The sequence below is a fragment of the Oryzias latipes genome, chromosome 3 (genome assembly GCF_002234675.1).
Source record: "Oryzias latipes chromosome 3, ASM223467v1".
Classification (NCBI taxonomy): Eukaryota; Metazoa; Chordata; class Actinopteri; order Beloniformes; family Adrianichthyidae; genus Oryzias; species Oryzias latipes.
The window spans coordinates 12959016-13102063 of record NC_019861.2 but is presented as its reverse complement, the minus strand read 5'-3'; the positions used below and the strand labels follow the sequence as shown (position 1 = coordinate 13102063).

Below are 143048 nucleotides of genomic sequence, written 5' to 3'. Positions count from 1 at the left end.
GAGCTTTCCTGGTAAACCAGTGGATTATCCCAATTGCTTTATGGCTAAATCCTACCCTACTATTACGGTACTTTTTCATTGGGAAACGCATATTCCCAAACATGCACCCTTAGACACACCCCAATTCACACCCTTGCTACATAAGGGTTGACAAGAATATACATGTGCAAGCAACAGCTGTGAAATACCTAACATAGGGAAAGTATCATAAAATGTTCATACAAATGTATAAAAAAGGGCTTTCAATGTGGACTTCGTCTCAGCCTAAGGGTGTATTTAGATGGAACACATTTGGTTCACTTAAAGTGTACCAGGTTTCGTTTTATCCTGATAATCCAGAATATGTCTTCAGTCTGAATGCACCCAAGTGACTGACCCTGGTCCAGGACCAGGAACCGCTCTCTGACCTATCTTTCAAGGTGGTCTTGATTCAATTCCAATCAGAATGAGCTCCAGTTCGATCTGAGTTTTTCAGAGTCTGACTAGGCTCTGTGCTCGGAGCAGAGCAACTGAACCAAAAGCGCAAGGTTCAGGACTCAATCTGGACTAAATTAAGCAGACCCTGTCTGGACCAACAGACCCTTTCGGTCTAAATACACCTTTGATGTAATAAAGAAACCCTGATAATGATAAAAGGCTTTCACTAAAGCACAGCAAAAAAAATTGTTCGCGAAAACCTACTCTTATTGAGTTTTGGGTGTTTTCAGCATTTCTTGTGATATTATTTTAATAAAGGAGGACATTTAAAAAGAAAAATAAGATTTAAATGACATTTTTGAGTTTTTCACCGTTAAAAATCATTGTGAATTAGGAGCAGATGAAAAAAAGCCTTTAGCAGTGATGTAGGTGCAACAGTTAATGGGCCACAAGCTAGCAGTTCCGCTCCATTCTGATGCATTCACTTGTAGACAAATAGATCCATGTACATCTCCGTTTTCCTCATCTGAGCTGGCATTTGGCTCAAAACTGTACGGCTGGATAGCTCCAATATTGCTCACAATTTTTGTCACAATGTTAGGCAATGTTAGGTTGGGTTTTTGAGGGACTGTAAACTAGCAGGAGAGACTGTAAAAGATGGATGTCGGGAAGTAGGGACGGACCAACACCCCAAAGGTCCCATCCAAAGCTCATTAGCGGATTTGTAATGAACTACTGCCGCTCTGCAGAAATCATGTCCCAGAAAACAATACTCTTTTTTTTAATTATGGCTAAAAATGACAATCATAAATAAAAGATCACAGGGAATGCTTTTAAAATAGATCAAAAGATGATTGGAGTGGGACTTTAAATGCAAACATGCAGTTTAAATCAAAGCACTGAATAAACACAACGATACCACAGATGAGATTATGTGGGGCAGCTGCAAATGGATCCCTTTGCCTTTGTTGCCAGGTCTAATTGAACAGCCTGGATCTGACATTGGCTAATACTATGACGTTAGATCCCTCCCACATTAGTGCCAGAGCAAATTAATTCTCCCTTCAGATCAATGAGCATATTGTCTAAACACACCAGGGCGGAGATTTCACAAACATGTGCCTGTTGTCAATATTTTCCCCGACATCAATCTCCTAGGAAATCATGGTTAGCACTGGGAATCAACATGATCAACACATGGAGGCAGATGAAGCCCTTTTTAGCATTGGTTTAGCTGCAAACATTAACTTGCGCTACCAGAGCCTCCGAGCCAGATCAATACGTAATGGGCGTCACGCTGAGCAGATGAGCTCTCTCTTGCTGTTCCCACCCCAACGAAACACTGTCTCTTTGTGCTGTCAAGGCACTTCCACCGCCTCAGAGATTGCAAAGGACTGAAGGAGGGTAGCTGGAAGGAGAGGGAGAGGGAAAAACGGAGTGACGGAGGAAAGAGTGTGGCACGAAAAGGAGGGAAGAGCTGAGCGCCAAGATGTTGCACAACAACCCCTAGTCTTTCCAACAGGCAAAATTATCATTCAGGGCAAAAACACATCGACAAGGATCCAAAACCCTGAGCACACAGGATACAGATTAACACCACCCCCATCCCCAGCAGAAAATACCCACACAAAACCTAAAAGAAGCTTTACCTCAACTATTGTAGATAGGAAAAAGGGACTTCCTTGTGTGGCAGAGACAGAAAAGGAAATTCATCCTTTTGAAGAAAGTGTTTTTTGATTTTGGTTCACAGTTACACAAATCAAACCTTCACAAAAGCAGATTCCTATCCAGTTTTGAAGTGCATACATGTTGGACATTTTGTAGGGAACCAATAATTTTATATTACAATATGTATATATTTTTTAAAATATAAGTTGTGTTTTTTTTGCGTAGTTTGGCCAGGAGTGTGACTCATACTTAGGAGCAACTTTTCTTTATTTATTTATTTTGAAATTGTGGCTTAAATATTTGTTTAAAAAATCGGTGGTCCTTTAGCGGTTGTTTCCCATTAACAACCACTAGAGCGCAATCTAGGTGTGTATCAGTATTTGCTTCTGACAGCAACGCAGAAGAAGAAGTGCCGTCCAAAATAAACATGGAGAAACTTTATGATATTTTTGTCATTTACCAATGTTTTCGTTGAGCTCTTTGAATATAAATAGACCTAATCTCTCAACATCATCCGTGTCTTCCATGCATTGTAAATGAGATATACAGGATTGCTTTGTAAAATAAACATTTGCATCAAAATACAACAAAATAAAAAGGTTTATCATTAATTTTTACATTTAACTTCACAAGTTTATTTGTCATTTCATATGCAATCATATCACCTAGGTTGTATTCCAGAAAGCAGGTTATGCTAGCTCCCACGGTAAGTTTGAGGCTAAGGAAGTTGATAACCTCAGCTTTCGGTTCCAGAAATGGAGGTATGTTTCAGGATATGTCAAGTTGCCATAGTAACTCATGCTCTAAACATAACCTGGTTTGGAGCAGGTTTAGTTGAAGGTTAGTTTGTTTTCAGAGAGGTGAAGCAGCATGGCATGTCCATTTGAAGACGATTTAGTGGATGAAGAAGCTCAGATACTTCTTCCACCGTGAGAGGGTGATAAGACCACATATGGATGTTGGAAAAATAAACTTTTCTTCCTTTGATCTAACTTAAGTATTTGCTTAAGTTAAGATAAATCATTTTTTTGTTAAGTCAGCTTAAAAATAACACGTAGTTTTCAGACAGTTATTTTACTTTCATTCAAATTAATTCAATTAAGTAGGTGTAACTTTGGTGCTGCTGTTAGATCGGCACCGCAAGGGATTGTGGAAAACCATTCCCTTTGCCTGTCTGGACGGATTTGGGTTTAAGTTTGAGTTTTTAACCAAATGTGTTTAGTTGTTTAGCTGTTTTACTGTGTTTTGCAGAATTATTTTGTCCTACTATGCTTACGTCTCTGCACCATGAGTGAGAGTGAAGGAGAGGATGATGAGTTTAGATAGCACCCCTACTGTTAATTACTGTAATAACAATGATAGAAAGTTCTTAGATGAATTTATACACCTCGTGCATTTTTTTTCCCATCCTTTTTTTTTTGTTATAAAAATGAGTATATCTGCCGGCTCAAACTTAGACATATGAGAGTTCAAGAAATATTATTAATTAAGATGGAAAAAATATTAATTGAATTGGAGTAATATGACATTTAGTTAGATAATTACGTAAATTAGAGTTGTGTAAACAATTATTGAGTTTTATAGACGTAAAAAATTAGGTTGAATAAATTTAACTCAATTATTTGTTACCAATAGAAGTAATTCATTTAAGTTGGCAAAATTGGTTAAGTTATATATATATATATATATATATATATATATGCGTCACAAGGAAAATGGAAACAAGATCAGAAACTCGTGCGTTTACTTTGTCTGTTCTTCTACTACAAGCAGAAATTCTTTCTTTTGATGATGCAGCCGTGTTACTTTTTTGATAGACGTATAATCTTCATACGCCGTCATTTAAATCTCAGACTCCGTCTCACTGAAGTGTAGCGCTTTCTTTTTTTTCACCACGCGTTTCCATGGTGACTCCAGAAATCGGCGATCTATTGAGAACGTCTTTATGTACCTGCTGTGCACGTGCATTAACCCAGCTCAGTTTGCAGCATCAACTCATACCCGGTCTTTTGGAACCGACATACCCAGAGTAAGCAAGTTCAGGCGGATTTCAGCCAGAGTTCAGGGTTAAACTCAGGGTAGTTTAAACATACTTCCTGGAATACCCCCCTGGATTTTCCATTTATTTGTACATAAATAAAAACACTCCTGCCCTCAGTTATAAGGCTAAGTGAACTAAATGTTCAAAAAAAGGCTTTTGTTCCTGAATTAGAAGAATTCTTTTTGTGTCAACACCTAACATTATCAGTCAATTATTAAAAATTGAACTATTTTCCCACAATTGAACTATTATAGAAAGTATTCCTGTTCAGGGTATCCCGCCTTTGCCCATTAGTGGCCGGGACAGGCTCCAGCAGCCCTGCAACCCTGAAAGAGATACAGTGGGTTAAGACGATTGATGGATGGATGGATGGATGGATGGATGGATGGATGGATGGATGGATGGATGGATGGATGGATGGATGGATGGAAAGGATTTCCCTCGTAAAGTATTTTTGCTTATAATTTCTATATTCCTGCATGATTTAGCCCTTCTGCTAAAGTTAGACAAGCAGGTTAAACTACAAGACTGTACACTTTTTAATAATACAACTCTAAGAAAAAACTTATTTGCATGTTCTCATTAATAAAAGTTCTTAACCATCCAATTAAACAAACTGCAATTTCTAAAAAAAAACACTTTTTGTAAATGATATGTGAATTTTCCTGATTAATTTACTCTGCTCAGCTTCCTGACAGTACTCAATTACTCATCTGGATTTGCTGCATTTCCAAAATGTTTTTTTACAAAGATCAACAACGTCTTGCCAGTACAGAATAAACATAATATTCATCATATGATGGATGTGTCACAGTACTGGACACCCTACCTCATCATTGTCTGAAGTAAGACTATCGTCCCGCCTGTTATTCAGCTTACTGAGCTCACATTGTATCAAATAGAAAAAATATATAATTGGAGTTTTGTTAAATAATTTAGCCTTCAAATGATAAATTGGTCCAATGATTTGTTTGCTTGTGACATTAATCCCAACATAAAATAAATTACAGATCTTGCCATCCATGCTTAAATGGGAAATGAGTAAGAAAGTAAAAGAAAATAAAGGAACATTCATTTATGTTATATGTTTATTCATACAATTTCCACTCGTGCCTTTCCCAGCTACTTTAGTACAAAGGCGGAGTACACTCTTGATAACTCCCAAGTCTATCACAGGGTCAAAGACACAAATTAACACTGCTAGGCATACTACATTCAAGCAATTTGACAACAATTAACATGTTTTCGGACTGTGGAAAAGCTTAAGTGCCCCCAAAAAAGCGTGCGCACAGGGAGGACATGCAAAATACACACAGAACAGATTCAGCCAGGACATGATTAATGCGTAAAATATCCAGTATGGCTTCATGCCGAATAATTTTTGGTCAAAATGATGGACAAACATCATCCAATCAGCAATGTCCCATGGTACCTTTTTTTTTTCTTTTGTTTCATTTTTTAACATTTCATTTTATTTTTACCGAAACGTTTTTTGTTTTTTTTTAATGGAAACAAGAAATACTTCAAATGACTTATTAGATAAGTCTCAAGTCATAATCCCTAAGTCTTAAGCAAATGTGAAGTGGAGAAAATTTAACAAGTCAAGTAAATGCTCAGGTCATTCAGGTGACCCCAATAAGCAACAAGACAAGTTAAAATGACAAAATGTGACAAATTCTCTCCATTTCCAAACGTGAAGGAGTGGTAGACAGTGGGAAGTTTTACACCATAATTAGAAACAACCTAAACTACTGAAGTGTGCTTACAGTTACAGAAATTAATTAAAATCTTACTTTCTCCCCAGTGGGCTCGTGTCAGTTCTTGTTAGCACTCTAACTCTGTGCTTCTTAATAATCTAAAATTAACATTTTCTGTGGAAACGAAAACAAGCATTTCAGAATAAATGTTCAGTCATAAACATTATATCCAACTTTGAAAATGTATTCACAGATGTTTTCATGCATGCATGAGCCACTCTGAATGGTTTCCTAGTAGCAGTGACACACCTAGTGACACTCTTTTACAAATGTTTCAAGTTTAGATCTACAAGTTTAGCTGTATTTACATCACATCGCGTGTAATGACAGGGCAGTAATTTTTAATTACCAAGGACCTATAAATTCAAAAGTTTGTCAATGCTATTTAACTAATCAACTTATCAATCTTGAAACTTCTGGATGATGGTAAATAATTGGTAAATAAAGCTGACATCAATCAGGTCTTTTCAACCCCCTTTTGCATCTTTTTTTAACTTGGATGCTGATTTTATGCAGTTTTGTTGCTCTCTTCCACTGAGCATCTCTCGTGGATGCTCACTATAACTGCTTGACTCTGGAGGTGTTGGCATTAGGAGCTCCCACCATTACATCTACCCCACCTTTGATTCCTCCTTTCAGAACATACTGACCATCATCAGCCCAGGCTGACCAGCAGCACAATGGCCCAGGTACATAGGTGGGTAATTTCCGACCATCATTCAGGGCACCCCCAAAACTTTTCTTTTTCCTCTATAGTGCATGCTGTCTTCTTATTTAAACACTGCTCTATTGGCCTATTATTGATAGCAGTACTCATTAGAGATCCCAGCAAATCAGCACTAAAGCATAACTCTGTTTCCCTTTTGACAAACTCAAGTATAATCTTTGCTTGTTTCAGTGGGTATAAATGTTGGCATTCTACAGCCATAGCAAAAAACGTATTGTTTTTACTTTAAAAAAATAACTTTTTCTTTTTTAATTAGTCACTTAGTTCCCATTTGGGGAGCGCATAAAAGCCAGTTCAAATAACAGTATTGAATTGAGAAAGCCTCTCGGACAAGAGGCAAAATATCTTTTACTTAAAAAATCTAAGTCCAGGTGGCTTTTTAAAAGCTTTTTCTGCCATGGAACCATACTAGATGTGAATGAGTGTTTTTACAGATATTTTTCTACAGCCACAGTTAGGTAAACAATACAACCTTGGTGGATTTTGTGGTGATCATCACTTTTGAATAATTTTTGTGTAGTTGGCTGCTTGACTCCTGCTCCCCTGCAAACTGCTGTTTTTTCTTTCATGCAGGGTGCTTTGCAATATCAAATCATAACATGCAGCACATGTATTAAAAGAAGGTCAAGCTCCTTCAAGTCACCTGTTTCAAGTCAAGTCGTGTCTTAAATACCAAGTCAATATGATGTATGTCAAAGTTAAGTCTTTTATTGGTGTCAATTATAAAGACTCAAGTCTTTAAAGACCCGTTGATAAAAAATTGTATTTTTGGTGTTTTTTTACATGTTCTTGTGACATTTGTCTGAGGACCGAGAATGTGTATAAATAAAATGAAGCTTATATTCGCATTTCTTTATTAAGCATTTTTTTTATTAAATTGTGTGAATCAAGAGCAGATGAAAAAATGCAGTTTGAAAAAGATTGTAGCTGTGTTCTTGAAGCTAAAACGGAAAGCCACAAGTTCCCTGCTCCCCTCCATTCTGATGCATCTACCTCCAGATCCATGAACGTCTTTGTTTTCCTCATCTGAGCTGGAATCTGGATCAAAACGGTTTAGCCGCATAGAACCAATATTGGAATGTGAGGAGCTGTAAGCAAGCAGAAGGGCATGTAAACAGATGGCTAAAGGGAAGTAGGGAGCGAGCTTACTCCAACGGTCCTGCCCAAAGTTCAGAGGCAAATTTCTAATTAATTCCTGCCACTCTTCAGAAAATATGTCCTAGAAAACAATGATTTTTTGATTTTGGCTAAAAATGGCAAAGTCTTAATTAAAAGACCACTGGGAACGTTTTTCCAAAACATCAGAAGATGATCAGATTGGGACTTTACATTTATTTCTTAGTAATCAGAGATCCAAAAGCTTGAGTCTGCATGTAATTTTTCCTGTTTTGTAACCCGAATGTCCATGCAAGGAAACTGCATCCAGCTTGAGCTACTTGATTTTAAAATCTCCTTCATGCTAAATCGTCCTGCTTTAAGTGCTTTTAAGAGCTACATAATGTGGGGAAAATGACCAGGAAGCCTCAGTCCCCGACAGTCTTCCCTTGAGTGCTGGTCATACAATACAGGCAAGTTGAGTAGTAGATCTAGCCGAGCAGTCTCAGCCCTGCATGTTGGAGAAATAAAAAGGCTGTCGCCCGGCCCTAAAAACACTTCAAAAAGGCCCAAAGCAGTGTGAGCAGCAGCACAAGTGACAGACAGTCACACACGTGTGTGCGCCACTACTACACAGGTGTATGGATGTTTGCACGTGGATGCGAATGCATGTGACTGTGTGTGCGTGGGGGCAGGGGGGGAGGGGGCTGCTATTAAAAAGCTGCCTGAGGAGAGGAGTTTCAGTTGTGAATCTGTGGGGGGGAGCAGAGAGGATGGCAGGGTCATTGTGTGCCACAGATCCATCCTGAGATCTGGAATTAGAGCCTTTCTCCACTGCTCAGCGGGATGACTGTGTACCATCACCGACCCAGTATTCAATTAGAGCAGCTCCAGGGACAGATGACCGAGGAGGCAGAAGACAGGGAGGAGCGATGAAAAGTAGAGTCCAAAGTCCAAAAGTATTCCATTTTACCCCCCCCCCAAAATACACAACCATGCCGTTTTCTCTGACATAGTTCCTGTAGCAGAAAACCTCTGAGTTGTGGCTGGGACCACTGACGTAGAGCAACCTGACCCCTGCTCCCTGTTGCAAAGACCCCAGAGCAGGGATCTTGAAGACCGTCCAGATTATTTTCTACGTCACAAATACGAATTTCTTCCAACTATATTTTTTTCCTCTGCTCCTGATTCACAAAGATTTGAATAAAGAAAATCCTCAGAAAAACAAATTTGATTTAAATTTTCTTCACATATGTCCTCCATTAACAGAAAAATGCTCAAGACCATGTTAAAAACACCAAAAACACAATTTCTATCAGAGTGAGTCTTTCAGGATTACTCAAACAAACACTAGAAAAGTGCTGAATATAGTATTGTGGGCGATATGCTTCCCCTCCGCGTTGCTGACAGCCCTCTATTAACACACTTTTCCGCTAGCTAAGCTTAACCCTTAATGCAACAATACCAGTGCATCAAAAATGGCAGGCAATAATGTATTGTGTGGGAGCTATTCAGCCGTACAGTTTTGAGAAAGATGCGAGCTCAGACGAAGCTATGTTATTAAACTTGGATGCAGTATTTACGCAGTTTGGTCGCTTTCGTGCATACTCACCATGAATGCTGCACCCTGGAGGTGCTGGCATAAAGTTTTCCCACCACTACTGATCCCTCCCATCAGAAAATGACGTTCTGACGCCAGCTCAGATGAGAAAAACAAAGACTTGCGTGGATATGGTCGTCTACAAGTGGATGCATCAAAACGGAGCAGAGCCGCAATCCTGCTGGGCGGGCAACTTTCTACAAAACAAATATGCTCTTTTGCAAACTGCATTTTTTCGTTTAGTCCTGATTCACAAGGATTTGAACAAAGAAATACCCAGAAATGCAATTTTAAGCTTAAATTTCTTCATATATGTCCTCCATCATCAGAAAATGTCACAAGAACATGTTAAAAAACACCAAAAACACTATTTTTTTAATCGCAGAGGCTCTTTCAGGATAAACCCTAGAAAAGTCCTGAATATGCATATAGAGGTTAGAGTCCAATCAGATGAGACAAACAAACATTAGTGGATGGTAATAAATGTGAGCGTTATCTCATTATAGAGTTGCCATTAATATTGATGAGTGCTTTTATTCCATTGCATTAAAACAAAAAAACAAAGCAGCGTTAATAATTGTTAGAGCAAACCAAAACAAGGATGTAGACTTAGGAATGACTGGATGGCTAAATAGATAAACGGGGCAGATAAACACGCCCTGGCTGTTATCTCCATTCCTGATTATCCATCCCTTTAGGCGTGTAAAGTTAATTTATGTTTGACAGCTTGACTGTCATGGTTAACAATAATACTCTGGTGCAGCTCGCTCTGCCAAACTCTAAATGCAAGTAAAGCCAGCTGTTGAAACAAGTCTCTAAAATAACTACTGGTTAGGGGTACCCGAAATAAAAATGCAATTTTGGTTCAGCAAAAATTATCGCATTTTAGCAAAACAGTTAAATAAAATGAAAGGAGATCCCCAGCTCACACAAACAAAAACAGCATACTAGGATGTGTCCTGCTCCGAGCTATGTTTGGGCTTTCCCTCTCCAGTGTATTTTAATCCTACTGTCTGCCGTGTTCCACCTGATTAGTCTGATCAGTCACTTCTGACAGGCCCTATTTCTTAAGACTCTACAGGCTGCAGGCGCACCAACACGAAGACGCACACACCACACATCACATGCAGACAGTCATGCTCTAAGGGGGGCAGCTCAGCATGGGAGAAGGAAAATGTCCCATCATAGCCTGCAGCTATTATTGTCACACATCAGTTCACAATGCCAGCAACAAAGCCTGTGTAAATGCAGGGTGCTCCCTCTCCAAAACACACAGGCAGGCATGATTAAGAGTGATCGATATGCTCTTTAACAGCTTTTTAGACCAAAAATCTTTTTTTTTTAATCTGAGAAGCAACTCTGAGTACAGCTGTGGGTTTAAAGCTACCTTAAACTAATACTCATCTATAAGCAGCTCTCCTCATTACTTCGTCAAAACAAATTGAGATTTTCTTTTTTAATTCTTTTTTTTTGTTGTTAAATATTCTTTGTTTAATTTTCTCTTATAAAATAAATAATTATCACTTCTTAAAAAAAAGAAATGATAAAGAATGCAGGAAAACTCAATCTGAATCAGCTGAAGCTTGAATTTATTTCAATCTATAAAAAAAAATTACGTACATTTTTTCTCTTAAGTGGGTACCAGATTAAGTTAATTTTGGAGGCAGAGTGGTTTAATGCATATTTATATCAATAGGTTTCAAGGGGTTAAAAACAATCAAAGACAAGATAACAGACATATTTTTTTTTACTGTAAATATCTGTTAGGAGCAGGATAAGTCTGCTGTAATTGTTAGTTTGTTACCATCAGGAACCTACACCAGGAGTTGTCAAAGATTTACAGTCACAGATAAGATGCTCTCATTTCTGGCGTGGTAGGTTAATGGATGTTATTAGATAGTAAAAAGTTTACGTACTAATAGTTGGCAGGAAGTGTTTGTTAAGTCTACAATTATAAATGTGGATCATTTATTATTAGCATTTGAGAGTAGTTAAAGAACCGTACATAATTTTTAAAAAAATACACATTTTTGGCAGAAAGCTTTTTCATTTTAACAACTGCAACTTCATTCTAAACAAAGTGAACGACTGTATCAAATTTATTAAGGATGTTTAAGTGTTAAATGATAAAATCTGTTAATTAAATATGTTAATTATTTAAATGTGTTGCAAATGTATGGGATCTGGACCCGGTATCAGCACATACTCTAAATTAAATGATTCGGAATTAGATCGAAGCCAAAAAAACCTGCTTGGGACATCACTAAAGTTTATTTCTGACAGACCAATGTTGAATATTTTTATAAAACGCAGATCCCAGTACAGTCCAGTCAACATGTTATTCAATCAGGGCTGTGGCTGTGTCTTAGAGAAAGTGAGCCCAAACAAACAATGCAAAAGGGACTCCTTCCTTTTGTCTCATCGGCTGTAACAAGTCCATACTAGCTTGAGGCCAAGATCTCCTTTGTTAATGTAACATGCACCAGATGACCTGACCTGAAACTATCTATTTTCAAAATCTTCCTGCTTATCCCTTCCCCTGCTTCAGCTTCAACAAGAAATTCCTGTTGGAACGAAGGGTTTCCCAGAATGCTTTGGAAAATGGAAAATCACTACTAGTACCTCAAACCCTTCTCTAGTAACAACATTTCTCTAACAATGCAAAAACACAGAGAGGAAGCGACAGTGTTAGATGCAAACAGGGATTTAGCTCAGTGGAAAAGATACCCTTCATGAGTCAGAGCGTCAGAAGTCTAACTTTAGTCTCAGACAAATCCAGTTTGCTGCAATATAGATGTGAGCGAAAACTTTAATATAATTTAAGTCTATAAAAAACATGTTGAAGCACAGACTGCAGCTGTGTATATTATTAGAACACTGACTTAACAGAAGCAAATATGCAAGCTCTCTTTTTAATAATGGATGAGGGTCTTTTTTCTCCTTTTAAACCTTTGTGAACCTTGTGTGTGTGAAAATGTTTCCCAAAATTCAAATGGTATGAATGAAAATAACAATACAGGACATAAGATTAAAATGCATATGTCTAATTTACAGAAACACAAAAACATATACCTTCAATTCATAAAAACCTGTTAAACTCACCGGTACATCCTGCTGTCAAACCCTGGAGTTTGTATAACGATCCTGCGTTTTTAATCAAATAGGACGACTCTCCATAGCAAATAATTTTCCCGGAATTTCATTTTGTCTTGCAATCTGCTGGACATACTAATATAAATTACCCAGCTTGGCATGCTGACCAAGCATGAATGTCAATGCAGAGAAACCTGAAATTGCATTTAGAAAGCCATGGCACATGCAGAGTAAACAGACAGGACTGCAGAGTGATGGTTTTGTGGATGCATACTGCACACTAATTGCAGTCCCACCTTACCGCTTCACCTTAAGCACTGCACTGATAGTTAAATCAGTCACAAACAAGCATGTTTTGATCTTATTGAACTCCAAAACTGCACAAACTTGATTGTGACTGGTTCATTATCATTTACTGATGACCTTAAAATTTACATTTGCAACAGGAAAAAGCTTAAATTGTTAAATACTCCGGCAGGTATGTACTTCTAATGGATTGGAAAAATTACCTTTTAGCAAAAAATTTGGAAAATAAAAAAAGATAAATGCAAAAAAACGTAAGATTTGAGATTACATGTGAATGTTTGTTCACCACAAACGTTCTTTGCTTGATGTTCCTAAAGGACACCACTTGATTTGATTTTACATGCCTTAAAGATTTTGCACTTCTTTTCATCCATATAGAAAAACAAACGGCATTCTATTCAGCTTGACTCTCTTGTTTTTATTGTTTTGTGCATTATAGTATTAGCCAAGCGACATCTGACTAAGATCAGTCATCATGATACCTTTTCAGAGCATAAAAACAGACTTGTTTGTTCTTGTTTACTAAGTGCATGTTAAACACGAGTCCTTCCAAGTGCAGAGGAATAACCGACATGACTTGAAGTGGATCAAGCCTGACGTGTGTGCCTTTGAAGACCCACTCCAATGAAAATTATGCTTCTGGTGTTCTTGGAGCCTTTTTCTCATGATGGAGGAAATATTTAAAAGAATTTAGGCTTAAAACTGGATTTCTAAGTATTTCTTTATTCAAATTGGGGTGAATCCGGAGTAGATAAAAAAATGCTGTTTGAAAAAGCTCTCAGTTGTGATGCAGCTACTGAAATGGGCGGGGCACAAGCTCCCTGTTCTGTTACATTCTGACGCATCCATTTGCAGACAAAGAGATCCGTGTACGTCTTTGTTTTCCTTGTCGGAGCTGGCATCTGGCTCGAAACTACAGTTACGACATTATTCCCTTTTTGTTGCTCCATTAATGTTAGTGTGGGGTTGTGAGGGGCTGTAAGCTGAACGATGGGCATGACAGGAAATCAACAGAAGCTTACTTCCATGCCATCAATCCTGCCCATAACTCAGAGACAAGTTTCTGAAAAACTATTGCCGCACTGCAGAAACTATGGCCTAGAAAACGACTGGAGTGGGAATTTAACAAAGAACTCAGTCAGTGCAGTTTGAATAAACCTTTTTCTTAGATTTTTTTAAGCCAATAATTCACTATGTGACGTGTGTAACGGAAAAAAAACTTACATTTAACCTTCAGGTTTGTTTATGTAGAATTATTTGATTTTACATTGATTTGGTCTTGTATGTTTTTTTTTACCATTTTAATAATAATTAATTTAAAGGCATAAAGAAAAATGAGTTTTGTACATCGTTTTGACTGAACTGGAGCTTTTCAAAACAGCAAAATTTAAAGGATCATTTGAGAAGAAGCAGATTGCTAAAAAGCAGTAATGTCATGAATTTTGCAATACTTAAAAACATGTTTTAAAAAATAAACTTCATACATGCATTACAAAAGTAAATGCCGCATTAAAACATGTCTTCTTACAGTCTCGGAATCCTTATGAGGCAAAATAATTTTCACACTCCTAAAGGACACACTTTGTATGATTTATTTATCCCTTTAATTTTATTTATGGACCTTTAAAAGACCTGACAGTCACTTTATCTAAATAGAAGAATATCCCATTCCTATTAACGCTAATTCATAAATAATACTTTTTACAAAATTTGTCTTTATTACTAAACTTTATTTTTCCATTTTTTAATAGCAAAAAAAATCCTTCTGGAAATCCAGAAAAGGTTCTAGACTTCTGTAAGTAAAACCTAAAATCCCAATTCTTTCAGTCTAAAATCATCTTAATTGGATCATAAAACTTAACCAAAAAGAGGGTCACATTTGTTAAAGCAATAACATCAATGACTCTATAGGTCCCAGATGTTTTTTTATATTTTACATTTATTAAAATAATATAGGAAAAAAAACAGACTTAGACAGTGTGGCCTAATTCTTATTTTCTGTAATGGCAACATATTGTTTCAGGAAAAAAAAAGTATTTTACTGATTGCTTTCGGCAAAGAGTTCAGTCAACGTTTCAGCGCAGACCCTTCATGAATAAAAGACAAAGAAAAACCTTAAAGGGACTTTTTTTTTCCATTGTTGAACCAAATAGCAGCCACAGCTTGTGGACAAACTACGGGGAAGCCTGGAAAGGCTTTTGACAGATGGTCAGAGGGAACTGATGACCTTTGACAACGTGGAAGAACACACTCAGCACAATGTCACACAAAAGGACAAACAAGTACCTGAAGCTTTTGCAGTGTCCCAACAGGGAATGCCACACTCTGCATTGAAGAAGACAAGCAGAAACCCAGTTTGAGGGACTGATATATCTTCATGCGCCCAGGAAAAACTCTGCAGGCATTTGCTGATTTACAACCTTTTTCCATTTTTTTTCTGTTTGGCAAATGTGAGTTTGAGTTTTTACTTCAACACAGTTTCCTGCTCTGTCCTTTACATCCAAACCCTAAGACAAACATTACACATCCACTCCCCACACAGCAAACCCCTTACTTTCCTCTGCGTCCTGCTGGTTCTTTGCAATTAAGCAAATGGGTCATTAATTAATCGCTGCAGGCAACAGGACACACGAGAAGTTAATCAGACTGGATGGATGGACTGTGGGGGAAAGACAGTGACACACATTAGCTGGCACAACCATGCAGTCGCACAAACAACTGACATTTTGAAAAAGTAAACTTTCAGAGATGTGCATGATTGAAATAGCAGGAGCTGGTGAAATACAACTCCATCACTGGGGTATTGTTTCAAACTGGGGTAGCGGTTTCCAGTGACTTTTCCTCCTTTTGTATGGAAAATTTCATAGCTGAGAGTTCCTAATAAATAATGCTTAACTGTAATTTTTAAAAAGCAATTAGGGGTAATGATGGGGGGTCTACAGTGGATCAATGGTGCAGAAACTAGAAGGATAATAGGTTTGCAGGCAAACAGATGCACTGTCAGTGCTGACATATCACTTTTAGGTAAGAAGAGTTTTTTTGGCAGAGAAGATTTCTTAAAACTTTGTTTTTTAACTTCTTTAGATACGTTCAAACCTTTTATTTTTTTGCTCTTTTCCCCTTTTTTCTGCCTCAAGTGTGCATTTGCGCAACACGTGTTTGATGAGCACAGAGGTTATAACACAAATGTATGGAATGTTCGGAATCTGCCTCAGAAAAAGTCTGATTTTCTGTACCACACACGGGTAAACATTTACTTTTTGGAAACTAACTAAAGTGTGGCTGCAGTTATCGACGCCCCAGTTCCAAGAATCGTGAAAATATGAAATATAAATAAAACGCAAACATAAGGAATAACTTTTATCACATAAAATATGTATTATTTGTTAAGAAATACCAATACGATAAGTTAAGAAAATAGTTTCTCTCTGAATTTCTATGTTGACAAGTCTAGGCGGGACACTGCATTGCTCTAGTCTACCATCATGTCTGACAAACATCCAAACACACCTCAGAGGCTCATTCCTCAATGTAGACGGCCTTACTTTATCCAAAAATGAAATAGCATAAAAAAAATATATAAACATTCACTCTCAGGCCATTTTTAGGCACACCTGTCCAACTGCTCATTCATGCAAATTCTGAATCAGCCAATCACATGGCAGCAAATCAATGCATTTAGGCATGTAGACATGGTCAAGATGATCTGCTGCAGTTCAAACCAAGCATCAGAATGGAGAAGGAAGGGGATTTAAGTGACTTTGGACGTGGCATGGTTGTTGGTGCCAGATGGGCTGGTCTAAAGATTTCAGAAGCTGCTGATCTACTGGGATTTTCACCCACAACCATCTCGCGGGTTTACAGAGAATAGTCCAAAAAATGAAAATGTACAGTGAGCGGCAGTTCTGTGGGCGGGAATACCTTGTTGATGCCAAAGGTCAGAGGATGGTCACACAAAGTTGGGAGATTGAAAATTGGAAAAACCTTGTGTGGTCTGATGAGTCTCCATTTCTGCTACAACATTTGGATGGTATGGTCAGAATTTGGCATCAAAAACATGGATCCATTCTGCCTTGCATCAATGGTTAAGGCTGGTGGTGGTGATGTAATGGTGTGGGGGATATTTTCTTGGCACATTTTGGACCCCTTAATGTTAGCATTGTTACAACTTCACAGTCTACCTGAGTATTGTTGCTAATCAGGTCCATCCCTTTATAACCACAGTGTACCATCTTCTGATGGCTACATCCAGCAGGATAACACGCCATGTCATGAAGCTGGAATCATCTCAGACTGGTTTCTTGAACATGACAATGAGTTCACTGGACTCAAATGGCCTCCACAGTCACCAGATCTCAACCCAATAGAAAACCTTTGGGATGTAGTGGAATGGAAGATTGGCATTATGGAAGTTCACCCAACAAATCTGCAGCAAGTGTGTGATGCTATCATGTCAATATGGACCAAGCTGTCTAAGAAAGGTTTCCAGAACCTTGTTGACACCAAGGATTAAGGCAGTTCTGAAAGTCAATGGGGATCCAACCCAGTACTAGCAAGATGGACCTAATAAAGTGGCTGGTGGGTGTATACCAGACAGTGTGACTGCAATTGATTAGATATAAGGTCCAGAGGGTTTCACGTTTTATCAAGATGCAGAAAACCAGGAGCGAAAAAAAGTGGCTATGCATTGGCTTCAAGCAAACTAGTGAGTCCTGTGAGACCACCTGCTTTCTACACAATAGAAAACGGTTAATAATGCTGTAAAATGAATGGTGTTTTTCTCAAACACGAAACATTCATAGCATTTTTGCTTATAGCATTTTTGCTTGTTACATCACAGTTTTGATATGACCTGTTCGTGCGTTTGACATTTGTGTTAACTAAATCCCATTAAGACTACTTATTACCAAAAAGAATTCAAGAAGGATCTTCATTTTCTGGTAATTAACCTTTTTTTTTTTATTTGACCTCTTCAATTAATACACTTGAAGAAGACTTAAGAGGCAGGCATCGTCAATAGATTAATGGACAGGAAGGAAAAACTGGGAAAGCAGTTCTTTACTTCATAAAAGCATGGAGAAAGTGGATCATGCATGGCAGAAACATGTGTTGAAGACCCCACCTCAATCTGTCACTGATATTACAGGCATGAAGGGAAACCCACCAGCCTTCACCAAATAGAAGCAGCTGGACTTCTCTCGAAACCAGTCTTGAGGGCCCTTTGCAACAACATCCCAACAGAATCTAAAAGCTGACAGCCAGGAATTTTTTTAGCAATACTTATATTTGTTTAATTCCAACAATAAATCCAGAACAAAGGGTTTCTTTTATAGGGAACTTTGTGTAAATGAGTTGGTATAAATTGCATGGATTCTGAATTATTCTAGATATGAAATATAAATAGTTAGATGAGTTTATGACTGTAAAAAAATCAAGACAGTTCACAGCTTCTCCTATGGTTTCAGTTGATATATCATGCACAATCACTTTTATACTATTTCTCCAGCAGAGGGCAGTCTTTTTAACCCAAACAGCCTCTTCGGCACCAGGGCACATATTTAACAAACTATTCTAAAAGGGGAAAAAAAGATACAGAAGAAATGACAGTTTTTGTCCGGTTTTAACTGATGATACAGTAATCTTGGAATGCTTCCATCCAGCAAGTCAAACAGAAATAAAAACATTTCAGAAAAAGGGATTTTGTCCATGGACATCCTGTTTCCCTCCAGCTTTTCCGATATCCCTGCTGATGTCAGCTGGAAAGTAAAGAAGAAGAGGATGAGCGTGGCAAACACGTCAAAGGACAAACAGGGAGTGGGAAGTCACAATGATGACACAGGATGGTGTTTGTTTAGTCCAGAAAATTGAAAAAGAGTTTAAACTGTTCAGCCCGTCTTTTTTTATTTTTATCTTTTTGGACAAATCCAAAACACGATTGCTGTGGTCGGTTCTAATGAAACAACACATTTGTACCAAACAACTGAGGGCTGTATTTCACTTTTCTATGGAGGGAGGCAGTTCAAGACTAATTTAATTTCTCCACTTAATTAATAAAAAAAACCTTAGAAGTGATGGGACAATAGAGTCTGGGGATTTTATTTAAGGACATTCTCCTCCAATATGTTTACAGCTGCAACATGGACAGGGAGACATGGATTGAGTTTGTGTGACTCAGTAAAAGGCCAGCTGCAATAAAGTTTTATGAGAGATCGAAGTCAAAGAAGATCAGTGAACTTCCCCAACTGTGCCATAAAGGTTTACAGCGAATGACATCTTTGATTTTATCATGGAAGAAAAAGTTCCTCTATAAGTTCCAGTTAGGAAAGAAGTGCCTACATAAAAAAAGAGCTGAAAGTCCAAAAAAAAAAAAAAAGAGGCCCATGCACCACCATCTCCAGCAGATGGTGCTCCAGGGCAATCATACATGTTGAATATGTTAGGTAAGCATGCACTTTTAAGTTCAATGAACGATGTGTTTACTGAACCAAAAGCTGGGCCTCAGCACTTGATTTTACTTTTCACTTACAAGCTTCCAGCAAAGTCTATTCGCTGCCACAGAGAACTTTTCACATTTCCTCTGGCTCCACGCTGCAGGAGTGGGTTGGCTCGCACATGATTACTGTTGTTAACTCCTCTTTGGTTCCTATCCTGCACTGAAGGTCAAGTGTGGCACTAAGAGCACAGCACTGACTGGCAATCCATTAAATGAAAACCGTCTGACTCAATTCTCTCTGAAACAACTGCAATAAATCAGAGAAGCGCCACCGCAGAGAGGAGCGCACTTTTGAACGCAGGGCGGGCCAGCTGTTCCCAGCCAGGCCAATTAGTTCATTATTGATCGTCTGTCTTACTGTTATGCCACTGTAACTACGTAACCTATAAACGCTGGGCTGGGAGCACAGGTCTGAGAGTTAATGTATGTTGTAACACTCACCCTCTGTGATCTTAAAAATAGTGTTTTAGCCAGGAACACCTTGTTGGATTAATCTGTAACCTTTACAGCCGATCACTGGTAAGTCTTTACAAGGAAATATTCCTCTTAAATCAACACAATAATCAATTCCCAGAACATGGAAGATTAAAGCTGGTGGGGCTGGGGGCCTCAGGCCAAACCAGTTCCCTGCAGGCACACAATACAATTTTTAAGGAAATGACAAAAACGAACAAATGACTCATTCATGCCAGTCACGTGACAGCATCCCTGACCCAGGGTTACAGAAATGCCCATACGGGTGGATGGTCACCCTGGTTTCTAATTTGATTCCAAAAGGCCTGTGAGCATTCATAGCCACCGGCCAATCATCAAACATCGAGCCGGGGCCCCATGATTTAGCAGGTGTTTGACATTGGTAACCCATTCGCCAGCCCCTGCACCCACAACCCATCTCAGATGTTAACCAGGCTTCTCCTCTGATCCAGATGCTTTGTGGGCCAGAGAAGCCCTTGATCAGTCCCAGGACAACCCAAAGTGCTTGAACATGTCCTGGCTTGAAGGTTTCTTCATCTTCATCTCTGCCATCATCAATCTATTAAGAGCTAATTGGACTATTAAATGCAGCGACAGAGGCACATGGTATACCAACCTAAGGAAGGGTATTCAAGCTGATACAGAGGCAAACCTTCAAAGATTGAAATAACTGCGCGGCTGTCCACCCACTGATGTCTAATCTCATGGTAAAACCGGATATGACTGATGCCTGCCAATGGCGTGACAGGAGGATTTAGTTCAACAGATGTCTGTGAGATTGCTCAAGATATTTTTTTAACTCTTATTGCAAAATTAAAAAGAAAAGTAAAATGCGTCAAACATGTTTGGATGACTAAACTTTGGACTTCAACCAGAGCAACTGCTTATATGATCACATTTATTTTTAAGGCTTTAAAGACATTTTTGAGACAATGAAGGATGAGCCCAAAGTTCTCAAAAATGATAATTAGAAAAAAAAATGTTTTCAACATTTTATTTTGAAAAGCACATGACAAATCCTGGGTTTTTTTCTTTTTTGCAACAGAGCTGCATAGCTTTGCTTGCCTGGTCAAGCCCCCCAACTTATGATGATTATGTAGCTCAGGTTCAATGGAATTGGCTTCCATCTGGATGGAGGTAACTACAGCTTAACCTCCCCCTCAAGTGCCTGAGGGAATATCTCGGAGAATAAGGAGAGACACACTCACAAGCACATCCCTCTGTCCCTAAAACACACTCTGACCATCACGCATGTCCCAAAGTTTGCCTCATTTTGAGGGATTTATTATATTCTAACAAACATCAATGTGATTTAATACAGAGAGTGACGTATAGTGTTTTTTTTTACAGTCCAATTTAAAGACTCCTGGAATCTGTGAAAAAGATGTGGAAATGATTTCACATTTAAAAATATATTTTAGGTACCATAATCAACATATATTCTTCGTATCCCCAACAGCAAACAAAGAAACAAAAATAATAATAATGTTTTTTTTTATACATTTCTTTCTAAGGGACACCTAAATCTATAGATTTAAATGAATTCAACCACAACACAGTTCAGAGGTAGACCACTAAATGAACTACATTTCAAATAATTCCGAAGCCACAACATGGAAGACAGGCTCATTTAAAACAATTAGAGCTTAATTGAGAATGGAAATGCAGATAAACATTTAAAGTCTTACTTTTTACTATCAAAAATAGCTCTGATCTAAGCATATCAAATTTACAAAGAAGGAAAACATTCAGTTCAAAGTTGTGCTAACATTCATCTTCCTGGTGTTTCACTCCCAGTTCACAGAAAGGGCCACACTTTTAATGTTTTTTTGTTTTAAAAATGTCCTTTAAATACCCTGAGTCCTCCAGGTCATTTTGTTTGCATGGTTTTTACTGCAGTTCCTGTTAAGGGTGTGTTCATTGCAGTGTTTTGTTTTTTTCAAATCCAGTCTGACAACTTCACAATCACCTGGTAAAAGCGGGAAACAAACCTCACCACAGTCTGAAACCAGGAAGCAGAAAGACAGAATCAGCAAAAATGATCATGGGTTTTGTGAAAGGCGTCTGAGATTCAGAGAGAAATTTGGCCACAATTTTAAATTAAAGTCCTGCTCTAGCACTAGCACTCCAAATGAGTATTGGCTGTTTTGCCAATGCAAAATAGAAATGTGACAAAGAGTCACTCCACCCCTCTTTAGTGTTGACATCAAAATCACAACCAGCTGAAGCGCGCTTCACCAGAACATCACTTCCTTATTTTCCAGGAAATACTCCGAACTTTTCAGATCAGATCCATTAAATAAAGTTTTTTGAATCTTGTTTTAAATCAATGTCAGCATAAGACATGTTAATTATTTCATTGAAACATTGTAGATCCGTTTAACTTGTTGGTTTTAATGAATGTAAGAGCAATATCTGAGAAAAACAAGAAATTTAACTGAGTTCCTGGGTTGTTGTCATTCTTTAGCTGTCGTTCACCCCCTTGCGGCTTCCGAGTCTTGCTCAAAGGCAACGTTGTCATAGTAATGCTGATTCTGGCCCGGGTTGGGGCTGCCTGGGTCATTCAGAGGGACTTCATACAGTCTCTCCGCTCCTGCCACTGTGATCACAGCGACATCTGGTGGTGGTACTATAGACACAGTCTCCTTGGCCTCATCCTCAACCCCCAGGGCCTTCAGGATGTCGCTCTTGCACATGGGGCAGGTTCTCCTGTCGAGCAGCCACGGCTCGATGCAGGCTTTGTGGAAGATGTGGTCACACGTGAGGACGGTCACCACATCGCCTTGCTTGTAGGATTCGATGCAAACAGCGCACAGGTGGGAGTCGGAGGTGATCTCCTCGTCCCCTCGCCTCAGCGTGCGGACCTGGAGGCGCCCGATGGCTTTTTTGGCCTCGTTTTTCATTTTCCTCTCGGTGCGCCTCTGCCGGTTCATGTTGTAGAGGCGATTTGCTGAGATGAACACAAAGTAGGCGATCGAGGCCGCGGTGACGATGAAGAAGGCGATGGACAGGAAATACAGCCAGTATGTGTCCATCCAGGGCCCGTGGGGGCTGCCCACTTCGATCAGCAGCTGAACTTCTGTCCCGTTTTGCACCAGCCGGACAATCTCCGACCCTTGAATGTTGCCAACCATGATAGCCACGATCCCATCGGCTTCTGCGTGTGCCATGTGAGTGGTGCTGTTTCCACTGCCTTCCACGTTATACACCACCACAGCAGCTGCTCCTTGCCGCTTGGCAGCGTTGATCTTTTCACTGAAGGTGCAATTTCCCCGCTTCACCAGGGCGATCCATGGGGGTGAGCTGAAGTTGCGGTCGTAGACGGGATCTGAGCCACAGCCTTTAGGGTCTCCTCTTGGAAGCACGACAATCCCGGAGGCTTTGTCCACCACAGAGTTGCGACCGAAAACACCACACTCGCAGTACTTGTCTACAGTCTCGTTGTTGTTAGCGTAGCTCATTTCCACCACTGCTGTCCAAAACACTAAGGAAGTGGAGCGGCAAACAAGCGCCGACAAACACAGCAAAAGCAGCTGACGGTGAAGTGTCTTCTTACCCATGGCAACGCTCTTCTTCAAACAACAAAGCAAGTCTTTTTTACTCCTTTAAAAGTCCTTTTTCTCAGTCCCAATTCCTGTGTTGTTTCCACTCACAGCGAGGTGAACGCAGCTTTGGTTTCACCCAACCTGCTCTCTGCTGTAATATGATCCTTTGGTAACACAACACGAGCTATGCGTCAGCCTCTCACCTCTCGTTATCTTCCTGAACCTTGAACGCTGAGCGCTTGGCGGAGGGCAGGGTGCTGCTATTCAACAAGTTGAAATGCGCAAAACACACACACCTGCTGTTTTAAGAGGCAAGGAGCAACATTCTAGAAAAGAAAGGGATGATAAGCAGACGATAAGGTGGATTTTATAGTTCCAATAACGCAGAGAAACTCCAGAAAGACTACTAAACACCGCCTGACTGGCTTTTGTAATGATGAGGTGAGACGCACAGCCAGTTTTTCTAGCTCTACTTGTTTCTTCCCCTTTTTCTGAGATGACGATCATTGCTATGTAAAGTGACCCAACAAGTCAAACTGCACAACCCTCCAGCTGTTTACTAGCAACAAATAAAACGTGCCTAAAATTTGGAATTCTCTAGAATTAAACCCTCAAAAGGACAAATCATTGTTTATATACACAAAAAGTTATGCAAAGCACACTTTGATAAGGATTTTGAAATTCTATTCCAAAGGCCCAGACACAAATGAGAAGAGGAAATGGAAGAAGGGATTGTCAAGTTTCCACTGTGTCTTTTTTTACACACAAAAACGAAAGCATGTACACAAGCAGGCTTTAGGTGCAAATAGAAGCTCTGCTGTCCGTTTGGTCCTGTCCATTGATTTTCATACACTGACTAAAATATTAAAACACAAGAGACATTTGTGTGTATTTGTCAAGCTTTTGAGCACATCGCGGTTGATCAAGGGAACAAAGGTGCTTCTATGAGCCTGCATTCCTGAAATAACATCCTGCACAAAGTCAAGTGCAAGACAAACATTCAAAATCCAATTTTGTTTAAAAAAAACAGACATTTATTTCCTCTAATTACTTAAAATCAACATTTAATGCGATTTATTTTAAAAACAATTTTGTTCAAATCATAATTTGTGATTGCTGGTACGATTCATTGATCCGATTCACTGCCCTAAAATGGATCTAGGACTTCAACCAGTGTGACTCAGAGATAAATTCCTGGTACTGAACAGTGCAAGTGAAGTTTTCCAGATTCCTTGAATTTCTTGCAAAATAATCAAGTGTAAATTAAAAATGTGTACAAACAAACAAGTAAACAAGAATGAATGACAAATGTATTCACTTTTTAGTTTCCTATGTTCAGCCCACTGTTGTTTTTCCAGATCAAAATAATCCAAAGGGAACATTATTAGAACATTCTACCTCACTGTATGGTCACATGTTTGCTAAATTCAGTGTTTACACACATTAGACTGGAATTATGACTTAATAATTTCAGTCACGTGTGTTTTTTCTACTGTGATACACTTTGTCGTTTCCATTTAATGGTAAAATAAACCTATTGTGGCTCAATCCAAATGATATTTTCCAAAATTGTTATAACTGATTTATTTCATTTTGAATCATTGTTAGAACGGTATAACTTGCCTCAGACAAATTGATCCTGTTGGATCATAAGAATATATAGATTTATCAATTAAGTTAATTAAATGTTACACCCTTAATATAATTACAAGCAAAATACACTTCAGGTTTGAACCACAATAATCAAAACAAAAGTTTTATATGTGCATTATATGTGCAGTTTTTAACATTTGAAATAAACACAAACAAAATAAGAATAAATGTACGTATTTTCATTAATAGTGTACGTTTTTGTTACTTTAAAAAGTCTAGATAAAATGTAATATGTATTAAGTACCGGTATTTTAACTTTTTTGTATTAAAAATGTTGACTCGTGTGCAAATCTGAAAACAGGACTTGCAATAACACACTCAGAACATAAGAGGGCGCCATTACTGCACTTAGGTTTTAGGAGCTCCTGACTAAAAATAAATAAATAAATAAATGCGCTGCCTGCACTCACGAATATTATCCCGTAAAGGGCATAAGACGCATGTACACGCTCACGCTCAAAACTTGTCTCTAAACGAGGAGTTGAGGGTTAACAAAAACCTTCATTAATAGACTATTTAAAGACATTTTGCTTGCTCATTTTTGGTAAACTCAACGTCACTTGGAGCAGTTCTTAAAAAAACAAGCAAAGCCACTCACCACAGAGTAATGCAGGTTTCTGTGCTTTTATTTTCATGCTGAGCGTCCTCCAGATGACTAGACAGAGAGCATCAGCCTTTAAAAGTGGGAGCGCCTGCTGGAAACATGCCCCAACAAGCCCAACACCACAAACGCACTGCTGTGGCGATCCCGCTGCGCCAAAGTAACGTTTGTCTGCTAGGAATTATGTCCGAATTCCCTCACTAGTGCACTAAATAGTACGCTCGCTATTTTTTAGTCCAGTATGTCATAAAAAAATTGAGTGCCCTAGAAATGCCCAATAACTCAGCTAAAAACCAGTGAGCACTAATGCTTAATAAATGCAGACCACAATGCATTGCGTTTGAACATTTTTTGTGGAAAAAATGTATTTTTATGTTGTTGTTTTTTTGTTTTTTTTAATAAATAAATTATTCAGGTTTTCATCATCAGAATACACTATGTCTGAATTCCCTCCCTATTTCCAAAAATACTGAAAAATCTATATAGTACAGACTATTTAGGGACCTGGGTTTTAAAAATAATTTTGATATCTTGTTTGCTATTTTTTTTAAATGGTGCATCTGATGTCACCATTTCCCAAAGTAAAAACTTAGTCAAGACTCTCTATGAATCCACTGTGTTCTGATTATGAAAACATGGATGATTTATTTGAAAAAATCTGGGGGAAAAAACAAAACAAAGTTAAATCAATTTTTAACAAAAATGGTTCAAACGCAATATATTGTGGTCTAATTGATGATGTCATATTTGCCGTTTAAAAAACAAAGTAGTGAGCATGGTGTCCTAATTGCTTTCAAAACCCAGGACACTTTACTCCTGCACTAAATAGTTTTTAGTAGTAAGGAAGTAGGGAGGGAATTTGGATATAAGCTATGTCTTTGGTCCATTGTCTATGCCTACTGAACAAGTTTGTGTTTAATTGATTGATGTGTCACTCTGACTCTCCCCTAATGCTGCTTTTTCCACACAATTCAATCATGTTTTAATGTGCTTGCAGCCATCAGGACAATATGCTATATTTCCACCCCCCTTGTTGACATTAGCCGGCATAACATTATTAGAAAAGCTTTTGCTTCAGGCTTTCAATGAGTACAAATCCTTCCCCAATGAAGAAATAAAACCCATTTCCTCCTGTGGTGGAGCTGTGTTAAAGTGCGATTATGATAAAGAACAGTTCTGATGCGCCTCAGGCTGGAGTTTGTTCAAGTGAAGTGGAATGACTCACAACTCGTGATCCCCCCCTTCTTTCTTAGGAGCTCCAAAGCTTAAAAGATGTTTTCACCCCCCAATAATCTCCCTTTGCAGCTTTTAGTCGTAGTGTAGTGCTGCAGCTGCATGTAGTGCTTATCCAGCCCACATGCATACCGTCTTTGCAAACTAATTACGCTAAATTGATTAATAATTTTTCCTAAAACGTCTCGAATTTTAAACATTTCATACTTTTCAGATTAATATGAGTCAGGCTGCAATCTTGAGGAAAAAGACAAGAAAGGATTTTATACCATATTTCTTGGGGTTTGTCATTTTTTTGTATGGCACCTTTCATCTTATTTCGTTTACAGCAAAAACAGCTGAGTTTGCTCCCACTGTGAGGGTGCGCCGGGCCCTGGGTAAGTGCACATCCATGGAGAAGTGCAGGAAAAGAACCCAGCTTTTATGATTATGTTTGCGGACATAGGATGAAAAACAAACTGCTTTAACCTGTTATTTTGTTGTTTTCTTTTCACTAAGGTCTGACTTTCACATTATGGAGCATCACATTGCTAATAATCTGCCCAACGTGTCCATAAGCAAACACTGTATTAAACTTTTGGCTATAACTTGATTTAATGATTTAAAATAGGACTTTTTCAATTTTGGTAGTTTGGTTGCTGGGAAATAACGTCAATACCAACATGACCACATGTCGGTTTAGTTTTCACCTTTTTTCAAAAAAATACCATCCACTATAAATCTTTGTTTTTTACTTTATATTATAGCGTAAAATACATGTTAAGTAAACTCTGAGAAAACTGCAATTCAACAGAGTGTTAGACGTAAGAATGAGAGAAATGCTAGGACCTCAAACTTAACCAATAAGCTCAGACAGCTTTAACCTTCTCAGCAAATCTGAAAGTACAGATCAGCAAGCAAACCAGCCTGTAATTGATTGTGGCTTACCAATCATGGAAATGTTTGCAGTTCATTTAATTACTGTAAAAATGTCCTGACCACCGATGAACTAGAAGAACACAGTTTACTGTCAGTCATGGGGGGAATGGATTTTGTCTATGATGATTCTGTCTTTTTATGCTGGTTTAGAGAACGAGACAGAATGCATTTCACCCCAAGCCTCCGAGTTTCCTGATGGCTTCTTCACCGTGCAGGAGAGGAAGGATGGGGGGCTGGTCATTTACTTCATGATCATTTTCTACATGCTGTTGGCTGTTGCTATAGTTTGTGATGATTACTTTCTGCCGTCCCTGGAAGTGATCAGTGAACGTAAGTGGCATAGGTTTGAACTGTACCTTGACAAGATAGCCTTGAATTGATTGACAGCCTGTAAAAAACATATGATAAAATAGCTGCATTAATCCATTTTTTTTACATTTGATCCTAATTAGATAAAATTAAAAAATTAAAAATGTAATGCAAAAGCATTAAAGTCTTTTGCTGACCTGGAACCTTCACCCTAGAGTCCGTGACGTGAATCTTTAGCAAATGAAAGGGGCCAGATTATATCTTCTAAGTGACACAAAGCTTATTGAATAGATATTAATAAAATATAAAATAAATATTATGCACATTTTCTGACATAAATATATTTCTTAGTATCATTTTTAAACTTTGGTTTAACATGTTGGTAAATGAGCTAGTGGCTCATGACATCCTCTCTTTTTTTCTTTTTCTTGGGGCTCCCTCAGGTCTGGGCCTTTCTCAGGATGTAGCAGGAGCAACATTTATGGCAGCTGGGAGTTCTGCTCCTGAACTTGTTACTGCTTTTCTAGGTAAACATTCAACAACTCAACAATGTTCGTGACATTTGCTTCATGATTATCTTGCTTTTTTTTTGAAATTATAGATTTTCTGGCTGCTACCATAACCCTACTTGTCTCCTCAGTGTCTTCTCTCCCATCTCTCTTTATACGCTGGTCCAGTTTTCAAAGCTAAAATGTCGATTTTGTGCATTCTGTGTGTCAGGTGTGTTTGTAACAAAAGGGGACATCGGGGTCAGCACAATTGTGGGATCGGCTGTCTACAACCTGCTAGGAATCTGTGCTGCCTGTGGAATTTTGGCCTCAGTGGTATGTTCTTGCATACTCTGAGGGGGAAAATGGCTGCTTTTCTAGGCGAGACTGATGTAAGCTGTAAACTCTTTTTTGTTATGTGCTTCCTTTATCAGGCGAGGCGTCTCACCTGTTGGCCTCTGTTCAGGGACTGCCTGGCATATGGAATCAGTGTTGCCGCTGTTATTGGCATCATTTCCGATAACAAAGTGTACTGGTGAGGGTATATTTTTGTATTTGTAGGCAATAATTCATTGTTTTATGGTTGCATGATCTTCAGACCTTACAACACTTGCTGGTAAAGTAGTTGCTTATGAAATACAAAGTTTAAAGCAGTTCTTTATAGAGTATTGTGAAAGTTAGGAACATGAAAAGAGACCACAAAACAGCCACGCTTTATAGGACATTTATTGCACTGACAATTGAGACAATGTGTACTATCAGGACTTTATTTGTTGTACAAAAACAGATGTAGAGTGAATCCGCATGTTGGTCTGAAATTGCTCTGATAGATAAAGTAACAGCAAAAAATGCTGAAAAAAACGTCTACTATTGATGTCTTTCTACCAGGTACGAGGCTGCCTGTCTGCTTCTAGTCTACGGTGTCTACATAGTTGTCCTGTGCTTTGACCTCCGCATCAGTGAGTTTGTCCTGAGGAAGCTGAGCCCCTGCTGCACCTGTTTGAGTTCTGGTTCTGCTGACAAAATGGAAACGCAGCCTCTGACTGGCTGGAACGACGACACCAGGTTGAGAATCTGCGGCCGTTCCAGAACAGACAGTGGGATCTTCCACGATGATTCAGGGTACTCTCACTTGTCCCTCAGCCTGCACGGCCTCAACGAGATTTCAGATGGTATGAGACACTTCTTAGCCTCTCAAGTTACTGTTTGCTCTTTCATTTAATTTTTGTGTACATTTGAAGTCAGTATGGTGGAACCCTGTGCATCTGCCTTCATCACAGCAGAGCAGAAAAGTGTGTTTTCCGTGCCGGAAAGCGACCTGAAGAGGATCCTCTGGGTCCTGTCCCTGCCTGTGATCGTTCTGCTTTTCCTGACTGTTCCTGACTGTAGAAGACGGTTCTGGAAGCAGTGGTTCATGATAACGTTCTTCATGTCGGCTGTGTGGATCTCTGCTTTCACATACGTACTAGTCTGGATGGTGACTGTTGTTGGTAAGACACTCCTGTGCTTTTTATAGTTTTTACTCAATTATAAACCATTCCAACCTCAAAACAAAAATAAACATACTTACACCCTAGCTCCCAAACTTTATGGCTTCTGTAATCAGGTGTAACATTTAAAACTGTTAACACTAATTATTTTATTTAATATTCTGCCCTCAATTAAATACAGCTTAGCTAGGGTTGGGGTCACAGGGGCAGCAGTCTCAGGATGCCCAGACTTCCCTCTGATAGATCACCTCTTCCTGCTTTCTTCCAAAAGGATACAGAAGCAATCGCAAGGCCACCGTGGAGGGTGGGGGGCGGTCTGCATCTGACTCTTTCTGGGGTAACATCCCAGTAGTGCCTCACTTGAAAGGCGTTACCATCCACTTTGTTTATGTGTGTCTCAACAGCTGACTGATGTTTGTCTTTTGCAATTGGATTAAAATGATTAGGATTGATTTAAGTCATTTCTAGCCACTGTGGCAGTATTTTTTTTAATTTGCATAATTTAAACTATGGGCAAGATCATACATCCTTGCATTTCTTTATTAAGAGTGGGTTTTAACCCTTGTGCTATCCTATGACCCCACCCTTACATTGACGTGTTCTCCCTACCATGACAAAGGTGGATAAAGGTGGAAAGATTTCATGTAATCCATGGACACCAGTAAAGATCACAAATCATTGAAGAAAAAAGGTTCACAGCACTGTTTAGTGGGTCTAGATGACCCAACTCCCAATGTTAAAGTGCCTAGGATAGCACAAGGGTTACAAACGTTAAGAATTTACCAGTATGTTTCAGCATTTAGCGCTCATAAACTGTTTTTGTTTGTCTACCAAATTGCGTCAGAAACCATTAAAAAAAAAGTGTAGTGTGATCTGTTTCACTGTTCATCTTGCAAAGTCTGTCTGATCCTCAAGTTTAAAGGTAGGTGGAAATCACCAAAGCACCCCCAGTCCATCACCGTGGCTCACAAGTTTCTGCAACTTGTGGGAGAGAGAGAAAAAAAAATCCATTTTACAGAGTACAGTCACATGCTGGTCTGCTGGGCTAATTCCCGAGATGCCATTGTCTTGGGGAAGGAGTGGAGGGTGGGGGTGTGCCTAGCCATTCCCTGCAGGATTATAGCAGCTTCACCCCTGAGGTAATGCAGTCATGTGAAGGCCAGGCTTACGTACATAACCTGGGTTCTGAGAACAGCGTCAGCGCCTGTCTATAACAGATAGAAACTGTAAAGCTGACCTAGGATTAAGCTCCACATGCATCATGTGACGCCGCTGCGTCTGATGAACAATGATGCGATTATGCCACAGTCATTAGATAGCTCACGCCGAAGCAGGATGTGTCATATGAACAACAAATGCCAACAATGGTGTTAACTGAGAACCAATAAGCACGTTTGATGCTGTTGTTCCACAGTATGTTTGCAGACGAGTCTGACTTTGTGTCTGTTCAGGGGAGACACTTGGCATCCCCGACACAGTCATGGGACTCACTTTGCTTGCTGCTGGAACCAGTATACCGGACACAGTGGCAAGTGTGATGGTGGCCAGAGAAGGTAACTTGTTTTTAAGACACATGCATGCAAAACACTCAGAAATCTGTGTCTAATAATGCTTTCTGTTCATCAGGTAAAGCTGACATGGCCATGTCCAACATTGTAGGCTCTAATGTGTTTGATATGCTTTGCCTGGGCCTGCCTTGGTTCATCAAGACTGTTTTTGTCGACACCATCAACCCTGTGGAGGTCAACAGCTCCGGACTGGTCTTTGTTTCATGCACACTCCTCCTTTCCATCGTCTTCCTTTTTGTAGCAGTGCACATTAACGGATGGAAACTGGACTGGAAGTTGGGGCTGGTTTCTCTGATCTGCTACATCCTCTTTGCCACATTATCAATTTTGTATGAACTGGGGATTATTGGGAATAATCCTATACGACTGTGCAGTGACTGAAAACACAACCTTCTCTGGACGGAAGCCATCTTTTAAGCCTTCATATAGAGTCAACAATGGATCCCTTTCCTTACAGAAGCAAGTTTCACTGAACTGAAGACTTTCAGTTCCTCGGATCAACCTTTTCAAGTCCAGATGGCCAGAAGAACATAACCTTGTGATAGCATTACATGAATAACACCATCTATACAAACTACACAGGTTGACTGAAAGTACAAGATTTTCTTCAGGTATACCTGTGCCTGTTCTGATCCACTACACACTGTTACAGTGAAGGCCAGTCATTCCTCGTTTTGAGAAATGGAAAAAAACCATACTTGCAGTTATTACTGCTGAGTGAAATAAACATGCCAACTGAACTGAACTGGTCTTAAGATTTGTTTAGTTTAATGTAAGGCAAAAATACAATAGGTAGAGTTTTCCTGCCTATAAAAACTGAACTACAAGAGCCATAAATGACTGTCCTGCAGGCACACTACATGTGTGTAATGCATGTTTAAATGAATGACAATCTTTTGGAGTAAAACTAACACCTCTGCCATTCTGGAAAAGCTGCTTTACACTATCCCTGAAAAGAAATGTTTTTCCATACATTTTCTGTACTAAATATATTCCATTTTTAATAAGCCACTGCCGAGGGGCAAAGGGTTCAAATAGCTCAACAGAGCAACACCCCTACTGTAACCAGTGAATATTATTTGGAAACCTTGATCATAGAAAGATTTTCAGGACACAGGTGTAAAAATTAAAAAGTTTATTCAAATGAACTGACAAAATTTAATGGGTTTACAAAACACAAAACACAGATAAAATTGCTAACAAAAAATGACAACGTGGGGATGTCAAGTCATTGTGTTTTTAAAACAAAACAAAAGAAAAAGGCAGGGAAGCTGGATAGATTAGTGTGATTCTTTGAGCTTTTACAAAATCTTTAGGCATTGCGGTCGATGCGGACGTCCACCTCACGACCATTGATCTTGGTTCCGTTCATCAACCTGCAGGCCTTCTCAGCGCTCTCCGGAGAATCAAATCTGACGGTTCCGCATCCCTTTGACCGGCCATTCTCCATCTTGATTTCTGCAAACATTACCTGACCTGCAGAAGGACAGCAAGACTCATTTCTAGCAGAAGCTCGGAACAAGTTGTTGATTCAGCCCACATGTTTACAGCCAAATCTTGATGAAATACCAAATAAACAATTCTGTCTGAGCAGTGGATTAATGAAACAAACAGACCAAACTTACCACAATGACTGAACTTCTCTTTCAGCTTCTGCCATGTCAGATCATAAGAGAGCTGCAGGGAAAAAAAAACTCCATTAGTGAATAAACTCCTTTAGATTTGATTAAAAAAAACCACTTCTTATTAAATTACTTTCAAATTAAATTAGAACAGACAACATAATGCATAATAAAACTGTTATTATGAACAAATTCAAAAATGTGGAAGTGGTGACTATATGGGGAATTGTCTTTAGCGGCAACAAACCTCTCAACTTTAGTTAAATGTCCATAAAACTGTTTGTAAATTACAGTCAAAGTTAAAATCAAACACTTGGTGACACTAATAAAGTTAAACCAAGTGTCACATTGCATAAAGAAAGCTTTAAAATACAAGTCTTGACTTAGTGCAGTTTTTACCAAGTTTTCCAACAAAAACCATAAAATAAACAGTAATTCTTTAGGGTTTCGTCTACTAAATCAAACTTACATTTCGCACAAAAATTTGACATCCTGCTTTGGGCCCAGAACCTCGGTCAGACATGCCTCCACCCATGTGCCCCGATACTCCACCCCCATAGCCGCCAAAGCCACGGTTCATGTCCATTCCTGACATGCCAAGACGGTCAAAGCCAGAGCCCATCCGGTCCATCCCCATGTTACCCATGCCCCCACCTGGAAAACACACACCAGTGTAAAGTGGTATGTTGTTTACAGGTTCACAGATCAAAAACCGTAAATCCTGCTCCCATTTAGAATCACTAATTAACCTGTGAAGCACGTTTTAGGACTGTAGGAGGAAGCTGAACAAAACGTATGCAAGCACAGGAAGAACATGCAAACGCCACACTAGGGCTGGGGATCACCTATCATTTCCAGAATGGATTCTTTTTGGTTCATCAGAGCCTCGATCAATATGATTCATGATGAATTTTCTATTCTTTCAATTCACTCCATTTGATTTGTTACAATTCAATTTGAAATTTACACGGTTTAAACATTTAGACATTTGTATAGAAATATATTACTAATCTATATATGTTTTGGAGATATTTATATTAATCTGATACAATTCACGTACTGCCAGAAGTATTAGTGAAATAACAAACCATTTAGATTGTTTAGACCATACAGTGTTACCTGTTTTTTATAAGAAGAAGCTCCAACAAAAATGTGCATCAACATTGTAAAGGCTCTAAACTGGCTTATATTAGCAAAAATAAATGTTCTGCCTCTCCTGGAGGGCATTTCAGTTTGGCCAATAGGTGGAGCTCGTGCTGTAGCATTGCACCTTATTCCAGAAGATTTGAGCAAAAAACTGTGCTTTAGACCACAAATGGTTACTTACAAAAAAAAAAAAAGTTACCTTAAAAGAGTTGGGAAAATTCATGAGTAAATAAAGCTGGTCATTTAGTCAGCAATGTATGTTCAAGTCAAATCGGCGTTAGCATCAGCCGTCCTATGGGAAATTCCATTCTAGGTTAGCATCCAGCTAGCAGAAGTTGGCTTTACTGCGGTTATGTGTTAGGTCACCGGAAAAGGAAAGGTATAAAAGATCAATCTCTACTTTTATGGATCAATCATTGATACATTAAGCTTGGATCAAATCAATTAATCGATTTGATCAACCCAGCCCTACTTCACATTGAAAGGTACCAGCTGGGATTTGAACCAGGGCAGTTCTAACCACTACATGACAATACATCTCCATCAAATTGTATTCTTTAAAATACTTCTTGCTGCAAATATTTTTGTATTTTTCCAAGTTCTTTCAGCGTCACAAAAGAATAAAATAATGCAGCAAAGAACAAAAAATGTTAGAATTTCTTTTGTGAATCTACAATTATCCTATTCAAGACTGCTTCCGGAGCACTTAGGACTCCTTTTGATATTTCGATATATCACACATCTAAATAACATTTGTGACATGTGTCCAGTACCTAGTCCAGCTCCCATGTGGCCCATGCCACCACCGCCCATGCCGCCACTGAAACCTCCACCTAAAGCAGAGAAAGCAGGTTACTACAGATACTATGGAATTTTACAACAGTTTTACAGCATCTAAACCAACAATAAAGAGCAGAACAGCACATAAAGCAACAAGTAATTTTTATTTCTGAAAAGCAAATACACAGAGATGTGTAAACCTCTGTATGTGTATTTTAAGTGCAAATAAAACATACTCATCCCTCCAAAGGAATCTGCAAATCCTCGATTCATCGGCATGTCGTTGTGGCCAAAGTCTCGATCCATCCCACCCATTCCCTGTCGGTACATATCTTAAAAAAAAAAAAGTCTAATTATAAATAAATTCTCTGAAAACATAAATAATGTTGATAATTGTTAATATCTGTGATAATGTTTTTGAGCTACAAATATATGGATCTCTTACCTCCCATTCTGCCAGATGGTGCCATGTCTCGGCCTCCAAAGCCACCCATGTTGTTCATGTTATCCATGCCTCCAAAGCCGCCTCCACCTCCTGTCAAACCCAGTGTCAAGGTGAACTATGACTCCTAAACATTTGTGTCTTACAGGAAATGAAAAGATAGCTGAAAACCTCACCTCCGCTGAGTCTGTTCATCCCACCATAACCAGAAGCATCCATACCTGGATTACAGAAAGCACCAATGAGAAAGCAGCACAATATGTTGGTTACTTTTTAATGAATTTTAATTCACAGGACAGCATTTCAGCCAAGTCTCATGTATGAAGCAAAACCAGCTAAAAACATTACACTTAAGTTTATGTTTCAGGACCATATTGAACCCATTTCTGTTAGGTTCAGACCCACTGGCAACTATTCACACCTCCCGGCTTATGCATTTGCCATCATGGCATGTTTTTAAAACTGTGTTGTAATGGATTTGAGGGGTTTTTCATTAATACAGTAAATCAAAAAAAGAATGACCTCCAGGTCCCATAGACCCCATCCCTCCACCTCCACTCAGACGGTTTGCATTTATGGGCTGGCCTCCTGGCCCGAGACCCATGCCAATACCACCCAGACCCCCTGCAGGGCAAAGATAGAAGACAGACACATCCACTTTTAACTATAATAGATAGAGTGAATAACTTTTAGTGATCACAGTGATAGATTTTTTTTAACCCAAAGTCATAATAACTTTCAAACTCAAACTTTTTCTATAAAAGGAATTTTTGATTATGCTTTAATGCAAAAAGCAAAATCTTCCCATCTATTCAACAGATAAGAAAACAAAGATTTAAAAGAAAAGATTTAACATCACCGTCAACACAGAAAATGTCCTACAAACACATTAAAATACTTCAATTATTCCAGCAGGGGGGCAAAACTCTGAAAACATTGCTATAATGTGTTCATGGAAGTTCATACAAGTATATGCAGCTTAATAAGTGTACCCACGTGGTAACTGCGGGGCTTTCTCAATGGGAGGGAAATCATCAGGAGGGAGAGACTTTTCATCCTGGAACAATGAGATCAAATGATATCTGGGCTTGTTTTTACTGCTTTACGCATTTCAAAAAGAAAACAAAAAAACTAACCATTTTAACATGCATCTGCCTGTCGAAGAGCATCTGTCCATTAAACATAGCTGAGAGCAGAGTCAAGGAAACTAACATCAAGGAATGTTTTCTTTTGGAAGAAATATGTTTTTTTAAGGATACAAATAGCCTGCACAGCTTCTAGTGGCTGATCAAAGGTCACGGTTCCCATCCCACGACTCTTGCCATCTTTATCCTCCTTCACATCTGCTCGTTTCACCACACCTGCCATGCCAAACACCTCCTTTAACTTCTTCCAGCCCACCTTGAAATCCAACTGCAGATGAACAAAAATAAGTAAAATTTGTTGGAGAGAAAAAAGGATTGATTGCTTAATTTAAAAAAGAAAAAAGAACAAACTACAACAACAAAGAAAGAGAGAGGCTTGTCCTCACATTAGCAACAAACACTGTGTTGCCAAGTCTTCCAGCCTGCAGACCATGGATAACCTCAGGTGGGATATTAGGGTTGTTTGCAATGGAAGGAGGGAGGTTCATCCCTCCAGGTCCCATATCCTGTCCACGACCTCCCTGTCCACCTCCTATGCGCTGTAACGCACGCCGAGCATGCTCCCCGTCAGGGTCCTGAAACAAAACAAGTAAAAATTGAACACATTCAATATTATCGAGGAACAAACTTAAGATTAAATCTTCCAAATACTCTGTAGTCTATTGCAATTAGAATTGTTGCCAAGAAATCCTTAGGCATGTGACTGACAAGTATAAAATACCTTAAAAGGGAAACTGTCCAACATTCAACAGCACACAGAGTAAACTCTTTTTGAAAGATGGAAACCTGCTAGTAGTTTCATTCTTAACATTAGTTAAAAATTCCTCCTGTGCAGTTGAGCCACAGACTGTGGATACTGATCTATTTTTGAACATCACTTTCAACTAGACAATATTGTAGAGACACTTGAAAGCAGAAGATAGAGTGAAGAATCAATACACATTTATAGCTAGTTACAAGCATTTTTGGTGCACCAGTAAATATTTCAATATCTTCAGATTCCATGAAGTCTAAACTTCTAAATTCATTTTTGTTTTATTATTAATCAAACATAAGACGTCTCTGCCAAATGTTTTAACAACATTGCAATTATTATCATAACATAAACTACAAGAAAAAAAAAAAAAAACATTCAACAACTTAAAAGCAACTGCAAAACCACCACTGTGTCTATTTTCTAAAACTTTTAAAGTTTACACGCTGCTTATTTTTGAATATTTGCATAACTGAGTTAAGCATATGACATCATGCATTACCTGCTAAAACAAAATAAGTAAAATATCAAAAAGAAGAAGCTAAACCTTGTTGTAATTATTTCATATATTAAGCCAAACAGCAGATAGCAAAGATTAGCTTCAAAAAAGGTTTTGTAATATTTAGCTAGAATCTCATTCTCACCTCTTTTATGTTGAGTGGTCTTCCATTCAGGTCATGCTTGTTCATTGTCAAGACTGCTTTCTTCACAAACTCATCATCTTTGAACTCCACAACACTGTTGATTGAGACAACAGGAACAAAATGAGCAAATGAAAGCCACAAAACCAAAGTTTGCTTTCAAATCAGAATAATATTGCTGTGTCTTACCCACAACCCTGATCGCAGGACATGGCAGTTGAGGCGGCACACAAGGAACAAATAAAAATATGTTTAACATTAAGACATGAGAAACCATGACAACATTTGAATTGTAATGTGTTAAACATGCTTCTTCTATTTCTTGGGTGCATTTTGGCCATTATCACTAGCTTAAGCCAGCTAGCTTTTAATTAAATTGTTCAATTTTAATTGTATTAATTTTAATCAAATTAAAAGATAAAAAGCTATTTTCTAAAATAATTTAAGACAAATGTTTACCTAGAATACATTTTTTTAAAACACCAAGTTATGCATTGGAAATTAACTTATTATTTTTCTTTCTTTTTTTAATGGCAAGAAAAACATGCCACCATTTTACTGAGTACATTGTTCAGTTTTAACCAATTTAGTCAAAAGGGAAAGGAAAAACGGTGGTTCACATTTAAATAGATACAAGAAACTTAAGCAGTTTAATGTGAAACATAATGAAAAAACACTAGAAGATCTTTCAAGACTGTTTTGATATTGAAAAAAACTCTGTTTCAAATATTTTTGAAACATGAGGGTCAATCAATCAGATAAATCACACACCCCACATTTCCATTTGGAAAATGGCCAAACAAACAAACGTTTAGGTCAATTGAAATAACAACAGCAAAGCCAAAAATGTTCTCTTAGAGGAGGAGTTCATTAGGCTGCTTTTCCAAGATCAACCAGACATCTCCCTTTCATAAAGGTATCAATCATTGTCCATCTAAAAGGATCTAGACACAACATAAAGTAACTCCAGTTCAGGTGACCCAAAGGATCAGAGCCTAGAAGAGCACTTGATTATTAAGAGCCTGCTGAGGGCATTTAAAACCTCGTGCAGCAAGTTGGCCACATCACTTACCCTTGACTTTCCTTCAGCATCCTTAAAGAGCTCCACGTATGTAACCTCACCAACTACATGAGACATACAAGGGAAAAATACCAAAAGAACAAAGTAATTTAAGTCACCAAGTCTTCGAGTCGCCTTTGGCCTTGGCAATGCATCTACGGATGGAGATGTCCCATTAATGATCAACAGTCAGCCCAGACCAACATCCCACCAGACAACACCACACCTTGCTGAGCAGTGACTGAGACACCCAAAGGCCAAGGCAAGAGAGAAACACAGCTACATCAAACCTGAGAAATTCAAAAGACTTCAACATGATGAGTTTAACAGCAATTCCGTTCATGATTAAAGAGTCTTACACTCTCCTTGGAGCACAAAAGGCTTAATGTGACCTCGCTAATTGAGAAAGTAAGACATGAGCATATTTTCATTCAATGACCTTGAAGCAAAATACAACAAAAACATTCAACAATCAGTGCTTCAAATGACTTGAGGTTGCAATTTGGAGCTGACAATTCCAAAGAACAAGTAACAATTTGACTGTTTCTTTCCTTTTCTTGCATAGATATCAGCCCAAACTGGATTGGTGTCCATCCAAAATTGTTTGAAACACAAATAACCTAAAAATCACAATGCTGATTCCTTAGAATCTGCACAATGAACATCCAAGTAAGACTACAAACTAGCAAACAGGTGCTAGAAGCACAACACTATCTGTAGGACAAAGATGTAGACAAGTCAAGGAGAAGAAGTAAACAAAAAAGAAAGACAAACCACAATAATGAGGATATTACCTTTTTCTCGCATTAGGTCTTTGATTGCCTGCCACTTCATGTCATATGGGATGTTGCTGATGAACACCCGGTTCCTATGAGAACTCTTCTTTTCTCCACCATGCTTGTCTTTGTAGGGATGATAGCGGGCTCCTCCTCTTCTGCTGCCAGGCTTTTCTTTAGCATCATTTTTTTCTGTGTTGAGCTTATTTTCTTCATTGTCTCTGAAAAGTTCACAAAGCTACAGGTTATTGATCAGCCCAAAAGATGCAGTTTTTTAGCCAAAAAAAAAAAAAAAAAAAATCAAGAAACCTGCCATTTTCTAGGCCATAGTTTCTGCAGAGCGGCAGCAGTTCATTAAATATTTGCCTCTGAGTTGTGGGCAGGACTGTTGGGCATTAAGCGTGCTCACCCCACCATTTCCCATCACCCATATGTTTTTACGCTGTGAATAAGGTTAGCACTAGTTTACAAGCCCTCACACCCCAACCTGACATTACTTGTGCAACAACAATGGCGAGCAATATCTGAACTATCCAGCTGTACAGTTTTGAGCCAGATCCCAAGTAGTATAAGGAAAACAAAGACATATCATATACGTGGATCTGCCAATTGTAGTTTCTACATCATAACTACAACCTTTTTTTAAACTGTATTTTTCGTCTGCTTCTGAGTCACGATTTAAATAAAGAAAAAGATCAGGAAAAGCCAATTTTGAGTTACATTTTCTGTTTATATCCTTTATTATGAGAAAATTGCCAGAAGAACATGGTAAAAACCCAGAAAACAAGATTTTTGTACAAAAAACGTAGCTTTCCAATCCAATCATTACATAGAATATTAAATAATTTATTTTTACTTGTAACCTGTTTTTTGCGAACCGAATGCAGAAAATCGTTTTAATTGTTGTGTTTTAATTATGCTTTTCTTTTGCGAGGTGCTAATTCGATCCCGGAACTTTAGCTAGCAGCAGCATAGTTTCCTCCTAGCACAATGAATGGCAGAACAACTAACCCTCACATTACAGTGGATGCTTAAATATGGTAAAGAAAAAGCAAACGTGTGTGTGTTATGGAACACATAATTTATGATTAAGTGTCAAATCTACTCAACGGTTTCGTTTCAATGTGCCTTTTTGTTCAGATTTCCATATTCCTATCCCAGCTAACTTACTCCAGCTAACATTGCTGCACAATCTTTTTTGATAAGACTGCCGCGACATTTTGCAACCTATTGGGCTTGCCTACGAATTAAATATGATCGAAAGTCCAACACCTTTTAACAGATATGTATTTGTACTTTTGTGTTGATTGCATAGCGACATTTGCTATCCATTGGCTAACGATAGTTAGCATCACGGGACTCCATTTTGGCTAAGCGTGCTAGCAGCCCACCAGATGGAGCGAAAAGGCTATATGTTATTGTTACTTACGTTTTCACGCCATTTGGTGTTTCTTGGGATGTTTCGTCAGTTTCAGATTTAATAGATTCAACCGTCTCCTCCAGCTTTATCTCTTCTTCTTGAGTCGTAACATCTGCCATAGTAAGGTTTGTCTATCCGTCTGGTACACAACAGAAGATGCCGCTACGCAGTTGGGAAAAGGCTTTATTCCGCTATCGCGAGATTTCCAAGACGTTGCTAGGCAGCCTTGCAGAACAGAACAGAACAGAACAGAACAGAACAGAACAGAACAGAACAGAACAGAATAGAATAGAACAGAAGTTTAGGAAGAAACCCTGTCCACTACGGATCATCTTAGAAATACTAAAATAAGTTTAGGAAAATATTTTTGTGAATGAGATCGCATAAAGTTTGAAAATTAAAAGACAACAATTTAAATAAAAAGGTCCAGAGTTAGGAAATAACATAAAATAAAATAAAATGAAGCATTTAAAACAAGGTTTTAAATGTGTTCTATTTATAAACAAGCAATAACTTTGTTATTTATTATTGATCTTGTAAATTAAAAAATCCCAAACTCTTTTTCCTTCACCTTTACATGTTTGTTTTCACCATGTTATAAAAGTAAGGAACAAAAAATGTGGACTATGACGTCCTTACCTCATTTTACTAGTGGAAAACAAAACAGATGAACAAAGACATAGACTAGACTAGTTTAGTCAGGTCTAGTCTAGTCAAGTTAAGTCCAGTCTAGTTTGTTCCTGCTTGTCTTAACTACAGACAATATAACCAAGGCAGCAGTAAATATACACTGACCAAAGATATAAACCCAACACTTTTGTTATTGCTCCCATTTTTTATGGTATGAACTCAAAGATGTGAAACATTTTCCACATACACAAAATAACCAGTTCTCTGAAATATTGTTCACAAATCTGTCTAAATCTGTGATAGTGAGCACTTCTCCTTTGCCAAGACAATCCATCCCACCTCACAGGTGTGCCATATCAAGATGCTGATTAGACAGCATGATTATTGCACAGGTGTGCCTTAGACTGGCCTCAAGAAAAGGCCACTCTGAAATCTTCAGTTGTATCACACAGCACAATGGCACAGATGTCGCAAGTTTTGAGGGAGCGTGCAATTGGCATGCTGATAGCAGCAATGTACACCAGAGCTGTTGCTAGGGAATTGAATGTCCATTTCTCCACCATAAACCGTCTCCAAAGGAGTTTCCGAGAATTTGGCAGCACATCCAACCGGCCTCACAACCGCAGACCACGTGTAACCACACCAGCCCAAGACCTCCACATCCAGCATGTCCACCTCCAAGATGGTCTAAGACCAGCCACTCAGACAGCTGCTGAAACAATTGGTTTGCATAACCACAGAATTTCTGCACAAACTGTCAGAAACCGTCTAAGGGAAGCTCATCTACATGCTCGTCGTCCTCAACGAGGTCTCGACCTCACTCCAGTCCGTCATCGTAACCGACTTGAGTGGGCAAATGCTCACATGCGATGGCGTCTGGCACGTTGGAGAGGTGTTCTCTTCATGGATGAATCCCAGTTTATACTGTTCAGGGCAGATGGCAGACAGCGAGTGTGGCATCGTGTGGGTGAGCAGTTTTCTGATGTCAATGTTGTGGATCGAGTAGCCCATGGTGGTGGTGGGGTTATGGTATGGGCAGGCATACTGTATGTTATGGGCGACGAACACAGGTGCATTTTATTGATGGCATTTTGAATGCACAGAGATACCGTGACGAGATCCTGGGGCCCATTGTTGTGCCGTACATCCAACATCTTCACCTCATGTTGCAGTATGATAATGCACGGCCCCATGTTGCAAGGATCTGTACACAATTCTTGGAAGCTGAAAACATTCCAGTTCTTGCATGGCCAGCATACTCACCGGACATGTCACCCATTGAGCATGTTTGGGATGCTGTGGATCGGCGTATACGACAGTGTGTTCCAGTTCCTGCCAATATCCAGCAACTTCGCACAGCCATTGAAGAAGAGTGGACCAACATTCCACAGGCCACAATAGACAACCTGATCAACTCTATGCGAAGGAGATGTGTCGCACTTCATGAGGCAAATGGTGGTCACACCAGATACTGACTGGTTGTCTAAGTCCCCTGACCCCCTCAATAAAACAAAACTGAAGATTTCAGAGTGGCCTTTTCTTGTGGCCAGTCTAAGGCACACCTGTGCAATAATCATGCTGTCTAATCAGCATCTTGATATGGCACACCTGTGAGGTGGGATGGATTGTCTTGGCAAAGGAGAGGTGCTCACTATCACAGATTTAGACAGATTTGTGAACAATATTTCAGAGAACTGGTTATTTTGTGTATGTGGAAAACGTTTCACATCTTTGAGTTCATACCATAAAAAATGGGAGCAATAACAAAAGTGTTGCGTTTATATCTTTGGTCAGTGTAGTTTCCAGCCAGTGTCATGCTGCTTAAATGATTGCAATTCAATACCAAGCTCTTTATTATTCTCAGTTGTATTGACTCATTTGTCTATTCCTCATCCTTTTAAATGTGTTTTTATTTATTTGCATTTTATCTTAAAATTATCAGGAAATCTGATTGGAAAGTATGAAAAGACCTTTTTCCTGAGAAATGTTATTACATTCAATCATTTTGATCAACACAGCAATCATTTTTTTTAAAGCTGTATTGCTAGAAGTTACAGTGAAATATGTTGGTGATGAATAAAATTTGCATTTGCCTTTTACAAGACGTATCAATAGGTTTTCACTCACTGTCTGCCTTTCTAAAAAACTGAATGCTGCAGACATTTTTCTAAACCAGTGCTCCCACTAGCTTCACCAAGGTAGGGAGGTTAATCTTTAACTTGTACTATATGATGCACTTATCTGAAATCCAAAAGTAGGCCAACAAAGTGGTAAAACGTTTTCTGGTTTAAAAAAATGAAACAACAGCATTTCTTGTAGTTAAAATAGTCAGTTAAAACTGTAAAAAAACAAACAAACTTTAGTTTCCAGCAGAAATACTATTTGAATCCCTTAGGTCCATGACCAGGCTTGGTTCAAAATGAGCTTTCGGAAATCTCTGTAACTTCTGTGCCTTCTTTAACTTTGTACTATCACACAAAAACCCTTTTCGTGTTCCTTAACCTTTTTAAAGGGATCTTGTCAGAGCATGTTAAAGAATTATTGTTTCATTGTTTCCAGTATCAGTTATGCTTCTGACCTGCTGTGTGAAGACAGATAAACATTTAACAATTTTTAGTCTGCATGTACTCTGGACACTGCATAATATTCAAGTAGGCTTTATGCAACAGGTATATGTCTCCGTTTCACAGCCAAGAAAATTGTTCTTTGCTGCACCTTGTCACAAGGAAAGGCACATTTGCTCCTTCTGCCCATTGACTGATACAAATACAGAGGCACACGTGCTACAGAGTCATTAAAACCTAATCAGTTTTACAACAATTTTTTCATAGGAATTTCAGTGATGGCAGTTTTGCTGTAATGGATTAATGAGATAGCGGCAAATCACAAATGGCCTTTTTTTACTGCGGAAATATTCCATTTAACCTTGCTGTCATGGCAGCAGTGAGGGCTGATGTCTCGTGCCTTAGTTGCGGTCTCTCATTTGTGTTCTCAGTTTGTCTAACATTCATTCATTCATTCATTCATCTTCTTCCGTTTCTTCCCTTCCGGGGTCACGGGGCTGCTGGAGCCTATCCCGGCCACTTGTGGGCAAAGGCAGGGGACACCCTGGATAGGTTGCCAGTCCAGTTTGTATAACATTTTAATGAAATAAGCAGTGAAGAAGAATATGAAAAAGTAGAAATAAAAACCAACAACACACCACTTCTAGATAAGCTGCTGACCCATAGAAAAACCTACAGAGAAAATGCAAAACTTTCAATAAGAAGACTCTCTCTGGGAACGGTCCAGATGTTAACATTACTGAAAAATAGATGATCCCATGAATTATTTCACATCACACACCAATTATGACCACCTCCTTTAACCAATGCCTTGGAGTCAGCATTCATTTGATCTACGTACACGATGCTGGACGTTTCTTGGCTGTATTCCTCTTTTGATGTCCAGTCGTATGTTCTGTTTGTTTCCCTTTGCAGGAAACTGCACTTTTCTCCTTCAGTGTCTTCTGAGAGCTTTAATTTGTAAAGCCTTAAAGCACATGTGCTAACTGAATTTGTCCAACAGCAACAACCATAATTTATCAGGCTGGGAGGATAGTGCTGCACTGCATAAAAAATACCTGTGCAGCAGCATGCAGTGACCAAGTGCGCAAAGAATCTGAGAAAACCCAGAGATACCTGAAAAACATGAGCTGGGGGAGGAAAGATTAAGAAAATACAAAATAGAAGAGCTGGATTGCTTGTTTATCCTGCAGCATCCATCCTGGTGTTGCTGGAGAGGTGGAGGGGTGTGGGCACAGTTGTGAATGAGCCAGCGGAGCAGCTGAGAAAGACTAACAAGTGGTTGCCATGCAGCAGGAGCCAGCGTGCATGCTTCTGGAGACAGAGAAACAGAATGATAATGAGCTGGAGGGAGCAGCAGGAAAGGAGCAGCATCTCTCAAAGCATATATAGTTGCAGCTTCTCCTTCATGGCTGTGTCTCCTTTAGTCTCCCTTTTTCCTTTGACGAGCCGTTAGCCCAGCCCAAGAAGTGATTCCAGCAATGCCTGGATTGACGGATACACGTCTGAGAGCTCTAAGGAGGAGGAGCTCCTTCCAAGAAACAGCAGCAACAGGTCTATAGGATGGCATGATGATAAAGGTGAGATGACTGCTTTTTCTTCTTCAAGCAGCCTCACTGGAGAATATGTCAATGCAGTCTTTCTCTTTCACCCTGCCTCACACCCTCCCTCTCTCTTGTCTCCCTCTCAGCATACTTGTGCAGTGTCCTTCCCATCATTTTACTTCTTTCCCCATTCTGTCTTGATTTCCCCCATTCATACCCAACATATCAACTGACCCGCTCTTCTGAATCGAGTGTGTTCACATGAAATACTCGGGAGGAAAAGGATGACAGAAGCAGACGTCCACTTTTTTGACCGAGGCAATTTTGGGATTATGTGCTGCCAATTACTATCGCTTTCTTGCTGCCTAATGGAATTACACTGTCTGGCAGGCTCACACGCAACAGGTAGAGATCTCATTCTTTTAAAACAGACATACAGGACACCATGTCTCATTGAGATGTTTCCATTTACACAGTAAAGCTTTGTTTACATTTAACAGCTGGCTGGGCACTGCGGCACCCTTATTTTAAAATGTTTTAAAGGACTAAAGTCCCATCACTGATTTATTTCTTGCACTCTTTGTCAGCTAGATTTCATTTCCCCTTCAGACATACCCCTTGCAGTATTAGGCACAATTCCTAGAGGAATTTTCACCATCTTTACCGCATCAAGACTCTTACACCTTACATTCTATGCTGTAATTACATCAATTGTGATAGCACAGCTCAACAGAGTAGCTGTTTGTTGCACCAGACTCAAAGCAGAACTAATAAGGAGCCATGATCTGACTTGTGTCCAGGTAACATGCAGGCTTCTAAACACCTAACCCAACCAGAGGAGAGATGAAGCATCTAGATGTTGGCGTACCATGAGCAGCGTCCACTTCAATCACTCCTTTGCTGTCATGAGCGGGAACGACATGATGGCGCACTCTCTGACACTGGAGCAGAAGACCGCATTTGCCTTCGTGGGGATGCTTATGGTGTTCTTGGGGCTGCTGATAGTAAGGTGTTTCAGGATCCTGCTGGACCCCTACAGCAGCATGCCCTCCTCCAACTGGGCTGATGGCATTGAGGGGCTGGAGAAAGGGACGTTTGAATATGCCCTTACCTAACACAGGGACACAAACTGGACACATCCTCCTCCCCAACAGAAGTGTGTTCACACACATGCAGAAACCTTGTCCATAGCTGTGCAGAACCACTGCACCTGACACTCTTTTATGACATATGTGTGATGCACTGAGCCAAGGCACTGAAGCTCTAAGTGTTGTTCCACGTGTGCTTTCTTAGGTCAGAGTCTCTCACCTGTTTGTGGTTACACATTGGTTGTGTGTGCAGATGCTGTGTCATATTCTCTGCACTTCTGCCAGGGATTGTGTTTCAGCTCATCGCTTGGCACAGAGCTTGGCAGAAGTTCCCTTTAACCTGTACCTACAAGGTTAATGTCTTCAGATGACAAAAGAAGGTTGTTTAGTGGAACAGGCCAGGACACTAAGGTGCAGTGGGTCTCTTCAGCGATGTTTTGAAGACTCAGGGTAAAGATTCCTTAAATGAACTCAGATTATAGGACAGAGTGATGGCACATCTGCACAGCAGAACCGTTCAGCACATGAATGTATATGAATGGATACAGGGTATCAAGTCTACCTACCCATCCTACCGATCCAGAGGAAAAGCTAGGCTGCCGCTCCTGCAGACCAATCCGTTCTTGTGGTGTCGCACTTTAGAAAGTCATGCAGTGACAGGCAAATGAACATACTGTGATTTATATAAAGCTGGTACTTTTTCTAAATGCAAAATAAACTCTCAGTTTTTACTGCTGCTGCTTTTGAATGACGGTACACTGTATGCTGCTAAAAACTACACAACGGAGGGTTTGAAAAAAAGAGAAGGAGTTTTTCTTTTCTTTTTTTGACAGCATGTTTAAAGAAGTTGCATCCTGATATTTCCTCTAACAAATATAGTGTTACTCCTGGGGCGACGCAAAAGGGTTTTTAATAGAAAGAAAAAAGACTTTTTATTCTCAGCACTCTCTAAATGACATGGGAGAAACTCACAACACTTCCAAAGCAGAAAGGGTCATCAGAATAACAGGTGGGATTTATGTGGATTTCATTTTCCTCAACCACCCTCGACCTCTGTCACCAGCTTCTTTCCTTCCAGACAGAGGAAGTCATAGCATCCTAAACACTGATTCAAGATACAGCAGACTGCTCGACACCTGGACTGTTCCTTTGCTAATTTTTACTATCTATACTTTCTCCTATAGTGCTGTGAATCTGCCTTACTGTGACCTTCAATGGGTTTATGTGCCTTCATCTAAAAACATTAGAGCACCTGTTTATTAGTGTGCGTGTGGGTTGTATCATAATGACAGACTTGTTGCTTGTGGTAGAGATTTCATGTTGATTTCATGTGTGAAATAAAAAAAAATGTTTTTCTTCACTTTAAAGTATTGATGTTGAAGTCTTTGCGTCTCAGCTGTCTTCACTTCAGTCTGCGCTGCAGCAGAGGTCCCGTTTATCTTAATTTTTCCCCCAAAACATTTGTAGTATATGACTTTGCTGGAACACCAGAGGAAGAGGAAGAGGAAGCATGACTGAAATAAAGCCCTTCTTGGGTTTCCTGGAAGAAAACGGAGTAAATTAATAAACATTTATGATATGTATGTACCGTATGTAGGTCTAAAAAGGGAAAGTGACGAATGCATCAAATTAAAATTAGGACACCGTGCACATCCGTCTTGACTCATGTCACTCGTCTGGAATGCAGTTGTTATTGCACCACTATTGCCCCGTTATCTTTGTCACCAGTGTCACATTCTTATCTACAACTATTTTTAGCCTGTTTTTTTCCTCTTTTTGTGGCCATTCTTACAAAGAAAAGTGTCTTTTTCACCATTTGTGTTGGCTTCCTTTTTAATTTATGTATTTGTTCAAAATCAGCATAAAGTTGTAGTTTGTAAAATTTCATAATGAATCGTTTTATTTGCAAGTTTGAGCACTTGTATTTTATGGTTATGTATACTTCCATCCCATTGCAAAAGAACGTCTTAACTGATAGTTTGGGTGACCAGTTACTTTTAAAAGGAAGTGTTTATGAATCATAACAAGCCCTTAACACACAAAACAGTGTTGAAGATTAAACCAGTGATCTTCCGACAGTTTTCTCAAACAACCGCATGTTTTTGAGGTCACTTTTAGAAGTCTATTGCGTCTTGCATGTTCCAGCAAAGTCATGATTCTCGCAGGATGTTAATGAAAATACAGAGAGCTTATGATTCAGCTTCTCATGAAGAATCAAAGATTGGAGAAAAACCTTGCAAAATGTGAAAATAGATTTGTGGATCATTTATTTCTCTCCCACTTTCATCATTGTATCCAGTCATTCCTTCTGTGAAGGTCAGACATTGTTGTATTTACATTTTTCTGCAGTTGATTTATTTAATAAGTCTCCAGAAGCACGATTTTGATACCTTACCTTTGTTTTCTAACTCTGTTAAAAAATGTAGATCTTCACTACAACAAAGGTGGCAACAGCTAACTGAACAATACGCAAGCAAGTGAATTATAAGGTTATTTTGTTGCTCTCGATTAAGCATCAAACTGATATAAGTCAAATGAAAGTTAAATAAAAACTCTTTCATTTTGACAAAGAAATAACTATATTACAAAGACCCTCTGACCTGGGTGTCCACCATGCCGGTTTGTTAATACAGGGTGGATGAAATGGGACGATAAAAACGGACCTTTACTATGTTGATTATCTATCATTAGTTTGATTGCGTTTGATCTTTGTACTTGACAAACTATCTCTCTTATTTGTTGTGATAAGAACAGTGGAGATATTAGACTTTTTATTACACAACTTTAACACAGTTCCATGATAAATCTAAATATAACCATAATAAATTATTTTTCCCAAAAAAGCCTAGTGTGAGACTTCAGTTATGAGTTCACAATTACAGCTCATTTGCTTAAGTTTGATTGTCATAGAACCAGGTCTAGCAGCTAGGTTAGAGAAATCTCATCTTAGAGCGAAATTTTCATATCTAAGGGTTTAGAGGTCACTGAGCAAAGTCATTGTCTGGTTTGTTTAACTAGTATGATTGACTTGTTCTGCATTCAGAAATGATTTAACACACCTTGCTGTGGAGATGGGCCAGACGTGGCTAAATTGGACTCTGACATGACATATATCTGGTGGGGTGACTAAATTTGCATGAAAAGGTACTTAAAGTCCCACTACCATCATTTGATCTATTTAAAAGCATTCCTAGTGGTGTTTTAATTAGGATTTTGCCATTTTTACCCAAAATAAAAACTCACGTGTTATTATCTAGGACATAGTTTCTGCAGAGCAGTAGTGATTCACGTACATGGATCTATTTGTCTACAAGATGCATCAGAATGGAGCGGTTCACAGAGCTTGAGGCCTGCTGTTGTGGTTTTCAACGTGTGACGCTTTGAAAAAAGCCTATTTGGAGCTGCTCCTGATTCACAACAAATTGAATAAAGAAATATTCAGACATGCAATTTTGAGCTTAATTTGTGTCCTCCATCATGAGAAAAATAGAAAAATGCCACAAGAACATGTTAAAAGCACCAAAAAATATTTTCCTTGAAGTGGGTCTTTCAAATGTATGTTAGGAATTATGCCAGATCCCATGTCGAGTACAATAAATCGAAACAGCTCCACATATACAGAGCAAAACGTGCAATCCAAATTTTGTTTGATAAAACAGAACACATTCGAAACTTTCGAAAAGATTTATTCAGCTCCACTCAACAGACTACTCAGATAAAATACAAAAATTATACATTATGGTAATGTAAGCACCAATTACATAAAACAAGGGATGAAAAAACTATTTTAGGTTGCTTTGTATTGGACTCATTTATACTCAGTCATTCAGCACCAAAGTTGTTGCCTCTTCCATTGCCAAGACGTAATCACACCTCAATTTAGCCAAATATGAGCAAGCAGGAAGAAACAAACTTGTCTATTTTTGGAACATCCCAAATAAGAATTTCCTGGAACTGATGTCATCTGTTTATCAAAATATCACATCCCTGTTTATGTGGAATTATAATCATAAGTACATTATTTTAATAGTATTAATGAAATGACAAGTGGATAAATGTGCACTGCTAGTGCAATTGCATTTAACCGCTCGACGCATTTTGATGCGTCAAACCACTTTGGCTCCAAAATTACCTTAATCTACCATCACATGAAAGCAAAAACATAGGTGAATTTCTTTGTTGTTGTTTGAAATATTTATTGAATTTTCCACACAATGACACATAGGACAAACAATAAACACCCCCCTTCCCCCCTTTCTGCTGTCAACAATTACAATTACAGAATTACATTAAGAAAAATATACAAATGCATATACGTATAGACATTTAAAAGCAGAAGAAGAAATAATAATAATTGTACCAACAACAGTCACACACAAACAAGATAAAGAAAAAAAGAAATTGTCAGACTGCTTGGATATAGTGCTTAAAATAATAACAGAAGAATGATGTAGATGGATGTTGTGAAAAAGGGCTTCCATACCAAGTCAAATTTTCATGGAGAACCTTTCAGTCTGTGCTTCATTTTCTCAAGTTTTAAGTGCACTAATAATACTGTGGGTGGAGCCATGCCCTTCCATTTCAAAGGGATCAAGCGTCTTGCTAATAGTGTGGAAAAAACAATGATTGTCTGACCCCCTGAAGGCAAAGGTGACCCTTCATCAATAATCCCAAACAGAAGCGTTATACCAATCCCAAAAATACAAGCAAATGTAAGATCTCTCCAAAAACACTGTATTTTAGGACAGAACCAAAACTTGCGAATAAAGGTGGCTTCTGATGATTTACATATGTCACATGTAGGATCGATTTGTGGATACATTTTAGATTGATGGAGGTGTGCACGGTGAACTATTTTAAACTGTATAAGACGTTGTCTCGCATACGTTGAAGATGTGTTAAGATTGGTCATGATTTTGTCCCAATCTGTGTCTTTTATAATGATTTGGAGATCTTTTTCACAAGATGTTTTAATGGTTTAAAAAAACTTTTTTTTTTGGTTGGAAGTAAATTCTGGTGTGAAGTGGTTAAAAGACCAGACAAATCAGGGTTTAGGTACATGTTAGCTGCTTGTGAATGTAAAACACACATGGAGGAGGTGGACTTGTTATTAGAAACTCAAACATATGCAATGAATTAACTATACATAACAGAACCAAGGAACCAGAATTAACAAAGTAAAAACCACATGTTTGAATCTTCTGCAGGTACACTGAAACAGATGTGGATTAATAACTAACAAAACCCGCTGTGACCTTTGTTGAGTCAAAACACAAACCTAAATTGAGCACACTAATATAAAAAGGCACCAACTCTCTCAATCTCAACAATCATAGGTTTTCTAAGTCCTTCTCCTTACAACTTGTTGGTGGCGAGGAAAGCAATGACAGAGGTACGTCCTGCCACCTACTGTTTTCTTGTTTGCCGAACCATGGCGTGGTTGGAGATGGAACGTTGAGTGCAGGCCAGCATAATGCAAACATTGGTGCTCATGGACTAGTGTGTGTCCGCCCTCAGTTTGACCAGATGCATGGCTGTAACTCCCTACAACCACCTCCAGAATGAAGCTTGCATAAAAAGGCAAATACATGCAGGCTGTAACATAAATTAATGTTTTATAATGACAATTAATAATTACAAGGACATTAGGTTTAATCATTTACTTTCAATAATTCAGAAATGTACTTTTCTTTGTGCTAACAGATTCAGTTCTTGGATATTCATTTCATGGTTAATTGAAGGTTAGTGTTTGTGTAAAAAAACAACAGAAAGAAAAACAAATGAAAATTTACGTTAGCAGCTGAAGCTTAAAAAAAGCACCTAAAGCCCGCCTGCTGAAATGTCTCCTCGGTGTTGACTTAAGCAGATGATGTTGATTCATAAAATCATTTTCTACTGAATTCCATAGTCAAATATCATCCTCTTTTTACTTTAAGTTCCCATTTATCTTGTTGAAATGATGCATGCAGGTTAAGCTCTGATTGAGGAGATCAATACTGACATGGATATGAGGGTGTGCTCTTGATTTACAGGAGTCAATGTCCTAATAACAGTATTAGAGCATTTGGTGACTTATATTATTGCGCCAAACAGATCAAGATTTGATAAGTGCTACAAAGGAATTTCCATCTATTTTGGGCCCTTTTGGACTTTAGAGAGCAGATTTCTTTACATGTTGGACCCTTACGCGCCTGCTTCGATAGGTTCTTGGGGCAAGCTTGGTTGCCCTTTGAGGAAGGCTTCATCCTCTGAAGTGACCACAGCCTGTAGAAGAAAAAAAACCAAACAACATAACCTTGACCCAACGCCTGTTGGTGTGAAGTGAGTGTGGCCTCAGGGGAACAAACAAGTTTGGAAAGTTTTCAGGACAATTCAAGAAATCCTTTCGCTTTGCTTGACAACAAACCAAACTCCAAATCTGACAGTAAACATGAGTCACAGAGGGGAAACACACATGGTTACTAGTAAAAATAAACTGTTGTTATATTGCTTAAAGGATGAGATGTAAGATTTCTTATTTTTTTAATCGGAACATAAAAACACGTGCTTTAGAATTTGTCAGCTGGCAATACAACCAAGGTCAGATTTCAAGTCATTAGCTTGCCTTTCACTGCATGCATAAATCACTGTGGCGTATCAGTAATAAGGAAGTTTACCTGTTAAGAGGTCTTTTAATGGCTCTTTAGAAGTCATGTGGCTCCAGCAAAGTGCCTCTAGCCTATTCCTGTAACCCATAATCTTATATTAACTCTCATTTTCTCTATAAATACGTCCATTTTCTCCGTGCAAGTTACTTTTCTCTCTCATTAAACTGTGACAAAGAGAATTATTAGAGATGCCCATTAAGTCAGTTATATAACTTCAAATCGGTCTGATACATTCGTCAGGGTAAAATTTCTTTTTGTGCTTGGTTATAAACACCATACAAACACCAAAATGTCAGGAACCTTGAAAATTTTCCTTCCTTTCAGAAGGAAATCCAACCCAAATGAATCCTTGTGATTCATGCAAAATGACTGCAGGTGTAAGGAAATATTTTTCTTACTCCCATAAACAGCAATCACAGAACAACATGTGCTGTTACCGTGCGCTTCACACAATAATATTAGTAATCAATTCTCCAGAACTCAGGCAATGAGCACCTTTTATCTCTATCTTTTGTGGTTTATGACTTGGTTAATCGTTAAGCAATGCCTTTGTGTCCCCTAGGATGGAGCAAGGACATTTCTGACACCCCTTGTTGAGATTTCTGAGGGTTGACCCAAGAAGTTAGCCAATAGCTGACAGCCAGTGTATGACCCTGAGTATAAAGGTAGGGCATCAGAGGCAAGCCAAGTTCATGCAACAAGAATCTCAGTGCAGCAATAATCTTTCTTCTGTGGCCAGCCTACTTTATTCACGCATAAATAAGGACAACTGTGGCAGTTGGTGCAGGTTTTTGCTCTTAAAAAAATAAAAACAACTCTTGGATGTCCGAAGATTGAGGAGATACTCTGCTGTTTTGTTTTTTGACTTGAAAAATTCTGAGACTCTCCTCCAGCTTTAAAGATGGAGAGGTTCAAGTCTAACCGAGGGGCACACATTAACTCCGGGTATGATGCCACTCTGGATGAACCTCCAGTCTACGAAGAGACTAACTTTTCAAACGAGGAGCACCGGACTGTCCGGCCTTCAGTGATGAGCGCCTTCGGTCATGACACTTTGGACCGGGTTCCCAACATTGACTTCTACCGTAATGCGGGCAGCTTGAGCGGCCAAAGAGCTGTGAGACCATCCCTGCAGGAGCTCCATGATGTGTTTCAGAAGGTGAGTACATATCGTCCACTTTTACTTTTTCATTTTGCTGTAACATTAAACAGGGATCATTTACAACTGCACAGTTAGTCCAACTTCCTCCCTGTGTCCACAACTGTAATCTTTTTATTACAAATGTGTAAAACTAAAGAAAACACAATTAAAATAATTTACCCCTAGCAATGATTTATTCAACTGACAATCTCAACGAGTTTTAGTGCTCTTTTTAGGGCTGCTTTGCCAAAGACACTTCAAATTACAGCTTTATTTCTGGTTCATAGCTTGCATTACCAAATTTGAAATTATTCTATTGTTAAAGATAGTTTTTTCATATGTTTGACAAAAGTAAAAAAGGTAAAGGGTTCCGTCAATCCCCAAACTGGCAAAATGTGCAAGCCTGCAGCCTTTTTTCATTCTATCAAGCATCTAGTCAAGAGAAAAAACTTTTTTTCAACAAGTGTGACTGAGTCTGCAAAAGATACAGTTGTGTAAGAAACAAAGAAATCCAAGGAAATGTCGAAATTCTAAAATGCTCCTTGTTTGCTCCTAAAATGTAGACTATTTGTAAATGAATGCAAGCAGCACTGGTGATAAAATGAAATACAGAAGAAATCTTTTTATAATTTGTTACTTTTGATTCATTTATTTTTTAAAAAGGGACCAATCTCTGTGCCAGAGACTGTGGAAGATGATTGTGAGAAGAGTGACGGGACCCCCTCTGAAGATTTGGAGTCTGCTGTGCCCCTTGACAGCAGCAAAGGAGCTATAAGATTTGGCTGGATAAGAGGAGTCCTGGTGAGCCTGGGGGCTGAGGCGCTGAATTTGTTTACCTTTTTGTTGTAATAAATGATCATCTTTATTCATGTTGTTTTATTTTATTTTTTTCCTTTAATTCACAGGTGAGATGTATGTTAAACATCTGGGGTGTCATGCTCTTTATCCGCCTGTCTTGGGTTTTTGGTCAGGCAGGCTGGGGTGAGTGAACAATTTTCAATAGGAAAATCTTTCCGCGGGTGGTGTTCCATGCAGTAATGTGTAGTAGAGAGAATTTTGAAATTAATCTGCATTTATCCACTAGCAGGGAATGACTGAATTGGGGCAAACTGAATTTAGTTGGCCTTTCTTAACCCCCACGCAGAGTCTGCAGGTCTATTTCTAGGAGCCACATTTTTGCACTTGTGATGGAAAGAGAGATGGAAGTCTTTTTAAAGGACTTCACAGCAGCTTTTATCCAGGGAACGATGCCTTCAGGGCCCCACAAGGCTTAAATTTTTAGAACATTTGAAAGGAAACTCAACCCTAACAGCACCTTAGTGGAATGTAGGTTGAAAATCTGATATTTTTGCCCTCTCAGGTTTGGGAATTGTGGTCATTCTCCTCAGTTGTGTGGTGACCACCATCACGGGCCTTTCCATGTCTGCCATCTGCACAAACGGTGTGGTCAGAGGAGGTAGGTTAACACATTTACAAACATCCAAAATGCACAAAATGGGTATCTGAGCTCAGAATTACATATTTACACTATTGTTTTGTTCATTGCATAACAGTTAAAACATTAATTAAAATCAATATTCTGAGATAAAAAAGTCTCGTTTTTGACAAAAAAAAAACAATGACTGCGGTCTGTACTGATAAAAAGTTCAACCTCAATGTCACCTCTGGTGGCTTGCTCTCTGTTTTACAGCATGTCCAGAGATAAAATCAATCAATCAGTAATGTGGGGATTAATCATCCACTGCAGATATTGTTCTTAAGATATATAATGATGACGTATTCTTCCATGTGAAGGTGTTGCACAAAACTAAGCCACCCACCTGTTGGATGCATCCTTATTAAATACCGAGAAAACGAAGCAATTCCATTTACTATTAAAGCAAAAAGCCAACTGCTGCAGAATATTTTCACATCTTATATGACCACAGTTCTAGAAATTCACTATTAAATTTATATGGCTTCTGCGTAACGGAGCGTTAAAAGACGTAAGGAAACAAACTGTCACATTGGGAATGTAAATGTATAATCTCATGAATTGGAGTTTATAGTAATTGCAATTATTTTTCATAATTGTTATCACTCCCCTTTACAAGAAACAGAGGAGCAAAAGAATTTTTACAACAAGAAATTGTCCAATTAAATTCTTTATTTTCGAGTAGCACTTTACGTAACACATTTTTAATAGAGCACGAAACCGGGTGCCTAACATGCTTCTGAGTCATCATCCTAGAAACATGTTTTTGTCAACATTTAACCATCAACCCACTCCTAGGGAATATTTTTATATTTTAATAAAACACTTATACTAATTTTCATACCTTGGACAGAAGGCTGCTTTTAATGGGCTATGTTCACTCCTTTTTATACAGGGCTGTACTTCCTCCAAATACCTAACATTTTACATGGTACAGAACAAGCATGTCCAAAGCCCGGCCTGTGTTCCAATTTCCACCAACCCACAGGCTTCTTTCATAAAAACAGTAATACGTCCCTCCCCCAACAGTATTTTCTAGTAACCTGTTGTGTGTCAAGTTCATTTCTAAAATGTTAACCGAAAAAAAAAAAGAAAATTTAACATTGAGGGCCCTTCGCTTCCTGTACAAGAGGAAATTGGCATATTGTTTCAGTGAAATATGGAACCACTGTGTCTGCCTAATATGCCAAGAGATTGTGGCTGTTTTCAGGGAGTTCAGTATCAAGAGCCAGCTAACTACGACAGGCTAACTAAAAACGAATGCTGCGGAAAATTGACAAATTGACAAAAATTTTGGTAAAAACATAACTTGATGTATCTGTTTTCCATGTGAAGAAACAAAAATCATGTCAGTGCAATAAAATGCTCGTTAAATAAAAAGAATTCAGAGAATTCCAAAAATTCAATGAATGTCAGGGCTAATGATTGGCCCTGAAACCATTTCACCTCACCAAATCTGGCCCTCTTTTGGACACCTCTGTTGTAGATGATCAAATATCTTCTGGGGTTAACAAGGATTTGGTGTTTGACTGTTTGCACTACATCAGCTCCATTCAATAAACCAATGATAAGAAAATGTATTTACTTTTATTTCAGGGGGAGCGTACTACTTGATATCCCGCAGTCTGGGTCCAGAGTTTGGAGGGTCGATTGGTCTCATCTTTGCATTTGCCAATGCTGTGGCTGTGGCCATGTATGTGGTGGGGTTTGCTGAGACAGTGGTGGACTTGCTGATTGTGAGTGGCAACTTAATTATCAAGTGGATGCGGGAAAACAATGCAGAAACCTGTCAATCAAAGTTATGACTTTGGCTTTTCTCTGCTGCTGTAACCAGGAACACAATGCCATCATGATAGATCCAATTAATGACATCAGAATCGTGGGATGCATCACGGTGGTGTTGCTTTTGGGCATTTCTGTAGCAGGAATGGAATGGGAGGCAAAAGTAAGAAGTGCAGTTGTATTCTTTTTAACTTTGAACCAATTGAAGTGGAGCCTCTCACCTTAACTTTTAACTTGTTTTATGCATCTGTCCCCATAGGCACAGATTCTTCTTTTAGTTATCTTGCTGGTGGCTATAGTTAATGTCTTCGTTGGAACTGCCATTCCCGCCACAGAAGACAAGAAATCCAAAGGCTTTTTCAGTTACCAATGTAAGGCACTTATAATCCCAACAATGCACATTTATAGTGTAATTGTCTCACTGCCTTGTCAAGTCTCCCGTCCTCTTCTGTTTTCTTTTTCACAGCGAAAATATTTTTGGAGAATTTTACACCGGATTTTAGGAATGGTGAGACTTTTTTTTCAGTGTTTGCCATCTTTTTCCCTGCGGCAACAGGAATTCTGGCTGGAGCCAACATCTCCGGAGACTTGCGGGTAACTTTTACACGCAGAGATTCTTGTAAATAGGAATTTGTAGCTTCAATGATGCAAAAATGATAAAATTAGGTTGTTTTTTTTGTTAACTGTTTTTACATTTTAGATTGTTTTGTTGTCTCCTTTAAGTTTCTGATACTCAGACATATTAATTACAGGATCCACAAGCTGCCATACCCAAAGGTACCTTGTTGGCCATCTTGATCACTGGTGTCACCTACCTCGGCGTTGCTCTTTGTGTTTGTGAGTGGATAAATTCAATAACTATTTCCAAAAATCTTTGTACCAGGACCTTTGGTCAAATTATTCAACACCAGGTCACGTTTGCTTCTCAATGTTCTAAAAGATCCATGCACTTTTCCGGCCTTATCAGAAAATCTGCTTTTAAGTGACTAATTGTGGGAAACTGAAATAATTCTCTGCTCTGAAATATTTCAAAGTCAAATTTGAAACTGTATTGCCCATACTGAAGCAGTGCATCACAGATCAGAGGTCGTTTGTAAGAAAAATGTTTGTGTCTTATTTCTTCATCAACTTTCAGTTACATAAACCCCAATTCAAAATGTGGTAAAGGTGTGCAAAAACTTTGTCCTTATATCCAGGGATCTTTTAGTACAGTAACAACACACCTCAAGGCAAACTGTCTTGGTCTCACATAAAGGGGGTACATTGAAAAAAATAAAACGTTACTTTTCTTGTTATTCTATAGCCGCCACTGTTGTTCGAGATGCCACTGGAAACAGGAACAACAGCGTTCCTCTGGGCACGGTCTGCAATGGTTCTTCAGCGATCGCCTGTGACTTCGGTTATGACTTCTCATCCTGTGAAGTAGAATCGTGCAAATTTGGGCTGATGAACAACTTCCAGGTACCCACTATTTCAAATGAATACAATCCTAAAGAAAATGGTTTCTTTTCACACAAACTAATCTTTTTGGCTCTTCTTTAGGTCATGACCATGGTGTCCGGGTTTGGTCCCCTCATCATTGCTGGAACGTTCTCCGCCACTCTTTCGTCGGCCCTTGCCTCTCTTGTTAGCGCGCCGAAAGTTTTCCAGGTGAATTACTTTGAGATCTGAAATGTAGCAAACATGCAACACAAACCTCGCCGGCAGAAAAAGTATTTTTCAACAACTACTGTAATTTCATCCCTGTCCCTCTTCAGGCTTTGTGCAAGGACAATATCTACAGGGCCCTGCACTTCTTTGCCAAAGGACACGGCAAGAACAATGAGCCCATTCGCGGATATGTCCTTACCTTCATCATTTCTGTGGCCTTCATTCTCATTGGTCAGTTCAGTTTTTGAGTTACTGACAAAAGTATTTGTTTAGATAAATAAATCTGGACAGATTAATGACCTAAATATTCCAATTACACATTAAAATACGGATTACACCCTTCATGAAAACAATATACCCTAAATTTCATGTTAAACTACAAGGCGAAAATGGACTTTGTACAAGGATTCATTGAAATGACAAAGCAAACAAAGATTCTTTAAAGGGAGACAATAAATCTCATGTTTCTATGGCAACAGTGCTTGATATCAGCTAATGTACCTGAACGTAACAGTGTACACAGTTTCTGCTGCTTCACACTCGAGAGGGAGGATTTCCATCACGCAATCTGTTCTGTTCTAAGTTTACGTCGCGAGCAAACACTACAAGAGTTTTCTGCAGAGCATCAATGGAAAGTCAATGCAAAAACTGAAATTAAAATGAGGAATTTGTGTCTCGTGTGGCCTTTTTGAGCACACATTTTTAATTGCATTTCCTTTCTGCTATGACTCATTGTTCTCTTAAAATGTGAGTTTAGAGGTTTCCATTTTTTTCATTTCACAGGCAACCTCAACACCATTGCTCCCATCATCTCAAACTTCTTTCTGGCATCCTACGCTCTCATCAACTTCTCCTGTTTCCATGCCTCTTATGCTCGGTCTCCAGGTGAGATTCCTGTGATAGGACTGCCACAGCACCTTTATAAATTCTAATAAAAAAAAAAAACTTGCATGCATTTTAAGCAGCAGTTCAGCTTTGAATTGAAAGAAACGTTTTGTGTGCATCCTTTTAAGCGTTATTCTTGCCTGTTCCCTTCCTTCATCCTACCTCTGTTAGGCTGGCGACCAGCATATAAATACTACAACATGTGGCTGTCTCTGTTCGGCGCTCTGCTCTGCTGCGTTGTCATGTTTGTTATTAACTGGTGGGCTGCCCTGCTCACATACGGCATAGAAATCCTGCTCTACATCTACGTCACAGTCAAGAAGCCAGGTGACCTTTTGCACGCTTGCAGATGCTTGGTCCACGCTGGCACGTGTAGCTAACCTGTTGCCTTGTCTCCAGATGTGAACTGGGGTTCGTCCACTCAGGCGGTGACGTTTGTGAGCTCAGTCAGCAATGCACTCTCTCTGTCTGGCGTGGAAGATCATGTGAAGAACTTTAGGTAAAAGTCCACATGAAATCATCTTTCAGAGAATTTTAAAATGCGAACTGTAAAGTGACACATTTTTGTTTTGTTTATAAGGCCTCAGATCTTAGTTCTGACAGGATCTGCACAGAACAGGCCTCCTCTTCTGGACCTTGCTCACTCTTTCACAAAGAACTATGGACTCTGTATCACTTGTGAAGTTTTTGTGGTAGGTTTACAAGTAATCCATCTGACCAATTAGACATTGAATTCTTTTTTTTTATAAATCACATAGCATGGTAATGTTTAGTCAATTCTCTGAATATCAGAAAATCACATTTAGGTTCGTGTTTTTTAAAGGGTTATGAATTCAAGTAAGGTTTTGACATTTCAGGGCCCAAAATCTGAAGTTCTTCCTGAAATGAATGCTGGAATGGAGTCGAACCAACTTTGGTTGGTGAAGCGGAAACGCAAAGCCTTTTACGCTGCTGTGGCCTGTGAAAATTTCAGGGAAGGGACTGAGACCCTGCTGCAGGTCAGTGTCCACACACGCTTTGCAAAACATCTCAAAACACTAACCCAGATGATTCCAGTTTATCAACCTATGAAAGTTTTATGACAGGACTGCAGAAACAGCATTATTGGCCTATATCTGTTTCCTGACAGCATCTATTGCTCTGTTATAGCTTTGACTATAACAGGCCATAGGCCTGGACTTGTTTTTAGGATGTCGTCAGTCTATTAGCCAGGTGGAACAGGACAGAACAAGGAGCAGGAGAACAGTCTTTTATCTCTGACTATTGCATCTTCAAGATAAGGTCACATTTATTGCCTGCATTGCTCACTTCAAACGGCTTTCGCAGATTAAAAGCTATAATTGTTTAACACATAATGAGATGAGTCCCTGTAAACAACAACGTATCTTCTGGGTGATCTGGTCATAAATTACAGCCATAAACTGCTTCAGGGCATCTGTATACGAGACAGTTGGAAAGTTTTCACCAGTTAATGAGGACACCAGGTTTTATAACTTCTTCATGTGTAGTTTTTTTCTTTCCCTGCAGGCTTCTGGTCTTGGACGCATGAAACCAAACACATTAATGATTGGCTTCAAGAAAAACTGGCAGACGGCGGGCAAGGATGAAGTGCAGAGTTATGTGGGAATACTTCAGTAAGTCCCAAACAGACTAACTGAATAAGACATGTGGGACATAAACAGAGAAAAGGAAATTCAGAGTTTTCTGATTCTTGTCATGATAGTGACGCCTTTGACTTTGAGTATGGAACAGTGATGCTGAGAATGGATGAAGGTCTGGATGTGTCGCATATCATCAAGGCAGAAGGTTAGTAAGATGGATCTTGTAGGCTGTGTGATTTGAAATGCAAAAAAAATTAAAAGAATCAAAGCATATTTGAAAAAAAGGTAGAATTTCATTTCAAGACTTTGGTTGCAAACCTGTGTACACTAAAAAAGATCTACACATGAAGGAATATTATACTAATAGTTTCATAACTTAAAAAACGTGTTTTTAGTATACTAAAATAGATCCTTTCCCATTCTAAAACCTAAATCAGATTTTTGTGACATATGATGTATGAGCAGGTCTTCTCAACACAAAAAACACAACAGCTGATTATCTTCAGTTAAAAATCACATTCTAAAAGCTTTGTTACGGCTTTTCACAACCCACTTTAAATGTAGGCTAACGTAAAGCTGGGAGGAAAGACAATGAGACATGCTGGGTTGTTTTACTCTATCCTAATTTGTTATAAATAGTATCCCATACATTCTAAGGTTCTCTCTGCATGACACATTTTTTAGCCCTTCCAATAGTTTTTGGTGCAGGAATGACTTATTTTTTTTTTTAATAAAGTTTATAGATTGACCAAATGTCTCTAACCTTGAAATAAATTTGTGTCAATCGAAAATGTTACTTGAGTGACTAAGTGAGAATAGAATCAATAGAAACATATCTCTACCTCTGATGAAATCAAAATTTAAAATGTCAACAGTAACGATAAAGAGCAAATGATTGTAAATCATGCTAGCAGGGTTGATCAATAGAAAACAGTTAGCGGATGATTTAATCAACGCCTACAGGGTGAAAAACAAAAATAAAACTCTGTTTCACAGATCTGCTTCTGGGTTTCCTTTATCTATTTTGTTATCAACTGCAAGATTATGGAATTTGTCAAAAAGAAAATCTGGAAAAAAATGCAAGAGTTGGAGAAATTAGGAGAAATTCTGATTTAACTTTACAACAAAAAAATGCATAGATTTTATTTAAAACTGTATGTTGGGATCTCAAATTTTAACATATCCCTTGTTTGTGTAAAATTGTAACAGCCAGATAAATGTAAAAAAAAAATATTTTTGCTGCTGCAACATAGGGTCCAGAAAAAAGCTATAAGTTTAAATTGTGTGGTGCCAAAAATTGTGATGACGTCTGTTTTATTTAATTTTTTAGATGAGATGCTTAAAGCAGCAAAGGAGCAGCGTGAAAATGAAATGATGGCAAATGGAACGAAAGGAAAAGGACTTTTTAGGAAATCCAGAAAGCCATCACAGCAAGTGCTCACAACCAGAGGTACATTCACTCATATGAAAGCTGAAAATTCCTTTTTCAACATGTTTTTTTCTCATCCTTCGTCTATGCATGTGTACACAAAGTCAAAGGATTAAATACTGTAAATGTACACAATTTCAACAATAACTTACGTGTTTTTACATTCATGTTGACACACAGAAAATCAGCCATTCTCCGTGGATGTAATTTTTTAATTCCAATTTAAAAAGAGGAGCTGTTTAACTTGAACAGCAGAGGGAGATGGTAGCCTCTCAGTGCATCTCATACTCTCACAACAGAGCTGCTCATTTGTATACAGTCAGCCTTCCCATTACACCAGAGAGACGGCTGTGTGTGTTTGTGTTGAGTCAGCTTCTAATGTCAGTTTGCTTCTAAGATCAGACCTAAGGCTCCCCCACGCAGCTCCATTTGCTCCTGCTGGTGTTACCCCCGCCCCCCTCCCCATCACCTCATTTACTGCATCTTTTCTTCTTTCTCTCAGTTTCAGTGAACGGCGTCCCACCACAGATTGCAAAGATGAATGAGAAGCTGATGGAGTCCAGCAGTCTGTTCAAGAAGAAACAGCCCAAAGGCACCATTGATGTGTGGTGGCTGTTTGATGATGGAGGTGAGTTTGAGATCCCTTTCAGAGTCAAATTTGAATTAACCAACACATCCCGCCATCACTATCAATATTTTCAACAATATTGGCTAAACAAATAACCTTTTACCATCCTGGGAACTCTATTGCCCATATATATGCACATTTGCATGCATCTACTGGTGCTGCAGACACACTTATTTGTAATTCCAGCTCCTCCATCCTGTTGTGTTGCCCTTGTCTTGCTTCTCCGCTGTGAGAAATCAAGGAAACATCATGAGTGATGAAAGTGTAGGGACAGATTAGAAATTCTGAAGAAATCCAGAGGTGTTCCAGGGAGTGAGAAACACCCAACAATCAGAAATCCTATATGTATTCTGAAGATAAACATAAAAGGCATTTAGGTCAAACATGTTTGATTCCTTCTTTTGCAGGGATAATATAAACCAGCTTTGTATTTTGGACAAAATAAAATCATGTTCAATTTGTTGTCTTTGTTCAGGTCTTACCCTGCTGCTCCCCTACATCCTCACTACCAGGAAGAAGTGGAAAGACTGCAAATTGAGGATTTTCATTGCAGGGGAGCCCGGGCGGAGTGAGGCAGATAAAGAGGAGTGAGTGGACACATCAGTATTTCATCATTAATGACACTGAGGTTCATAAACTGCTGGCTGAAATGCAGATGTGAGACATCAGGGGTCAACCATCTGTATAATCATTCAATTGCAGGATGAAGTCTCTGCTGCATAAATTCAGAATTAAGTGCAGCGACATCAACGTGATCGATGAGATCCACATCAAACCCAGCGGTGACAGGTAACAGCTGCTTTAAAGACACAGAGCGGGCAACAAACACAGTTACATTTAATAAGCTGGAATGATGGTGAGAGTGAAAATGTCTGTATTGCAACAGCACGAGGACGTTTAAGGAGATGATCGACCCCTTCCGTCTGCACGAGGGATCAAAAGACACGGCTCATGCTGAAGCCATGAAGAAAGAGCACCCCTGGAAAATAACAGACCAAGAGCTGAGCAATTTTGAGGAGAAGGTAAAGCCACAGATGAAAAATAAAAGCTAAAGATAAAGTGGAAGTGGGATAAAATATCTTGTTTTAAGTGGGCAGTCATTTTCTTTGGAAAATTAAACCATTGTTGCTTTTTACAGACCAACCTGCAGATGCGACTCAATGAGGTTCTCCAGGAAAACTCCAAATCAGCCAATTTGATCATTGTGTGAGTACATGTAGTAGAACTACAGATAAAAGGAAAATATCATACAGCAATCTAGTGTTGGAATAAGATGTGACTAATGCTCTGCTTGCCAATTCCTTTGACTTTTGACAGGAGCATGCCCATTGCTCGTAAGGGATCCGTCTCTGATTACCTCTATATGGCTTGGCTAGACGCTCTGACAAGGAACCTTCCACCTACTCTGCTCATCAGAGGCAACCATAAGAGTGTCCTTACTTTCTACTCATGAGTAGCTTGAACCCTAAAAGGAGAGCTGTGGCCAAGACTGTGGAGGATGTTCAGTCTTCCAGTTCGACACCAAAATAAAATTCATCAGACATTGTCTTTCGGAAAAAAATTGCAAAAGATACTATCAAGCACAAAAGAAAGTTAAATATGTCAAAATGGAACCAGTAACTTGGTTTGACTTTATGGTCTGAAGTCGTTTTGTCACAAAGGCTTGAGGCAATTTATGTAATAACATTCATCAAGAATATTATATTGTAAGACATTGCAGCCAGCTCCTCAACAAGCTCTTCTGCACAAGCATATTGTGTGACCTCAGAGAAAAGCAATCCTGCTTTTTCAGGATTTCTTTATTGCATTTGATCCCAGTCAAAAACACCTAACTGGATAGGTAGAGTTAGAGGCAAACACACTGTGCATTAGTCACTGTAAAATACATGTATATATAACCCTAAAATTGATAATTTTTGAACAAAGAAAGCTTTCACAAATGATTATTGGCTAAGGTAATGCAAATTCTATGAGCACTGTGTTAATGATGAGTTAATTTTCTTTTCTTAATTTTGATGTTCACTGGATGTAGCGTGCATTGCCCTCATGCAATTGTTTACCTGAGCCACTTTAGTCACTGTCATGTTTTCAAGTTACAATCATAATCCATATTTTTTAACCAAATCATCTGATGCAAAAGTACCAGAAGACCAACTATGCTGTATATTTCACCAATTTCCTTGTTCTTCTTATTTAATTAACAGATGTGATTACCTGAGATACAGCACAACATAATGTATGAGCAGGTGTTCTTTCAAATCTTGCTTGCTGATGTGTTATTTTATTAATGAAAGTATGTGGGCATTTTGTTTGTTTGAGTAAAAGTTTGTTTGTTAAGTGTAACGTAAAAATCCCTCCCCCCACATTTATAAATATATTAAACTTTTATGTAACAGACAAGTATTTTGTTGTGTGAGACTTTCTTTCAAAATACTACAATAAAAAGAAAGCCCGTGGAAAAGATTCACCAGATTAAGCATACAACTCTCAATAATTATGTGGGGTAATTTGGGGGAACAATTGCACAAAATTCTTTTGCATGAGACAAAACATGAGCATGAACTATCTGACAATGCTGCTTTTCTTAACACAGAGCAGTAATGTGGGCTACACCATTCAGAGAAACATTTTATGATTAAAAAAAATAAAGAAAGAATAGAATAAAAAAAATTAAGAAAAAACTTTGATAGTGGTTTTATGTATCACAACAAACTTTTGCAATTTTTGGAAATTTGTGCAAACTCTTTTATCTGAACTTGTCCAAATTATATTTTTAATTCTAATCTATCCAGATAGTACCACTAAGGATACAAAATAGTAGACAGCTAACACATTAGGGGTCTACACAGTGAGAATTACACTACATTATACTCCAATTATAAGGTAGATTGACGTGACTACTGTAAAGATTCATTGATTGCTTAGATACAATCTATCAATAAAGTATAGTTAAAAAGTCAGAAAGAAATTTAATAGCAAATGAAAAGTTGTAGATTCTGGCGTTGAGCACAATGGATTAGAAAGAAGAAAAGTCTATATTTACACGTTTGCAAGGTAGAGATCACAGATTTCTTGGTATGTCAGGCTCGCCTGCATTATCCTCCGCAGCACACGGTGGCGGTAGTGAGCCGTAAAAACAAAATCCCATTTTGGAAGCACAAGAAGATGCTGCTCGGAGAGGTGAGCTGTTAGCTAATAATGTTACGTATATTACCAGCACTGCGATATTCTCAGCGGCGATCTTTGTTTTTTTCTACTGCTCCACGTTTCCTGGGAAACAACTTTAGCACTCAAATGGTCACTGAAAATAAAGGCAAGATAATTTTATGTCAAGAGGTTACTGACATCATTAGACTAAGCGAGCTTTTTAGTCGCTGTCTGTGTGTCTCCCCGGTTGGTTTATTTTTAGCTAGAGTGTGTGCTAACAGGGTGGACCGACGCGAAATCTATTTTTATTTTTTATAGGACGTAAATGCTAAGAAATTAATCAACACAGAGCTGTGTTTCGCATGCCAAGAAGAACTTCTTTGTCACTCTAATCTGGCAAACATCTTCATTGGAAGATAATTTTATGGATGAAAAGTGCAGTTATTTGCCTATTTTTTTTCTTTTTTGTTTAAATGACTCTGTAAATAAATGTGTATAAAAAACACGATTTGATCTGTTCGTTTTGCTGCTTATGTATGCATCAACCCCGGTAGTTCTGTCTCCGTTTCCTGTTTGGGGGAGGAACTATTTCCTGCCCGCGAGCGCTTAATTCAAACAGTTGCTTTCCCTCCAAAAAACTGGAACGGAAGGTTGCAGAAATCAGCGAAGCTGCACAGCGAGTTGCACATAGCTTTTAGTTTTGTATTACTTTTGGTATTTTTTTAACCGTCTTCTGGTTCTTAACTGTAATACTTTGCTACCATGCCTGTGTTAGACGTCGTCACGGATGCTTCAGCAGTCTCTCCATCAAAGAGAGCTCGGACAGAACCTAGAGCAGAGGAGCAAAGAACGGTTCTTAGGTTTGCTAAGCTCTCTGAGAATGCCACGACCCCCACGCGAGGCTCATCCAAGGCAGCAGGATATGATCTGTACAGGTTAGTCGGTTTTTATTGTACATGCACAGGTGTTTTGGTGTGACAATCATTCCTAAACATTAACACGAATAACGTCAAACATGTTTTAGGTTCGCCTGTGTGGAATCAGAATGTTTTAAATAACTTTATTTTTTGTGAAACAGTGCATATGATTACACCATTGGTCCCATGGACAAGGCCATTGTGAAGACAGACATTCAGATTGCAGTTCCTCATGGCTGCTATGGGAGAGTGGGTGAGTTGAACTGAAGAGCTGCTCTTTTATATCCTTGTACTTTTTTAGCAACACAATTTAAGACTATTATTACCATTTTACCTTCTCAGCCCCAAGGTCTGGACTGGCTGCCAAGCATTTTATTGATGTTGGTGGTATGTTTCTTTTTCTTTTTTTGAGCTCATTGTCACAGCCTAACCTATGTGTTGGTCATTTCAATTCCTGTTTTTGTGTGTGTGTGTGTGTGCATTCTCAGCTGGGGTTGTAGATGAGGACTACAGAGGAAACTTGGGTGTTGTGCTTTTTAACTTTAGCAAAGAAACATTTGAAGGTGAGTTGCCGTCAATAAACACTACATTTATGTCACTTGTGCCAGCAGTTACATGCAGCTGGGAAGTAAAAATGCCCTGGAATATTAGGCTTACCTGTAAACATGACATAATTGACTATAACAAACAGTGGATATGCTTGTTGTTGGAGCATTATACAAGGGAAGTAGAGAGGTGTTTGCTAAGGCAGATGCAGATGTCCATATAAATGTCTGGTGTTCTTCCTTGCAGTGAAAAAAGGGGACAGGGTTGCTCAGTTGGTGTGTGAAAGAATCTGCTACCCAGAGCTGGAAGAGCAAGAGGTAATCCAACACATTACAGCTGTTTTATTTGATTTATGTTACTAAAAGAAATGTTTTACCCAAAAAATAAACCTTTAAATTGTTTTTCTTCATTTAAAGTTGTGATAAAATAACTGTGTGAATTCATTGTGTTTGAAAAAAATACTTGCATCTCTCAGTACTAGTTTTTATGCAATCTTTGTGGCTCTACAATGATCAACATGTAGTCCTGCAGGTTTCACGACAGCCCTACAATGAAAGAAACGTAACACTCAGTTCACCAAAGCCCAGCAATACTTGTTTTCTTCATAAACTGAAAGTTGAGGGTCTTTTACCATCTAAAAATACAGATGTCATTGCTCACTGTAAAAGTTTTAATTTACTTGGATCTGTCATGCTTTTTCAGACACTTGATGATACGGAGCGAGGGTCTGGAGGCTTTGGATCGACTGGACGCAACTGAAGACCTCGAAACAAATTTGAAGTGACAATACACTGATGAAGTTATTTTATGTTACCTAGGTGCTAATAAAGTTTATTTTTTACAGTTTCATAAACTACATTTCCTTGTTTGGATCCACTTTTTTTAAACTTTAGATCAGTCTTAAAGTTGTAATACTCATAATCTCCACGTGGTGGCAGTATAAGACAATTTCCCTGCAGCCCAACTCCTGTTACAATCCACATTCCTGCAGTAGTGTAGTGTAATTATCATAGGGGTGGAGGTGTGAAATTCTCCAGCATCTGGAAGGCGTGTGCTTCGGTTTCTCAGAGCCCTTTAACTGCATTTGAAATGTACTTAGCCAAAACATTCGGGGACACTGCTGCACCCCACCTTGGTCATGCACAACTGCAGCTTTGGTGTAGTTAGCGTCTGTCTCGGGTTTCAACTTTGACGAAGGGGAAAAGCCAAGCAGGGAGTTCACCGTACACCAAAGTTGTTTTTATTGTGAATTTCTCAACTTAACCCTCACTTGATGTGAACAGAGAACACAGACGGGTGTCTCGCTGGTCCGTGGCAATGCGGCACTGATTTAACTTGTGAGAGAATGTGCGGCCATGAAGACCTCAGTGCATAATCATGAAGGCCCAGGTTTGGCATCATCAAATGACACGTGTGCAGGTGTGTATGAATACACAGTGTACAAAGGAAGTAGTTGGTCATTATAAGCACCGTTACAAACCCCTGTATTCCAGGGGCTTCCTCTAGTTTACAAATGTTTCATGGATTAAAAGTGGCATGGATTATTACAGTATAAACACAATTTACATGTAGTATAGAAGGAGCAGACAGGCTTGGACGCTAGCTGTTGGACGTGAAATCGGAAGCATGACTGATGGGATCGCATCTCAGTCTACTGAGTTTTGTATAACAATGCAGTGCATTCAGAAGTCTATGCAGACATGTTGGTAGCACCAGTAAGAAGAAGAAATCAGTAGAAAGTTGGGGAAACTGAAGTGAAGATACGCAGCAGGGGTCATTCAAGCTCAGACATGGCTACATCTCAATAGTCCATATGGGGCTCCTCATAAACACTTGATCTTTCATTCTCTCTGCTGAATTAACATCTGGCAAAAGGGTCGTGCGTGTTAACTCCCATGTGTCCGGGTTCGTTCAGTCACAGAGGGTATGCGATTTGTTTCTCAAACAATTGTGACTATTTTTTGTTCTCCACATTCATTAAGTTCTAAACAAACTTAGCTTCGAGCTTTCTGCAGCCCACCTGCTCTTCAAAGTGTCAATGTGATTCCACATATCATTCCTCAACAGTAAACTCCAAATGGAAAACTCATTCACGTCCTCCGTGTTTTTAAAACACAGCTGGAGTTTGTGTCGCAGCTTTAGGTGTTGGATCGGACTGAAGCTAAATATTCAGTCGTCCTGGAATTCTCACAGAAAACATTTCCATGATATGTAGAATCATCTTTGGTAATCAAATAATGCGCCCCCCCCCCCCCCCCCCCCTTGTCACCCTATAGTCTCTTTGGTGATAAGCCCTGCTCTACGTTGGAGTGAGGAGAGGTTGCCCCCTAACTACTGACCCAGGGTCAAAAACATTCGGCCTTCTGGGTAGAGTGAGCCCAATGCTGGGTTAGCAGCTGCTGGCAACATCTGCCTCCCTCAGTCTTGTGGTGGTTAATGGAGAACGAGCTGCACCCTCATCATCAGTATGTCTCCCAGCTGTCCTGTGAGGTAGTCTTTGTCATGTTGGTCCTCCAGTTTGGCCAGCTCCGTCTTCCCGTAGAGGGGTATGCTGCTGATCTGAAGGTGATACGTCCCCGGAAGCGGCGCCGCCTTTTTGCTGAAATGCAGGTAGCTGACGCCTTCTCTTTGGTTGATTCTGAAGAAGCCCTGCTTGTTTCCGGAGTCAATGCTGTAGCGCACGTGGTCGCTGAGAGTAGACAAGGCCGGGGTGAGCTCAAGGATGTGATCACGGCTGCTGACATCGCTAATGTTCAGGTGGAATCGGAGAGTGTCTTCGATGTCCAGACTGGCTAGGCTGACCACCTCAGTTAGCTGCTGAGAAAAGGAAGCCAGGAAAAGCTTAGTTTGAAAATAAAGTTCAAAATAAATCAGCTTTATCAGATTTCAGTAAACAAAGTGAAGGATGACTTTCTTTGGATAATTTAACAGTTTTAAGACCTACTCTGATCATCTTTTGATCTATTGTAAAAGTGTTACAAGTGGTCTCTAAAAAATCCAAAAACTTGTCATTTTCTAGGACATAGTTTCTGCAGAGCAGCAGGAGTTTATTAGAAATTCACCTCTGAGTTGTGTGCGGGACTGTTGGCACAGGGTAAGCCTGCCCCTACTTCCCGACATCCATCTGTTTACTCGCTCTCCCACTAGCTGACTGCCCCTCACATCCCAAGCTAACATTACGGATGCAAAAAAAAAATGGCGCGCAATATCGGAGTTATCCAGCTGTCCAGTTTTGAGCCAGATTCCAGCTCAGACGAGGAAAACAAAGACATACATGGATCTATTTGTCAAAAAGTGGATGCATCAGAATGGAGCTGGGAGCTTGTGGCCTGTAGGTTCGACATCACAGCTACAAGCTTTTTTTCATCTGCATTTTTTTATCTGCTCTTGATTCACAACGATTTAAATAAAGAAATACTTAGAAAGGCAATTTTAAACTTAATTTTCTTGACATATGTCCCCCATCAGAAAAATTCAGCGAGAACATGTTAAAAACGTCAAAAACACAATTTTTATTGGAGTGGGTCTTGATGGACGTTTTGAGAGCTTTAAGATTCTGCTAAAAATGCAGCACCTGCATCTCCTCGTGAGGTTCCTCTTCTGTTGAGTTGGAACTGCGCCGCTTACGTCCTTTCTTGGGGTAACCGTTGATCTTACATTCATAGCAGGCTTCTGGAGAAAGTGAATTGTCATCCATCTCGCTTCCCAGTTCACCATTAGGGCTCCCACTCGTGAAGCCCACACCAGTGACGCAGTGTCTGAACCAAAAAAAATAAAAAAGTCATCAGTCGAACAGAAAAACAAAAAAAGAGTTGTGGCTTTGTACAGACAGTGGCTCTTACACACCCTTGTCCTGCACGGAGGTATCCAGGAGGACACCCACACAAGTAGCCCCCGTCTGTATTTGAGCAGCCGAACTTGCAGGGGTTCTGCGTGGTGGAGCACTCATTGATGTCTGCGCAGCCTCCACTCGTCTGCTCGTAGTCGAAGCCTGAGGGGCAGAGGCAGCGGAAACTTCCCAGGGTGTTGTGGCACGATGCTCCTCCACAGATCTGGGTGTTCAGACACTCATTCTCATCTGGGTCACAGGAAGTGGACGGGAAATAAACAAATAAGAAGTTCTGTCAGTTAAAAGACACAAAACTAGGAAAGCCATCCCCGCAGGATGGCACATAAGGGTAGAAAGATTAAAAATAAAACTAATTAAATAAACTGAAAGATACATTTTCTTTAAAAACTGTTGATCGAAAATAAAGAGAAATAGCCTGAAAAACAGTCATTAAATGAAAAACAGCTTCCTTCTAGCAACATACTATAACAATCTCCACACTAATTTGAGTTACTTTTTATTATTGTGCACACTGAAAGTTAAAAAACAAACCTCTTTTATTTATTCATAAATTATAATTTTAAACCTACAATTGAAGAGTCAAAAGCCTCCTACAATTTTTTTAAAATAAACCTGTTTTTCTAGCTTTAATGCTGTCTGCCCATGAAAGCATAAGGAACAATAATTTATTTAATATTTATACAGTTCTTAGTGGAATTAGTACATTCTTACATCTCATATCAAACATATTTTTGCAAAAAAAAGGTGTCAAATTATTCAATCATGTAGGGTCTTAGTATGAGACAAATCCCCACAGTCATGAATATTCTCGATCAGGGGTTTGTAACCTGAGGCCATGTAGCCACATGTGGTTCTTTTACCCCTTAATTGTGACTCTCTGGTTAAAGAAAAATAAAAAGTTTTTAATTTTAGGGTAACTGTAAAATAAGTAGTTTTTCTGAACCGTTTCAAGGATTTTAACTTTTCAGTGTGGTTCAAAAAATTCAGTAGGGGTCACAGAATTATTGTAAATTAACTTTAGTTCATTAGATTTATGAGGTTTTTGGGGCAGAAATGCCCCCCATTGTAAACTGTTGTTTATTTTTATGATTATTAATCTTGAATGAACCTACTACCACATTTGCTGCATTGATGATCCTATGTGACACAAGATGACTTTTATTTTGAAAGGAAGTCATGTGAACCTCTGCCAATAATTACAAAATATTTCTCTTTTTGAAAAAAAAGGCTACTATCTCTTTATTTTTTATTTATGCCGAAACAAAAAAAACAACAGTTTATTTATATTTAAATGGAACAGTAAAAAAAATACAAAGCAGTCTTATTTTTCTAAAGGGTGAAGTGTGACTCAGACTGGATTGGGGTTAGTGAAAAATCGCTCCAAATGGCTCTTTAAGTGTTAAAGCTTGTGGACCGCTGCTCTAGACCGATGTCACATGCCCACCTAAAACACAGGCCCAGTCTAAAATTTTAAGCTAACACAAGTACCTAATATTGCAGTTCCTCAAATGATCACTAGAGGGTGGTTTAAAAGGGAGCAGTTTTCAGTTCACTCCCAGATTAATAAGACAAATGTTACACCAAAAATATGTATGCACAGGCTGGTTAACAAAGCATTTTTTTTATTGTTGTGTTTATTTTTATTAATGAAAACCACTTCAGGTTTAATTTTGTTATGGATGACCGCGATTATTGGGCCAGTGTATATTGATAGAGTTCTAAAAATCAGTTCATTAAGGGTTAATTAATATATTTTACCATATATTTTCCTCTCAAAGACAATAGAAGCAGCAAAGGGTTACTCAGTGTTGACCATGGTGGCACGAACAAAGCTTTTTGTCATTTGTCAGAAGTTATATTTGTTTGTTTTACAAAGACTGCAAAGCATCAAGACTCTGTTGTATACATTTCAACAAACAGTTCTTTAGACGTTCCAAAAAATCTGCAGTTTAAAACGATGGGTGCTCACCAACACACTGGTTCCACTGGTAGTGTTGTAGGTAACCTTGGGGACAGCTGCACCTGTATCCTCCCACTAAGTTTTGACAGCCATGCTGACACCTGTGGTTTCCATCACACTCATCCATGTCTAGCACAGGATAAAAGGAAATCAAGATGGCTTAATGCGACTATTCACCCAAATCTGAGGTATTGGAATTAGTTGTTTTCAGACCTTCACATGTTTGTCCATTTGAGTCCAACGAAAATCCCCGCTGGCACTCGCAGTTGAAGCTCCCTGGGGTGTTCTGGCAAACGCCGTTGGAGCCACACAGATTGGGGTCTGATGAGCATTCGTTGTTGTCTACAAACACAGGAAAGAAAGTTCAACCAAGGGTAAAACAGGAAAAGTGATACAAAGGCAGATTGTGATCAAGATTCAGAAAGGCTGGGTTATTTTTGTAGTCGTATGAAAATGGGTCAAAACCCCATGCAATGTTGCCAAAAACAACTCATAGGTCTGGGGTTTTAGGGGTAAAAATCTTCACCTTTTAATCCACTGTCAATCCAGTCATGGCAGCAACAGAGTTTAAAAGTTCATTCTGGGGAATTTGGGTTTGGAAAAAAAAAGTCAAAGTAATTTTCTGGCTTTGTTTCAAAAAGGCTTGTATATCAGCCTTGAGGAAATTATTTTGCCCAACATACTTAATTATTTTGACTGCAAATGATAAAAATCTTATGTTGCTTAACCTGTCAGACAGCTGAAATCAAAGCACACAAGAATGTGATCTCAATCGGAGCTGTTGCATGTGTGATCTTGGGTCTTTTCACAGCTGGTTGAAATTTTACGTTTCCTGAAATGTTCCCAACTTAGATTTCCGCTTTGTGAAACTGTGCTGCAAAGCACAGAGGGAGCTTTGATTGCCACAAAACGTGTGAATTTTTAAACAACTACGGCTTATAAAAAGGAACATTTTTCACCAGTGGTTAATTAAACATTAAAAATATTATTCTTCTTGATTAGAATATAAACTTCTTTCCAAAAAACATTCTGCCTGATGGGACTTGATATTCTACAGGTTTCACTTGTGCTGTAAAACAAGTGTTTTGTAACACAAAAGTGTTTCTAAAACCTTGTAAATCTTACTTTAAAAATCAAACTAAACTTTCTTTATTTAAACCCTCACATTACAGACATCTGTTGTGGTCTGACCACAAAAAGAAAAACCAGTTGGACCCACAAGAGTCTACAGATGTCTATAGGAAAGCATTTTCAACTGCCACCAAGTAATATTAGTAAGATTTTTAGTAATTAAACAACTGGAACAAACTAAAAAAAATATATATTGTGTGAGGAAAAATTATGATTGTATTGCACAGTCATGGTAAAAAAAAAAGTAAAGTTAAAGCTTTTTTTTGAGTTACTACATTCTGATTGAGTCTTCTTACCAATGCAGGCACTATGATGTTGGGTGAATCCAGGAGGACATTTGCAGGTGAAGCCACCGATGGTGTTAATACATAAGAACTGGCAATTATGCTGTTTGGTGGAGCACTCATCCAGATCTGAAAAAGGAAGGTTTATTAGCTTCAACTTTTTATTTTTATTTTTTTTTATATATATTACCCTATGTTGGACTGAATGTTTTTGAGTTCAATTCTAGACCATGTACAGTCATTGACCTACAAATAAACTGTAAATGTACCAGACCCCGGACACAAACACGAGAACTGTGGAGGGGGAAACTAAAGCAATGGTAAATAAAGATGAAAGAGGTCCTCTACATCCCTACAAGCTTGATAAACAAATGCACTGCATACTTCTGCACAAGCATTTCCGCTTATTCATTAAAAGGAAGAGACTAAATAGTATGACTAAGGTGATTACTGTGGATCTTTGTATCCAAAACTAGACCCACTTTGATGAAAATCATGTTTTTGGTGTTTTAACATCTTGTGGTCTTTTTCTCATGATGGAGGACAGATCTAAATAAAATTAAACTTAAAATTGCATTTTTGAGTATTTCTTTATTCAAATTGTTGTTAATCAGGAGCAGACAAAAAAATGCATAGAAGCTTCTACGACAGAAGCTCCTACGGCAAGCCACAAGCTCCCTGCTCCGCTCCATTTTGATTCATCCGCTTGTATTTCTATTTATACATTTATTTATGTAAAGGGACATTACATATTCATAAAAATTAAACATCAAATGTAAATATGCCAAATTTTAGCCACAGGCTAATTACCATCTGCAGTTCCCTTGCAGGTTGATGTTATTGAAGGAATAAAACTGATTTTAAGTAGAAGAAATTACAAAACATAAAATAAAATAGACATAAATCACAGAAATACAGTATTCAAAAGGCCAAAACAATATTTTAAAAACAGTGTCTGTTTTTGGTGGTTAGCACTCTCGCCTCTCAGTGAGAAGGCCCTAGTTCAAACCCCTTTCTGTGTAGAGTTTGCATGCGTGGGTTTTCTCCAGGTACTCTTCCAAAAATATGCTTCTCTAAATTGTGCCTAGGTGTGCATGTAAGAGTGTGTGTGGGACTGATTGTGTGCCCGACTACAGACTGGCAACCTGTCCAGGGTGTACCCCATCTTTGCCCAACAATTCTCCAGGACATAGGGGTATAGCGGGTTAGGAAAATGGATGGATGGCATCTGTTCAGTTATAAAATGTTCTGATTCCTGGTCACATAAGTTTACACATCTGAGATTTCTAAAGGCACAGTTTCAACTGTCTTTAAAAGATGACAAATCTTGTACTTTCTCTCTTTTTGATACAGATACTGTTCCAGAAAGTTGAACACTTGTAATACAGAACGTTTTGTGAGGAAGACGTTTGTCTGAATGGGAGCTCACAGTCACCTCTAACAGTGGCTCCAGTTACTCTTGAAGAGTACCTAGAAAATTTCTGTTTAATGACTTCATTTAATCATGGAGGGGCTAAGCCATGGAAGACCCTAAACACCAGACAAGCTGATTTCAAATGTTTACAATATTCAAAACCCAGGCATTTGTATTAATTAAGAATGTGGCAGTCAACTGTCAATGTATGTCTTTGTTTTCCTTGTCTGAGCTTGTATCGGCTCAAAACTGTACAGCTGCATAGCTGCAATATTGCTAACTGTTTTTGTTGCTCTGGTAATATTAGGTTGGGGGTGTGAGGGGCTGTAAGCTAGTAGGAGAGAGTTTAAAAAATGGATCCCATCCACAATTCAGAGGCATATTTCTAATGAACTACTGCAACTCTGCAGAAACTATGTTCTAGAAATGACACAGTTTTTTTTGGGCTAAAAACGGCATAATCATAATCAAAAGACCACGGGGAACATTTTTGAAATAGAAGATGATCAGAATGGGACTTTAATGTTTCTCTCCTGTCTGGCTGTATGTTCTGAACGTTACCTCTGCAGCTCTTTCCATCTTCTTGTAGGATGTATCCTCGAGGGCAGGAACAAAGGTAGCTTCCTTCTGTGTTCTTGCAGATGAAGTTACAAGGCTTAGGCGCCTGTATGCACTCATCAATATCTAGTGGACGTATGACAAACAGATAAAAAAGAAGGACAGAGAAAATTTAGGTGCTTTTGTTTCCTAAGGAGAGATGATGACGCTGCTTTTCTTTTTTTAAATGAAGCAGCCCGCTAACAGTTTCAGCTCTTTACTTGGCAGAAGAAGGTCGGAGCAAGTCCAGTAACAGACTGTAGATAACAGGAGTGAACTTCAGCCTTACCCACACACTGAGTGGATGTGATGTCAGTTGTGTAGCCAGGTATGCAGATGCATTTGTACGATCCTTTGGTGTTGACACACTGACCATTTTTGCACAGGTTTCCCATCACACGGCATTCGTCAATGTCTGCATGGAGACAAGAAGTGTTGGCCTCAGATACAGTTATCATGGCTAAAACACCAGTGTGTTTCCTGTCTGGGAATGACACTGTGAGCTAGGTTCCTCTTCAAAAACATTGATGCTAATGGCTGGACTAAAAAAAAAAGAAAAAGAGAAAGCTTAAATTGTGCAATCCACATTGATGTGTCCTGTAGAGAAGCTTTACAAGTAAATCAACATGTCTTTGCATGCACTTTTGCTGCCTATAATCATTTGTTACAGTCTCCTTAAAACTTTGAAATATAAATTCTAATAATGCTTTCATTCGGAATCTACATGTCAAGTATTTCATGTAAAAAAGGTTCAGTTGTGTTGGGCCTAAAAAACTACCTCTGCCATCTGTGGTGTAGCCTGGTCCCAGTGGACACATTTTCTTGTACTGGGAGGTCCCTGGCAGGGGGCAAAGTTCACAGTTGATGCCCCAGCCTCGGCCTCCATCACAGCAACACTCGGATTTGGTAACCAAGTTCCTGTTACTGGAAGACATCTGACACAGAGTGGTCAGAACTTCAGTGTAACAGAAGTCCTCACGGTTATCTGGAGGGGAGAAAACCAAAAAAAGACACTTGAAGTGACGTTAACAGAGCCTGAGAGGAGCAGACGATACCACCCAGACGCAAAAAGATAACCCACACCACTTTATCGCTTCTGTCTATGAGGAAAAAAGATAGCCACCAAAAAGAAGGATGACTAAGTCGTTCTGGAGATTTTCTCACCAGAGCTCAGCACATCACGGCTGTTCAGATGTATATACTTAGACAGGGGAGGAAAGCTTTTCCTTGGCTCTGTCTTGATAATGGTCTCTGCTTAAAATCCCACTGGTTCAACAATCATCCCATTTTAACAACAAATGTGTCAATCAAATGACATTAGCAACTCTAAACTCTTAATTAACTTGATTAACTTGAAGGCAGGCCTGCCACTAAAGCTTAACTTCCCAACCTTGTCAGGCTCAGATAAAACTAAACCACACAAGCTAATGAAATAAAAGAAAAAAGTTGTGAGGACACAAAATAACCTTGAAATTCTGTGGAGCACAGTGAAAATCAAACCATGAAACAGAAGTGCATGGTGGAAAAACCTACCAATACATTCGGTCTGTGTGGGGTTAGCGACGAATCCTTGGTCACATTTGCAGCGGTAGCTTCCCACTGTGTTTTCACAGCGGCCATTCCTACAGATTCCTGGCTTGGTTGCACACTCATTTAAGTCTGACACACAAACACACACAGGGGAGATTAACAAAGATAGTTGTTTCATTTCTACTTAAAGTCAAACTTTATTTAGTATCACACAGAGATGTGGAAGATACTTCTGAAGATTTGTAAACATGATATTTGTACATTTCTACAATGTATTGTGGAGAAAGTGCTCAATCTGGCCAAATAATTCAAAATTCTCAAGTTTTGTGAACTTATTGTTATATTTTCCAAAACTGAACAAAAATGCTTCACAACCTTTTTCACAGTAGCCACAGACTGATTTCATGTATGTTCTCAACCCATTTCAAACAAACTGTTCTTGATTTAATTTACGCAAATCAAAAAATCCAACAAATACAAAAAGCTTGTACATATATATATATATATATATATATATATATATATATATATATATATATATATATATATATATATATATATATATATATACATACCTATTAAACTCAAATGGGATTGACTGAAGAAAAAAAACATATTTGAAATTTCTGATACAAACATTCCCAACACTAGTGGCATACAAATATTTGTTTTACAACACATTTGCCCCCCTGATGAACTTACAACATAGCTAAGTTCCCAGGTTTAAGTAAAAATTTAGCAAAAACAGTGTAGTGCAATTTTGAGGAAAAATTTAGTCAAGATTACGTGTTTTTAATAATTAGAGAACTACCACAGCCAAGTAAAATACTCTAACCATAACAAACTATGTTACTAAGTAAAACCTCTTCAACATGGCACATTAATTAATTTACACATAGTAAATATTAACAATTGTAAAATAAATGGGGAAAAAAATAGTAGAATCCCTGCATCCTGTCTCAGTTACTGAATAAGCAATACAAATAAAATTATTACTTTTGTCTGACGTTTAAATTTAAAATAAAAGAAAACACTTTTAAATGTCACTAATTGGCAGGACAGCAATTAGCAGGTCCTCTGATTTTATATATATATTATTATTATTATTATATTTCTTGGAGAAAAGTAGATTTGCAACAAACAACTATTTAATCCTAAGAAAATACACAGTATTATATCGATAAAAAGGATCACCTATGCAGCCATCTCCACTGGGATGACGAGTGTATCCAGGAGAACAGATGCACATGTAAGTGCCGATCAGGTTCTTGCAGGTCATTCCCCTGCTGGCACAGTCGTCTATGCCGTCCTCACACTCATTCTGGTCTGGAAGACAAACATCAAGAGGTTGTTTGAAGGACTCGTTCTGTGTATGTGAATCAGTGAAGTACCGTATTTTTAGGACAATAAGTCGCAAATGTCAAAAAATGCACAAAACAGAAGAAAAATAATTATATATAAGTCACACTTTTGGTAGAAAAAAAAGTATGGGAACAAAAATGGACATTTAATCTTGAAATGCAAATCTTATTAACAGAATAGTTAACAAAAATAGAGGTAATATATGCACACTTCACTACCGAAACCATATTTAGCTTTATAAAATATAGGAGGAATCTAGTATATTAGTGGGAGGTAAAAAACAACTATTGAAATAACCATAGCATAAAGAATATAATAACAAGTCAACTAAACTCTTTATATCACTTGAAATCACTAAATATGTTGAAATTGTCCTTCTGTGTTGCTTTTATAAACTCCGCCAAGATCTATGCTTCTTCTTCGGTGTCACTGTTAGTAGTAACTACTGATACACCCTCTAGCAGTTGTTAGTTTGAAAATAAAAACATGAACCTATATAAAAAAAAACACACACACACATATAAGTCACACCTGAATATAGTGACTTAAACACCCCAAAAATATGGCAATACACTCATGATTAGACTTCAACTGTTTCATGCTAACATGGGTGAAGCTGGAAAGCTGGTGTGTTCTGTGTGGCACTCTGCACCTCACAGTGATGCTCGATGATTCTTTTTTAAATTCCTCTGTTGCTGTGGTGTCTTCTATCATTTATTAGAGAGAAGCTATAAACTCTTAGTGGTTCTAGCTTTGAGATTGTTTTAGGTTTATCGCAGACCCTTCCTAATAGTCTTTCAACTGATGGTCAAGGAACTGAACAGACACGATAAACATGTCTGCCTTCCTTAGATTAATTTTAAGCAGGGACTCCTGGTAAACATACCCTGTCTGGTTCTGTCAAAGCTGAGAATATTTAGCAACTAAAAGTACCTTTGCACATTCTCCTGTCCTCGCGGAGTACATATCCCGTGGGACATTTACACTCGTACGAGCCCACCACGTTCACACAGCGGAAGGCACACAGCAAAGGATTCTGGGAGCACTCATTGATGTCTATGCAAGAAAAAAGAAGTATCAAAAACCAGTAACAGCTGCACTAAAAATACATTTTTTCAAGCACAGTCTCACATACCTTCACAACTCATCATTGGTCCAGGCTCAAAGCCTTCATCACATGTGCACTCAAATCCTCCGATGGCATTGGTGCACGTGCCATTGCCGCAGGGATTGCCGATGTCACATTCATTTATGTCTGAATTACAATAAAGCAATAAGTAGTCGAGTAACTTCAAAAACTTGACTTAACGAGTAAAGTGGTGTGGTAGATACAGACAAGACAAAAAATAATAATAACCTATACACGTGACTCCGCTGGTATCCAGATTGTATCCTATGGGACATTCACAGCGGAAGGAGCCATCTGTGTTGATGCACTGGCCATTTACACATGGATTATTGAGGCATTCGTTAATGTCTAGAATAAAAAGATACAATTAAAAAACATTCTACAACAAGAACCCATGACAGTGTGAATTCAGTGTTGTAAAAGTACCTGTTGGATTGTCATCTTTCCCACGTTCATATCCCTCATTGGGACAAAGTACACGGTATGCTTCTGTAACCAAAAGCCATCATTTTGGGTTAAATAAACATGTAAATTCAATTTTAGGTGTAGTTTAACTTTTGCCTTTTGATGAAATACTTTAGAAGTCTAAACAACAAATCATCTGCCTGCATCTATCTCTATTTTCTGCATCTTCCTTGCTGACACCAACATCCTTCACTATAGTAATTAATCTCTTTGGTCTTCCTTTAGGCCTCTTTACCAGTAGCTTCAATTTATCTATCCATTTACCAACTCAATTACTGTCTTTCATCTAAACATGTTCAAACCTTCTCAATTTGCTTCCCAGGAATTTCTGCTGCCTCCAGCTCTGCTTCCTTCATCTTTGTCAGAGCATCTTTCTATAAACCAACTGACCACAGTTTTCTAGACATTTCCTTTCATTAATCCTGACAGTTTTTTGTCGACCATAACACTTGAAACCTTCCTCCACCTATTCCAACCTGCTTGCACCACCTCTTTCCCACACACTCAATTGTTCTGGACTAGTGAGCATAAGTACCTAAAGTCCTCCACCTTTTTCATGTCTGCTTCCGGTAACCTCACAATTCTACTTAAGTCCCTCTCATTTACTAACAGATACTTCTTTTTGCAGCTGATCTTCAGTCCTATCCTTTTCAGAGTAAAATTTCACCTCTCTAGATGTTCTCAACCCTTTACCTGCTCTCACTGCAGACCACAATGTCATCTGCAAACATTATGATCACAGAGATCCCTGTCTAACCTCATCTGTCAGTCTATCCATCACCACAGCAAACAAGAAGAAGTTCAAACCGGATCCTTGGTGCATTCCCACCTCCACCTCGAAATCCTCTGTCACACCCACAGCACATGTCACCACTGTCTTAAAGCTCTCATCCATGTCCTGCACAACTCCAAATTATTTCTCTCCTACTACAGGAAACTAATAAAGAGGACAACACAGCTTCCCTCTGTGCATTCTGTCATGGATCTACAATGCAGCTCCTTCTGACCTTCTCAGTACTTTTCCACAAGTATTTTCAAAGCAAATCTCTCAATATTTGACTATAATGCAGCAAATCTTTTTCTTGCACACAGGTGGGTTAAATTGACTCAAATATTTAAAATAATAATAATTTCTGCACCAAACCTTTACTCTAACTTTAGTTCAGTTGTAATGAATAAATTATACTTTTGCTTGGTTTATATTAGTCAAGATTGACCACTTTTTCCTGTATGTCGTAAATATTCTACATAGCAGTGTGAATTTTAGTGTTTCCAAAAAAACTAAACAAGAAGTGGCCATTTTTTCCATTAATAATCAAAATGTTATTATAATATTCATAAATACAAAACATTGTTCATACATTTATATTGTATGTGCATCTCATTTTAAAAAGTGTACACAAAAATTTGATGTTGTGTTGAAACTTTTACTTAATACTTGAATTTTTTTCTTTGTTTGAGTTACTTTTTAGATTTTTATTTGAGTAAATATTTAAATGTCAACTTTGAATTAAATATTTAAATATATTAAATTTTATATTATTATTTCAAAGTAACTACTACTATTATTCTTAATTTAGAACAATTTCTTTGTGCTATACCAACCTCCACTCAAGGAACTGTGTTTACAGTATGGAATGGGAGTAATACGCACCCTGGTCTTTAGCAGGACATAATTCACATGGATCTCCCCAACCTTGACCAGGCATCCTAGTGCAGCAGCACGCTTCCTTAGATATGTTCTGAGGCTTTGGCACCAGGCAGCGGCCATTTTCAAACTTGGTAAAACAGTAGTTCACACGAATATCTGAGAAAAAAAGCAAATAGAAACAAAATAAACAAAATTGACCCATAAGAAATGACATAATCAACATCACACTTGGCAATTATATCCATCAATCGGCAGGGTACTTCTTGAACATGTTACCAGTCCCCCAAGAGCCACAGACAGACAGACACACACACTCACTCCTACAATGTATTTTAGAGTCACCAATCAACCTATAAAACATGGTTTTGTTAATCAGAGTAAGCTTAAAGTGAATGGAGAAGTCTAACACATGCGATGGAATATCATCCACACAGACAAGACCCAGCTGGGCTTCAAACTTTTGACACAGTGAGACAACAGTGCTAACCACTTCACCACCATGCAAGCAGGCTAAAATACAGGGAAATGTTAAAGAGCACTGTTTACAACATGAGATCATACTAACAAAAACCGCTAAATATCCTTTGAACAAGTCCGTCAAAACCCATTTCAGCCAGCTGCCCATGTCAGCATTCACTGATGAAGAAATATTTTGGGGCTGGCAGGATTGTGTGATTCAGCAGACACAATCAAAAGAAGTCATAGTAAAAAAAAAAGCTATTTTCAAAAAGCCCAAAACGATCTGTGGATAAAAAATAAGGCCAGCAAATGCATCACTGCAGAAAACAGAAAAAAATGTCAACTGATCCTCTGAATTTTTTTTATTTTTTTTTCGAAGAAAGTGACTATTTGAACGTAATTTTTAAGACACATGTGGCTAATGCTGAACTTTTCTTTTGCCCACACACACCCAATATATACAACCGACAACAACATTTAGCCTTGGATGCACTTAAAATATGCGCGGGCAAAGCAGCAATGTGCATCTTGACCACACATAATTCGTGTGGTCAAAACCAATTTCCATTAGATTTGTGTTTGGTCATACGTAAATACTTGCGAATCACACCTGCCTTTTTCGCATGTGCTTTCCAGTGCTGACAATGTCCCTGAAACTGTTCGAGAAAACCTAACAAATGATGGAAGATCTAATGCTGGAGCTGAAGTTAGGGCTGTGGTCTCCTTTCCTCATATGTTAAGAAAACATAATTTGCTCATAAAGGCTTTAGACATTCGGCTGAATGTTGGGTTCCAGGGTTTTCCTCACTTCCTCAGCCAGATTGTTGTCTTATTATATCTTGAACAAAAAGTTATCAAACCAGAGCTCTTTGAATCTTGGCCATCCTTTGATTACAGGTATCAAATGCCTGATGTTAGAGCTTTTCGTGTTATGAAGGAGATCAGCCATTTCTATTGCCAGTGTGCGAAAAAACTTCCCCCGTTTTCCCTGAGCACCTGTAATCTGAATGAGACCTGATCCAGTCATCTAGTCATTACAGTCTTAGCCCAGTCAAAGGTTTTTTCCCTGCTTCCTGCAAGTTAGTTTCAGGAACTTTCTGCTGGGTATGGCTCAGTTTTTTGACAGACTACTAATCTAACAAATAAAATTGCGAAGCATGCTTGCGTTGAGGCTTTTGGAGCTGAAGACTTTATTGTAAATGTATGTCAATGCTAACATAGAGTCCCAATAATAAAAGACTAGGATTTTCTTTTTGTTCTATGCTCAGAGATTGGTATTTTCTTGCTTCAGGACTGAGCAGGCACTTCTTTGTAATGAGAAGCATATGGTTGTGCTCTCGTCTAGCACTGGCCTTTAGTGAACTCTATATAAATAAGCCGTCTTACCACCATAGATCACACATGTAGGCACAGACACACACACACACCTGGCTCAGAAGCAAAGATCACATACAAGAACACCTGGCGCTGTAAAGAGAGCGTCAGAGTGTTACTTTCCACCATTTAACCCATTTGTCAGCCTTTTGATTGAGGAGATGGATGTTTTGTCTGTGCACAGCTGGTGTGAAGTAGATGTCAGCACAGGCAGATCCACCATAATACCACACCACAAAAATATCTGGTGAAAATTAACGTTTCAGAATGTAAAACATAATTTTACAACCAAACAATTTGACAAATTATGATTTGGACAACAGTATAAATGTTGATGGAAGTGTGGAACATAGCCTTGACTCAAATAGAAAACTGCAACAGCTTTAACTGATAATTTACCAATAATTGGAGAGTCATGGCAGTCAAGTAGGAGTACACAAATAATTTTGAACTAAAATGATGCAAGAAGTTTTCTATTGCGAATATGGAGATGCTAATGCATGCTTTTATCATGAGTAAAGTTGATTATTGTAACGCCCTGCTTGCCGGTCTTCCAAAAACAAACATTAGGAACCTTCGGCTTCTCCAGAACTCTGCTGCACGAGTTCTTACAAAGACCAGGAGGCGAGCCCACATCACCCCAATTTTAAAATCCCTGCATTGGCTCCCCATATGCTTTAGGATTGATTTTAAGATACTTTTAACCGTTTTGAAATGTCTTAACGGTCTTGCGCCTTCTTATTTATCAGATCTTTTAGTAAGATATGAACCCTCGCGGACCCTGAGATCCTCTGGCACTGGTCTGTTGACCATTCCAACTGTAAAAACTAAAAACTATGGAGATGCTGCATTTCAGCACTATGGCCCCCGTTTGTGGAACAGTCTGCCGGAGGACCTGAGAGCCGCAGAGAGCATTGATGCTTTTAAGAAAAGGCTTAAGACCTATCTTTTTAACCTGGCTTTTAGCAAATTTTTTACTTCTTTTATTTATTTATTTATTCAGTTATTTATTTATATGTACTTTTTAATTTTATTTTATTTATTTATCTATCCATTTTATCTTGTTTTATGAACTTGAACCTGATTTTTAACGTGTTATTTTAATTAACCTTATCTTAATGTTTTATTGTTTTTATCAATATGTTTACTTTTTTATTCTCATTTTTATTCATTTTTATTTCCGGTGCTTCCTCAGCTGGAACCTCTCCCTCTGGGTCGGCTGCCGTTCAGCCACTGCAGCTCTCAATGGGGACCTGCATCACCGCTTAGCTGTGGTGGAGCGGTCCCCGCCTGTGATGCTGCATTTGGCTGTCTATGCGGCTGTTCACGGAGGGGGAGGTTCCAATTATTAGCGTTTCCTGCATCCTGTTTTTGTGCTCAGCCTATTTCTCATTGTCCTTGCCATCACTTAAGGGGTGGGAGGTGTGAAAGGAGTGGGGGGCTAGGTACGGGGAGGGGGGCCCTATTTATTTATTTATTTTTATTTTATTTATTTTTAATTCGTCAATGCTTGTTTTTATATTTTGTTGTGTTTTAATGTAAAGCACTTTGTGTTATATTTTTATATGAAAAGTGCTTTATAAATAAAGTTTGATTTGATTTGATTTGATATAAATATCTACCCAAACATTCATTTTCTAAAATTGGTGATCTGTGGAAGTCTTCTCTGGCTTTCTTTCTCATAGGCAGCACACATCTTAAATAGGGACATTTTAGTCATTTTGAACTGTGGTAGTGGGGTGGTGTGGCCTGAGTAGGTTCACATCTACCTTTACAGAGAGTGAGGCAGCAGCTGGGATTTGAACCAAGACCTCCTAGATATGTATTAATCACTGTTGCCAACACACAGCCTCCAATGTAATACATTAAAAGAAAATCATTTCTGGGGTGCCAAAGTCATACGGACTGTAATCCTTCTTTGCCAACAAACACTACTCATTAAAATGAAGCCAATTGTTGGTTAAAATTAAGAACATTTATGATAGAAAAGGTGCTGACTAGGCTCACCACCTCACCTCATGGGGTTGCCAGAAGAATTCAGCTCTCTAGAACACCAAAGTCAGTGTAGAGAAGCTTAAGATGAGCCGCAGCCCAGACTGGCTCCCATATATGACAATAGGTAGTTGCATTCTTTGTGGTTGTATCTGAATTCAGTCACCAACCACTACTTAGAGCACTGTAAAGTGTGTTCGCCATTTTTTTAGAGCTGTACAAATTACCGTAACAATTCCAAACTCAGTGTTTTAGAAACTTCCCAGAAGTCTCTGCAAAAAATCAACAACCCAAAAAACTGTTTGGATCAATACTCACCAGATTGGTGAATTTAGAACACAGAGCATTGCTTTCAAAGAATGTTTCATAAGAATTTTTTTTCTTATAAATAGTAATTTTTTATAAACCATCCAAGTTTTCATTTTCAAGACACGATGCATCTGTAAATAGTCTTATTAAAATTTCCTATTTATTAGATTTTTACTTTATCTTACTCTTAAACTAGACAGTCCCGCACTATATAGTTTTTTTAGTAGTTAGGAAGTAGGGAGGGGATTTGGACATATGCTGTGTCTTTCTTTTCCTTACAAAGACTGATCTTTAAAAGGCATGATGGATAAAAGAGGATTTACAATCAAAAAATGTTCTTTAAGTTCAGGGGATTCACTTTGGTTGAGAAACTTTGAACCCTTTAACTGACAATGTAACTCCCTTTCCACCCAGCTCCTCCAGTTTCTCCTTCAACCTTCAGCCAAGCATTTCTAAGACTTCAGAGAAAAGTGAAATGCAAACTGTAAACTGCCTCACTGAACTGATGAAGTCATCACTTCAGTGTTTGGAGAGGGAACTCCCTAGCAGGAGGCTCAGCGTGCCCCCACCCAACATTAAAACGCACATATTGCAAGCACATAAACACACATAAAAGTGAGGAAATGGAAAAGCGATCTGCTCAGAGCCACCCTTGGCCTTGTTGAGGCAGCAACACTGAAACCAGCTGGAACAAAGTGTGCTATCATGAAAGAGGTGGAAAAGTCCAATGCCACTGCCTGCTGGCTGGTGTCCACTTGGCACTTTAAAATTAATGCATAAGATACTTTTATAGTTTCTTTTTCTCCTTCTACTTAACCCACACAAGCGCTCACAATTACCTAAACATCTGCGTCCGGAGGCAGAGAGCTGGAAGCCTTCAGGACACTGGCATGTGAAGCTGCCCTCAGTGTTGGAGCAGGTTCCAAATGTGCAGATTTCAGGCGACTGAGAGCACTCGTCAATATCTGAAGAGAAAAAGCATCGTCCACATTTACAAATTAATAGCATGCATTTTTCTCGTAACTTTCCCAAGTGCTGGGATTGTGTTTAACTACATTCTATCAGATTATAATACAAGATGACATAAAAAGCTAATGGAAAGCAGGAAGGCTTATTGTCTGGGACAGACTCAGTATAAAGTGTTTCTTAGCCTATCTAGTCTAAATCTAAATGAACAGCTGCTGCTTCTGCTCCCAAGCAGTTCATTGCTATTCCTCCATGTTTCCAGGAACAGAGCACAAAGCAGGAATGAACCTAAGTCTGCTGAATATCTCTTCATCTGCCTCGCTGTTTAAACAATCCAAGTGTTCCTGGCTCAGACTCACTCACGTGTGTAGAGAAGAAAAGGGGTGTGTGTGTGTGAAGTTAGGGGCGGGATACTTTCTTCTCCCTAAAGTTTGTTTATCCTGAGGTTTGCACAAGAATACATACAAGTTTTGCATGCAAGCAGATGTTTTCTTTGTCACTTTTTAAAATGTTTTACTCTTTTAAATAATGCCCATTTTCACAGATATACCTTCACATGTTTCTTCATGCAGGTAATAGCCTGGTGGACAGATACACCTGTAAGATCCATCCATGTTCACACAAGTTCCTGCACCACATGTGCCTGGATTCACTGCACATTCGTTGATATCTAAGAGAGAACAAATATGCACATGATCAAAGAAAATGAGCTGTCCAGCTGGCAAAAAACAGAAACTATAGAAAGAGCTTACCTGTACAAACTCTGCCATCTAATGTCAGCTCATAGCCATCATTGCACACACACAGGAAACTTCCCACAATGTTCCTGCAGTTGCCATTTCGACACAAGCCCCTCTGAGTCGAACACTCATCAACATCTGTGGAAATACATCCAACAGTAAGTCAAACCTGCTGCAGCTTTCTCACACCTCCCTTTTTTCTCTTCTTACAGTTTCACGCACCTATGCAGTCACCGTTGTGCGAGTTCTGAAAGCCAGGGTAACACAGACAGTTGTAGGATCCCAGGGTGTTCTTACATGTTCCATTTCCACACGGCTGCCTCTCGCACTCGTCCACATCTGAAACACCAGAAAAGCCTCACAGTTCCACATCGACTGATGCATTTTGGTCAGCTAAGGGGGCACATGGAGGCAAACAGAAACCAACATGGCTTACCAACACACATGGACTGGTCCCTGGTTGTTTTGTAGCCATTGGGGCAGACGCAGCGATAGCTTCCTAGTATGTCAATGCACTGCCCGGGGTTGCAGATGCCAGGGTTCTCATTGCACTCATTACGATCTAGAAACAAAATAACAATACTAATAATGATAAAGAAAAGTTTTAAAATTCCGATCCAATAGATCATGTTGCTCTCTTAAGTTGCAATTTCAACTTCTCCGTAATTTTCATCCGCTTGTCTGTAAAGCTCAGTACAAAAAGATACATGAATCTACATGATCATATATGTTGACCCACTTCTTCCTTACCCACCAACAAACAGACAAAGAATCGGCATTCAGGTCAAACAAAAATTACTTATCAGCATGGCAAACACATTTCTGGACTGTGAAAGTAATGGAAGTATTAAAAAATATATTGGAGTTACATAAAATGTACAAAAGAGACCAAAAAAAACCTTTAAAGAAAAAACTTGAATATAACACTAGAAGGTAAAGTATTTACCATTGACAATAATGTGGAACTTTTACTGTCTAGGAACAAACTTTTGCATTCTGAACATAGTGAAGTACTTGCAAGATGCCCATTAAATTGTTTTCTATGTTTACCCCAAAATACTTGAGTTGCCTGTGGTGTCCCTGTAGCAGGTCACTGTGACTGCCAGTAAAAGTCGTGTTTTTATCTCTGAAGTCTCGACCTGTTTTGTTCACACTGGTCACAAGAAAAGCAGGAAGCAAAACAGGATGTTGATCTAACTTTTGCTTATCGTTAGGACTCTCCGGACTGACAGCAACATGTTGCAGATATGCTGGTGCACATGTTTAACAGCTCTACAAATGCTTTGCATTCCCCCATTCTTCATAACAAACCCAACCAAATTGCCCCGGAAACATCTCAGAAGCTTCATTTACAGCATAAATGTGGGGGCTAGGTGTATTATCCTCTAGTTTTTGTCAAATGTTTTTACCTGCTCTTATTAATTTCAGCAGGTTCCTTGCATATTGTGACTAATTAGCTGCAGACTGAATAGACACTGGCAACTAAGCATCACTATAACAGTTTCATCCAAGCAAAGCTACAACTCTTAATACATTACAGTAGAGACGATAGCTGAGTGGCTTACCTAGACACTGCCCAGTGGGGGTGAAACGAAATCCATGTTCACACTCGCAACGGAAGCTTCCGGGCATATTCAAACAGTTTGCATTTTGTTGGCACACCGGACCATTCTGACACTCATCAATATCTGATTATGAAACAGAGGCGTTACAACACATTTATTCAGAGACGCTAACCAGCCTTAAATTATGTTTTTTTTAAACACAAGTTTGTTTGTTTTTTCAGAAAATAACTTTTTATAGGACCTAAATACCTTTACCTTCACAAATTAGCAGTTTATCATTGTAGATGAAGCCAATGGGACACTCGCATCTGAAGCTGCCAATCATGTTGATGCACACTCCATTCTCACACACTCCTGGGATCTCCCTGCACTCATCGATGTCTGAAGAAAAAGATAAAAAGACATGTTAAAAAATGTCCAACCTTATATCACGCGAGGTTTGAAAGATGAAATCTCACCAATGACCCGTCCAGTTGTGATGTCGATATAATACCCGGGTCTTTCACTGCCACACAAGATCGCAAATTCATCTGAGGGAGTAAAAAGTATGAAAACAGGAGAGCTAATGCTGCAGTCTTTATACTCCACAGACTGTCCTTTAGCATGTGGGAGACCTCACCAGTGCTGGGAACGGGACACTGTTCACATGGTTTGTTCCAAGCACGTCCGATGTTGTAGGAGCAACAGCACATTTTTTTGGTCATGTTAAAAGTGAGCTCCCCATCGCATGTCCCATTGTCCAAGTAAAAGTTTCTGTAGCAGTAGCTCTTCCTCATGTCTGTGCATAAGCAAAAAAAATAACAGTCAGACATCTGTTTCTGCATGACGGTGATATACTGTTGGTCTGTACAGTCAGTCAAAGAAACCTTCAGGCCTACCCATGCAGTTGTTCCCTCCATTGACGGGCATGTAGTCAGCAGGGCAGATGCAGGTGTAATTTCCGATGGTGTTGTAGCACTGGCCTGGACCACAAATTCCTGGATGTTCACATTCATTAATATCTGCAATCAGAGAGACAAAGGAAAATGGATGCATGGGCTTTACATTCCATTTAACCATATGGTACGTGAGATATACAAGCATTTGATGTGTTTGCAACTTTCAAAATACAGTGGCTTCCAAAAGTGTTCATATTTGAACTTCTCCCCATTTCCTCACATTATGACCACAAACATAAATATATTTTATTGGAAGTTTATGTGAAAGACCAACACAAAGTGGCACACAATTGTGAAGTAGATAGAAAACTCTGAAAGAGTTCAATTTTTTTAAAACAAAATAATCTGAAAAGTGCAGTAAAGTATTCAGCCCTCTTTTCTCTAAGTGCATCCAATTGACTTCAGAAGTTGCTTGATAATTGGTGACTGATCAAATGCTGACTCAATGACTAAATAGAGTCCACCTGTGTGTAATTTAATCTCAGTACAAATATAGCTGTTTTTTGACAGTCTCTGTGGTTTGTCAAGAGAATATTGGGGAGAAAATAGCATCATGGAGTCCAAGGAACTCCATAAAAAGTTATGGAGAAATTTAAAGCAGGGTTAGACTAAAAAAAGATTTCCCAAGCTTTTAACATCCCACGAACCAATGTCTATCATCTGCAACTGGAAAGAGTATGGCACAACTGCAAACCTACCTAGATGTGGTCGTCCACCTAAACTAACAGGCCGAACAAGGAGAGCACTGATCAGAGATGCAGCCAAGAGGCAAGTGGTGACTCTGGATGAACTGCAGAGATCTACAGCTCAGGTGGGGGAATCTGTCCATTGGACAACGATCAGTCGTGCACTGCATAAATCTGGACTTTATGGAAGAGTGGCAAGAGGAAAGCCATTGTTAAAAGAAATCCACAAGAAGTCCCATTTGGAGTTTAACATAACACATGTGACTGACCCAGCAAACATGTGGAAGAAGGTGCTCTGGTCAGATGAGACCAAAATTGAACTTTTTGACCTAAATGCAAAGCGCAATGTGTTGCGGAAATCTAACACTGCACATCAGTCTGAACACACCATACCCACTGTCAAACCTGGTGGTGGCAGCATAATGCTCTGGGGCTGCTTCTCTTCAGCAAGTCCAGACCTAAATCCAATCGAGAATATGTGGCTGATCTGAAATCTAGAAGATGGAAGATCTGAAAATAGCTGTTCCCAAACGCATGCCATCTAATCTACGGTAACAGCTTGAATTGTTTTGCAAGGAAAAATGGGCGAATGATTTCAGTATCTAGATGTGCAAAGCTGGTAGAGACATACCCCAAAAGACTTACAGTTGTAATTGCAGCAAAAGGTTCAACAAGGGATTGACTCAGAGGGGCTAAATACTTTAGCACACTTTTGCAAGATTTGACCCATTTGGAAATAGCTGGACTGAATTGGATTATAACAATTATAACAGTCATAATTAATAAAGCTCAGTCTGATATTTTCTGTTTTTATGTAGCGGTTACCCTGCGACAGACTGGCGACCTGTCCAGGGCAAACCCCTGCCTTCGCCCACAAGTGGCCGGGATAGGCTACGGCAGCCCCGTGACCCCGAAAGGGATTAAACGGAATAGAAAATGAATGAATGAATATAGCGGTTAAATACAAAGTTGGTTATGCATTGAAACTTTGTAAATAAATTAAATTGAAATATTATATAAATTTGATATTTATGTATTAAGTAGGATCCAGACATGGTAGCATTTAAAGCCCATTACATGGGATTAACCAACAACAATTTAGGATTCTTGAGTATAAAAAAGTCAAATTAAATAGTCTTTTATACTAGATTTTTTGAATGTCTTATGTTAATTAATGTACTATGGGGTGGCCATTGTGCAGTGGTAGGGCAGTCAACCTCTGATCGGAATATTACAGGTTGGATTCCCGCTTTGCCCGCCCATGTGTCAAAGTGTCCTTGGGCAAGACACTGAATCCTACCTTATCTCTGGTGGAAGGTTCGCGCCAGTGTTAGGCAGCAGAGCCGCCATCAGTGTGTGGATGTGTGTGTGAATGGGACTGTGACTGCAAAGCGGTCTGGGCCTTTCAGAATGGCCATTTACAAGAAATCAGCTAAGCTACAGACCTGCCATTTTCCCCCTCTATCACAGAATCAGCTTTATGTCAGATAAATGACAAGGATAGTTTGTTTGGTTTGTAAAATATCTAACTGAATGGTTAAAAAATGGTTGAATCATAAAATTCCCAGAACTATCAATGTTATGAAATTTTTTGTCAATAAAGGTTTTGCTCTGAATTCTGGAATGTGAATTGAACTGGAATTCCCATTATTGCTGGTAATGGGTTCTTTGTGTGTTTTTAGAATTTTCGTTTTACCAGCATCACTGCACCACAGCAAACACAGCACTTAGTTCTTTCTACCCAGCTAACAAAAAATGACTAGACTGGTCCTCATGCCAACAATCACACACCAATTAAAATGCCTCTAGCCAGATGTCTCTCACCAGGCCTTATCCTCCTCCTTCTCTACTCTCTGGTTCTGTTTCTTCTAGTCCAACACTCTTGTTTTTCAGAGTATTTCCTTAAGGAGGGGCCAACCACATCAGAGCCTGACCCTTCTGCACACATCATCCTTTCTGACACACGGGAACTGGAGTAGACATATCTTAGAACAGAGTGAGGTTGAGGAGATCTTGTCTTTTTTACTCTCTGTGCTTTTCCCCTTTTCTCCATGTGTCTGAAAATGAAGAGCTCAACAGATGGACTCGATTTCCTTTCCACAGAAACATCCCAGGGCAAGAAATCGAGGGGGATAGGTCACCCGTGTCTTTATGTGGTTGTGAGGCAACACATAGATGCAAGCTAGTGATTAATACCTTCACACACTCTGGTGTCCAGGTTGAGGGAAAAGCCTCGGGGGCATTCACACTGGAAGCTACCGAAGGTGTTGATGCACTGCCCGCCCTGGCACAGTCCCGGCAGTTCCTGACACTCATTGATGTCTGCAACCGAAAAAAACCCCAGTAATGTTAAGTTGTGTGCCTGTGTGTGTCTATAATTGCGCACACAGGATCCCATGTCCCTGTCTGACCTTCCAGTATGACAGTAATGGGGTTGGGTCTGAAGCCTTCTCCTCCAGGACACAGCGTCTTGTACCCAGCTGCAACACAGAAGAGCAAAATCACAGTAAACAACTAAGAAAGTTCACACAAAACCAAAATCAAGTTTTGGTTTTTATGGTTGCATGGTGTTGACACTTTTAATGCAAACAAATGGATAATCCCTGACAATGGATGAAATTATCCTTTTTTTTTTGCCTGATCCTCTTCACCGGAAAAGACTACTCACTATAATAATGTCAAAAGAAATAGTTTCTGCTTTTGTCACCCAAACTAAAATTTCTTGAAAAGGATTAGTCACTGCTTGTGATGATATGAACCATCTGTAGGCAATCAAGCTGGAAAAGGTTGTCTCATGTTTACCAGCTAACTCTGATCGCATGACAAGAAAAGGCAACATGTGAGTCTATTTGTTGGAAGGAGGGTTGACTCATGTCTCAGGAGGCTTTATAATGTCACTGGTCACTGTCACAGAAAGAGAAAACCTGAAAGCACTTTAAAAGGAATTAGAAGCAGGACAGTTTATTCTACGTTGTACAAAAAAACAGCTATCAGAGTTGTCACCCTGGAATTAGTGTGAGTCAGAGTTACGCTCAAGTGTTCGGCCTAACTTTTAGAAATGGAAACTATCTGATCCTCCAGCTTTAAAAGCTTCCATTAGTCTCTGCTAGAATCCGTTCACCTTTAGTTATGCAAGATGAAGTAAAAAGCAAGAAACTCAGTTTTTGCTGCAACTAAAAAATGAAAGAACAATATTCAGGTATGCATCTGAGTTACATGGCATGAAAACGATACAAATAGTTAAATAAAAGCTTTGATTATTGCTGTTGGTAAAAAGCAAACGGAGTCAGAGACAAAACAGGGTCAGGAAATCAGAAGATAAGGTTGGGATGTAACGCTCAGTAATGCAGGCAGAGTGGCACAAACAATACTTTGCACTGAGTGAGGCTCAGTACAGTGCTACAGTGTACTATGAGTGATTGCACATGAGAGTCAGGTGTGTGGTATCCAGACACTGGGGGTTGCTGGGAGATGTTTTTAGAACTCTGGAAATGGTTCCCGCTGGTGACCAGAGCGGGAGACAGAGTTCTGACGTCTGACACTTGGTCAAAATCTGATTTTGTTGATAGTGGTTAAAAGATGAACGTGAAAAAACAACTCCAATGAAAATCGTGCTTTTGGTGTTTTTAATATGTTCTTGTGGCATTTGTCTCATGATGGAGGACTTATATGAAGAAAATTAAGATTTAAGTGTCTGAGAATTTCTTTGATCAAATCGTGGTTAAACATGAGCAGATTAAAAAAAAAGCATTTTGAAAAAAAGCTTATAGTTGTTACATAAAATCTACAATTAGCGGGCCACAAGCTCCCTGCTCTGCTCTGTTCTGATGTATCTAGTTGCAGACATGTACATCTTTGTTTTCCTCCTCCGAGCTGGCATCTGGGTGAAAACTGTATGGCTGGATAGCTCCAATATAGCTTACCATTTTTGTTGCACAGGTAATGTTAGGTTGGGGCAGTGGCGGTTCTACACTAACTTACTCCCTGGGCGAGTAACCCCACCAGCGCCCCCCCCGCACACATACAAAATTTGACAACATCCTGTTGTGTTCCCTATCTTCTATTTAGCCATTTTACTCAAAAAATGCATGAATTTTCTAGACTCGTATTACAGGGGGGTCAAACTCAGTCACACAGGGGCCTAAGTTAAAAACACGCTTAAGGTTTTGGGCCGAAGAAGATAAACTTACTGAACACACTAAAGCTAAACTTTTAAACCTTTTAAACTAAACTTTTTGAACATAAATATGAATAAAAACAGGAACATTAATCCAGAATAACTCAAGTTAAACCTTAAATAACTTGTAATATTTTGCTCTCCATAGAAATATATTCTGTCAAAATTATCCAAATATGAACATGCTGCAGGACAAAACAAAGAAAGCCTGGAAATATTAATAAGAAATTACAAATCAAATAATTCCTTTTTTTTTGCTCTTTTATCATTTTTTAGAGCATTTTTTTTAGAGCTGGACTCCTGCTTCATTTTTAGCAATAATTTCTTAATGTGAGACGTCCTGTGTGTGTCTTTGTGAAATATATCAGAGGGATTAGATCTAAAAAATAAAACTTATTGTGATTAATATGTTTAGGTCTTATAAAACATTAAAGACTAAATCTTAGAACTCATCAGTGGGATTACTCCAAAAATATTTGGCATTTCCCTAAATTTGTGCAACACCAACAGTAGAAATCCTCCAAAAAAACTCAATCCATAAAAAATGGTCTGCGCTCATCCCCCCTCCCCCTCCCCTTCCCTCTGACACACGCGGCTCCGTCTCTATGACGGGAGGCGCAGCTGCGGCTCAGAGTTGATTGTCAGATAGAAAAAGACTCCCAATCATCTGTTAGTGTGATTCAGCCAGCCACCAGCGAATTGCGCTCCCCTCTCGAGTTTTTTGACTTATGTTCCAAACACCACCGCAAAGAGGTGTGGCCGCAAGCGTCTTGCAGCAGAGGGCGGTGGTCACGTGCGCATCGGGTCTGCTGTGTCGGAGCAAAGAATTGTGGGAAATAATCCCCATTGCCTGCTTTTGTCGAAATTGGGTTGAGCACGGGTGTTTGTTCTGCCTAATTCCTTTTCATGTGCCTGTTTTACATTGATTCACTCTGAGGTATCCTTTTTTTTTTTTTTTTTTTTTTGCACCTTAAGTGTGAAGAGGACATAGGACGAAGACATTCTTAAGAGTCTGATGTGTCAAAACAAAAGCATTAAGTGTCGGCTGCTGAAGCAACTTCAAATTAAAAGCTCCAAGCTGCCTCTTTGATTATAGCAAGTTAGCACATTATGTGTAACGCATCAGGCACGGCAAATGCCGCCCCCTGAAAAGTGCCGCCCTGGGCGACCGCCCACATCGCCCATATCAAAAACCGCCACTGGGTTGGGGTTGCGTGAGGCTGTAAGCCTCAGCATTTGTAAACAAAGGGATGTCGGGAAGTCAGGGCAGGCTTTTTCTGCGCCAACAGTCGGCCCACAACTCAAAGGCAAATTTCTAATAAACTACTGTTGCTCTGACAAAACAATTATATGTCCAAGCAGAAGACACAGAATTTTTAGATTTTGCCGAAAGCGCCATGATCATAATTAAAAGACCACTGGGAACGCTTTCACAATAGATCAAAAGATGATCGGAATGGGACTTAAAGTGACCACACAAGCAGTTAGACATCAAATCTCCATAAATTCTGAATGCTGCCTTTATTTAATGATCCATGGTCATGCACAATGAGCCAAGGGTTGTTCAGAAATGAGTTCCTCTTGATATGACTATTAATCAGAACATTGTTTTGGGAAATGGGGACATTTTTAAGTAATTTTTGCAAACTTGCGGAAAAAACAAGTTTCAAAAAGTTTCAAAACTGTGGCTTTAGAGAAATAAAACAAGGGAGATTTAAAGGTGGAGGAGCACTACCTCCGCTCACTCAAACCAAGCTGGTGACCTTTCAGCATAAAATGTGCATGCATTCTCTGCATTTTTGGCTTGTTTGGGGGTATTTTTCCTGCTTCCACATGTACTGTTGCATGTGGATTTCAGATGAAGATCTAAATCTCCTTTTCCACAAAGATATTTGATCTGCTTGAGCAACCCACATTGAGATGAAGCTGATTCTTAAAATGTTTGAATAGAAAATAAAATAAACAAATAAAATCTAGAAATGATTCTTCTTAGAAGCAGCTTTCTATGAAATAGTTTTCCAACAATTGACTTAAAACATTTAACAACAGTTTAGCTGTGGTGGCCAGCAAGTGCGTTTTACACCCCCAACTGAGCCTTCGCGTTTGCTCTGTACTTTTGACAAGAAACAACAAACATAGCAATTTTACAGAGCCAAAAATTAAAGGGAAATAAATCATTTCAATGTGCTCACTTGAGTTAACATGAGGACATGCTTCGCATGGAGATCCCCAGCCAGCGCCCTCAGAGCAGCAGCAGGATGCCTTGGAAACTCCAACTCCAATCTCTTGGGAGCAGACATAATTCTCTGATGCATCTCCCCGAGCGAGAACGTTCAGGTAGCAGCTCCCAGAGCGAATGTCTACACGCATACAAACATACATTTATTTCTGAGCAGCCATTGTCTTAGACCATTAGACGTAGAGAGCAAACATTTGTCCCTGTGCATTTGAGGACAGTTGAGTCTCACCTACACAGCCCACTCCTGTGGGGTTGAGTTCAAAATCGGGTGGGCAGTTACAAAGGTAAGTTCCCGGGATGTTGACACAGATTCCATTAATGCAGGTGGTTGGGTCTGCACATTCATTTATATCTAGAAAAACAACAAATGAATGAACAAAATATTTTCATATATTTCACATCCTTTCAATAGTCGATTAATAAATTCCATTTCATTAAGTGTCATTTTTTCTTTTTTCATTTTGTCAGTCGTCCATTACCTGTGCAGTTGCCTCCACTCGTGTCTCGTTCATAACCAATGTTGCATTCACATCTGAAAAGTCCTGGGAGGTTCTGGCAGCGTCCATTGACACAGATGTCTGCGAAGATGCATTCATCTATGTCTGCAGCAGAAACAGAGGGAGAAGAGCGGCTGTGAGGGGCTTGTAGCAGTCAGCAGTTTTTATTTTAGCATACAAACATGAAAGTTCAAGGAGTTTCTTTTCCTTTTGTATTGCTTCACCGAAATGATGAGTTTTTCATAACCTACTCTATGTTGCATCGTGTTGCTAACTACCAATCAGACAAGGTTTGTGATGCCCATGCCATTGTGATGAATTGGGGCTTTTTCCCTTTTTTTTCGTGACAGTACGAAACTTTAAAGATGTGCGTGTTTACAGACGAACTGTACCATCAAAAGCACCTGCGAAGCAGCATCTGTGTTTCTTCACTTAGTGACTTGACGTTTCTTTCAACTTGTCAGGCGTCTATGTATCATCAGGGTTTATTTGCTGCTCTGATTATTGTGGTTTAGAACTCTGTCTATCACTTGGGGGTTTGACAAACATCTGTACATCCAGGAATGTTCCTGGAATGTGTGTGAAAACCATTCATCTCAAAGAAATACGTAAAGAAATAGAATATAATCAAGATTGGATAGTAAAAAAAATATATTTTAGATGAATGCTGCATGGTTTTTCTTTTACTAATCTGCTTTGTTTGTATAGGTGTTTGAAATAAGACATTTATTCGCCCTGAAAAATGTCTTACAGGCACTAGCACCTTCTGCATCAACTCAGAGAAATTAGCTATGCAGAAACAACAGCATCGAAAAAATAAGTCAAATTATAAAAAATCGATCCAGATGCTGTTTTGAAGTCATAATTTTTATTTCCACTTTGATATAACTATAAGCACTTATTGATCAACTGTTTGTCCTTCATTCAATGCATTTAACATATTAAACAAATAGAACAGTAGTTACATAGTATAACCTCCAAATTTTAAGACTTCTATTTTAAATCAAAAGTAAATTGAAAATGAGGCTTCAAGATGGAGAGCACATGCTGAACTTCCTGTGTTCAGCATGCTTCTTTTCAGATGGATCCTTTTTCATACAGGAAACACTAAACACCAGACTTTTTTTAGATGCTGGGATATATTTAGGAGTTTAAGGAACAGCAACAGTGAGCAATGCCTTACCCTCGCAGGCTTTGCCATCAGCCGTGGTGATGAAGCCCATGTCACATTCACATCTGAAACCTCCGGGTAGATTCAGACAGTGGCCATTTTCACACAGGTCGCTGTTTTCTGCACACTCATCGCTGTCTGAAGTGGACGTCACACGTGCACAGTTCTTAAACACAATACGTGCTCCAAGGTAAAAGTAGAACTAAATGTTTTGTTTGTGTGACCTGAGCAGAAGAATCCATCTCCAAAGTACCCCTCCTTGCACACACAGCGATAGGAGCCCATGGTGTTCTGACATTCTGCATTGTTGTTGCATGAGTGTGTGCCATTCGAGCACTCATCCAGGTCTAGAATAAAATGTTAATGAAAGTATGATTAAAATTATCAAACATTTCAAGAAGGAACAAAGTTGTATAGTTCATGTTCTTACACTTCTGATACTATGTTCACACCTGGCTCGGAAATGCGTGTTCATTCATCCACTTCCAATTGAAAGTCTAAGTAAACACACATAAATGCGCGTTTCGGGCTTATGCGTTCTCTCGCATTTGCATGTTTTTAAGTCTGTTTTCAGGCTGTGCGTACAAACGCGTGGCCATTGAACTTGCGTCAAAAGTTAAACCAGGTTGAACTTTGACCAATCAGGGACTTGAATTTGGTAGTGACATATGGGTAGTGTCGTTTTCAAAACATGCAAGTATCAACCATTTGAAAATTGATCGTGGAGGAGAAATTATTAATTGGAGTTTGTACCCGGTTGGAATTCTGACACAAAGTCTTTTATGTATTGGAATAGGGCTGTGATAGAAAAGCCTGGAACAACATTTGTATCACTTCCACATTTCGGACCAAGTCTTTTCAACTGTAGGTACCTGTACAAGTATAGGGTAGCAGCAGTCCAATGTGCAAACCATGTGCTAGAACGCATTCAAGAATGACTGTTTGGTATGTTCTTAAATCGCATGCCTGGTGAGAACATAGCTTAAAAACATCCAGCAGGTCATTTTCATAACAATGTCAACATTGGTTGACGCTTTTACCTGTGCACTTGAGGCCATTACCAATCCAACCTGGAGCACAGTTGCACTTAAAGCTGCCCGCTGTGTTGGTGCAAGTTGCTTGTCTGTCACAGTTATGGGCTCCAATCTCACATTCGTTGATGTCTATCAGAAATGGAAATAAAGAAGGGACAGAATTAAAGATTGTGTCTGTTTGCTCATCAAACATGTAAGAAAGAATTCATTCTACTCTATGAAAGTAAAGCCATGTTTTTGAGCGTAATAAAAAAAACAGCTACTAAAATCATTGTGTTTTTACAGGTTGTCATTGGGAGACTTGTAATGTTTTTGTGGATTAAACAATCTTTAATCCCTTTTTTTGGGTTCTCATTGCACTTGGTGTCTGGGAATCTCAGATAAACACTACTTCAAAGCAAAACCAGATCAGAAATGTCTAAAATGTAGATACATACAGCATGTTGCCCTTGATTTTAATAACTAAATGCCAAATAATAGTGAGAGCTCTTCTCTCTTCTTTTGCAGTTGTTTGCAGCTAGATCTCACAGATGCTGTGCAGATAAAATCCCCTGATCGTGCAGAATTGTTTCTCTTCCTGAAAATCACAAAGGAAAAACTCTATGGAAAGTCACGACATAACAACAATGGCTGCAAGTTTTAGTGAAAACAACTACGACAAACAATGACCAAAACCAAACCTGGCCTTGAGCCGGATAAAAACATATTGCAGCTTCTGTAATATGGCTGTGCAATCAAGAGAAGCCATGATCCCCAGAAAGATGTAAGTAATGTTCAGGCACTGAGCTCCTAGCTTTGTGTCAGTCTCTGCAAAAGCAGTATTTCAAGAGCTCTGTCAATTAGAGATTACAGTCCTCCTAGTTTACAGTCTTCCTGAGGAGAGGCTATATTTACACCACATTTGATGATGAGGTTAATATGAGGGCAAGAGGAGAACAAATCTTCCTGGATTACAGATGGAATTAATGACCCCACCAGCCTTTGATGAAAGAGAGAGCATTGCAGAGAAAAAAGCAAAGCGCAAACAAGGGAACGTTGCAGGCGAGAAGCGTGTCAAGAAACTGCAGCTGGTGTCAAAGACGAGCTTTGATTTTTACAGGGTAATATCTGACAGATGCATGAAAAGTTCACAATCTTACTTTTTGCTGTCTTTATGTTTGCCCAGTTTTTCTTTCATTCATCTTTCTGCCTCTGTCTGTATTGTCCTAAAACCTAAAATTTTTAGATTTTGCAGTACAACACTTGCCCTTTTCACTTTTTAGTGATTTAAATAAATATAAAAGTTTGTATTATGACTTCAAAAAGGCACCTCCCAAACCATCTTAACTTTAAATAAATAATACAATAATTGTATTCTAAATAAATAAATCCAAACAAGCGCAAATCACTACATATGAATTAATGATTGGTCAAGAAAGAAAATTAATATTGTTTCATCAAGACCTCAGTGGGACTGAATTCCTCCATTGGGAGAATTTAGGTCACATGGAGTCATGTTAGGGAACAGATCCAACTCATGAGGAGATAATTCAATTGAATTCAGTTATATTAAAAGCACTTTATGGGACTATTGAAATAGGCAAAAAGAACCATAAATAAGACAAACACAAATATAAAAACGAAAGACCCACTCTGATGAAAAAATAGTTTTTCTTGATTTTAGCATCTACTTGTGGCATTTATCTCATCGAGGACGTATTTAAAGAAAATTTGTATTTCTTTATTCAAATCACTGTGAATCAGGAGCAGTCGAAAAAATCCCATTTGAAAAAGAACGTATTTGTTACATAGAAAATTCAATGAGCAGGTAACAAGCTCTCTGCTCAGTTATGGGTGATGGGAAAGGGGGGCAGAGTTGCTCCATGCCAACAGTCCCAATCACAACTCAGATGTGAATTTTTAATTAACTTCTGCTCTGCAGAAACTATGTCCTTGAACAGAATACATTGGTATTTTTTTGTTGCTAAAAACAACATAATCATAAACGAGAGACCACTGGGGAAGCTTTTAAAATAAAAAATCTGTCTAGATGTTATTTTTGATAGTAGTTTGTTAAAACACAAAGTTTAGTCAAGTGAGGGACTGTGCACATTTCCTCCATGACATGACTGAAAATGGGGAAAAAGGAGGAATTTTGGAAAGGTAGGATCTGGTGTGGAAAAAAATGAGGCTGTTCTCCTGCAGAACCTATGTCTTGCTTAAAACAAATTGCAAAACTATAAAGAGAGAAGGTAGACCCAAGTTTGGTTTATTTTAAATCTTAAATTTGTTAAACATACACAAGTGTCCGGAACTGTAAACTTTTAGCATGAGTTGTTAACTTTAGTTTGCTACAAAGTTTTTATTTTATTTTTTGGTGAAAAGTTCACTTGTTAAAAAAAGTACCATGGCACTAGTTGTTTACTTGTCTATTAGACAACATCCTGTCTAGCTTAGAGGAATTAGACTGTTAATTCCTTGGTCTGGGACTGAAATTCCAAACAAATGATTCAACACTGGTTGCTGTGCTGCAGGACTAGCTTTCTCAACACAAGCGAAATTGACATTTTAATGGAACCAGAATGAGGAGGACTTTGTGTCTGTGTAACTCCTGTTTCTTAGCGAGCGCTTAGGAGGGAAAGAAACTTAAGACAAATTCGGACAAATCTTTATTTGCTTCTGAAGTCTGCTGATGTCTGACTCATTTTCAAAGCAAGGCCAGATAGCATTGCTGACTAAACTTCCAGCTAGCCCTTAATTGCAAAATAAGAGGTGTTATAAATCAGACCTAATTCCCACAAGATGACAAGCGAGTGCAAATGAGCAAAAGACTCCAGCAGCCGGATGGATTTTTGTATTTATGTGTTCTGGAGCTCATTCAGGTGATTACGTGCCGCAGAGAGTTTCCAACCATCACGTAATGTTTAGCTGATCATAATGAAAGAGCAGTGCAGGAATAAACAAAGGTGCTTTGCAATGTGAACATGTGATGACAGGTGGTGCTCCCGTTGTGGACGATATCTGTGAGCAGTGCCATGATGGTGTCACACAGGTGCTCGTGAGTGATGTCAGAGTCGCTCTTTTTTAAGTAATGCGACTGGACAGCACACTGTGCTTACTGAATAAGAAGCAGGAAATTCCAGCTACTGCATGACACAATGACGGCCGTCTGACTCACCTGTGCAGCCTGTGGTTCCCTTACGCACAGAGTAGCCCAGGTCACAGTGGCAGATGAAGGAACCCTTGGTGTTCTCGCAGTTCCCACTCAGACAGATGTTTGAGTTCAACTCACACTCATCCACATCTAGACAAAGAAGAGGAAACAGGCAGATGATTTAAGCTCTTGTTGACTTGGCTGGCCAATTTCAAAAAGCTTGACGTCAGAAAACACCCCTCTAAAAAAATATATCATGAACTATAGCCCAGCTATAAAATGCCTTTATTGTGAATAAATACGGCAAGAATTGAGTGTTTGTGCAGCTCCATTCAGGCAATCTTACATCAACCATGTCAGGTTTTTCTTAACTCCGTAGAACTAGACGTCTAAATGTCACACATTCCTCCCTGCTCAGCCCGACGAACACAACGTTCACTATCTTATAAATCAACAACATGACTCCCCACTCTTGGGCTCAGGCTCACAGATCTGAGTCATTAAACCGCATTCTCGTGACTCATATCTTGGATAACCTTAAAGACATTCATTATGCGTTGTGTGTGTTGCGTGTTCGGAGGGGGTAAATCAAACCTCCTGGTTTTAATAAGGGCAGCCCTGCAGAGTTTAATTCTGAACATTAAAAAATGTGCATCCGTTACCCAGGCACGACTTCATATCCTCAGATGACATGAAGCCGTCAAAGCACAGGCATTGGTAAGTCCCTGGGATGTTGGTGCACTGGCCCCCATCGCAGGTGCTTGGGTTCTCCTCACATTCATCAATATCTATATTTAATAGACAGATATAGAAAAAGGTGAAGGCAAAGAAGATCACAACAATATATTCCTGTCTACATTGGGCATTAAATTACTAGACCTTCCTCTAAAGTAATTTTACAAAATAGATTTCCCTCCAATTGTCTGTAATATTTTGACTTGTTTCCGAGTCCTCTGATTAAACTTAGAGTCAGAACAGAACATGAAAATTGAAAAGCTTTACCGGAACTTTAAAATAAATATCAATAATAGTCTGTCATCATTTTAAAGTAAAAAGAAAAGAAAGGGAACTAGAAAACAGAATTTTAAGTTTCCTGCACACATTTTCAGAATGCTTTTTTTTCTACTATTGATGCTAAAATGATGCAGGACAAGACTAAATGTTGATAATACTGGCAAACTTAGGCAGCAGCGTGCCAACCACAGAAAATGATCCTGAGATAGGAAAGTAAATTCACAAATAAATGGAAGAACCAAAGTTTCTCACCAATGCAGCTTCTTTGATCAGGCATCAAAGCATATCCGTTGTGGCAGCTGCACTCATAGCTGCCCTCTGAGTTGGTGCAAAAAGTCTCACATCCACCATTCTCAATCGTACACTCATCGATGTCTGAGAAGGCACAAAAAAGTAGTGAGATATGTTAGAATAGCAGAAAACCCATTCTGTTTTCCAAAAAACTGTTGCAAGTTATGGACGTACCAACACAATTCACCAAATCCTCGGTAGATTTGTATCCTGTGTTACAGTTGCAGTAATAGCTCCCAACCATGTTGACACACTGACCATTCCTGCACAGCCTGTCGCTCAAGTCACATTCATTGATGTCTGTGACAGAAAAAAACAAGATTATCAAATGTGGTCCACATATACATAAAGTATCTTTGTAGGAAGAACAGGGAGATCAATTGTAGAAAAACTGCACTTAAGGAAAAAAAAGCAATGGAAAAGGCAAAAACTAACAGTGCAAAAACCCAATGCAATTCACTCAATAGCATAGAATATGGAACATTGAAAGTGAATTGAAAGAAATATGCTGATGTTAAAAGTCGCAGCTGGGGTGAACAATCTTAGTAAAGTCTGAATTTAGGAACAAGATTCTGTGTTTAACTGGAACATTGGGATGCTACTGAAGCTTGCATAGGTCCGGAGTCTCACTGCAGCATTGGAGCGGCGGACATAAGAGGTCAATACCCGGCTGCAAAAATCCACCCTTTGAGAAAAGAGCGTGATAATAACATTCCTCATCCAATTGATAAAAAGGGAGGATGCCAGTTTCCTCTGCTGAAAATAGCAAGTGTCCACCACAGAGATGGGGAGTAAAGTGTCAGCAATTTTATGTAGCATGCACGTAAAAAATTTGAATTATTTTAAAGGATATTGTGATCACAAGGAAAATTGTTCAAGTAGACTAAGGTAAAGAAACATTCATCAAGTCAACTATGCTTGACTAAAGTGTTTTGGTTTCTAAAGTACTTCATTTTTCAAGGTTTTAGATACTCTAAAAGAACCTATGTAAGTGAAAAAGCAAAAATTATAACAAACATTGCTTTTTTTCCCAAATATATTTTGCACCTTTTGAATCTTAGACAGTTCCCACATAAATAGTTAAGGAAGAAGAGAAAACCCAAGATTAAAGTAAAATGCATGGATTCTAACCTTGACAGGCTGACCCATCAGGGGTGATCTCATGTCCTGGGGGGCAAATGCACTGAAAGCTGCCTTCCGTGTTTACACATTCACCTCCACGACACAACTGAGGGTTCCTCTCACATTCATCGATGTCTGACAAGGGAAGAAAACACACGAGACATGGCAACAGATAATGTCAGGCGTGGATTACACAAAAACAGGCTCATGAAACATTCAGTAAAAGGACTGCACGAGGAAATGCGGGAATAGCGTCTGTTTTCTCATCTAAAGAAGTAGAGGAAAAATCATTCTTCTGACATCATCACATAATCAGGCAAGTAAATGTTATAATTGCTTATTGGAGTCGCTTAAATATCACGACTGAGTTGTGTTGACACCGAGAATTATTTTTAAGAATGCATTCAAATAAGACCAGACGACAAACAGAGCTTTTCCACAGAAGGTTAAACATTTAGTGTAATAGTTGCATATAAAAGTGCTTTTGAATGCCAGCTGACTGGCTGCATATGCAGACGGAATAAAGGACAATTATCTTTAACATTATCATAAAAGCAGACCAGTTTTATGAGCTTTTGTGCCTGGTGGACTGGTCATTTTGAGCGCTTTCAAACAGCACACACACATACACTCACACACACGACTATTTAAAAAAACAAACTGCCACAGCATACAAATATTAGATCACATCCTCCACTTTTAGAGCTGGTCCCATGTCTAAGCACCTCACTCAGAGTTTATACCTCAACAGGGAGAGTGGAGGGGGAGGCTATGATTCGAGACAGGGGTTGTGTGACAGACTCTCCTTCTATGAGAAGACCTAAACTGGCAAAAATATGCTTCTGCCCCTCCCGGTCATACCCTCAGAAACTTTTCAAAGACATCAAACTGTCTGTACCTAAAGCGTGTGGGATGGCTTCTTGTATATTCAGCCTCTCCAGATGTATGAGTGTGAGTCATTACTCACCCATGCAGTTTTTCATCATCATGAAACCACTCTCGAAACCTTCGAAGCAATTGCACTCGAAATCTCCTGGTGTGTTGACACACGTGCCCTGTCCGCACAGGTCCGGAGAGATGCGGCACTCGTCAATGTCTAGGAAGGAAGTGCAAACAATCCAAGGTGACAACTTTAAACCTCTAGAACATCATCAACTACAGAAAAACAAAAGAAAGATTTATTGACACAATAGTTAAGATAAGAAGCAAACAATCCGAGAGGCTTATATTTAAAGTTTAATTGGCATAGCAAGCAGAGCGTGAACGCACAAAGTATTTGGGTAGAGACTACAACATGAAAGAAGGACTATAAAAATGAGACTGAGTGGAGATTAAGTGGCTCCTCAAGCAGATTCCACCAGTCTAAAACTTAAGACCTGGCCTCCATTCAGTTGTAAGCCACATTCTGAAACATTTAACACAAAGACGTCAGGCTGGAATCTCAGTGGTATGAGGTTAAAAGGTCCCAGGTGTAATTTTCTTACCCAGAGCCTATAAAACATTTCTCAATAAATAAACTGTAATGCAATTTAAACCTTCAGATATGTGTGCACATTTCTGCCAGGCCATAATGCAGCTAACCAGACAACGTGGGAGCAGCTCCAGCAAATCCAAAACAGTCAGACTCCCATTAGACTGAATGAACTGAATGTATGCAAGGGCTTTACACCACTTTACTATAATTAGAGTTGGTGGAGAGAGCTGTACATTTGTAACTGATGACGGGTGGCTGCACTTGGGAAAAGACGATGTAGCAGTGTTACAAGCAAAAAATCCTATCTGTTTCATGTATACATGTATATTTTTGTGAACTAAACATTTAATTGTCAAAATTCAGCCGGCAATAGAAAATGATTTATCAGTCATTACTACACATATTGAACTGATAGTTTAACTTGTGTAATCAACTGATTTTATTATATTTTCCAAGAGTCATGAGGAACACCTTGTAAAAAGATAAAAAATATATATATAGACATAGCATCATACAATATGAAGACGCAAACACTTCTGTCTCACCAGTACAGTTCCTCTCATCTGCATCCAGAGCGAAACCATTGTCGCAGCGACATCGGAAGCTGCCAATGGTGTTCCGGCACCTCCCATTGGAGCACAGGGTGTTGATCATCCTGCATTCATTTATGTCTAAGGTTTAGAGCAGAGATAAACCCGTGTGAGAGCAGATGCTGCAACAATACACTCTATGCTGTGCACTGTAAAGCACTACCTTTGAGGAAAGGTCTGCCGTTGATGAAGTCCCCCCTGTGTGAGAAGCCTGGGCCACGTGGGCAAAGCTGGGCAAATTCCGGAGTGCCATTTTCTGGACATTCATCACACTCGGGACCCCAGGCAACTCCAACTGAGCAGCAGCAGGCGTCCACACGGTGCCTCCCTGGTATGGGTGTTCCACAGCGCTCATCGTCATGGGTCAGATAACAATGCTCTGTGCGCAGGTCTGCATGTAAAAACAGGATACGCGCCGTTTATGTGAATGGTACCACTGATTTAGCAGTGTTCTAAAAGACTGGAATATCTACCAATGCAAGTTCTTCCGCTGACATCAACGGTCATCCCAGGGGGGCACTGGCAGAAAAAGGAACCTTGTGTGTTTACACACTTGCCATTGATGCAAACTCCGGGAAACACCTGACACTCGTCCACATCTGAGGCGGAGAGAAGCAGAATATTTTTGTTCTAAAAAACGTTTACAGGAAAAGAAGAAATCTTTGCATCAAGATAATCTCAAAACAGCTCTTACCCTCACAGACATTTCCTTTGACTCTAGCAAAACCTTTACCACAGATTGGATCTAGATACAAAAAGTTTAAAAAAAGAAAATCTCAGCTGGATTTTTTTTTAGAAAAACAGACAGAAAAAGCAATGTTTTAAAAATAGTTGTAAAACATCACTTTGGTTTTTTTGTCTTTATGAGGACAAATTGGCAGTCACCTTTTTCACATTTGGCGCACGGACTGTTCCAGGCTTCTCCCAGTGTGGCGCAGCAGTGAGACTTGAGCGTGGCTCCATTGATGTTGACCTCACAGCGATTATTCACCATCTTTAGCCAGCAGGTGCTCTTTACTGTCTCTGTTTAACAGGAGTTATTGGACATACAACACACTGATGATGTAATGTGGCTGGTTTTGCTCTGACAGCATGTCTGCATGACGTTAAATACCGGAACCGTTTATAAGACCAGATTATTATTTTATTTTATTTTTTTAGAATAACAGTCTGGGATCAATAGTTGTCAACATGTAGATGAAAAGAAACTCAAGTTAAGAAGTTTTTTTCTTCTTTCATCTATTTAGCACATTTCATTCCAAAAAATTTCCAGTTTATACGTAGCTGATGTTAACATTTCCTTACCTATGCACTCTAATCCAGTGCTGTCTAAAGAACTGGCTGCTGAACAAGTACACACAAAGGAGCCTTGGCTGTTCACGCAGTCCCCGTTGATGCAAGGGTTTGACTCACATTCATTTATATCTATGGAGCAGAAAAATACAGACTTCAGTCTCCCGAATTTGTTAGTGTTATGTGGATAAAGCATCACCATAAGACAAAATAAAGAAAGGGCGATGTCCTGACCCTCGCAGACGTCCGTTTCCGGATCAAATCGGAATCCTTTGAAGCACTGGCAGGTGAAGCTTCCCGGCGTGTTCCTGCACAGACCGTTGTCACAGAGCAGGCTGTTCATCATACACTCATTAATGTCTGAAAAGACAAAAACAAAAAGATGAAATGATTATGGACGGTCATACAAAAGTTCTAAAGAAACATGTCACCTACCAACACAGTTTCTTCCTGAGAGGTCCACCTCAAAGCCTGTGTTGCAGGTGCATTTGTATGTGCGCTGCATGTTCTCACACACTCCATTCTGGCAAATGTCAGGGTCCAGGGCACATTCATTAATGTCTGAGAAAGCAGAAGGAACTTTATGAGCACATGAGCTTAAACAGCACGGCTTGGTCACTCCATTACTATACATTAAAAACCACTGGAGCACACATGGCCAAACTTGTCATTACCTCTTCCATCGCCGGCTGTGCCAGAGCCACTGGGGCACAGAGCCTGGAACTCAGCTGCAATAAAAACACACAAAAACAAATCAGCTTTGCTGATAAAAATGGAAACAGCAGTATTATCTATGAGAAAAGTTCAGAAAAGTAAAAAAAAAAGAAAAAGGCTAAAACCAGCTTTTTTTATACCATGTCATTACCCAGTGAAAGGTTTTCTCGTTGAGCCTAGATGTATAAAACCATCTCCTAATGTGGTGCAGTTCTTTTGATACAGAGAATTTAACTGGCAGGAGTAATGAAAAGTAAATGAATGGCTTTAAAGTCTTCATTTGGGTGGATGTGTTCAAGTCTAAAACATGGGAGTCTGAGGCCAAACAGCTTGACTTCATGACTGATGTTCTGTCAATTAAGAAATCCACTCAGGTATTCTGAAATAATGGGGCTGTTAAACTGAAGGACTTTGGCTTTAACAGGTGTGTTTTGAATAAAACAAGCTATTGTTGACTGGAATTGTGTGTCACGTTTGGTGCGTGAATGCTGGAGCGGCTTGAACATCCGTACCCGAGCTTTCTCGGGGGCAGGGCTGGCAGGGCTCTCCGTAGGCATACTCTGTGCTTGCACAGCAGCACTCTGACTTGGTCACAACTCCAAACAAAGGCCTAACACACTGCCCTCGATTGTAGCCGCCATAACAAGTACTCCGCATATGTGTGTCTGTTCAAGGAAGAAAAGAAAAAAAGAGTGTAAAAATGGGATAAAAACTGAAAAGTTTAAATTCAAATTAACAGTTACAAAGCCATGATTTTCAGTAAGCAACAACATTTGCAAAAACAAATCTTTCCACCTTAACAAGCCATGATTTATTAAAGAAATGTAGGCTCAACCATAGTGATCTTATCTAAGCAGGAAGTCATTTAAAGAACTGCAGTATTTCCGATATCAAACAAAAAAACATCAGATTTTGCTTCCATGAGCTACATGGAGGTGTTGAACAAAATGAAATCTAAAACAAGGATTAGCTGAATGATTGCTTTTAAGTTTGAAGGATGCTTTACAAAAAAAACTTTTTTTCCCTTAAATTTACCAACACAGACTCGTCCATCCAGGCCCACCGCCATCCCGGCCATACACTCGCAGCGGAACGAGCCCTCTGTGTTGACGCAGTGTCCGTTCATACACATGCCTGGGGTCTCGCACTCATCGATGTCTGCAACCAAACGCAAATTTAAAATTTAAAGGAGAAGGCTGGAGTCAGCCAAACTGCAGCCCACATTCACCTCTGTGATCTCAACAAAATAAACATTTTCCTATCTAAACTTCATCGCCTCACAGTTTTGCAAGAATCTTGATAATGACATCAATCAAACAGTAATTGAGTCATGCGTGCACTACCCTGTATGTGTGTTTGTGTGTGCAAGAGCTTTATTTGGGTGTGATGGGGAGCAGCCACACTTTGGAGAGACAATGAGGCCCCAGGGCCTCTTTAGACTACACATTTCATTAAAGTCTGCATACATAAGCACACTTCGCCCACACCCTAGTCTACAATTTATTTATTTTCACATGACTAAACCAGGTCAGTGTCTCTGAGATTAAACGTCTGCACAAACAGGCATTTAACTTTCACTGATTTAATCTGCATTTGATTCCAACGCTTTGAACAATGAGTTTGAGTGCAACAAACGTACAGATCAATTGTTGGCTTTATAGCGTGATTTGCTAATCTCAGGATGGGGCAACATGGCTTGTTTTGCACAAGACAGCTTTGGCAAAGGCCGTCTGTTTGAATTAAAAAAAAAAAAGGCAGACCCTGACTATCAACCAATCCTGATTACCTTCCAGGATGCTGGGGGATTTTTCCAAGGCTTTTGGGGGATTTTTACCCTGCGTGTTTTGGTCTACTAAACAGAAATGCTGGTACAAGAGAAAAGTGACCATACAGTAGTCAACGTTCAACCAACGCACCTACACACATGCGTCCACTGGTGTCAAGCAGGAATCCAGATTTACAGATGCATTTAAAGCTGCCATCTTCATTTATGCACAGTCCATTGAGGCACATGTTTCTGATCAGACACTCGTCCTGGTCTGAAATGAAGAGAATCAAATTAATGGGTGTGAATCAAAAACAGCTCTATAAGTGTACTTTATGTTAGACTATCAAAGATTATTACTGGGTTGATTAAAAATAATAAAAAGTTGATATATCAGCTTCAGAAATGCATGACAATATAAGAAGCTTGTATTAATGTGTTGTCAACTACATATTTGGAGATGCAACACAAAAGAAAGTTTGATCATTTAAAGGCTTGCATGTGTTTAACGTTCTGCGCAGAGGTTTTTATTTGACAAACCTTGACAATTTTTTCCATCTGCTGTAATTTCAAACCCAGCATTGCAGACACAGTGGAAGCTCCCCTCAGTGTTCACACAGCGGCCGTTGTTGCAGATCCGACCATTGGCCACACACTCATCCAGATCTGATGGGAACCAAACCACAAAGGACACTAAGCACACATTCTGTGCCTTCCTTAAATCATGTTTGGGCGTGTGGGGGTGTTACCCCGGCACTCCGTCCTGGTCGCAGTTGACTGGAAGCCGGCAGGACATTGACAGATGTAAGACCCAGGGGTGTTCACACATTCTCCATGTGCACATGGGTTTCTCTCACACTCATCATCATCTGGAGAGCAAAACGAGATGTTTTATGACATAAACCACCAGAATGTAGCCTCTAAAATCTGTCAAACTTACCAATGCATTCGCCCCTTCTATCCAACTTGAAGCCCATGTTGCACTCACAGCGATATGTGCCTCCCGGCAATGGGACACACCTGCCATTCAGGCAGAGGTTTCGGTAGAACTGGCATGGGTTGCTTATATTTTGTGTTTGGATTATAGTAGGAACTAATAAAAAAACGAACAAACATTAGTTAAGAAAAATATATTTAGGCAAAAGACACATTTTTTGAGAATTTTGGCTTTTTTGCAATAGAAAGATTCTACAATTAGGACTCTTTTATTTATTTATTTATTTTTTTTGCAATTGGAACTGCATTCTATTTTTATTCTAGTTTGGGATGTACTTGTTTTATTGACCACAATTAATACTCCAATGACAAAAAGGTGGCTTTACATTTGGTTTTGCAATACTGACCAGTGGGGTTCATGGTTGTCTCTGTGGCTGAAAGCCAGTCAGCAAAGCAAGCCTTAATAACGTTTTTAAAGACCAACTCCAATGAAAATTGTGTTTTGGTGTTTTTAACATGTTCTTGTAGTATATTTCTAATAATGGACATATACAATGAAAATGAACCCTAAAATTGCATTTCTAAACATAATTTAATGCTCCATTCCGTTGCTTGTTAATGACTAGATACATGTACATGTTTGTACCATGATCCCATGTACAGCTGGTATCTGGCTCAAAACTGTACAGCGGAACAGCTCCAATATTGCTCGCCATTTTTGCTGTGCTGGTAATGTTAAGTTATGGTTGTGAGGGGCTGTAAGACAGCAGGAGACAGTGTAAATAGATGGATGATGGGAAGTGGGGAAGAGTTATTCTGCATGAACAGTTTTGCCCACAAACTCAGAGACAAATTTCTAATGAAGTACTGGCGCTCTGCAGAAACTATTTCCCACAAAACTACACATTTATTTTGATTTAAGCTAAAAACGGCATAATCATAATCAAAACATCACTAAGGAATGTTTTATAATAGATTGATTGGAGTGGGACTTTAAAACTGCGTTTGACAATTTTGACGAGAAAGCTGCTCTGATAAAGTTGTTGAGTCATTAGGATGTTTAGTTTTTCTCAAAACCTTAATCTTTGCTTTGGTCTCCTTCTTTTGGGATGCACTGTACCAGAAGTCTTAGGATTTTTTAGATACAACTTTGCCAAATAAAAAACTAACCTGCCATGTGACAAACTTAAAGTACTTCAAGAATTTCTCCATTCACAAAGGTGAACTCCAACTTTCTTTTAAATGGCTTTACAGCATGTCCTCAATAATTAAGTACAAAGGACTTTTCTTTTTTAACTGTGTCAACATACACCACAAAAAGATTCCAAATCTGTGAACTACTAACAATTTTCTTTATTAATAAAGATAGTATAATAAACTAATCAAGTAACAATGTTAAATTCTTATTAAAGTATAGTAGGTGTAGTTTTGCTGCTTCTCTGATATTTTCCATTTCTTAAATCTTGTGAAGACTAAAGTTTTATGTCATGTCATTTTTATGAAAACACTCAAAAGTGAAAGAGAATAACTTCAGACAGTAAGAACAAATTTGTTTGACTATAAAACTTAGATAGTAAACTATGAGTTCAAATTATAGTTGACGTTTTATTGGCAGGAATGTTTCAACCAAACAGAAGTAGTAGGAAGTGGGATACCGTGTGGGGGTGGCTGTATAGGAGTTTGCTCAGGAATATAATCAGGGATCCGTTCCCTCTCCGGGATTGGAGGGGGTCCATAAATCTCTGGCCGATCTGGACGAGGAACCGGATAGATATTGGGCACTTCCGGCCTTGGACCACGACCAGGGAACACAACTGCTTCATCGTTATCAGGTATCTGAATGCACAGCCTCTGGTATGCCTCTGACACAAGCACATCAATAAACAATGGAACGTGAGCTCGGCGTTGAGACATGGAGACTCATGAGAACAGAAAATCTAAAACTATGTGACGGTGAGCCACTCCACCTGTTCCACGAATGGGGCACATCTCAGGGGTAGAGCCGTCAGACCAGCAACGTCCACTGTCGCAACAACACTGCATTTTAGTCAGCAGCTGAGAATTCTGGTTGGCACAGCGCCCATTCAGTAGGCTGGCGTAGCAGTATCCGCCACGGCCGTCTGTGGGAAAGAACGCAGAATAGAATCCGTTTTGAAAAAGCTTTTACAAAGAATGGCTCATGCAGTTCCAATGTTCACCAAACTGTCAAGAGTTAAATCAGAAAGAATGTGTTGCCCCTGCAGAGAGTCCATCCTTGGGAAAATGAAAGCCATTTGAAGATGAAATATTTCATATAAAGGTGAGAACTTGTCTTTTTTTTCTTCCTACCTGCACAGCTTCCATCTACATCTACAGCTCTGGCAATGATGAAAATATTAGAAGATATTTCAACAGCAAATAATGAAAAGAAATATTTAATAGGGGAATTTATTGATTTTAAAGAGAAATTGGATACTGTTGATCCTTCTATTTCAATTTCAAAGTTATGTCTGTTTGGATTAAGAGTAGTGGCCCTCAACTGGTTACTTACATAAAAGACAACAATGTGGACAATTTGCAGGTCACGTCTCAAAATGCATGAATGTTGAATGTGGACTTCCAAACGCGTCAATCTTGGGTTCTATTCTTTTTCTCTTATATATATAAAAACAACATTTGTGACATGCTTAAATGTATTGAACACATGACACAAAAAAAATTGTGCAGGAAAAAATGTAAAAATTTAATAAAAGATATCAATATTTGCAATGATTAAATGTAAATATAATGGCCTGTAATAAGCTTTAATTTAATTAGGAAAATACTAAATTTCTGGGTTTTGCTATTGCTATTTTGAATAATGTTAGGTATTAGTTACCCTGTAATGTGCTGAGAATGTTATAATGTTTAATGTTGTTACCTTGTTTTACGTTCTGAAGTATTGAAGTGTGGGGCAATAAATATAAAACCTATTCCATATTGTTACAATTACTGCAGAAAAAGGTTATTAAAATAATACATGGATATAGGGAACATTCAAATGTATTGTTTAATAATTCAGGATTTTTAAAATTAGAATATGTTGTGAAAGAGCAAACGTTACTAGGTATGTTTAAAAATAAGAATAGAGAGGTGCCAGCAAGTTAACAAAAGTTATTTGTTTTTACTTCGGAAGATAAAAATCACAGGAGGAAATATGATTTTAGGTTTCAAGCTGCTTATACTACTCTAAAGCAAAGATTTTTCTATTGTCAGGGTGAAAAGTTTGGAATTCTTAACAGAAGGTTCTGAAAAGTTGTTCCAATAAACTTTTATTTGAGAAAATGGTTGTAAAGAAGAAACTTGAGGAATATGGTATGCATGGTTAGTGTTGTGTGTGGTACATATAGGCCATATAGGATTGCCTTTTTAATTTTTTTTCTTTAGGATTTGATATAGGGGAAAGGAATAAAATAAGACTGTCATTCTTCTCACTGCTCCTTCCCTGTCATAAAGATGGCTGGACTTATGTTGTAAATTGAATATGTCAATGCAATGTGGAACTCTTCATGAAAAGAACAAATAGAACCAAAATAGAAGGGAACTGTACTCAAGTGCCTTTCTACTAAATAATAAATTATGTTGTAATTTACACACAGACAATATATGTAATTGTATTCAGATCTCTGACATCCTTTCGGGCAAACTGACTGATGGAAAAAGGTAAATCAAAATTAAGTTTGCCCCTTACGAAGTCTAGACTGTCCGTTTTTGGGTGATAAAAATGGACTTGATTGTTTGCTGCAATACTTTCTGGCACAAAACATGTCACATTCCTCCAACACATAAGTCTGGATATGTTGGTGCATCCATTCATGCAAGAATGTGAAACTGAATGTTTATTAATAACATCCATTCCTTCCCTGATCCTGGTAACATTTAACTAGACAAAGAAGCTCTGTGGCTGCTTTTGGGTAATCACGATGACGATCCCTGTTCATGCAGGCTGAAGCGCAGATCCACACAAACTTCCTTTCTTCTAAAATTAAATGTTTACTGGAGACCAAACGGGTTTGTTTAGTTTCTTTCATCACATGTTCCCCTCAGTTCAAAGAAAAGTCATTTCAATTTTCTGGAACTGCAAACATGCAAGTGACTACTGACCTAATTTCTACCAGCTGGAACACTGAGAGGAATTTGACTTTATCTGCTTTGATTGCCAAACATAGAAAGAACCAAAAAAAATGTGGGAAGAAGGACAAGCTGCCTCTTAGCTTTGATTACTTTTCCATTTATCCAAGTGGAACAAAAAAGTAACAATCAGCACAACTTACCTATACATCTAGATCCATCAACAGAAGTGTAATACCCCTGAGGACACTTGCAGAAATAGCTGCCAACAGTATTGGAGCATTCACCCACTCCACAGAGACCTGGGATGTTTGAGCACTCATCCAGATCTGGGGGGAAAGGAGGCCTGCATTGTTAACAAAATCACTTTTGATGAAAAACATAACAAAATGTAGAAAAGGTCAATTTATTTGTAAAGCACCCTACGTACACAAACTCAAACTGTGCATGAAATTTGAATTATTTTAACTTACCTAAACATGCTGGTTAATGTCTTAAATGATCAAAAAACTATTTTGAAAAATGTTTTATTATGGTCAAATATTTTCAGCTTAAAAGTATTCAATTTTTGTAAAAAAATAAACTGAAGTTAATGTAAAATTGGTAACAAGACACTTAACGATTTTTGTGGTAATGTTTAAGAAATATGTGAGAACAGTTAATTTCTATTAAAAATTAGTAAAAGCTGAAAGAAAATCCCATTGTACAATGTATACTTTTTTTGTTTTATTTGCAACTTGACTGAAGAGTTTATAACTTAACGAAGGAAAATAAAAGTTTAACAAACCTCAAACCTCACATTTAAGAGAGAAAACAGAGGGCTGCTTTGGTTTAATTAAACTTTTTTTAAAGGGAAGCGCATGAAGTGGCTTATGTGTGGTCCTCCCGCCACAAAGTAATAATCAGAAAACCATGACAGAGGTGAAGCGCACCACAAAGAGACGGATGTGGCTTCAAACCCTCTGAACTTGCTAGAGCTTTTAAGATATTCTTCGGTGTACTCTGTCATTCATACTGACACGGAAAGTCAGGCGGTGATAGTTGCTGGCTCGCTTAATTCTTACCTTCACATTTCTGTGAGATCTCATTGAACTTGTGCCCAGCAGGGCATTTACATTCAAAGGATCCCACTGTGTTGATGCAGTTCCCTCCTTGACAGATGCCAGGAATGGCGTGGCACTCATCCACATCTGAAAATGTACAACATTTATGTCAGTACAGGCTGACACAAACACAAATCTGCACTTTTCTTCAAGTTTGAAAACTTCTTAAAAACTAGGATTCCTTTGAAAATGATGTTACATGAGTGCAGAGAGACTGACTCCTGCAAGAAGAAAAATAAAATGGAGCCAGACTAGGGGAAATAACAAGTCAAAACATGATGCAAAGACTTCAATTCATTTAACCAGACAGGTCCAGCATGACTAACATCATTTAAGAAGATAAAGAGGGAATCAATGACATCAAAAAATTGCGTTTCCAATTAGAAGTACTTTTGTTTTTCAGGTGTACTGAATATAATTCATCTAATGATTTAGCCTGACTCCCGCAGGATGATGCTGTCTCAGGGTACTCTGTGTTCCTCTGGGTGCTGGCTCGGGTTCGCCTCCCCTGCCGAGGTTCTGATGTTGTCGGGTCTGGAGCAGCCAGACAGGGTCGTCTTACCAGAAATGAGCTCTCCCACGTGGCACTGCCACTGACCCGTGTTACTGACTCTGACAGGCCCGCCACAGCGGGTGTCTGAGGGCATTCCATACACATGTGGGAGGCACTGCCACCCACCCAAATTTAACCCAATTAGAATTAATCCTCTGGGGAGAGGATCGCGGACAGAGGTGAGGATAGTGAGGCCAGATAAGAGGGAGAAAGAGTTAATAGAGAGAAAAGGGGTGGAAGAAAATACTACATTCAGAAGTTCAGGCAGGGGTTAACAAGAGAAAAGGAGAGAAGAAACAGACTCAGAGGGGCTGACTTTACCTTGGCAAGCCCCGGTGCGGTGGTTGGGTATGAACCCTCTTCTGCAGGGGTGAGGCTGGGCTGGACACATCTCGCAAGGGTGACCCCACGCTCGTCCCACAGTGGCACAACATAATGTCTTTGTGCACACAATGCCTGAGAGCTGGCCTTGGCACATCTGGTTATTCACAGAGGCAAAGCACGGACCAGTGCGGTAATCTGCAAAGTGAGATTAATGTTTGTGATTTTCCAAACTCAAGAATACATTTTTATTGTTCCTTTAAAGGGCCGACACAAGTTCTTGAAATATTGGGAAATATCTGTGAAATGTTATGAAAGAAAAGCAGAAACAAAAAAGAAAAATAAATGTTTCCACCTTCTCTTTACAATTGTGTTCATGGCAGGCGGTTTAAAGATCCACTCTAACGAAAATCGTCCTTTGGGTGTTTTTAACATGTTTTTCTGGTATGTTTCTGATGATAGAGGACATATGTTAAGAAAAATAGGCTAAAATGTGCATTTTTGAGTATTTCTTCATTAAACTTGTTGTGAATTTAGAGCAGAGCACAAAAAAGCAGTTTGGAAAAGAGCGTAGTTGTGATGTAAAACACTGTAATGGAAGACGGACCTGGTAGCAGACAAGTTGGCACTTGACATCGCTGGCCGGAAGCAGAAATTAGATAACTTACCCTAACCCTATCCCCGACTCTAAAGCAAAAGTGATCAGAATTGCAAAAAAAAAAAAAAACCTTCTATTAAAGCATAAAACAGGAAAGATCATGACTGTTAGTGTCGCCAGTTAAAATAAAGTCAAGTGATGTGGAGTGGTTTTCAGTTTCAGTCGAGGACTTCTGGTTCTGGCCATTGATGTCTGCAGCCAGGTCCTCTTTAGGAATAGGGGGTGGGGGGTTGCGGTCCCACCCGCAACTCAGAGGCAAATTTTTAATAAACTACTGCCGCTCTGCAAAAATGTCCTAGAAAACAACAGATTTTTTTATTTTAGCTAAAAACAACATAATCATAATTAAAAGGCCACTGGAAACACTTTGAAAATAGATCGAAAGATGATTATAGGACTTTAAAGGGTGTTCTTTAATTTAATACGTGCACCAATTGTTCTGAAGATGTGTGTTTAAGGTCAAATTATTTATGAAGAAACTGTACAGGTCAGAATGAACTACATAAAAGTAACATTAGGGTCATTTTCCATAGTACAAATTGGGAAAACTAACAAAAGTCAAAATTTTCTATCCTAAAATAACTAGGGTATAACTAACATAGGACTCCAAAGGCTAATGTATAATATCTGTAGCAAAAACTCAAAAAAGTTCCTTTAAAGTTGCTCCTAATGACAAAACAGGCAGTGTGAATGTATGTCTTGGTAAATGGTAACACACTACGACGATGCCTAGAAACTATCAGAAGAGAAAAGCAGCTGGATGAAAGATGATGTGATGATGTTCCCCGTGAGTTAGTGGAGGGGAAGAAAGCTGTTTACTGTTGTGCATGACAATCTATAAACTGAACACTTCAGGAACCAGGTCAGCCCATGAACTAGAGCTACTTCAGTCGTTGTAGATGCACTGATTTTTGCCTTTACTAATTAACTAATATTAAAATGTTTTTGTTTGCCTTCTTCCTGTCTTCTCTGAGCTAGAACTGCTTTGGCAGGTTGATTCTGGCTCCTCTGGATCTTTTCTAATCCTGTGGATTGCATTAAAAATCCAAATCTAGTTATATGAAAATTTTTCAGTGAAAGTCTCATATTATTTTTTTTCCTGAACTGGCTTAAATTTTACTTAACTACACCAAACAGTTGAGATAATAGGATATTTTTTCTGTTTATTTATTTTGAAATGATCAATATTGACTTCTTTAACACTGAGTAGCAAGATGACACAGGTGAATTTAAATTTTATCGACAGAATTAAAATAGAATTTGATCTAATTTAGTTTTGAATAAGATCTTTATAAATGTTTGGTCTGATGTCTAAATGAGAATTAACTAAATGTGCACATATACTTTAATGCTTTGCATTTGTCTAATGATGCAAAATCCAGTCAAAAGGTCTTGATCCATATGGTCCACAGAAGCTGGCAGGGCGTATCTATGGAACACACAGGGTGATTTCCTCACCAGCTACAGCAGCCCAAAATTAAAGCTAAATAGCTCCTAACTAATGTGATAATGTGAAGAAAGTCCCTCCATTAAGACTTTTCTTTCCCCCCCTCCTCCCCTTGAAGCTGGTTTAAACCTCATTTCCCTGAGCAGACTGCTTGCACAGATCTTTCCCCTCATTTCATTCCTGTTCCAAAGACCACACCTTAGTTTCAAACTCCCAACCCGATTCAACAAAATCACAGAATCTTTATCGAGAAGGATTGAAAAATGGTGAAACACAGGATTGAGAGAGAGGGAACGAAAAACATATTACTCCCAAAAGAATTTGGAAGCAATCCAAAGACAAAAATCATTTCCACATTTCACTGCAGACAACAGACAGCAAGAGGAAAGAGGGAGAGCAGTTCCAACAGAGCAGTCGTTTAAAACAAACGAGACATTGTGCGTTTCCCGTGTGGACCGGGACCCAGCCCAGACCGTCACGTGCACAGCAGTTTCTACAGTCTCCCAGCCTCTGGCAGCAGTGCAGTGTGAGACAGAAATGGGTCATCTTTCTCTCTTCTCTGCACTCCCTTCATTCAAGCTCTACTGGGACAGAAAGGCTTTGGTTTCTTTCTTGACTTCTTCACCTATTGGAGGTGAAACTAAATGAACAAACTCACTTCAGATCTGACTGACTTTAAACTATTGTTTCTAACTTTGTATTACTTATCTATGGCAGCATTAAAAAAGGCATAAAAATGACTTAATGTCAATGAAAACATTTTATTCAAAAATTCTCTTGTAAGGTCAATCACAACCCTTAAAGATGTGAATTAATTTCATATTTTGCACTGCAAAAACACAATCTTAACAAAGTTTTAAAAAAACTTGTTTCAAGAAAAAAAAAATCTTATTTTTCTGACTTGGAAGAAGAAAAATCTTAGTTTGAAAAAGCATGACTAAAATAATTTTCTGAAGTTACAAATTATTCTTAACCTATTGATAGATTTTCTCCTCATTTAAAGAAATGTTTTTGAAATTTCAAGACTTTTTGGCTCATTCCTGGTTTACCTGGAGAAGATTCTTCTGAACACAATATTTCTTTTTAATATTTTTTTGAGTGCTTGTCGGGGTCATTTGTTTCAACAATACTTTTATGTCCCACAAAAAAAGTTAGTAGAACCACTGAAACATCTGCCGTCTTGCTCAATTCAATGCATAAATGTCTCGAACCATAAACGCCATGTTTTAACCATAAAACAAAAAGAATCATGTTCTACTTTTCAACACTGACCAATCACACAAGATGCAAAAAAATGGACCACTCTGCTGTTTAAAAAAAAAAAAAAAAATTCAATTAGAAACAGGACTTTTTCCCCAAGTCACATCATCAGACCCACCAGACTGCAGGACAAGATTAAGTGTCAACTAAACAGTGGATTCATTTTTTAGCAGTAATTACTACGATGAAGCAAAACCAAAAATTCTCCAATAAATTTTAGACTGTAAGAAAGAAATATCACTGGACGTTTTAATATTACACCTATACAAATAAATGGAATCCAAAAGAGCAGCTCTGCCATGAATTTACTTTTTACAAGACTGCCTTGTTTAAGTTTAAACTAGTAAATATTAATTACTCAGGTGATGAGTCATACAAAGTATTGTATTATATTTTTATTTTATAAAAATTTTAAATGTGGGTTGGACGGTGGTGTAGTGGTTAGCACTCTCGCCTCACACCAAGAGACCATCATGAGAATCCCGGCTGGGACCTTTGTATGTGGAGTTTGCATGACATCGTTGTGCATGAATGGATTTTCTCCTTCATCCTGCAGTCCAAAAACATGCTTCCTGGGTTAATTGGTGACTCTAAATTGTGTGTGGCTCTATGACAAACAGGCGACCTGCCATTGTGTTCCCTGCCTTTACTAAGCAGCTGGGATAGGCTCCAGCAACCCTGTGCCCCCTAGGGGAATTCAGAAAAATGTACAGATGGATTTTCATATGTATAGTTTCAGCAAAATTCTTATGTTTAGGTGTAACAATTGTAGTACTGATGGAGAACAGATAAGGCCACATGATCACTTGGTATATATTTAGCAATAAACTCTCAGTAAAGAGTCCTTTCTCCCATTTTTCCGAGATACATATTTGTCTTGTCACTTTTGTAATCATACTTGTGTTTCTTCATGCAAATTAGATTGATTTAATTGTTTTTCCCTTTTTTGTTGTTGTCAACACTACATCTGATATTTAGGTCTTTTAAAATCACCAACGACGATACTATATGGGCCATGTACATCCTGGCGACCGTATATGACCTAAATAAGAAACCAACCTGTCACCCTATTGTTAGTATAAACTTAAAAAGTAAAGTACTATCTACTAAAACTAAAATGTAAGACTCTGTATTGACTTTCTTACATAGTAAAAGGGCGGATAAAAATACTCTATGTGTCGGTGTGTGTGTGTGTGTGTGTGAGTGTTAGTGGGAGAGTTTTATAATACTTGCAAAAACACCAATATTGTTATTGGCCTAATTTAGCAGAGCTCTGTTTAAAATCAGCTCTTGATTGGTAAACAGTGGAGAGTTAAAAAGACTGCAGTAGGAGGAAAAATTTGGCCACTTTTGTTACTCCACTGTTGCTTTATCTTGAACAAGCAGCAGGAGAGCCAGAGCTGACTCACTGATTCCAACTTAGAGAGAATTACTGTAATTGAATGAAGAAAAACTACAGTTCCCAAATCTTTAACAGGCTGCTAAAGGTTTTATTTTGCAGGTGAGTTTAAAGATGCCACACTTATCTGATCTGATGCCTGCCTACATCAGCTTGAAGTGTAATTGAGCACATTTTCAAACGCAAACATCTCAGATGGAATACAGCAAATACCAGCACAGCACTTAAACAGTTTCCAGGAGTAAACAGGGAGAGGCAAACAGCTGTTGAGCGAAAATGATGTCATATCATCCGTCATCTTTTGTCTCTTTGTGTACTGCAATCAGCTGGGGGATCCACCCATGTCCTGTACATCTGGGAGCAATCACACATGTTTTCATTCAACCATACAGCATCTTTGATCATTTCTGGTCATCTATGATCTCAAACCTCTTCAGTTTGCAGAAATGGTCTTCACTAGTTTTTGTTTGATTTTCTCTTGTTTGGCCAAATCCTATAGGAGATGCTGTTTAGAGGAGAGTTCTAAACTTGCAGAGAAGAGTTTGTCTTGATCTTTTTCTGCTAGAGATTCCTTGTTTGTGTCTGTATGCTGAGCTAGAGGGAATGGCACTTGTAAGTAACTTAAAAGATTATCTTCAATCATCTCCAAAATCCAAAAGTTTTGACTTTAGCCACCTTATGCATAAAATAATTTAAAAACATCTCTAATTTTATGGTGGCTTACTTAAAAGCTGTCTGTCATTGTTTGTGACTCCATGACCTATGGAGAGGATAACGGCTGGAACTTGTAACAGCCTGTCTTTGAGTCTAACAACATAAAGCTTGTATGTAGCTATTATGCTAAGGTCACACTGTCCTCGGCAATACACGTTCAAGAGTTCACTTCCAATGAATGGACTGCTCCCGCATTCAAAACTCTTGTGTTCACGTGTACACAAGCTACACAAGTTTTTAAGACCTTTTGGAGCTCTATGTACAAAACGCACTGCCATTGAATGCACATTGCAAGTTAAACCAGGTCAAACTTTGACCATTCAGGGACTTGTATTGGGTAGCGACGTATAATGGTGTCCCTTTTATTTCACTTAGTGTCAACTAACAACTAACTGAGGAGAAATCAATACCAATCAATCCAGTTTGTGCCCAGCTGGAATTCTATGACACCCATTCTTTCATATATTGGAATAGAGCTGTGAAAGAAAAAGCGCTGAGCATAATTCACGAGATTTGCACCACTTCGACAAATCACACAAGCCTCCTCCAACTGTAGGTGGCGGACATATGCTAGTAAACATAAAGCCCCTTCCTGCTTGTCCATGCGCATTTAGCACTCATTCCCGGTGTGTCTGTGGCATTGGTTGTGACGAGCTCATTTTGGAAAACACATTTTGGACCCATTTTCAAGATATTTTTTTAAAACATTTTTAGATATGTATTCTTATATTTTGTTTGTGTTTCTCTGCATGAGTTTATGATTGCTCATCTAGGTGGGGACTTTTCTACTGGCAGGTCATCAGATTTCCTCTGACAAGCTGAGCAAGCTCTGACAGACACTTGGAAACGTAGAAGCTTGATTACATCTGTGAGATTTGCACTGGGATGAAACGCGTCCTTGTAAGGGGAAACGCAAGACAACCCTCTACTGACCGGATGACTTCCCTGTGGAAATTCAGTTTCTGATTTGCTACATTTGAGGCCAGCCATTCCCCCATAGACCTAAGTGAACTAAATGGCGTCATAGCAAAAGCTTGAATTTATTGCCATGTAGCTCCATGACTCTTCAGCAGGAGGAAATAGCTCTGAATGCAGCAGTATTGTGACTGTGGCTGTGTCTCACAAATTACACATTCCAACCAAAATCACATTTAAGAATAAACAAAGACAACATAGATGTACCAGTTAGCTTAGCTTATTGGCGGTGAGTGGTCAGCAGACCACTTTGGCCACATTCAGCTCTGTGGAAGTGATGTGTTCATGCTCAGTGAGCAGCAAATCATTTCTACATCCAAGAAAACTTCTGAGTTTCAAGTGCAACCACTTCTCTCCTGCTTAGATCACATGTTTGTAGAAACCTCGTGTTTTTTGTAATGTGATAAGATCAAGCCATAATGGCACACAGTTCTGCAAATTGCTTTAAAAACAGAGAGGGGTGTGCAAACACATGTGCTTTATGCATGTGTCAGTGTTTATGTGAAAGCACAATGGCTTTTCCCTAGGAGATGATGGATCCCAGCCAAGGAAATTCCAGTGAAAGTAATCTATGCTTTAACGCCACAGTATCCATTTGTCCACATTTTTTACATTTTTTTAAAAAGCCAAATGTTAAGTACGGGGCAAAAAGCATAGGGGTTCAGAAATTAACATTTCAGATTAATAAAATTACAGATTAGTTCTGAATAAATGTTCTCAGTAAAGAATTGGAAAACAAAAAAAAGCAGGACCTGAGGCAGATCCATTCAGAAAGGGTTTTCAAGTATTTGACATGCAGAGCAGGGATTTTTGTCTATTAATTTTCTTATTAAGTTTGTTAATTTTTTTGTTTACACCTACAGATTTTGTGACTTAAACATGGTTACCAAGAAAGAATTTGGACTATGCTTCTTCTTGAATTCTTCAAATCGATCTTTCCATGTATTCTCATCAAAAGACTATATTTCATATCACCTACTTAAGGCAGCAAATGATTCCAAACCCTGAGAAAACAATTCACTCCTTTTAAAGACCATGTCATCAGACTTGGCTGTGCTAATCTTAATTTCAGCTGCTTCACACTTGACTTAAAACCGCCCAAGTCTTGGCTGTGGTTTGCCACTCTATGAAGTACGGTGGCCCAGAAGGGTCGCAACACAACACATTAACTTTACACACAACACATTAACGATACACACAACACATTAACTTAACACACAACACATTAACTTTACACACAACACATTAACTTTACACACAACACATTAACTTTACACACAACACATTAACTTAACACACAACACATTAACTTTACACACAACACATTAACTTTACACACAACACATTAACTTTACACACAACACATGAACTTTACACACAACACATTAACTTTACACAACAACACATTAACTCACAACACAACACAATAACTCACAACACAACACATTAACTCACAACAAAACACATTAACTCACAACACAACACAATAACTCACAACACAACACATTAACTCACAACACAACACAATAACTCACAACGGAAGTAAAGCTGCAATGGAAGTGCTTTTATTCTGAAATTTCCACTGGGCTGAGTGGCTAACTGCCTAACAGAAAGTAACGTCACAGTGAGCTGTGGAGGGAGCATGATTTTCTACAAGAGAAGCTACACAATGTTAACGCAAACTCCTCCGCGCTGCACTCGCACCCCTCTCTGTCGCTGCACGTGCTCCGCTCCGTTCTTCAGCCCCCTCCTCTCACACTCACTCGGTCCCCAACACCCCCCACCCACCCACACACCCTCCCAGTCCCTGCAGCGGTCCTCTCCTTTCTTCCGCTCCCTCTTCGTCTTCCTCTCACACACGCACGCGGTCCCCAACACTTGACACGACAAATGTGGAGAGATCGCACTGTCAGGCTTTAATGAACACAATTTCTAAGAGGCGGGGCGTTGCACTCCCCCAACAACAGGTTAGATGAGAGCCCGGTCCAATAAGCTCTGCCGTTCAACGAGCTTCAGTAGAACTCCAAAAGCCACATGGCCTAACGTAGGCCGCTATTATATATTCATGAGTGGGAAAAAACCCGCTGAACCGACCTTAAAACCGCACAAATTATGCATTTTTGACCGCAAATTTACACCCAAAACCGCCCAATCTGGCAACGGTGCAGCTAGCTTCTCTTGTAGAAAATCATGCTCCCTCCACAGCTCACTGTGACGTTACTTTCTGTTAGGCAGTTAGCCACTCAGCCCAGTGGAAATTTCAGAATAAAAGCACTTCCATTGCAGCTTTACTTCCGTTGTGAGTTAATGTGTTGTGAGTTATTGTGTTGTGTTGTGAGTTAATGTGTTGTGTTGTGAGTTATTGTGTTGTGTTGTGAGTTAATGTGTTGTGAGTTAATGTGTTGTGTTGTGAGTTAATGTGTTGTGAGTTAATGTGTTGTGTTGTGAGTTAATGTGTTGTGAGTTAATGTGTTGTGTTGTGAGTTAATGTGTTGTGTGTAAAGTTAATGTGTTGTGTGTAAAGTTAATGTGTTGTGTGTTAAGTTAATGTGTTGTGTGTTAAGTTAATGTGTTGTGTGTAAAGTTAATGTGTTGTGTGTAAAGTTAATATGTTGTGTGTTAAGTTAATGTGTTGTGTGTAAAGTTAATGTGTTGTGTGTAAAGTTAATGTGTTGTGTGTAAAGTTAATGTGTTGTGTTGTGACCCTTCTGGGCCACCGTAATGAAGTCAAAAGGATCACGTCATCTGCAAAAAGCAGAACTCTAATCCTGACTGGAACTTGTCCATCTCTAGAGCAAAGATAGAAATTCAGTCTGTAAAGAGAATCTGTGACAAAGAGCGGTAAGAGTCCATCATAATGAGCCTCCCATAAATGCCAGCATTGCAAACCAAGCTCGTATACTTTTTGTGCAAGGACCAAATAGACACACTCCCTAAGCGCCCATTAGAAATGATGAGGGAGACGATCCTGATGTCATATGTCTTCCCCAAATCGACAAAACACATGTGGACTCTGCAGGAAAACTCCTAATCACATGAGTTGATTTGACCCAAAGATTTGTGGTCCAAGTCCAATATAGTTTGTTAAAAACTTTAAAATGTTTGAATATAAGCAAAGACATTATTTTGTCTTTATCTCTTTAACTAATTCATTTTTTGCAGCCAGATTCTGTCAAGACAGTTTAAAGCTGGGCAACAGGAAGAAAGGTCTTTCCTGATATTAGCACAACTGCTTTTCATTGGATTAAAAGAGAAATTCAAGATCTTCTATGGAACCACGTAGTATGATGGTTCATTCATTTTCACTCATTTTCTATCGTTTTATCCCTTTCGGGGTCACAGGGGCTGCCGGAGCCTATCCCGGCCACTTGTGGGCGGAGGCAGGGGACACCCTGGACTGTTCGCCAGTCTATCGCAGGGCCACAATCACACACCCATTCACTCTCACACCTAGGGACAATTTAGAGTTGCCAATTGACCCATGAAGCATGTTTTTGGATGGTGGGAGGAAGCCGGAGACCCCGGAGAGAACCCACGCATGCACGGGGAGAACATGCAAATGGTATGATGGTTGTAGCACAAAAACCCATGGCAAGACCACATTTCAGCACTGCGAGCCTCGCCTGTGGAACACCCTGTTTGAGGATGTGAGGACTTCATCCACTGTGAAGGTTAATAAGAAAACAAATACCTCTTTTTAGCTTAGCTTTTAAGTCGTTTTTACATTTCCTCATGTTTTAATTTGATTTTATGGAAAGTTTTTCCCTGTTTGTTTTTGTAGAATGTTTATGTGTGTTGTTTTTTTTAAATTATGATTACTATTTTTACTACTATTTTTATTGTTCTTTTTATTTTATTGTATGTACAACACTTTGAGGTGTTCTGTAGCAGGAAAAGTGCTCTGTAAATAAAGTTGAATTTGAATTTCAATGTGGTCTACTAATGAATGATACAGCATGATGATTGACACTGTGATTTATTCTTGTTTAACTGCAAAACTCATCAATCGAGTGAGAAAGATGCAGCTGACAGCGAATAACCTGCTTGGATTTCTTCAACTTGCATAGCAAATCTCAGTTTTAAAACCAGATGTGGCTTAGTGTTACTTCCTTCCCCCTAAAAACAGTTCCTGTAATTCATTATTTTCCCTGCAAGCTTGAACTTCAAGAAGACAAGTAGGCAGAAAAAAATGCAACATTTGAATTCCTGAACAGTTACACACCATCTGGCCAAATTTCTACATCACCCGATTTCGCATCTACAAGCGTGCCTTACTGAATAAGGTCTGGCACTAAACTGAGAATGACTAGACAGGACATAATATTTGCAGGGTTTAAAGTACATGTAGTGTCATCTCTGTCGGTGCAAACCAAAGGAACAAATCATCCAAATGTCAAGACTCTGACATTTGACGTCAAAAGACCAAAAAGCTTTTTAATAAGATCTCAACTGCCAATCTTAACATTAGTGTTATAAGGTCAACACTTTGACCTCCAGAGGTCATTTCAGCAACAGACATGCGTAACGCATCCAAACCAAATGTGTGTATTTCAATGAAAAACAGCATCAACCGCTGTGCTTGCGTGTGCTTGTATATTTTGGAACCTTTTTTCCCATGTGCCAGAAAGCAACCACAAGAGGATGGGAGGTCTTTAGCTAACAAACATTTAAAAGCAGCATCCCATTCCCAAGTGCGTCGTCTCAGAGCAGATGTGGAAAAAAAATTGTAATTTCTCCACATGTTCCACAACAAACCATATTCCTCCAACCAGTGGCATGACACATAAAAAAGTCACTCAACGTGTCACGTGTTAAAAAAAAAAAGCACTTCAGCAGCAGTGAGTCCTAAATCACCTATACTGTAAGGAACTGTTTACAGTAGGATAGGTATTTAGAACTGCAGAGAATTGCTGTGTTGCACTCATTACCTCTCTCACACTGGGCCCCGGTGAAGCCGTATGTACACACGCATCTGTTGGGAGCAACACACCTTCCTCCATTGAGACAACCATTTTCACAGACCGCTGAGGAAAAACACAAAGCATAAGAAACATGAGAAACAATAGTCTGTTGGACACTTTTTTGGACATTACTGAGAATTTGAATGAAGTTGAAAGCCCATATTGTAAATAAAAAATCCTGTTTTTGGTTTTGCATCTGAAACAAGCAAATGTGACCCATAATTAGCAACAAAAAACTTGTAAAGTATGTCATGCAATTCAGGCCTTATACAAATTTAACATATTGCTAAATTCAAATTTCATTTATCCATCCATTTCCTAAACCAACTTAGCCTCTTTTGAGGTCAAGTGGTTGCTGGAGCCTATCCCAGCAACTTTTTGCTGAAGGTGTGGTACTCCTTCGATGGCTGGCCAATTTAATTTAAATTAATAAAATCAAAGTTTAGATTTTCTGCTTATTGTTTCAACCGTCCCCTCCCCTTCCCCACCCCATTGCTGAGAGCTCAGGGCAGTAAAGTTGTGGCCCGCCCAGCATATTATCTTCATCACAAAGATCACAAAGAAGCTCTTTATCAAACTCCATTTTTTTTGTTTGCTCCTGATTCCCAACAATTTGAATAAAGAAATACTCGTAAATGAAAATTTAAGATTAAATTTCTTAATACATGTCTTCCATTGTCAGATAAATGCCACAAGAACATGTTAAGATTGTAAAAACATGATTTTCGTCAGAGTGGATTTTAAGTCTGTGTTTAAACTAAAGTAGATGTGCTATAGAAATTACATTAGTGGCGGTGTTTTTTTGTCTTGTCACATGTCATTAAATATTGTAATATTGGAGTACATCCCAGTGATAACTTACGCTGTCCACAGTGGTTTCCTACATATCCTTTTTGGCACAGGCAGTGGTCCTCCGCACATGATCCTCCATTCATACACCGAATGTTACAGTTCTGGACTGTTGATGAAAAATGTAAAAAACAATGATACACACAGATTTCTCCAAACCTTGTGCAACTATAACATACACTAAAAATTCATCTTTACAAAGAACCAATCAATAACCCCTCTGCTAATTTAAAGCTTAAATACAACTTTTGATCATTTGTTAACAGATAAGCACAGTAGTTTCATGTACTGTTAGCTGAAATATTTTAATTTTCCAACCGTGCTGTTACTTTTACAAATAAGAGGTTTGTATTTTGCCCGATCAAATTCCTTGATCTGCATCATGTGCCCTATTATCTTTGGTATCAGTGATAGGTGGTTCTTATTGTAAAGTAATGAGAGGAGAAGAGCAATAACAAAAATTAGTTTAATTCTATAGTGTTACGGTTTGGCCGACAGAATTAACCCAAAAGCAGGAAGGACACGACACACTTCCTCGAATAAACATAGGATTTACTGATCCTTAGGTCCCGAACGACAGAATTTATCTTTTTAGGAAAACACAAGGACACTCACACAGAATTAAAAAAGATAACACCCTATATATGAGCTGGATGGCAGCTGTGACTCTCAGAAGACTCTCAGAGGACGGGAGGGCATTCAGGAGAAGTCACAGCTGCCAGACTAAACTAAGAAAAAAACATAACATGACATATAAAAGTTCAAAATAAGTTCTCAAAACTGAGAAATAGTAGAGTACATGCATAATTTCTATTGTGCATCATTTTTTCCTGCTTATCAAGTTTGGAAATGATTGGTGTTCTTAATAAATCAAATGTAGAGAATGCTGTAGGATATGGGCTAAACTGTCTAAGAAATATTCTGTACCAATAAACACTCCTATTTCCATCAATCATTCTTATCTTTTGGCTGGGTGCCAGTCAGCCCTGAACTTATGTGCAGAATATAACCATGAAAGTACATTACTGTGAATCAGAGATGTTAGACTTAAACGATTTGAAGGAGGAAAAAAGGAGTTCAAACTACCTGATTTGGATCCACAGGTAGGGGCAATCTGGCCATTGGGGCAGGTGCATAAATTAGGTCTTGAGCAGAAACCATCGCCACACATACTTCGGCATATTGCTGCAAAACGCAATACAACAATTAATAAAGCAACAATACATAACAAAACAAAAAAAACATCATAATGTCTTTTGCCAAAAACACAAAAGAACTTATGCTAAAAACAGAATTTTCCAGTACTGGTTTTCACTTTGCATGCTTTATAGATATTTTTGCATCACTTGATTCAGAAAAGGCTGTCAGTTTCTGACTTCTGCAGACAAATATTAGAAACTCCTATTGTAGGTGCCATGAATTAAGTGTGGTCTTTCTTATGGTGAATGAATATAGATTTGTTTTGCTTATAGGTTCTTGAGTAAGGTAATCAGCTGGTGGGTCACATGTTTGTGGGCGGTGACATTAATTGACTTTAACTCACCTGTGGGTTATCCCTGTTTAAGATGGAAGGGGGGGTGAGCTGGGTTGCCATATTTTTTATTGACCGCTTTATACGCTTTATACGCTTTTGTGCTTTTTTCTTGATTCCTTGTTTTTTCTCTTTTGTTGATCACAATATAATAAGTGGATTCAATTACCTTCATTTTTCATTATTAAAACTTCAAAATACAAACTTCATTATGCTTTATGGTTTTCAAAATCCGGACCCACCCAGCATCAGCCTCTCAGCGACAGTTTGGTTTTGAACAATTGAAGTCGCTACACCTACTGTGTGACAAAGTGTAAGTGCCACCAGCTCCGCCACCTCATCACCATTTGTTTGATACAGACAGCCATTAAAATATTGTTCCTCAGCCTGCCTTATGACCTTTTACTAAATGACACATGAACCAACATCCATCCATAATCCACTGGTTGGGACCTTTGTTATAGACTGTTCTAATCAAAATTTTAAAAAAAGTTGTACTTGATGATGATGCTCCTTCACCATCACTTTCTCTAGAACATCCCAGTGTACTCAAGAGGGGAGGGATTGAACAGTTTTGGTAAATACTACTATGCAAATACTAACTAGACATTAAAATCCAATGTAAAATAGCATTTTCAAATTAAATCTAGCCATGTAGCCATGTTCATGGTTTTATGGTCTTTCCAATGTTTTTGGCATATGTAAAATGCATTTAACTCTGAACAGACTTTAATTAAATGTATTTTAAGCAAACTCTTTCTAACTTAAAATAATTTTAAAATAACTTTACCTTCTTCTCTTTTAACAATCAGGCCAAAGTTAACTCTTTGTACAGCAAAGTCTTTCATGCAAATTCTACAAAGTGTACTTAAATGGGAGAGTCAACAAACAGTACAAAAATGAGTCACAACTGTCAAAATTATTGCTCCAGTCAGAACTGCATGGACATAATAAAAGGTTTTTGCTGTTGTAACACAATACTTTAGAAAGGAGTATAACTCCATACCTTGTTAGTTTTGAGGGGATTGTTTCCCCCTTTTATAGTAGAATTTAGCTCTGAACAAATGCAAATAAATAATGTTGGTGGTACTCACGAACAATGCACTGGTTCCCTCCAGTAAGAGTCTTCCAGCCTGGGCAGCAGAAGGCATTGTTCCTCGAGCCACAAACATTTGGCCTATGAAAGATGTACCACTGGAAGGTCAAAATCCACATAAACAAGCACAACATCTTATTTTGTTTGTTTGTTTACCACATACTACATTTTTTAAAGTATTTAATCACTGCAGCCTTAAAGCATCTTTAAGCCTGCTGTCACTTAGCTTCCCTACATAATGCCAACATTGCAAAAAAAAAAAAAGAAGTGTCTAACTCAAAAAGATAGTAAGAATTCCCACAATTTAATAGATTAAGAAATAAGACCCTTCTGAAGTTCTTATTCTTCCCTCTGAGTTTTTTCCAAACATTTTGGGCTAAGATACCGCAGTATTTGTCCTTGTAGTTCTCATTCTTCTTTGTTTTCTCTTGTGACCACATAAACAGTCCCACTCAAATTATTTCTTCTTTTTTTTTGTACTTTTAAACTTGGTGTCATTCAAAAAACTTTAGGAATGCAAGTTTCTCATGATACTCTACCCTTTATTTTGACACTGTTACCTAATTTTTTAGGATCATTTGTCGCCTCACAGACAAAGGACAGTCTTTGCGTGCACTGAAATCTAAAGCATATTTCGGCCACCATCAGAGCCCATTCTCCCGCCTATCGGTCTGAGACAGGTTTACATATGTGAACTTGTGATCACCCACTGAACATACACCCATCCATAGGTTTGTGTAAACACTGTGCAGTCAGAGCAGATCAATGAATGATGAAGCCATTCAAACTGTGGTGAGTCTGCATTACACAGTTATGCTCTTCCTGTCTCTGGACCCAGATGATGTGATAAATGAAAACTTAGGATGTCAAACAGAGATTCCTGTGGAGAACGCTCATCAAGCCCTCAACTGTGTGACCTATATCATCTGTTTGCCGTCATCATTGGACAAAGTCTTTTTTTTTTCCTTTTCGTTATTGCTTATGTCTGTCTTTCTCCCTATCTCTCCACACACACACATATGCACACGTGCACACACAGTCTTTCCTCTATCCAGCAGTGACCCACTGTGTACAGCTGCAGATGTCATTTATCCACAACTGGGGTGTGGTGTATTTGGCTAAAAAGGGGATTAGGCTGTTAGTCTCTTTCTCTCCCCCTCTGCCACAGACGCAAGACCAATGGCCTCCATTGTTTGGATGTAATTTATTATTGCAGTCAGCAGGAATGTGGTATTCTTGCCAGTATTTAATTACCAAACTTTGCTGCAAACTTCCCATCACACACCATGTCACTAAGGGGTCTCAGTCTGTCTTATTAAAAGACACACACCCCCTATGAGAGTACACATACTCACACACACATTTTTTGACCTTCACATTCCCAGAAGAAAGAACCAGTAAAGGCACCTGCTCCGAAACTAGAATAAAGTATTTTTAAAATGTGCCCATCTTAGGTTAATGCCAAAATAAAAGAAAAAGAAAAAAGAAAAGAATAGAAAAGTGGAAAATAATCTTCTAATGTTTAACCATCAGAAGATATCACTGCATATTACCCTCTCAGGACGTCTGTTCCTCCCCTCCTCTTTGCCCGGTTGGCTCTAGTGTCGGTAATCTTGGTCACCGCCTCCCTGTCCTCGGTGTCCACCACCTCAGCAGGGTCTCCAAGCCCAGCAAAGAGCGACAGCACAGCCAGCAAAGCAACGGCCAGCTGCGGCAGCCGTTCTCCGCGCGCGCTGTCCCGCATGTCCACCCACATGTGTGCAACTCCAGCGCTCAGAACAACACAATTAAGTTTTCCCCGACCCGTCTGACCTCTGTGGTCTGGAGTCAGAGCTGGAAAAAAGTGAAAACATGTTTAACTTTTAAAATAAAGACATAAACTTTGGAAATTACGCAGCAATAACGCAGAAATTACGCATATGATTGTGCGCAAAATGCTGCGCTAAAACTCCTTTTAAGTTAGTTGGAGTTTGGATTTCATAAATTTTGAGATGAGGTGGAAGTACTACCTTGTCTCCCGAGCAGGAGATTTGCAAAGGACCCGACCGAGGGCTCCTGTCCTTTGACTTGCAGGTACAGCTGAATAAACGCTGAGAGGCAAAGCTGTGGAAAAGAGGAAAAGTCACTCAAGCCTCTCGCTGAGCAGCTATAATAAACAGATGCGCATTGTAACTTTTGCAGTCTGGTCGTGCTCATCCAATGGGGCGTCTGCTTTTGCACAGAGCAGCTAGAGGAGCTGGCGTAAGGATGAGAACACCAAAACTCACTCACAGCGTCTGTCCTGCTCTGCAGAGCTCCGTCCACATCCCTCCTCCACTTTCCCCCAAAACGTTTTTTTTCCTCTCCCTCTCTGTCGCTCTCTCTTTTGTGCGATGCTCTCGCGATACAAAAGCCTGAGTTCAAAAATGCGCTTTAAGTCTTCGACCTTTAACAGAGCTTATGGCTGTCATGGGGATGCTGAATATACCAGCCAGAAAAGTTAAAACGTCCATTCATCAGTTCCAAGGCTCAATAAAAAAAAAATCACCAATATGTAGTTCAAATGGATTTTGAAATCTTCATATTGTAGGTTGCTTTTTTATGCACAAGATTTTTCTCCCTAATACTTATCCTGGCATGCAGCTAATGTTTACATTTAAATAAATTAATGTAATGTCTGCATTTTATGTGAAAAGTTCTGCTGAAGTACATTTTATTGAATATCTTTTTGTTTAAATTGTTCACTGTGCATACTTTGTGACTTTAGGAATGTGGTGCAGTGCAGTGATAGTTTTCACACACCCTGCCTCATGTCTGTCTCCACACCCTAAAAACATACAGTCAGTCTGGCTCTTCTCTGAACTTTGCTATCACTCCAAATCCAACAGCCATCTCACTTCATCTTTTCCTCACCTTCCTAACACAAGTCTAAACATATCTTCAAAGTACTGGAAGATTTTTGACTGATACATAGCTGTGACCAAGCTCACATTTTTATGTTTACTTTTCCCTCACAAGGTTACATGTAAAGTTTCACAGACTTTTTTGAGCATCAAATGTTTGCAATCTTAAAACCACTTTTTTTGGCAAAAAGAAATGATCATAATTGTATCTCTTGCACGGGATATCCTAGGAGTTTGACTAACCAGACGATTTCTCATCGTCTGATGCTCAGGTTGAAATATGCATCTCCTTTAACCTTGCTGACTTCCTCACTTGGAAGTCTGCCCACCAACTCTAACATAGTTACAACAATGCTGCGCGGCTCTCTCTTTATAAAGTCCTGCCCTTTGCAAGGCCCCTCCATTTCCGCTGACAAAACTGTGTTTACTTCTTTGCATGTGGCCAAAACTCTTCATCTGCCTCCAGACAGCCTCCTGTCAGGCAGCATCCTGAGTTCAGCCACTGTCACTGCGTTCTTATTTTTTTTTTTTAACAGAGCAAGCATAGCAGAGCTGAAGGCTCTTGTGTTGGACAAATTTTACTGTTACAATAGGTCTTTATGGATATTCAGACAGAGTGTGTATTTGTATAAACCCCTTTTGTATTTGAGGCTAAGAGTCATTTATTATCATTATTATGATGTTTATATGCATTCCTTGTTGGACCGGATGGAAAAAGAAAAAAGAGGGAGAGAGTGGGATGTCAGAGATGGGGGATAGGGGGGAGATAGAGGGGGGGCAGTCGATAATACAGAGTCATAACATAAGAGTGTCATAAGTAAATTGCATGACTTTGTTCTCGCATACACACACCAACAAACAGTCTGCACAAAACTATTTACAGGTTTTAAGTAAAGTCATACATCAATGATGGAATATTTATCTCACAAGACTCTCACATTGACTTATGCACACAGACAGATACCCACAAGATTTGCATAACCAATAGTCTTAAAGAAGGGTGTGAAAACATTACCCATGCCCATTTTTGTGCAAAGGTGAATGAGCAGGTGGGTTGAATGAATGTGTGCTTCTTAGAGTGTGCCTTGATCACATTGAATGCTCCAGCAAAGCCAGAATGCCCGGCACCCCACACCCCAAAGCCAGCGGCAGACAGCGCAGCACTGTGACCGATCCAGGCATAAGAGTCCCACCATAAGAGAAAGACCCTCACGTCATCCAGACCCTCACCGTCGAGACAGAACCGGAGCCCCCGCCATGGCAGAGACCCATCCCACCCCAAGGGCGGGCCCAGATCCTATACCCCGACCGCACAAGACCTACGCCAGCGCCCAGATGAGAGGTACGCCACCACCGGGGGTCATGCGCCCCCACCCCCCACAGGCTGGTACCATGGTCAGCCCACACTGCACAACCGGGCAACCTGCCCGCCAGCCCCACCAAGGACAAACCAGGGGAAGCAGCAGAGACCGACTGCCCGACTGGAAAGGCGGATGCCGGCGACCAGCAGAAGCCCCAGACAGGGCCAGGGGACTATCACTGTCTTCTAAATGAGATTTGTTTGCATTTGAGTCCTCTTTGGGCTGTAACATGCACTCAAACACCAAAATAACATTAGCTATTCAGGATTCATTTTTAAAGTTCACAATTCCAAGTTTCATGGCTGTTTAGTTTTTTGTGTCAGTGTCAAAGTGATTCCTATCTTTTTAAGGGATGTGGTTCCATGCTTAGACATATTGATACACGGTTCCATTCATTGGCATATATTCTGCTCCATACTCATGAGAGAATTGAACAACTTTATATAGCAAATGTTTCCCTAAAAAATCCCAAGTATAAACTAAGTTGAGATGCAGTAGAAGCGTTGTATTAATTAGTAGATTGGCATCACAAGTTTATCAAGCTTTTTTGATTTTTACATTCAGTAGTTTCTGCAACAATTCATTTTTAGACCAAATAATTCAAAGTAAGACCTGAGAGAAAAGTAATTTTATTGGTTAATTTTTAGTTTTTTATTTGGCTAATATCACTTGCCAGATTTCCCCAATCCTTTATGCCAACAGTTTACAAACTTTGCAATTTTTCTTAATAAACCTTATGCTTTAAGTTACATACATGAATAAATATTGAATAATAGTTTTAACATTTAAAGCATTTCAAAGATCATGTTTAATGTCAAGGTGATTGGTTATAAAGGACCAAAATACTGGCCTGGCATGTCACAAACTCAAAAAGTTTTATTAAAATATCAACACAAAAAAACTTGTGAATAAAAAGCCTTAACACAATTTGAACAAAATACAACTGAATACACAGATGGCAACTACAGTAACAACAAAAAAGGAACAGAAGTCTTAAATACAAACAGATAGTGATATCAAAATGTGCAACAGGTGTGCTAATATACCCTCAGCCGGTATAAACAATTTTCAAGATTCCATCTTCTAATTTATCCATCTCCTGAACCTGTTTAATCCCTTTGGGGGTCATAGGGCTGCTGGAGCCTATCACGGTCACTCATGGGCGAAGGCAGGGGACATCCTGGACAGGTCGCCACAAATCACAAACCAATACACACACACATTCACACTTAGGGACAAATTAGAGTAACCGATGAACCTATAAAGCATGTTTTTGGACGGTGGGAGGAGGCTGGAGTCCCCGGAGACAATGATGCCGAATTTGTTAAATGGAGAGTTTAAGCAAAATTTCAAAAAAGTCAGTACATTTAAAACTAACACTAAATTTCTCATCCATTTAAACGTTTGAATGACAAATTGTTGATCTTCCGTACCATTATTGCAAAAACCCAAGCATGTAAGCCAGGGCTCTGCAATCTTCAACACTGAAAGAGCCACTCAGATTCTTTTGTGGCATCAATAAAATAAGGAAAAAATCAGATTGTTTTTTTAAATATAAAGTTGTCAATAACTTTTCAGAGGTTCACACACATTCCTTTTGAAATAAAAGACCATGAGAAATCATCTTAATGTAGCAAATGTTGAATGTGTTACCGTATGAGGGCACACCTAAATACCTTGAAGTTTTCAACAATAGGAAAAAAAAACTTTTGTATGAATTCTGGTTGTGCTTACTGATTTCCAGTTGATTTTCTGTGAGACACAGCACTCTGCAATCTGTCAAAATGTTTAGGATGACTTTGATGAACGACAAAGCCACACCACCACCACCAGGGAACTCTCAACTACAACTGTGTCTGAGCTGTATCAGTGATGCCAGCATCCACCTCATCACTGTTTCTTCAGAAATTGCCTCTTTCCTTGAAGACATACTCTGACATGTATGCATGGAGGGGTTGCCTTCTGCCTTTTCCTCCACACAGGGTGGATGCCATTTACAGCAAGATGACCCCCACCCTTCTGCCCACCTCCACCCCATTCTGTGCTCAGTTAATCTTCTCAATGTTAGTAACAAAGCGTGGGCTTCATTCTGGGAAATGTTTACTCCTTTGCCATAAGAGAGCTAAACTAAAAAGGCCTCAATAGCAGGACTGAGAGGAGGGTTAGATAAACATCTTCAAGCCGCCTGCTTGTTTGTGCTGTAACTTTCACAGACAAAAAAAGCTGTATTTCTGTAATTACACAACCCCTGTTCCTTACTTGTTTTTTGCTTTGTCGGGGCAGAAGACCAATTTTCCCTGGCAGCATCACAAATGGCCTTTCATTAACTAATCTTCTCACGTTTAACATATCCCACGGCAGGTTTTAATAACTTGCACTGAGATGGTCTCTTACTGGACTGCAAAGCAGCAACTGCAGAGAGACTTTCTCACACTGCATGTTGTCTTTGGCTGCAGAAGCCATGGTTCATTTCCTTTTGTCTTCTGCGCCACAACTGTTGCCAATATTCATGTGAAATATTTCAAGAAAATGAGCCGCAGCAGAAACTGTTCCCTCCTTCCTCCGCTCCTCTCCTCCTTTTTTCTTACTTGTGTTTTTTTTGCATGTGTGTCGTTGCGCTACATGCGATTTCTGAGCTTGGCTTCAGGTTTTTATGTTACGAGCATGTTGTACTGAAACATTTTATCAACTGTTTGGGATTGGCTGCATCTCATGACACATGGTCCTCATCGTTAACACAAACACTACACATCTACAGGCCTCCGCTGCAGCACAAACATAACCACAAAATAACTTCAAGGAATCCTGTTGCTCCCCAGATGGATCAATTTTCACATATTCATCTTGACACTGCGAGAACTCATTTATCCTAAAAATAATAATAATAATAATAAAAAGTTTCCCACAGGAATGAAACAGAAAAGTTGTAATTGTTCCCTTTATTGTGCCTGTGACACTTTTAAGAGATTAATGTAATAGAGAAAGGAGAAGAAAGATTGCAAGTTAAGAATATGAGTCATGTGACATCTGAAGATTGTTGGAGGAAGGTTTAAAAACTTTTG

The 143048-nt window shown here is 39.0% G+C and overlaps 6 protein-coding genes across 11 annotated transcripts; 3 read left to right on the top strand and 3 right to left on the bottom strand.

Moving 5' to 3' along the window:
* Window positions 1–20923: 20923 nt before the first annotated feature.
* LOC101174167 (E3 ubiquitin-protein ligase RNF128) lies at window positions 20924–23756 on the bottom strand. The gene has a single exon (XM_004066905.4). The coding sequence runs from the start codon at window positions 23229–23231 to the stop codon at window positions 22146–22148; it is 1086 nt and encodes a 361-aa protein (XP_004066953.1). The 5' UTR covers window positions 23232–23756; the 3' UTR covers window positions 20924–22145.
* Window positions 23757–26363: 2607 nt separating this feature from the next.
* On the top strand, window positions 26364–32539 carry slc24a5 (solute carrier family 24 member 5). 2 transcript variants are annotated; one of them, XM_011488381.3, is made up of 9 exons: window positions 26364–27080; window positions 27772–27951; window positions 28374–28457; window positions 28651–28754; window positions 28853–28953; window positions 29307–29590; window positions 29702–29908; window positions 31360–31461; window positions 31535–32539. In XM_011488381.3, the coding sequence occupies exons 1-9, from the start codon at window positions 26924–26926 to the stop codon at window positions 31855–31857; spliced, it is 1542 nt and encodes a 513-aa protein (XP_011486683.1). In that variant the 5' UTR covers window positions 26364–26923; the 3' UTR covers window positions 31858–32539. The 2 variants fall into 2 exon arrangements, with proteins under 2 accessions (XP_011486683.1, XP_020568140.1); XM_020712481.2 differs by having other exon boundaries at window positions 26368–27080; window positions 29699–29908.
* Window positions 32540–32641: 102 nt separating this feature from the next.
* On the bottom strand, window positions 32642–41457 carry myef2 (myelin expression factor 2). 2 transcript variants are annotated; one of them, XM_004066903.4, is made up of 17 exons: window positions 41272–41457; window positions 39861–40063; window positions 39079–39131; window positions 38196–38203; window positions 38010–38103; window positions 36998–37186; window positions 36726–36879; window positions 36603–36652; window positions 36463–36523; window positions 35989–36090; window positions 35643–35687; window positions 35470–35559; window positions 35261–35356; window positions 35018–35077; window positions 33568–33752; window positions 33102–33153; window positions 32642–32952 (listed from the first exon to the last, which is right to left on the bottom strand). In XM_004066903.4, exons 1-17 carry the CDS (start codon window positions 41379–41381, stop codon window positions 32789–32791), a joined length of 1716 nt encoding a protein of 571 aa, XP_004066951.1. In that variant the 5' UTR covers window positions 41382–41457; the 3' UTR covers window positions 32642–32788. The 2 variants fall into 2 exon arrangements, with proteins under 2 accessions (XP_004066951.1, XP_020568136.1); XM_020712477.2 differs by lacking the exon at window positions 35989–36090.
* A 12964-nt stretch (window positions 41458–54421) lies between these two features.
* On the top strand, window positions 54422–66728 carry slc12a1 (solute carrier family 12 member 1). The gene is made up of 26 exons (XM_004066900.4): window positions 54422–54894; window positions 55540–55677; window positions 55782–55857; window positions 56237–56332; window positions 57947–58086; window positions 58185–58295; window positions 58392–58503; window positions 58599–58726; window positions 58885–58969; window positions 59436–59593; window positions 59675–59782; window positions 59890–60013; window positions 60566–60667; window positions 60839–60994; window positions 61067–61166; window positions 61248–61359; window positions 61525–61665; window positions 62195–62301; window positions 62391–62473; window positions 63599–63718; window positions 64200–64325; window positions 64801–64912; window positions 65028–65114; window positions 65212–65347; window positions 65464–65531; window positions 65643–66728. The coding sequence occupies exons 1-26, from the start codon at window positions 54637–54639 to the stop codon at window positions 65776–65778; spliced, it is 3120 nt and encodes a 1039-aa protein (XP_004066948.1). The 5' UTR covers window positions 54422–54636; the 3' UTR covers window positions 65779–66728.
* A 759-nt stretch (window positions 66729–67487) lies between these two features.
* On the top strand, window positions 67488–69793 carry dut (deoxyuridine triphosphatase). 2 transcript variants are annotated; one of them, XM_011488366.1, is made up of 7 exons: window positions 67488–67638; window positions 68248–68407; window positions 68551–68642; window positions 68732–68776; window positions 68878–68952; window positions 69182–69252; window positions 69638–69793. In XM_011488366.1, the coding sequence occupies exons 1-7, from the start codon at window positions 67524–67526 to the stop codon at window positions 69692–69694; spliced, it is 615 nt and encodes a 204-aa protein (XP_011486668.1). In that variant the 5' UTR covers window positions 67488–67523; the 3' UTR covers window positions 69695–69793. The 2 variants fall into 2 exon arrangements, with proteins under 2 accessions (XP_011486668.1, XP_020568127.1); XM_020712468.2 differs by lacking the exon at window positions 67488–67638 and having other exon boundaries at window positions 67960–68407.
* A 1393-nt stretch (window positions 69794–71186) lies between these two features.
* Window positions 71187–138033, bottom strand: fbn1 (fibrillin 1). 3 transcript variants are annotated; one of them, XM_023953173.1, is made up of 66 exons: window positions 137753–138030; window positions 137297–137576; window positions 135742–135824; window positions 134203–134301; window positions 133130–133225; window positions 132235–132330; window positions 120854–121051; window positions 119941–120066; window positions 119080–119205; window positions 116755–116907; window positions 116443–116649; window positions 114792–114944; window positions 114601–114720; window positions 114392–114517; window positions 114003–114125; window positions 113122–113244; window positions 112599–112751; window positions 112047–112100; window positions 111808–111933; window positions 111607–111732; window positions 111385–111504; window positions 110965–111102; window positions 110774–110824; window positions 110553–110678; window positions 110243–110470; window positions 110035–110160; window positions 108983–109111; window positions 108025–108150; window positions 107068–107193; window positions 106855–106977; window positions 106251–106376; window positions 105613–105738; window positions 102462–102584; window positions 101646–101768; window positions 101434–101559; window positions 100233–100355; window positions 99983–100105; window positions 99707–99874; window positions 95749–95817; window positions 95534–95659; window positions 92592–92714; window positions 92333–92491; window positions 92172–92243; window positions 91969–92094; window positions 91714–91836; window positions 90585–90710; window positions 90371–90487; window positions 90161–90286; window positions 89959–90078; window positions 89282–89407; window positions 84312–84464; window positions 82619–82681; window positions 82421–82540; window positions 82199–82318; window positions 81997–82119; window positions 80896–81027; window positions 79705–79830; window positions 78950–79156; window positions 78461–78586; window positions 78136–78258; window positions 76173–76289; window positions 74959–75087; window positions 74755–74874; window positions 72782–73013; window positions 72510–72693; window positions 71187–71752 (listed from the first exon to the last, which is right to left on the bottom strand). In XM_023953173.1, the coding sequence occupies exons 1-66, from the start codon at window positions 137937–137939 to the stop codon at window positions 71369–71371; spliced, it is 8958 nt and encodes a 2985-aa protein (XP_023808941.1). In that variant the 5' UTR covers window positions 137940–138030; the 3' UTR covers window positions 71187–71368. The 3 variants fall into 3 exon arrangements, with proteins under 3 accessions (XP_023808941.1, XP_023808942.1, XP_023808943.1); XM_023953174.1 differs by having other exon boundaries at window positions 71187–71749; XM_023953175.1 differs by lacking the exons at window positions 74755–74874; window positions 74959–75087; window positions 76173–76289; ... (4 more) ...; window positions 80896–81027; window positions 81997–82119 and having other exon boundaries at window positions 72782–72890; window positions 137753–138033.
* Window positions 138034–143048: the final 5015 nt, after the last annotated feature.

Coding starts and splice junctions, on each gene's coding strand:
- LOC101174167 (XM_004066905.4), bottom strand. CDS start 23,231: ATGGGTAAGAAGACACTTCACCGTCAGCTGCTTTTGCTGTGTTTGTCG.
- slc24a5 (XM_020712481.2), top strand. CDS start 26,924: ATGAGTCAGGCTGCAATCTTGAGGAAAAAGACAAGAAAGGATTTTATA. Junction 27,952..28,373: donor CCTGGAAGTGATCAGTGAAC/GTAAGTGGCATA, acceptor GGGCTCCCTCAG/GTCTGGGCCTTTCTCAGGAT. Junction 29,591..29,698: donor CCTCAACGAGATTTCAGATG/GTATGAGACACT, acceptor CCTTCATCACAG/CAGAGCAGAAAAGTGTGTTT.
- myef2 (XM_004066903.4), bottom strand. CDS start 41,381: ATGGCAGATGTTACGACTCAAGAAGAAGAGATAAAGCTGGAGGAGACG. Junction 36,524..36,602: donor GGCAGATGCATGTTAAAATG/GTTAGTTTTTTT, acceptor TCATTGTTCCAG/GATGAAAAGTCTCTCCCTCC. Junction 35,078..35,260: donor AGATTCCTTTGGAGGGATGA/GTATGTTTTATT, acceptor TCTCTGCTTTAG/GTGGAGGTTTCAGTGGCGGC.
- slc12a1 (XM_004066900.4), top strand. CDS start 54,637: ATGGAGAGGTTCAAGTCTAACCGAGGGGCACACATTAACTCCGGGTAT. Junction 58,087..58,184: donor CAGTGGTGGACTTGCTGATT/GTGAGTGGCAAC, acceptor TGCTGTAACCAG/GAACACAATGCCATCATGAT. Junction 64,326..64,800: donor GTGGCTGTTTGATGATGGAG/GTGAGTTTGAGA, acceptor GTCTTTGTTCAG/GTCTTACCCTGCTGCTCCCC.
- dut (XM_011488366.1), top strand. CDS start 67,524: ATGTTACGTATATTACCAGCACTGCGATATTCTCAGCGGCGATCTTTG. Junction 68,953..69,181: donor TAGCAAAGAAACATTTGAAG/GTGAGTTGCCGT, acceptor TCTTCCTTGCAG/TGAAAAAAGGGGACAGGGTT. Junction 69,253..69,637: donor CAGAGCTGGAAGAGCAAGAG/GTAATCCAACAC, acceptor ATGCTTTTTCAG/ACACTTGATGATACGGAGCG.
- fbn1 (XM_023953173.1), bottom strand. CDS start 137,939: ATGAGCACGACCAGACTGCAAAAGTTACAATGCGCATCTGTTTATTAT. Junction 119,206..119,940: donor GATCTCACAGAAATGTGAAG/GTAAGAATTAAG, acceptor CTTTCCCCCCAG/ATCTGGATGAGTGCTCAAAC. Junction 89,408..89,958: donor GCATGAAGAAACATGTGAAG/GTATATCTGTGA, acceptor TTTTCTCTTCAG/ATATTGACGAGTGCTCTCAG.